Genomic DNA, 144,179 nt, shown 5'->3' on the forward strand with positions numbered 1-144,179 from the left:
ATAAAGGCCACACTTACTGTGTGCTAATGACTTTAACTTCCTCATTGACTTTATATGTCGCTTTGCCGCCCAGCTTCAAAGGCGGTTTATTGTAATCCATCGCAAAACCAACATCAATTAGCACATATGCTGTAGGTAAGTGGAGATAATGAAAGATTATGGAGAGCGGGAAAACGGGCTGGAGGATACACGGAGAGAAAGGAAACATCAAAGCCCTCAGTCTTCTCTCTTAAAGGAAGAGATAATGGTGCGTTGAGATAGCAGGGATATCAGAGTGAAAGTAATTATCTCTCCTTGTGTGTGATCGGTACAATATGGGTTGTTTATCTACAAGCACACAATGAGGCCCTTGTGTGGGGTCATAAAAAACCTGGTTGTTAAAGGCGGCCCATTAAACCGCCATAAACCTCACACCATCTCTGGAAGCGTAAGGTGCGCTTGTTACCTGCATATGTGGAAAAAACAAACAGGTGGCTGACTGAACTCTTTTAAACGATGAATGTGTTTAAGGAAGTATTTTATTAAATGTATACCGGACTTTCTGAAATATGTTCTGGTCAAGCTCAGAGGCTACAGCTATAATTTGATTGTATATCATAATTAAACAGCCATTCCTGCGTGATAAAGTGACTGTTATATTACATGAGGAAAGATGTCTTTTTATTAACATCATTTTCATCTTTTTACATTTTGAGATGAACAGGATGTTTCAAAGGCAGTAAGATTTTTGGATTAAATACCCCAAAACCCCTATAACAATGTTATATATTTTGTTGATTTACATGATCTCAAATGTTTCCAAGAATGTTTAAATCCAGAGAAATAAACTATTTTAACCAGCACCAGTTTAAATCATGAACGTGCGTCACCTATCAATGACATTTCCATATGTTCTAGGCAAGGGAGCAACTGTTTAGAGACATTCATCGACATGAAACTAATCATTGTTATATAACTCAACACCTTTAGTCTTTTGTTTAAATCTCGTTGTCGACCAGGCTATGTTTTACCATATCTAATATCGATCTAGCTCACTGCAGTCTGCAACAAGTGTCTCATAGTAGCAGCCGAGCGAACACACAGAGTTAAATTAGTACATCATTTTCAACATGCTCAGGTGTATCTAATCTCATAAAACAATGATTCGTTACCCCCCATACGCATGAGCGAAAGAAGCGGAAGCGACGACTGTGTCATAATAAAAGCTCCGCTCTCGAGCCATGTGTGGCGCTCGCCTCTCACAAGCAACATAACATTAATAGTCTCATCCATGAACATGATTGCCTCTTGAGCCCTATCCCGATTCTTTTCCAGAGGCTAAAGACTACAGCGAGCAGAGGGAGCAATTTCCGCATGTTTTCAACTCGCGTGTGGGGGATGGAGATCACACTCACAGCACTCAGCTCGCAGCTGCAGCCTCAGGCATTGATGGAAACCGTGCGGCCAGCAGAGCAAAGTAAGTCTTTCAACTTCTCAAACTAATTCCTATGAAAGTTAAGCTTTCAAAGGCATGAACTGAAAACGAGCCAGACTGAACATGCGCTGTGAATCTATGCTGCGGACGCGTTTACCTCAGCTCTCATCACGAGCTCATCCATGACTGTCAATATATCTGACTCCTGCAGCGTTTTGGGCTGTGAGACTCCCTCAGCGGCTAAATCACATACTGAACACACGTTCAGTTTTTAATTGTAGTGTCTCTACCTGAACTTCTCTAATTGAACTGATTTTATGAAAATGAACACGTCGCGGTGGGAAAGTGATCAGTGATTCAGTAATCTAGTAGCAGTGGCTTTGTGAGTGGCCTTCTGCATTCTGGGAATTGTTGTCTTTCATCCCTATGAGACAAAAATACGTTTTGTGTCTTTTCTCAGTCTAGAAAGCACTAAATTAAAAAAAATATTTCACATTTCTACTACATTAATGACCCAGTTTAAATACAGATTCATCTTCCCAGTGCTGAAGTACTCCTTTAAGCTACACCTTGTTTTGAATAGGCGACCTCTAGTGGTGAAAAACTACATATTGTGCCTTTAAAGTGAGACACATCAACTAAGGGGACATTGACACAAAACCGTTTTGAACTAAAACCTTTTTTCATTTACACGACAATGGCATTTTGAGGGCGTTTTGAGGGGATTGCAAACTTTTGAATATCATCAACTGTTATGAAGTGCTCCAATACTTTTATTGAGGCAATCCAGAATCTTAATATATCAAACAAGCAGTTGGTCAAAACACAGGGCAGACAATCCAAATAAAAACAACAGGGCAGAACAGAAGAAAAAACAGGATAATCTAAGAAACAAGACAGGAGAGAAAAAGCAGTGTTAACACATACACGACTTCGCAACGAACGACTGAAAACACAGGGCTTATAAATGCAGAGTTAACAAGGTAAATAAGACACAGCTGAAAGTATTAGAAGCATAGTGAGTCCAGGCAAAGGATTATGGGAAATGCAGTTCATGATAAGACAAAGGAGATGGAAGTAGTGCCCTCTGGTGGAGATCATAGGCACTCCAGCTGGTGGATGTGACAACGACACATTTCACGGATCTGTGTAAATGGGGATCATTGGGGATCAATGTGAGCTCGTTGATAGATTAAACATTCGCCGTATCCGGTCGGCAAAACTCAGAACACATCTTCCCTTTTTAAGAATGACTCCAGTGCTGTTCTTTGTTCTTTTCTCAGAGAAAAGCTTAACTCCAAGTCTTCTAGAGTCGCGGTCAAAGCTGATTCTAAAGACCGCCGTTCGCCAGTTTCTGTGTTTACTAGAAGCACGCAAACGCAACTCGGCCGTCGTCATTATGGCCCCGCCCACCGACTCTATACATGATGTGATTGGCCTGGCAAGAGTTTGGTGATTACAGATTTGCTGCCGCTAGGGTGCGTCTAAATTTCTAGGCTAGTAGGATATACCACATAAATGACCTTGTATTTAAAAATGAATATTGTTTTCAGATGGCGAGGACAGGAGGTGTCATAATCATCTTTGAAGTCGTCTTATCTGAGTGAACGATTGCTTCCTGACCCATCACAGAGTCATTGTAGCCATGACAAAACTGATCAACATAATAAAGCCACATCATTTAATGTCAGCCTAGACGAATTTACGAGCACTGATAAAAGCATATTACGTTTAGCAGCACAAATTACACTGAAAGATGCAAATCGAAAAAGAAAAAAAAACATTGATAAAGAATGATTTTAAGTTACTTTCAGGCATTTGGGTAAAAGCTGGATATTTATCAGCGTTCGGAAGCAGTGCCAGGAAAGGAGCTGTCCTCAGAGATCTTTCCTGAGCAGGAATAATTAGTATAATGCATTAGATGAAACATCACGCTCATTTTTCAAATTTTGGTACACTAAAAGGGCTCATGAATGGCACACGTTTAATAAAACATCTAATAATAGACTAGATCTGTACTTTTTTTTGAAGTGAGAGGTTGTGCTTGCCTACACAAATATTGCTTCCAGGGTGTTATTATTGCTCCAGAGTCCAGACATTTTATTTGCAGTGTAATTAATGTGTTTTATATGCATATTGCATATAGTTCTACATGACGATGACCAACAGACAAGTTTGTACCGGACTAGAATTTGGGTCATGCTGATCAGACTTAAGTTTCATTTTCCGCTGGAAAGACACTGCTGACTCAGGCAGAGTATCAAACAGAGGTCATAAGGCACTAGGACGTCTGCCGGTCACGGCTGTCTGATCACTGCTGAGCTGCGATAATGACTGCAGAATATGTCTGTAATCAGCGATAAGGCCTTTAATGTTCTGTAAACGCGACAGGTACTAAAGTTTACAGGCCTAAAATTAAATGATAAACTTTGACTTTGAAAGGCAATAAGCATTGATCTTGATAACATCCCAGTGAAATAGTATTAAATTCCTAAAATCATTTTAGAACATCAATATTTTTTTTGTGTAAAATCTCAAAAATGTCTCGTTGAGAGCTTATAACAACATTACTGACCACTGATTGCGATCACTTTGGAAAATTAAAATGATATATGCATTCTTTATCACTTTTTTCCCCACATTTCTTGAACTTGAACATTTCTCATCAAGTTGGGATTATTAGGCCACTATGCAAGGCTTTATATTATTTACTAAACATCAAAAATTAAAGGGATAGTTCACCCATGTTGTTCCAAACCTGTATGAGCTTTCAGGGGTTGAACACAAAAGAAGGTATTCCATGGAAGTCAATGGGTACCATCATTCTTCAAAATATCTTCTTTTGTGTTAAACAGAAGAGAGAAACTCCTACAGGTTTGGAACAACATGAAGAAGAGTAAATTAACTGTTTATTTTTGGGTGAACTATCCCTTTAAGAAACCTCAGGAGAAACATATAAAGCAGTTGATTCTTAAGGGCAATTGTGCATTTCCTTTGGATAGGCCATATTTGGACATATTGTAAAGAAAAACACAATTAAGTACAGTATGCATTTGCAAAACACAGCAACATTTCGATTAAAATAAGAATACAGAAATATACCAGATCCATCACAATAATTCTTGTTAGGAATATATTTCAGCAGCCTTATTTTAGCAATGCTTGTCAACGCGATGAATCATTGGTAAGCATGCATGCAACAAACCTACATGTGTGTGTGTGTGTGTGTGTGTGTGTGTGTGTGTGTGTGTGTGTGTGTGTGTGTGTGTGTGTGTGTGTGTGTGTGTGTGTGTGTGTGTGTGTGTGTGTGTGTGTGTGTGTGTGTGTGTGTGTGTGTGTGTTTGCGCGCGCGCAATAGGCCTACTTAAGAGAGGACGTGACACGAGGCCGGCGGTGCCATTGATTCAATTTAATTTGCGCACCTCTGTCACAGGGTGCCAAAGACGGATTTACCAGTGGCCGGGCTGTTTAAATTACTTTTAAATCATAAAAGCAGCGCACCGGACGAGGGGAGGGAGAGGCAGAGGTTGCTGGGAATATGCGGAGAGCACTTGATTTCTCTTGTGCAAATTAGCTACAAGCTGTGTGTCAAAACACATGAGCTGCCTACCTGGACAGCATGGTAGACATAAGATAAGATAAGATAAGATAAGATAAGATAAGATAAGATAAGATAAGATAAGATAAGATAAGATAAGATAACATAAGATAAGATAAGATAAGATAAGATAAGATAAGATAAATAATAATAATAATAATAATAATAATATTATTATTATTATTAATAATAAAAAACATTTAGACAGATCTTAATGGAAAACAATCGTCTTGTATAAATGCTTTTTTTTTTTTTACTTTTTTTTTCACGCACAATGCAATAATATGTACAATATTTAGGCCTACTATAAAAACGGGGACAATCAAAGACATGTCCGATGTAGACTGCTTCCCCAAACATGCTGTCTATGAAGGCAGCACACTAGGTGTTGAGTCGCAGCCTGATTTAGCGTCACATTTACGGTGTGAAGGGGCGATGCTCCAATCTTCTCGGGTCAAGGCGAAAGCGTCAGGGTTTCGGCCTCACGTCGCCTGTGCAGAGACTGTTTTCCATGTTATTAATCCACCGTCCACAGGCAATATTTAAAATAACAGTTGCGAATTGCAATTCATTTCGTCTCGATTTATTGCGTGTTTACGACAAGCAGGTCATGGATAGAATTGTTTTGAATGAATTCCCTTTATTTCATTTATTTATTGTAGCTATATAGGTTTATTTTCATTATTTGTTTTATTTCCTCATATAATGTATACTTAGTGTTTCCACTTATACAAACGAGTGAAGAAGAGCCTGTATTTAGGCTACTTCAACATTGTGCGATGATTATTTCGGCTGGCGCACGATCTTAATGCGGTCTAAAATTGTTTGTTTTTACATAAACATACTATTCTGTCTTAATTTATTATAAGGCATCTTAATATATATACTGTAATAAACACCCATAAATTAGCAACGTATTGTATTTTCGAGGTGATGATGATCTAGAAAAGATAAATTCATGCCGTACAAGCAGTGATTGTTATTTTAATGTATTGTGTGAAAAAATAAATAAAACAAAAATAAAAAATTGGGTATGCATGCTGCTGTTACTTTATTGAGATATTTGACCTTAAATGCTTAATTTGTTTGAAAAAGTCAAACAATCTGGTGAATTTATATGTTGATGTCACCATATGGTAACTGTTAGGTTATGTGACAAAACACTTTTTAATTATCCCATTTAATGCTGTGAACAATTGACGTATTATTCAGGTTAATCAATAATTTTACGAACTATAAAGTCATAAAGTTAAATTATCTTGATATCACAGTGGAGATTCTTTAAATAAGCAGGTAGTAAAAAGTATTAGATCACATTATTATGTAGGCTACACACCTTAGACAATTGCTCAGTGAGATTTTTTTTTTTTCATATCATCTGAGATACTGAATAATAATACTACTAATTATTATTATTATTATTATTATTATTATTACATTTGAATTATATAGCACCAAATACATATTTTAAGGTCTCACATATAGTAGAAGCATAATAATCTTACAAAATATATAAACGCGACAATAATTTATTATTATTATATTATTATTATTATGTCCTGTATTAATGTATTTAGATGATTTTTAGATGACTTAGGGATATATTGGGAGTTAACGGGAAGCCTTGAGAAACGCTTGGTTTCAGGTACTTACTTCGCAAGCGTCTTTGCTGTTGTTTGAGGAACAAGTCTCAGTCCAAGGACGCGCTCGAAGTGTCTGTAGTACATTATGATTAGTTAATTAGAAAACTGTCAAGTGATCTACTCCCGCAGGACATCCTCTGCAGCCAATCAGCGCTCGCAAAGGCGTTATGACTGAGATGTGAACGCGCGGAGAGGTTCAGAGAGCAGAGTAGATGACTGAGATACTGTTCTAAACAAGAGAGAGCTGTGTTGTGGTAAGATTACGCGCTCGTGTCCTTTGGGCGCATTTTATGCGTACAAGTTTATTAATTATAGACATTTTGGTCGTCTCATGGGCCGAGTTCCAAATATCAGTTAGACTGAGCTCTGCATATCCCACAAGTTATAAATAGAGAAGAAAGTATTAGTAATCGTGTTAAAACGCATGCATCTGTGCGTAAAACACAGCTATCCACGTGTTTTCCTGCAACTCCAAACAAACTAGAAGCGTTGCAATGGAAAAATCAAAGAACTTCAGGATCGACGCTCTTCTTGCTGAAGAACCACATCGAGGGACCCGAGAAATATCACCTGGACAGAGTAGCGACAGCCCGACGGGTAGCCCGGTGTCCTGCAGGCGCGCAGACACTCCGTCCCCTCGCGGAACACCCGGCGCCATACACCTCCAAACCGGAATCATACCTAAACCAGGGCTGCTCAATCTCCCACACCCGGGACTCACTTCAATTCCAGGCATGTACACGACACCCATGTACCACCTTTCAGCGTTGGGAGGTCAGCATCCAGCCCTGGCGTACTCGGGTTTTACGCAGCCGTACCCGGAGCAGCTGAAGGCGGCGGCGATGGCCGGATCTTTACCGCTGGAGCACTGGATACGAGCTGGCATCATGGTACCAAGACTGCCCGATTACACCTGTGAGTGGGGTAGCATTCAGATGAGTGGGTAACACTTTGTTAAATCATTACTAAACATTTCACAATCATTGTTCATAGGAAATCGAATATGATTCACGAGAGTTGTATGAAATGTCTAACTATCTGAATGCATTAATAATATGTTAAGCATTAAATGGTTGACTCATGTTTGCTATTCTTATTAATGAAATTTGAGCGGCGCACCATAACACTTCGTTTATCATAATGCTAAACTCTTTCAAAAGTTGCCCTATATTTACATAACAACAGGCCTGTATATTAATTGCATATGAAATTAGGATTTAAAATATATCAATCCGATTCTTGACATGTTTACCTGCTGAAATATCAATAAATTATATTTATTATTATCCCTATTTGTGGTTCTAACTGGACTTTGATTTTCAAAATCAGAAATTTCTTAATCCGTAATGGTGCTTTTTTAAAGTACTCATAATGCGCATTGCACGTGAGCAAATTAAACATGTTCTGTAATTAAAAACCACAACAGCGTCTAATGTAAATAGAAAAAGTAGAAGAAAGTAGAATAAGCTGTCACTGGACGTTTTCTCCAAAGCACGCAGAGTACATACATTGTGCCTCTCCATCATTATGGCATCATTACTGTCATGCACCAAAATTGTGTTGCATTACCGCCATTGTCGGTTTGAAAGCAAACATTGTAAAAGCTCATGAAATCCTTTTCAGCATAATCAAAGGTGAGGAAAAGCAAACAGGGAGAGAGATGTGCTTACACACCTGCGACTCTTGAAAGACACGGAGTTAATTTGTCACTAAGCAATTAGGATGTTTATTGCTCATGTTTGATGGATTATTAAACTGAAATCATGGTGGTCACATGTGGGAAAATGAGTTTGCTGAATTACAAATGCAATCAAGGTGGCTAAATGATAAGGAAAATATGACTATATACAGTATATTAGTTATTCCTACATGAATTTGCAATTAAAATTGCTTTTAAATTTAAACCAGACATTTTAAAAATATAATATATATATAAAACAAATATAATAATATGTTGTAAACAAACCAATAGCCAATATATTTGATCATATTTAACAGACATTACACTCTTCATAGACATGATTGAAATATTATATTATCCTTGGATAGTTAAAGAAACAACAACTCAACAATAAAGTCATTTTGACACTGTGTGAACAATGGTCCGCATAGTGTTACCAGGATTTACATCAAACTGTAATAATATAATTTTATTTTTGGCTTCTTTATAAAGCCATAAATGTCAGCTCGATGGAATTTGTCTTTGTGTGAGAGAGAAACTATAAACAAACACCTTAAACATACTGTAGTTCATCAATAAAATCCAAAAAGCGTTCATTGAATTTTCATTAAGTTAATGGCTTGCTCTTGCATTTTATGACCGCCCAGCCCTGCTTCCACTGTGTTTAACAATAAGCTCCAGTAAAGCTATTATGGTAAATGATAGCTACAAATTCTAGGCTTTCGTTTCTCTCTCTCTTTCTCTGTGTGTGTGTGTGTGAGTGTGTGTGCGCGCCCAACCCCACAAGTCCTTGACATTATATAAAAGAGACAAAAAATCTCATAAAAATAAACTAGACGTGGATTACAGTATCTTGCATCCCTTTTGGCTGGTACTTAATTTTTATATACAGGCACAAAAGGCCTCTTATTAATTTGGAAAAGATTTACAGTTCTAGCAATGACGTTACTGCAGGCATATAAGTAAAAATGCTGCTACGTTTATGCCCTTAGTTTAAAGTTTATATTAGATCAGCATAAAGCTATGTTAAACAGCAGCAGAATATTAGCATTGTACAAGCATAACCAAAATCTCTACACAAAATGTATCACTGTAAAAAAACGATGTTAAATAAGTTATGACAACATGCTCTTACATTGCTTTTACTCATCAAAATAAGGTAAGCATTTTTTAAGTCAGTTTTAATGTAATTTAAGTTGAAATGACTTAAACATCTAATTTGACTGTACTTAAAAAATTTAAGGTAGCACATATTTTAAGTGCACACAGATGTGGGTCTTTTTGACCTGGACCAATATGAAAAACAAAATATAATGAATTAAATGGTTTTTTTTTTTGATGGTCTTTTTCATGTGTAAACTGCCTATTAATGTCCTCATTCATTGGGTTTGTCTTACAGCCGCCCCCCAGTCCGGTTTGATGGGTAAATGTCGTAGGCCACGGACAGCATTCACCAGTCAACAACTACTGGAGCTGGAGAACCAGTTTAAACATAACAAATACCTTTCCAGACCCAAACGCTTCGAAGTGGCCACATCGCTCATGCTGACTGAAACACAGGTAACAATGAAAGTGAGCGAGTGGAAGAGTTTTTATATGCAGTATACCACAGTTCAGTGATTATCGTATTTACACTATTGTACACTAGTTTGGGGTCATAAAAAAATGTATGTGTATTAAAATGTGGTATTAAAATGTGGTATTAAATACTTTTTATTCAGTAAGCGTGCATTATATTGCTCAAAAGTGACAAAAGTAACAGGAAAGACATACCAAAGATTTTTATTTCTAATAAATGCTGCTCCTTTGGACTTTCTATCCCATACAGCAGCATAGTTTTGGCCCAGATCCAGCCCACATCTGGTGCGTGTTGTATCCACATGTAGCAGATGTGGCCCAGATTTGGGATGACTTTATTTGGCTGTCTAGGATGCATATTAAATATAAAGCAGCACAACTGTTTTCAACATAATAATGATAAATATTTTTTGAGCAGCAAATCATCCTATCAGAATGATTTCTGAAGGATCATGTGACACTGAAGGGTGGAGTAATGATGCTGAAAATTCAGCTTTGCATCACAGGAATAAATTACATTTTAAAAATATAGTAAAATAGAAAACTTTTAAATTGTAATAATATTTTACAATATTACTTTTTACTGTATTTTTGATTAAATAAAAGCAGCCTTGGTGCGCATAAGAGACTACTTTTGAAAACATGAAAGAAGACTCAAAATGTATTCACTGTGGTATTCAAATTCTACTCTTTGGTTAGAGAAAGAAAATAAAAATAAACATTGATATAGTATCACCTAGTGTCCACAATTTGCTGATATCTTTGTGTGTAAAATAGGTCAAGATCTGGTTCCAGAACCGGCGAATGAAGTGGAAACGCAGTCGTAAGGCTAAAGAACAGGCCGCACAGGTCGAGGTCGAACGCCAACGTGGGGGAACCAAATCGACCAATGAGAGGCCAGGAAGGGACGGCCGCAGGGCTCTCGCTCAGAGTTTGGAGGAGCACGAGGAAGAGGACGATCTTGACGAGGACGATGAAGAAGATGAGGCGGAAGGGCCACACAAGTTCATAAGCGACAGCCTTAATGTACCACGTTCCACAGACTTTCTGCACCACACATCTGCATTAGGATACCACGCCGACAGCCCGTTCTCCGAGGACGACATGGAGGAGGAGGTGGGAGGCGGCGATAGGAAGATTGGGGCAGGGTTATGAAAAGATTTCCAAATGGAAACAGAGACTGCATGGACTCACGGCAGCATTACAGTCCTGTGCTGTGGTCTGACTATGGCAATGGTAAGATTAAAACACTGAGACTATAAAAGCCAACCAAGTACAGTACAGAGGGACTTCATTGGCGGCAGAGGTGGCAGAGAATCTTATACAAAGTAGACATTTAATATTACATATAACAAGCATGTAAGCTCTGTTCCAAAACCTGTAGACAGCCTTTAAGGCATCACAGTATATATGTTCAAACGTTTTTTTTTTTAAAGAAATAAATACTTCATGAATTTTATTCAGCAAGGGTGCATTAAATTGATCAAAAGTGACAGAACTTTTGTTCTTTTTGTAGCCTGACAAGCCAGACCCACATCAAGATGTTTGGTCTGGAAACTCACCATTGACAGGGCTCAATCTGAGGGGCGGGATAAACGGTTGTCTTTCAGACTCCCTCTGCACGCGATAGGATAGCGCTACACCAACCAGAGCAACAAAGAAGGCGAAGTGTAGCTAGTTGACAGATTAAACTTTCGCCATATCTGGTCGGCAAAAGTCTGAACACATCTTCCCTTCCGAAGAATGACTTCAGTGCCGTTCTTTTTTTTTTTTCAAAGAAAAGCTTAACTCTAAGTCTTCCAGAGTCGCGGTCAAAGCTGATTCGAGTAGTACGCAACTCGGCCGTCATTATGTTAAGCCCGCCCACCGACTCTATACACCATGTGATTGGCCTGACCAGAGTTTGGTTTTTACCGCTCAGAACTGTATTAAGAGTTGCTAGATGACACTCGCGGCAGATTGGATTACTACGCTAGTTCTTTTGAACCTTTAAGTTACATTTTAAAATACATTCAAAAAATTTATTGTAATAAAATTGAACAACATAGCATTTGTTTTTTGTTTTTATTTCCACGATAAAAAATGCATAATTTAAGAATATCTTACAAAAACATGAAATTAAATATTTTGATCAATAATGCATTATTACTCCAATAGCAAAAAATAATAATAGTAAACAGCTTAAAATTGTATCTTTGCAACATACTAATGTTAACCGCTATTATATATTATTGAAGCTATTATAGTGTGGCACACAGAGATGTTCCCTATGAAGAGCGTTTCAAATCAAACACACGGTTTTATTTTAACTACAAGGCAGCTGCCTATGTCGGCAGAAAGGCAGCTCACTAGGTTTTGGAACAGAGCTTTTGATTCATTGTTTCAGCAAAACTTAAATGTTAATTTATTATTTTTTGTTAATTGTAAATAGCATCAGATGTTCTGTGACATGCTTACATCCGTAGAGTTTTTGCAGCAAAACACTTTTTCTTTATTATTATCAATTGCAAATAAACCTTCAGGCTACAGAACAAGGAGGAAACACAAAGAAATATTGTTTTGAGAAGCCTTTCTAAAATCTTACAGCTAGCCCTGCAAATTAAATTCAGGTTAGCAGTAATAATAACAGCAATAATTAAAAATAATGCCAGATTTGAAAAAGAAGCATTACCCTTTGGGAAACGTTGAGATGCTCTGGAGGGTGAACTTGACCTTCAGCTTCCATGTCTAGGTCAAAAGTCGGTGATTGGGATGTTTCAAGCGGCCAGTAGTCCTCCACAGTCCACTGCAAACTTCATTCTGGTACGAGACAGGCACTTTTTTTATGACCCAATCAATTCCTGAGGCTATATGGATACATTCATTATGAGCCAAAACATCAGATATATATTTTTAATTTATGTGGTGTCAAAGCAAAACAACAAAATAACATTAAATCAGTTTGAAATTCATGGTTTTAGAGTTGACATGTTTGTTTAAAGGTACAACATGCATACTGTAGAAATAGGCCTTTTTATTATTAGCATTAAAATATGCAGTAGCCTATAAATGAATATGCATTTCTCTGACTTCTCTCCAGTGCCATTTACCTGTGTGATGGAAGAAAGCTGGAGGCATGTCTATTTCTAAATGTCATGGTTACATTCATATGTGGCTCAGTGTTTGTTCACGTTAATGTTATTTAAGCAAGTTTGAGTCTGTGTAATTTATTTCCATTGAAGGATGCAAGGGAGGTTGATACATGGCATACTGTTATATTTGTCTGTGTTGCTGTAAATTGCTGAAAATAAACGTTAAAAAAAACAAACGCGTGACAATGATTGTCTTCAAAATCTAAATAAAGCTCCCTTTAGAGGCATTCAAATACATTCAAATAATGGACCTATTTGTGTAACATCCATATTATACACTATATTGTCAACGTATTGGGATAGCCCTCCAATTCATTGAATTCAGGTGTTCCAATCACTTCCATGGCCACAGGTGTATCAAATCAAGCATATAGGCATGCAGACGCTTCTGCAAACGGGTCGCTCTAGGTTGCCACCTGTGCAATAAGTCCATTTGTGAAATTTCCTACAGCTAAATATCCCACGCTCAACTGTTAGTGGTATTATAAAAAAGTTAAAGCAATTGGGAAACACAGCAACTCCGCCACAAAGTGTTAGGCTATGTAAAATCACAGAGCAGGGTAAGCACATGCTGAGGTGCACAGTGCAGAAGTCACCAACTTTCTGCAGAGTCAAAAACTACAGACCTCCAAACTCTGTTTCCATGGTCGAGCAGCTGCAGCCAAGCCTTACATCACCAAGTGCAATGCAAAGCATCAGATGCAGTGGTGTAAACCACGCTGTCACTGGACTAGAGCAGTGGAGACGTGTTCTCTGGAGTGACGAATCACGATTCTCTGTCTGGCAATCTGATGGACGAGTCTGGGTTTGGCATTGCCAGGAGAAAGGTACTTGCCTTACCGAATTGTGCCAAGTGTAAAGTTTAGTGGATAGGGGATTATGGCATGGGGTTGTTTTTCAGAGGTTGGGCTTGGCCTCTTAGTTCCATTGAAAGGAACTCTTAATGCTTCAGCACACCGAGACATTTTGACCAGTTTCATGCTCCCAACTTTGTGGGAACAGTTTGGAGATGGCCCCTTCCTGTTCCAACATGACTGTGCACCAGTGCACAAGGTCCATAAAGGCATGGATGAGTGAGTTTGTTGTGGAGGAACTTGACTGGCCTGCATAGAGTCCTGACCTCAACCCGACAGAACACCTTTGGGATGAATTAGAGCAGAGACTGAGAGCCAGGCCTTCTCGTCCAACATCAGTGCCTGACCTCAGAAATGAGCTTCTAGAAGAGCGGCCAGAAACTCCCATAAACACACTCCTAAACCTTGTGGAAAGCCTTCCCAGAAGAGTGCAAAAGGTGAGTCAACTTCATATAAAACCCTACGGATTAAGACTGGGATGTCCCAAAGACGTTTGGAAATGTAGTGTATATATGTGTGTTTTTTTGCGTGTGTGTGTGTGTGTATATTATATATATATATAATTTTTTCCTTAAAATTCTGTTTCAAATATTAGTATTGAATACCATACAAAACCACTGTCTTTTAAGTCATTGACTGAATAGGCAGCAAGACAGCGGCCTTCGGATTCAGACACAACCATCAAGGCTGATTAACATGCTGGAGAACGACAAATCTGCAGCCATAATAAACCAGCAGAAAGAGGTTATTTACAGCCCAGCCTCTCAAATATGAATTACTCAGGCGGGTTTACTGATAGTCAAATAATTAAGTTAATGAAGAGGAGGTAAAGTAATCAGCCCCTTGGTAGTGATGTCATCACGGTAATTTAATTTACAAAATAAAAAGCAAGAAAAATGATAGGAATACGACTAAAACAAGGCACTTTATTGGCCGTTTGTATGAGGGCAGTGATTAAATGCACAAGTCCAGACAGCATAACTTCTCTGTCGTGGAGGCTACAGGACAGCGTGTTTATATAGAGATTAAATGCATTTTTAACTGGCCTCAAAAAGGTGCCTCTGCCTTGTTAAAACTGAACCAGACCGGGACATCGAGGACAGTCTCTGAGTGAGTTTTTTTTACTCATTTTTAGAGATTGGACTACACAGGTTTATTTCCTGGGTAAGGCGAATAGCATTTGCTCCCTGACGGGAGATTATAGGGCTTTACAGCTTGAGAGTTGTCAATGAAACCCTCAAAAGTTTTACATCGGATAGGTTTTAAAGTCAAGAAAAGGACTCCACGTAGCGTCTACCTGATTAGGTAAATTGCACCTTAACATTTGCATTACATTTGGCAGACACTTTTATCTAAAGCAGCTAACACAGTTTATGTCTGGGAATCAAACACATGACCTTGTAGTCGCATGTATCAAACTCATAGAAAAAGAACAGGAGGAGAGAGCCTCAGAATGCAAGATGTGTTGCTAAGTGCAGCACTTTTCATACATTTTCATGGTTGTTTTTTTTTTTTAGGGGTTCTTAAGGCCGAGACACTATAGACAAAAACAGGTTTTTCATGGAGGACTAGTCAATGTTGAGATTTTGCGCTTTTTTTTTTTTTTTGGACTGGTGGAAAGAAAACAACTAAATTGTATCTTATATAGCACTTTATTTATTTGCATCTGTAGATTTCAATTACAATAAATATCTTTAAAAGCTGTTTTCTCAAAATGATTTTTTTTCTCTCCTGCATACACCAAACTTTACAGTTTTATTCATATCTATATTCTGAAGGTTTTTACTGAGGGGTTTGTTCACATATAATTTGCCAGATTTTATACTACATTTTATTTTTAAAAAATGTTGCTGTTATTGATAATGCAGATTTTTTTATGGCTGTTGACAGTTTTTCTGATTTATAGAGTGATAAATAGACACATGCAAAATAAATAAAAACTTGACTTAATGCAATGTTCAGATTTTTGTTCTAGAAATGCAAATTAGTGCATATTTATTTATTTAATTTATACTGCCTCATTTGCATATTGAAACACAACATTTCAGAATACAAAATATTAGTACTACTACTAATTTTACTCTATTCACCTGTCTTGCCGTAATGTAACCATGTAATTTACCATGTATTTTACACTAGCTTATTAAAATGTTCTGAAGAAAATGAGCGATACTTGCCTATGCAAAACATTGGCCTTGCACATTGCTTCCAGGCTGTTGCTATGTGGCTGTTAGGATCTTCCAGGTGATTTCTCCTTCTGGTTAAGCCTATGTGAATTTTCCTTCTTGTTCTGAAAATGCTAAAAACAGAAAATAAATAAATCACCTCTTAAGTCACTCAACAAGTCACACGATCTGCAGGAATCCTGAAGTTAATTTCAATACCTTTTTAAGACTTTTTAAAGACCTTCTCAAAATATTTTAAGACCTCATCGCACTTCAAGTTCTAATCGGCAACAAACCTTTAATAAACAGTTGTAGTCGAATGTAGACTTAAAATCTCTATCGTAGGCCAATTTTGTATCGTTTATATTGCATATCTGTTACGCAATGTATGGAGGGCGACACATTACCTAACTGCGCATTTCGCAAAATACATGACGTCACCCGTAGACAGCGCTCGCCAGGGATGGAGATTAACTTTTTTCAAATTCTACCACACAATGTTTTTACCAGACACTTTTTGGTTTTTAACTGATAATGTGTAACTGCATGTGAAAATTAATACTACAAGCTCTAAAATACTTAAGCCGTTTATCATTCATTTCCATAAACTATAATGGCATGACACAAATTACACACCGAAGTTTACTAATTCGAGTTAGGCAGTGCACAATCCGGGGCCAACTAAGCAGGGGGCCTCAGGATAAATAAATAAAAATCATGATTTTTTTTATCACTTTATCTACTTTTTTTTTTTAACCCTTTTTTCGCCAAAGATTATTACATATTGGCATCTTTAGCGACCCATATCTATATCTAACACAAATGAGGAGGAGGGCAGTGAAAGACATCCCGACTCACAAAGACCGAGGTATGCATTGAAGGGTTAAATACCCACTGTTTACTGAAGGGTTAAATACCCACTGTTCCTACTGCTCTTTTTAATACATTTTTTAGTTATAAATATTCTTTTTAAAATAATTTTAAAAAATCCTTCTCCAGTAAATTATAAACAGCTGAAAAAGTCACAGGGCCTTTGATATAATGAAATGATTCCAGTGGTTTTAGAGTACACTTGAACTGCAAGATGGACACAAATGCTTACTAGCTTTCTCTTCTAACCATTACGGCATTGACCCAAAGGCATAAGCATGTGCCATTGAAGACATTCTGCTTTTATGCATGGCTCCGCTTTCTGCAATGGCCCTTTTATCCACATGAAAATGTCAGTTCCATAGTGAAATAAGCAAATGAGACTCTACCAATTTGTCTGCCGGCAAATCAGCAACAATAACTTGAGCGACATGACCCCGTAAAAAATTTATACCCTGTAGTTTAATCAATCAGACTCATTACGGGAATATGAACAGATTGTGTGATCTTTTAAAGTAATCACCCTTATTGCTTGAGATTTCCCTCGGCCTTGTCGTGTCACTTAAGCTAATGGGAAGGTAAGAGAATGAGAGACTGGCCCCATAAATTCACATCTGTCCCGACTTTAACCGCAGCTCAAACACACACAAAAAGGCCAAGTTTTAGTAATAAACTTTATTGAAAAGGCTCAGCCTTTTCTCTTTAAATGCAAGCTTGCGTTCGGGACAGGCATTTATTATGCTTGCGGGAAATCTATCAAACAGATGCGAAATGTGGCTTAATAATCAAGATAAGCGACTAGCTACCCGTCACGATGATTATGATTGGCTTGGAGTCAGCAAAAGGCTGTGTTTGTTTTTCCCTGCCGCAATAAATAATCGGCCTATCCTTGAGATGTGATTTCTGAATGTACACGTAGAAAGCGGCCGATGTTTGCTTTAATACGCTAGTGGCTAATTTCAATGTTCGGGCCTACCTAAACTTGAAGCGGACGCAGTATATTTATTGCTGATCGCACTGTGACTGTTTTAAAGGCATAAACTTCAACCTGGTCCTCTATTGCGGTGTCAAATAAAGCAAGATTCAAGATTCAAAATCAAATTTAAGCCTAGAAATAAACAGAACAGATTGTGAATGTTACAAAGAAATAGTGTCAATAAAAAAGGCCCAATCAATGAAACATTTAAAGGCGAACAAACACAAAATCCACAGATTTGTATTAAATGTGACGTGCTTAAACTGTATTCCCTACCGCTTCCCTTTATGGCAGATCTGTGATTTACTGAACGAGAGAAACACTGGAGGATCAAAGGCACTCAACATTGACCCATAATCCCTGGCTAATTAAATAATTCACTAATTGATTCATCACCAAATCAATAAAGCAGGAGATGGTTTATGGTGTTGGTATAGCACTCTGTGACCAATTGGTTGCAACCAGGAAGATTTTTTTATTAGCAGTGTTTGCCTAGGCATGCATGATTATTACTTTTGCTATTACTTTAGGCTTTTGCAAGAGACACCATGCTATTTTTATAAAAACATTCTTTACAAAAAAATATAAAAATCAAGTTTTTTAAAATATTGTTATTTTATATAATGACCAAAATGTCATTCATCCCAGCTACAAAATCCAGATCAAATCAGTCTTAGATTGTAGATGGTTTTACAAGGTTTCTAATGTCAACTAAGTCATATATATATATATATATATATATATATATATATATATATATATATATATATATATATATATATATATATATATATATATATATACAATTTTAATTTGTGTAGTGCGAAGTCTATATATATATATATATATATATATATATATATATATATATATATATATATATATATATATATATATATATATATATATATATATATATATATATATATATATATATATATAGACTTCGCACTACACAAATTAAAATTGTGTTATGCCTATATGTCAACTACCCATATATATATATGGGTAGTTGACATATAGGCATAACACAATTTAAATTTTTGTAGTGTGAAGTCTGATGTTTGAGAAAATATAAGTGTTTTTAATTTATTTGTTTACATTTTTAATGAACTGTACCATAAATGTGTCCTATAGTGTGCTAGCAAAAATGAAGAGAAATAAACTCTTATTAATATACAAATAGCACGAGAAAGATTTAACTTTGATTGGTCAAAGAAGAAATAATTGCATTTTGACCCTGTGTGACAGTACAGGTGTCTCACCATAGGAGTTTCAGCATTTTGAGTCAGTTAATGATCTTGCTATTTGATTTGTAGCTAACCTGTCATTAGCAAGACACATTTGTATATTTTCCATAATTATGTTTGACATACATTTTTAATTAAAAATTATAACTAAATTATATATATATATATATATATATATATATATATATATATATATATATATATATATATATATATATATATATATATATATATATATATATATATATGTTTGAGTGTGTCAAGACTTCAGATGCAAAAGCCTCTAAATCTGTCTGACGGTTTTCTTTAATATAAGCATTTTTGTCAGGCTTCCATGTTTCTACCTAAGTACAGGTACTTCTGAATGGGCTGAGGCTGGGATTTAGTGGGTTTGAAGTGAAAGTATCTGATGAACTTATACTATATGTAGGGAGCAGTCACTAAGTATCTCATTTTTGACCAAAGTGGCTTTTAGAGGCTTTTGCATCTGTGGTTCCAAAAAGGTTAACCATGTGCACATGACATGGGGCTTCAGTAACATGACCCTGAATGGGGTCCTTCAACTAAATAAACCTGCCAGTGGAATTGCCTGATTTAAAATCAGGATATGTCACACAGTAGGACATGGTTTTCAGTGACAAAATGCATCAGGATCTGTGCATATAAAAACATATAGATGAAATAAAGAATTGTTATAAACACTTGTAAAATTATGCCTCAGATATTTATTAACTATAAATATAAATTATATATTTATTTTTATGCTTTTCTTTTTCATTTATAAAAGTTGTAGGATTATCTGGAGAACTATCGTTATTATAATAGTTCTAATAGTCAATAATCATTTTTAGAACAACAGGTCCATGTAGGACAACTAAATGTTTAACCATTTACTGCATTTTAATGATGACAACATTAATTTATATACATTTTTATCTTGAGTAACAATGAAAATGCCACATCACTTCACGTCAACAACTATATTAAATACGGTATATTAAATCCCTGACATTATTTTCATTTTATATATATATATATATATAGCCCTCAAGTCTCTTTGTAATGTGTAAGAATGCACAAATAATGCAATACAGATATAGTATTTAAATTGTAAGTGTATCTATTTTCATGAATGCTCATTTAATTTAAATAATAATAAAAATAATAGCACTAAAGATTAACTACATAAGTTAATTCCGGTTTGTGGGGGAAATATGCGTAATTATCATGATTATATAGTGTATATATAATCAATAGTGTTTTTAATAAATCCACATGCTCTCAGAAGACTCTCATTCTTCATCCAGCTACAACATTGGCAACTTCAAATCGTAACCACTTTAAATATAATGTATTTATCATACTAAAAAAAATTAGCCTCAGACAAAACAAAGGTAGGTTTCATTTGACCTTGAGGTGGACTATAACATGACATCATCTCATTGCCTGTGAAAGCAGAGACGGCCGACCAATGGAGGACAGTCCCACACGCTCCCCAGACCATAAACATTGTTTCTGTATAATGAATGATTATCCAGAGAGGGCCGACTGGACTTAAAGTGGGATGGTTTGCATGGATGGAAATGCTAATTAAAGAGTAATTCATCCCACTGGAACTGTATCTATGTCTGTGCATTATACGTTGGCTGTCTGATAGTGGCGATGTCTAGGTGAACGTGTGTCCATATGCAGTTTATGGCTTCTCTTTCCGTCGATGGCGTAAGGTCATTGATGAGATTTATTAAGATGAACATTGAGTCAGAACGTCACTTTTGACCCTCACAACCCCCGTGAATCATAAATTCAGGTGCCTCAACAGCCTGTAATAATTGTTTCATACCTTCGAGTAACAGCATGGACCACCCAAAGGGGTTTGACCAGTCCTTTTTGTTGAGGTTTCGGCGGGTGGTCATTGACGAAATGGTTTTTGTGAAGGTCAGCCCCAAAATAAACAACTGTCACATGAACAGATTTTTGGATGCCTTCCCCGGGTCAGTAGCAGATACATTTGGTATTAATCTGTCAAAAACAAACGCTCTGTCTAAATAACAGGTTGATTTTTTTTTTTTATTAATATAAAAAGAAGTGACCAAAAAAATGAATGACTGCTTACTTTCCAAAAATGTAAAAGTATTTTTCTTGTTGATCATTTTATGAATTCATTAAAAATTTTAAGTGTCTTTTTAAAATCTAATCCCAAGTGTTCATCACAGTTTAAGGAAATGTCATATGAAGCTCTTACTCTTACAATTATTCTCCAAAAATTAAAAAAGGATCTATACAAAATTAAAATAACTAGTTACAAATATACACCGATCAGACATAACATTATAACCATTTATAATCAGACTTTCTCAGTAGGTTATTTGTGTATAGGTTTATTCAGTCTCTGTGTATGTAGCCCCGTGGTGCAGTGAGGCACATTTCACTCCATTGCATGTCACCACATGAAGCAGACTGACAATAATGCTTGACTTGATATTCCTAATATTGTGTTGGTTCCCCTTTGCTGTCCAAACAGCTCTGACCCATCGAGGCATGGACTCCACTAGTCCCCTGAAGGTGTGCTGTGGTATCTGTCACCAAGATCTTAGCAGCAGATCCTTTAAGTCCTGTAAGTTGTGAGGTGGGGCCTCGATGGTTCGGGCTTGTTTGTTCAGCACATCCCACAGATGCTCGATTGGATTGAGATCTAGGGAATTTGGAGGCCAAGTCAACACCTCAAACTCCTCAAACCATTCCTGAACCATTTTTGCTTTGTGGCAGGACACATTATCCTGCTGAAAGAGATCACAGCCGCCAGAGAATACTGTTTCCATGAAAGGGTGTACATGGTCTGCAACAAGGTTGCATGTGTGTAAGTAGTAACATCCACATAGATAGCAGGACCCAAGCTTTACACTGCCTCCGCTGGCTTGCCTTCTTCCCATAGTGCATCCTGGTACAATGTGTTCCCCAGGTAAGCGACACACACGCACCCGGGCCAAGCATCCATGTGATGTACAAGAAAATGTGATTCATCAGACCAGGGCAGGTTTTTCATGGTCCAGTTCTGATGCTCATGTGGCCGTGTTTGCAATTTGAGCTACAGTAGTTTGTCTGTTTGATCGGACCACACAGGCCAGCCTTCACTGCCCACGTGCATCAATGAGCCTTGGCAGGCCATGACCCTGTTGCTGGTCCGCCACTGTTCCTTCCTTGGAGCACTTTTGATAGATACTGACCACTGCAGACCGGGAACACCCCACAAGAGCTGCAGTTTTGGAGATACCCAGTCATCTAGCCATCACAATTTGGCCAAACTCGCTCAAATCCTTACACTTGCCCAATTCTCCTGCTTCTAACACATCAACTTTGAGGACAAAATATTAACTTCTGCCTAATATATCTCTCCAACAGGTGCTGTGATAAAGAGATAATCAGTTATTCAATTCACCTCTCGGTGGTCATAATATAATGCCTGGTCGGTGTATTCAACATTGAATTATAGTGGAAAGTACCATGGTACGTCAATGTATCATATGTTAATCTCTGTTGAAATAAATAAATAAATAAACAGCCTAGGTGAGTTGGCTGGTCTTAGCTGGTTTAAGCTGGTCTTCCAGCCTGGCCAAGCTAAAGATTGTCCAAAACCACTCTAAAACTACAAGCCTGGGAGACCAGCTAAAACCAGCCAAACAGGGTTTTTTTCCCAAGCAGGGATTTCATAATGCTATGCATAGTACAAGGTATCTAATGAACTAATGAACTGCACTTATACAGCATTTATTTTACTTTGTTAATATTAATTTCAAAATTTATTGATGCATTGTTACAATCAAAAGTTGTATTTGTTGCTAACTTGAGAACTAAAATTGACAAACAATGAACAGCTGTACTAACATTTACAAATACAGTAACACATTGCTTATGGCTAGTTCATGTTAGTTAATAAATTAACTAATGTTAACAAATGAAACTATTGTAAAGTGTATAACCCATTTGTATACAGTATTACTAACACGGTATTTACATTGTAGCCTACTTCAAAGTAGCCTACTTTGATGTAGTACACACAATGTATTTGATGGAATTGCAATTTAGGGGCATAGAGACGTATATGTTTACATATCACTAGATATTAAAATAAAATTAAAATAAAATAAAAAAACATAAAATGTCTATACTCACCAATCCCCGAATTTGCTAGTTGACACAACACAACTTGAGCAACATCTCCCCCGTGTGGTGATACTGAAGCCTTCAAGAAAACCAAACCAATTCCAACGGTCGCTTTTTAAATCACTTTATTCACCATTTATTAAATAAAAGGGAACAAATTACGTAAATGAATGACAGGAGACATGTCTCCCGTCGTATATCCTATAAATTAACAGGCTTGCATAATTAAGCATTCCTGAACAGAAACAAACCTGGACAGAATTGCACGAGTAAGTTAAAATGTCCTTTAAAACAACAAAATTCAAAATGAGGAGAGCCACCGCAACGCAATCTGCAGTGAATCTAAATATAAAGGTAATTTTTCTGAAATAATCAGAAAAAATAAAAACAAATATTTAGGTCCTTTTTTCACAGATAAAACTACAGTATAGTATATGGAATGCTTCAGTTAATTTAGTCCTGAATTATGAAACAGCATGTGATTCATGACCTCACGAAAACATGTCCGGGTCATATACACATGATGACACAATGCAACAAAAAAAGAAAAATGCAATGGTCCCAAATACAGGCACAATTTTCTATTTTTTAATGCAATATAGGCTTTATACTGATTTCCATCTGTTGATATTGCAGATAAAATATGACCCGGACATTTTTTTGTGAGATTCATCCACACTAGCCAAGCCTCATCAGACATAAACAAATGACTGAACGCCAAAATGATCTTTTACTATGTGGATTTCTTGTTAAATTAAAATGCATTTAAATCTGTTTATTATATGGTTTCTTTTGAATAACATCCTAACACTGTAAGCAACGAAAGGAACTTCTTGCTAAATAAAAACAAATTCATATTTATGCAGTCATTTATACCTCTTAAAAAATAATAAAGTGAACACATACTTCTTGCAAAATGTTGTGAACTAGTATTAAGAATTCAGAGGCATTACCATTTGTTATGCATCCTCTCAAAGCCTCATACAGAACAGCACTTGCTAGTAAAAGCCGAACGTTATAACCAACTGAGTTAAATTTAATAACTTAACGCAAAAAAATTTTCAGAAATATTTTGCAGAATGCTTCATTAAACATGAGCATGACTATTTTCCAATGCTAAAACATACATAAGAACTAAGGATTTAGACAGAAATCCGTTCTGGTCGTGTCTCACAAATAAAGACCAATGTCAGTTTTATCTTTGAACCTTCATAACACAATGTCCTTAAATCTCTGCTCATCATTGTCTTGCTTTAGTAGAACTGTTGTTCTAAATTAAAATAACTAATGTCAATTACATTTTGAACAGCTAAAATATCAATATACTGTAGTTGATAACATCGACACACAGACGACTTGGCCAGTGATTCCCTCAAGATTTTATAATGGGGTTTTACATTTATGAGTAAAATAAGGTCTGCAGTAAACATAACGAGACAATACTTGGACATTTTGTTCTACAATGTAAATTGTGTATGTGTATGGGTGCGTGTCATTTACGTTGTAGAGCAAAATGTCAAAGTATCCTCAAGTTATGTTTACCACAGTACTTATTTTAAACTATTATAAACCCCATAGGAAAATCTCGAGGGAACCACTGGCCAGGATTTGACATCATCCCTGCAAAACCCTATTGAAACCCTCATAAATAATGTTTTGCTTCCAAGCTAAGAAATGTGGGAAAAGACACATAAGCTAATTACAATCAGAAAACAACCGGTTTGATGCTAAGTAACAGGTGCATGTGAGGTTTGTGTGGCATAAATCAGAAACATGCCTGGCACATTTTACCCCAAAATCATCTGGTAATTTCATTGCTCAAAAAAGATTTTCGGGTGGAATATGAGATTCACCAATAGAGAATCGTGTGTAACCATGGCATGCTGAGCTCACTGAGGTAAGACAGAGCAAATGTTTGCAAGGCTTGTTTTGTCCGAAACAGAGTGCATAGTCCAAAAAGTCCAGAGTCCAATGGAAAACAGGCATGAAATCACAGTGGAAGCATCATACTCTGTTGGTATCTACATCTGTACCGTCTGAGTCGCGAAGGTTCTGGACCTGGTCAAGTACCCAGCCGATTCTGGGCCTTTCCTGAGGATTGGTCACCATAGTGGAGCTGAGAAGGGTTTGAAGACCTTGAGAATAACTGTCAAAGATAGAGACATGGTAGTGTTTCTCTGGTTAGATCCTAAATGTTACCATTAGAACACTTTACAATGTTGTGCCAAATCCAAGCCTCCCATTTCATGACTAAAAGTGTTCAATAACAAGCTGTTTTCTGGTATTATGATCTGATTAAAAATAGAGTATTTTATTATATTTAAAAAAAAATTATATAATATATTATTTTAAATATAATATTTCACATTTAATTATCTTTTTTTATTTAAAGCCGGGTGCACACTGTGCGATTTTGACCACGATTTGGCCGTCTGGGACAAATTTAGCAAATCCTAAAAGATTCCTCAGATCCTAGGCTAAAATCTGACGTCTTTGGTCGTTAGTTTGACATGTTCACCGGCAGCCGATTAATGAGCGCTGCGATCAGATTTTACCTCAGACGAAATTCTGGCGGTGTCAGAAGATTTGGCACTGAATCCTGCAGTGTGACTTCTCCTACGACGACAGTCAAATATCTCCGTTCTTCAAGACAAACTATGACCAAAACGAGTGCTAGAGATTTCTTTGTAGCCAGCATTTCAGCCCCGCGTGTAACGCAGCTCACTGTCACTGAACGCGCCATTCATTGATGATATGAACTCCGGGTGAGTTTTCTTGCGCGCGTCCGATTTTAGCGCGCCTTCACTATCGTGCAGTCTGACATTAATGTCAACTGAGATCTTACAGTGTGACATGGCGATCATGTTCGTACAGTCTGACAAGGGACATTCGCAAAGGATTTTGAAAAATCGCACAGTGTACAGGACCCTTAAAATAATAACATGTGGGAATATTTTAAAAATAATATTAGAGTTATTGTTAATATATATATATATATATATATAAATTATATAATATTGTTTAATTATAATATTCTGCATTTAAGTGTGTACATTTCTTAATGAGGAAAATTGTGTGTGTATAATACACACATATATATATATATATATATATATATATATATATATATATATATATATATATATATATATATATATATATATATATATATATATGTATATATATATACACAAAATCTTTCTTTTTAACAAATGTTACACGTATAAGATGTAAATGCATATTCAAATATTTTAAAATAAAATAAATATAAAATTTATCAAAATTATAAAAGTAAATATAAAATAATTGTATTTTGTATTTTAAATATAAGATAATATAATTCAAAATATAATAATTACATTTAAGTTAAATCATTTCTTAAGCATAATTGTGTTAATGTGGCAAAATCAGTTTAAAATATAGTTTAAAAATATAACAATATTTAAAATATTACTTAAAATTAGCTGAAAACGTAATACTATAATATTTTAAATATTTTTTTAAAAAAAAAATCACATTTATAGGCCTCATGAAATCAAAATTTTCTTCTTTTTCTTCTTTGTGTGCGTGGACATGTTTTTGTGACATATGAGGACAAATGTGTATAATGACATGGGTATTACAGGTATTACAAGGAGAGGGTGAAATATGAGGACATTGGCCATGTCCTCACTTTTCAAAATGCTTATAAATCACACAGGATTTTTGATTAGAAAGTAAAAATGCAGAATGTTTCCTGTGATGGGCAGGCTTAGGGGTAGGGGCAGTGTAGGGGGATAGAAAATACGGTTTGTACAGTATAAAAACCATTACGCCTATGGAATGTCCCCATATGTCACAAAAACAAACGTGTGTGTGTGTGTGAGATCTATCTCCCACACACATGAAATTAGTTTCATTCATTTATTGTTATCAAGAGGTGGCCAGGCTAGCACCCGACTATGCAAAAGTGAATTGAGCGCTCGGAAACAAACGTCACATGGATAGTGCCAATGTGCACGCGCCGAATCTGTCTTTCCGCACTCACTGCCAAAGGAGTACTTTGAAAGGCTTGCGAAGTGCATCTGTGCGAGGCAGAAAGGAACGTAGAAAGTGAAGTATATCCGCGGCTTAGCAGTTGTGTTTCCAATTTGAGCTTGACCTTCTGAAATGCTTGTGAAAATGTAACGTTTGCTTGTATGGACGCTACCACACTACTTGATCAACAAAAGAGCTTCGCTACTGAAAAGCTATATGATTGAGAAAACAGCGACGCTACCACCACGCTACTGAAAAATGTAGTTAAGCAAGTAGCGTCACTACTTGCAGCGACGCTACTGCCCAACACTGACAATATTACAATATATATTACATTTGAATGCAAAATATTTAATCTGGCATTACAAAGAGCTGCCTCTTCCAATGAGGTCCAAAGCGGTTGAATTTGACACAGCAATAGCCTGAACGATCTCAAGCTCACCTGCACGGCTGTGGAATTGAGACTGGATTCTGGACGGCGAGAGCCACACTGTCACCCTTCTGAAAAATCAAGTCATATGGTCCCTCCAGCATCATCATACAGTACAGCACACAGCCTAGAGACTACAGGCAGAAAAACAAATGTTACCTACTGCAGAGCAGACACAACAGACTGTCACAGACATAACATCAGGCTGATCAGAAGGAGCACGAGGACCAGGTTTACTAACGATAGACCTGCACAGACATAACACTATATTGAAAGTCATGTTGATTTGAGAAAGAAGAGCTGGAAAGTAAATAACCTACCCATAAAAACATAAAAAAGAGAATTACCCAAATATCTGTTCTCTCATCAATGATACAGTGACTCTCCACATTAAAGAGCTCTGGTGCTCTGTAGGAGATGGTGCACCTCTGAGCAGCCCAATCCTGAAAGGGAAGGCATAAACAAAAGAAGAGTCATTTAATGTTTTTTCCTTAGCTACGTTTCCATCCACCTATTTTTTTGCATTTTGGGATATCTTTTTAAACACTTCTTATTCACATTTGTAGTTCTGAACCTCCAATGTGCAATGGATTGTGGGCAATATTAGTCATTAAAGGATTAGTTCACTTTAAAATGAAAATTACCCTAAGATTTATTCACCCTCAAGCCATCCTAAGTGTATATGACTTTTTTTTTCTTTCACACAAACACAATAGGAGTTATATTAATATCCTGATGTTTCCAAGCTTTATAATGGCAGTGAACAGGCTTACGAGTTTGAAGCTCAAAAAAATCTGTCCATCATAAACATCCTTCACACGGCTCCTGGGGGTTAATAAAGGCGTTCTGAAGCAAATCGATGCGTTTGTGTAAGAAAACGATCCATATTTAACACGTTATAAAGTATAATATCTAGCTTCCGAAGTTATGAAAAAAGCTTAACTGACACAATGTATGATGTCGGACACAACGAGGCGTTACACTTTCGTTGTAAGTTGAATACTGAAGGCGTTCTGGCAGAAGCTAGATATTTTACTTCATAACGTGTACACAAACACATCCCTTCTCGTCAGAAGGCCTTTATTAACCCCCGCAGCCATGTGGAGTATGTTTATGATGGATGGATTTTTTTTTTTGTTTCAAACCCGTAAGCATTATTGCACTGCCATTATAAAGCTTGGAAACATCAGCATATTTAATAATAACTCCAATTGTGTTCTTCAGAAAGAAGAAAGTCATATACACCTAGGATGGCTTGAGGGCGAGTAAATCTTGGTATAATTTTCATTTTATAGTCAACTAATCCTTTAAGAGAGTGCATGGTTTCACACTTCTATTTCTACGAGAAGGGTCCAGCTGCGGCTTGGGCGTTACCGTCATGGAACAAGAACGCCTATTGGGCGTTCCTGGTAGCGTCTCATTGACCAATCGCGATGAGTTTCTCAAGGCGCATGGGTATGATGTCATATGCGTGATTTTCCCCCCAAACCAGTTCAGCGGAAATGCCCTGCAACCGATTCTAAACATTTCCTTTGGCCATGTCAATCACAAAAACGATTGCCCACACCCAACCCTGATCCCTTAACCTACCCATCACAAGAAACATTCTGCATTTTTACATTTTCAAAAAACATAATTTAGTACGTTTATAGACCCTTTTACTGTTTGTATACAATGATGACGTAGCAACGTATGCGCGCGCATTTTGGCAGCAAACTGTGGCGAGAATCAGCAGCATGTCAAGCTACGTGAGCGGATTAAGCAACACAAACCGAGAAAGTTATTTTAAAAAGTTGACTTTATCAAATGGTATTCGGCTACCAGATCCGTGTACTATAGTGGAGTGGATAGAAGACGTTAGCAGATGGCCAGATATACAGTGGTCGGATATATAACAGTTAGGTATTTAGTTGAGAAACCAAGCGTGTACACCCGAGACAAGCATATAAATCACTGGATGCTTATGAATACGTTGTCTGTGGGCATGTAAGTTACAGAATGTCCAATACAATTTTCTACATTTATTCTTATTCTTCACACAGACATACATTTATCCTTTTCCTTACATTTTATTTTGTTATTGATTCGTATGTGTCGACACACTTCTGTTTAAAGTTTAATTTGCAATTAAACTATTAATAAAATCATTACAAATGAAATTGATGTACTGTGATTATTGATATGATAATCTGGGGGTGGGGGGTACATTATACACACCAGTGGCAGCCAATGTTGGGAGGTTTATTATAAAGCATTAAGTTTCAAGTGCAGTAAATGTTTTACAAATGTATTTTTTTATGCGAGCATTTATGTCCTCGTTCCAATCAATGCATTATTCGCCTGCAGCCACAGGTGCCGCCGGTTCTTCTGAAACGGCCGTGATCCTGTCGGAATCCTATAAACCTTAAGCCCATTGGTGTGGAATAGCGATTAGTGCAACTGAAAACGCAACAGACAGACATTTTTGATGCTGGGAAACCGGTTTGGTAAACTTTTGGAGTTGCTAACACGTTAGAACCACTAGGGAACAACACCACTTCCGTTGCCAAACTGCGCACGCAACTCTTTGATCACGTGGGCTGTAAAAGGGTCTATACATCCATTTACATTGTGGACACACACACAATGGTTTGTTTCGGCGTAGACATACACGCGGAATCACATGCGGCGATGATGGATCATAAGGCCTAACGTTAGAGATTCACGCGGACACTCAAAATGCGTACAGATAACATGCCACTTGGCTTTAGAAAGTGGTGTGTATGTTTAAGTAAAGTCATGATGTCATGTTGCAAGATGCTAGATCTTATTTTGAAGCTTTTTGAGAAAAAATAACTAGTGAATGTTGAACATATTAATCCGGATGTTGACAGATAGCAGTTCAGCAGAAGAGGCGAAGAAGAAGAAGGGGCGTTCCAATCTGCGAAAACGTTAACCCCCACCCCGATAACTCCCAATTGTGGCCGCAGTTGGATGATATTGATTTCTACAGCAAATATTAGGACCATCTGAGGAGTTTTGGCATATTCTTTTTCAACATGCTATGTTTTTGGGACACACTTATTATGCTCTCATACTACTTAGGATGGATAGTAGGCAGGCACACTGAGACGCAGGGAAATTCAGTCATCAGATTTATTTGGTATAATGACCAAGCATCCCATAACAACGTTTACTGTGTTTCTTCTGTGCTCTGAGACATTTATGATGGCTTCCCTGATTCCCTTCCCTGAAACTTCCATTTTTATTGCAGATATTTTGCGCTAATTTCCCAGGAAGTGACAATTTTGTTCACATGTACACGGCAGGGGCGGCAGTGGCTCAGTGGTTCATGTAGGTTGTCTACAAACCAGAAGGTTGGTGGTTCGATCCCCGGTTCCACCTGACCAAGTGTCGAAGTGTCCTTGAGCAAGACACCTAACCCCAGCTGCTCCCGACGAGCTGGATGGCGCCTTACACGGCTGACATCACCGTCGGTGTAGGAATGGGTGAATGTGAGGCAAAATGTAAAGCGCTTTGGATGGCCATAGGGTCTGTTAAAAGCGCTATATAAATGCAGTCCATTTACCATTTACACATGGAATGGAAGAGCCATTCCATTTTATGTGATACTAAAATTTTGTGCAGAAGTTCAATTCGCAACTTTGGGTGAAAACACAGCTACTGATACCTCTCGATAAAGTGTTGCTTGATATTTCGTCTCTAACCTGGATGGTCATGGCCTCACGTGATCCTCGAACTTCAATCCTGGCCTTGTTCATGGAGCCCAAGTCCATTAAAAAAGGCTGATCGTTCTCATCCAGTAAAACGTTGGTGGGTTTCAAATCTCTGTTTGCAAAAATAAAACTCATGTTAGAGAAATAACAAGAACAGGAAAACATAGCCAAATATTACAGACTGAAAACAGGACATTCCTCAAGTTTTTGTCAGCAGTTAAGCCAGGTCGGCTTTTGTTGTCTTCTTAGATATATAATATCTCTTTAAGTGTAATTATTATTGAAAGTCTGCATAGGATTCATATAAGTGGGACTTTCATCTTCACTTTTGATCTTCCATCTTATACCAAATATATAATTTCAACAATAAAATCAATAAGTAAAATGAGTCAGCAGTGTTGTTCTCATTTACTAAAAATTTTAATTTTTGAAATTGTTTTATTTTTAGCATTGAGAACTTTATAAGTGTACAAACAGTTTAATAAGAAGACACTTTATAAACACAGTACATTACGCGTATACAAAAAGCAGCCATCTTGGAAAAAAGTCTTGACGAGTCGAACCACAAACGCTGTGCTAAGTGAGCTGGTCGATAGGAATTATGTAGTTTGTGAAATCTAATTACATGGATATTTTTATTTTTTTATTTTCTCTGCTGTGTTCATTGCTTTCTTCCAGAAACAACAGACCCTATGAGATTCCAAGTCACAGTTCATAACTTAGCACAGCATTTGTTTTCCAAGATGGCTGCTGTTTGTATACACGTAATGTACTTTCTTTATAAAGAATCTTCTTATTAAACTGTTTGTACTCTTACAAAGTTCTCAATGCTTCGGTTTGCATGTAGGGACCCTCATTATGCTACTGTGTTAGTGTGAGGCTATTTTGAGCCTTGTTAGTGTTATTAACTAGCGATTTAATTTTACCTATCATTATATGCTCCATAGACAAGCGTTAAAAGCTAATCTGTTTTTAGAGATAAAACTCTTTACATTCGATTTTCAACTCAGAGTTGTCCTTTAACTATCCCCATTACAAATTACAATAACTAGTAACTTCTATCAAATAACTTGCAATTTTTACGGGTTCCATCTTCAATGCTGAACCAAGGCAAAACTGAACATACAATTTTATTTAATTTGTGTTCAGGATAAATGAGCTGTACTCTTAGTACCTGTGTGTATAGCCTTTGTCATGAATTGCTTTGAGGCCTTCACAGATGCCATGCAGAATGTGCAAGATGCGACTCTCAGACATAGAGCTCCCCTTATCTCGCAGCTTCTCAAGAACGGACCACAGACTTCCCTTCTGCAAAGGAACAATTCAGGGAGTGAAACACTGCACATCTCAGAACTCTTAGGCTCTTTAGAGGCCTGGAACGGAGAGCAGAACATACTCCACTTACACTGATGTACGGGAGCAACAGCCAGGCCTCGCACTTTCCGCCACGCTCCATGAAGGTGTGTGAGGTCAGGCTGAGGATGTTGGGGTGGCTGAAGAGGCGGTGCATCTCCACCTCGGTCTGAGCCTCCTTACGGGCCTCGCGGTCATGGCAAAGGATCCGCTTTAGAGCGTAAAAACGCCCATCTTGTGCACCCTCCACCAGGTCAACATAGCTGAAACCTCTAGAAGGAGCGAAAAATTTGTTGAGCACACTTTGATGAAAAATGTTTGCATATTTGGGAGACGTCTTTGGGCTCACATAAATTCAGTACGTACAGTATTATTATTATTAGGAGTAGTTGAGGAGTCTTACCCTTCTTCTAGTTTCTGGACGAAGTAGTATCTCTTGTTGTCAATTGTGATGACACTGCGCGAGCAAATACACAGAGCTTGTCCCATTTTCTCTGAAGCATTGCTCAAGACCAACTATAGATGGAGGAGAGCCACTGAAAGTGATCATGACTCGATTACTTACATTCATATTTTTTATTCCATATTATTTGTTCTGTTCTTTACTCCATTCCATATTAAGAATAGATCAATGTGTAGGAATAACAGTGAAAGCAATATAAAGCTCAAAGGTGGTAGTCCCAAATATTAAATAAAATGCATTTATTCGCTGTAAGATTTTGTATGTTCTGCAGAATCCATGTTTTGGTCCACTGCAAATCAAAGAAATATGTGTTGATAACAAAATCTGTATATATACATCTGTAATATATTGTTTATATACAACTATATGACCATATAAAAATGTGTCTGGAGAAATTTTGGTAACACTTAATTTTACAGTGTTCTTGTTACACATACATTATTCATAATTACATGTCACTAATCTTTTACGCTTTAAAGGGTTACGCTTTATTTTAAGGTGTCTTTGTTACGGCTTAGCTATATATTTAAGTACCGAGTAACATTAACTACATCAATTTAATTTAGGGTTAGTTGCTTGTAATTAGGCATAATTTACAGTTACTAGTAACTATATGTGACAGGACACTGTAAAATAAATTATAACTTAAATTTTCAATAGCCACAACTACGGTTATTTAAGCACATCATCTTTTTTGAGTTCTGTAAAGCGACATGAAAAAGATACTAAAGCCTATAAATAATAATAATAATAATAATAAAACATATACAAATATGATTAAATGTAAGACAATTTAAACCAACTGATCAAAAGTCAATTGAATACAGCATGTTCACATAAGCCACTTCCAGTAAATTATAAATTATTCACGGTATGGAGCTTTTTGGTTGGCTCTTTACAGGTTTCCTTTATGGCGTAACTTGCTGTTGCGTTCGAAGATGTGATGCATGCGACTTGATATGAGGAAAACGCATAAGTTAATTAATAACTGTTCTAGACAACAATTAATGAATTCGCGTCCCCAGTAAACGTGGCATGACTCTTCAACAGTAACGTTATCTGGTTTGTGTATTGACTGAGCGAGACCCGTAATATTCAGATTTAGACTAGGTCCTTGTTTAGTTACTTTCTGATATCTAGCCACACAGTATATATAACGTTATATAATTGGAGAATTAAAGCAAGACTCTGTTTACCTCAAAGAGACGCTCTCCTTGTCCTCCTTCGCTGATTTCTCCGGTTTCTTCCGTGTACAAAGAAACGTAACCGTGACGTAGTTACAGCAGCCGAGTTAACCCATACAATGCTGGCACATATTGTAGTCATGTGAAAAGGTTATGATGAGACCTTTTATTAAGGAAAATGTACTCTTTAACCTGATAACCGTCACGAGGACGAGGACGCTCTGAAGGTCTCTTTGTTTAAATTAGCTCAAAATTACTATCAGATGTAAGTAATTACCTTGACAAACTATACATCATTAAAAAGATCTAAGACTAAAGTTTAATTTTTTTACCTCTGTTTTATTCTCAAAGTCTTATAGTGACCGTAATGTGTTAATATGTGCCAGGAGTTATGAATATGATCTTGGGCGTCGCTACCTTTTGATTGTAATATGCGCGTCATTTGCTCCCATTCATAAAAAAATCCTCCTTGGTCGTCATGAAGACACTCGACAAAACAACTTCCCTCAGGGCTTTTACTTCAAAAGTGTGCAGATGTGGAGAAATATTGATAGATTCTCACACATTTGAGTCAAATTTCTATACAGAGAAGTATTATTTATTCAATCTTTATCCAAAATCCGCGGATGTGTGATTATGAGAGCAGTAGGCTGTGATATGCTGTGTTTTCAATTCATTCTGGCAGCCGGAGGGCGCTGGAAAGCTGTACTACTGAAAATTCACCCCATGGGGAACACATGAAGAACAGACACACCATGTGACATTCAGGAAGTATCTGACATATGGACATATCCACACAGCTCCCTGGGATCGTCAGATCGCTATTTTATGCAGATAAACACGTTTTAAGACAATAAACACACAATCGCGGCAATATATGGTTGGTCTGTGTTCTTTATGCCATGTTGGGTGGTTTCATAATAGATGATATTTATAATGCAATGCTATTCCACATAGCTTTTAGCATTGTATATTTTCTGTCAGATTTTTTGACCCGAAGCTATATGAGATCACATATTGTTATATAAAACACTCGACATATAGATTATAAAGTGATATGAAGCAAGTTTTGAATAAAAATGATTTTAATCGTATAAATTGTTGTTTTGCTGGTGTGCTAAGCTAACATGCTAGCTTGCCCTAGATGCACCTGCCACTGAGTAAATACTTTATTTTTATGAACATTTTCTAAATGTAAAACTACTGAAATGCTTATTTGGACGAAATGCATTCAATAGAGTCTCAGTGAGGGTAAAGTGAGAGGTTTGATTTAGAAATGAGGTTTGAATAGAACAGTTTGAATAGAGAATCGTTAGTAATTATAATGCAGACAAAAGAATAATAATTGGAGCCATAACCAGTCCGCAGAAGTGTGAATGCCGGGGAGACAAACTGAATGGGGCAGTTTGCACCTCTAAACAATAGAGGCAATACAGCGACTGAAAGCTGAGAAGATGTGGCAATAAACATCAGTTGATATTTCAGCGATATCTCAAAATAAAATCACATGAAACGATCTTGTAAAACGTTTAATAAAATGCAGAGTTTTAGACTGATCATCTTCAGATCTGAAATATAACATGGTCAGACTTGTGGCTTTAGCTGTAGTGCATTTCTAGATTTCTCCAAGGCCCACTTCAATTTTATTTTCATAAAGATATTTCATACAAATAAATTTCTAATAACTTTACAAAACTTTGAAGCTTATTATAGCTTTTTTTTATTATAAAAAATATTATCATTTTGACTTTACAGTAAACTGCCAGGTGTCTGCTTTCAAATGAGACCATAATTATGCTTTTAGTGCAAAGGATTCACAAACTGTATTTGTTTTAGTCTGAGTATACATTTCTTAGGATTTTTTCAAAATTTAGAAATCAGCTTAACAGGTTAATTTTTGGATTATCTAAAGTAAATTAATGTTTATTGTATTAGTCAAATTTCACATTCACAAGAATACGTTTTCTACAAAAATGTTTTTCTTTTTCCTGTGTCCCTTTTCTTTTATGCATTTCTTTTGTTGTCTGGCTCCAACTTGTATTCATAAAAATGTGTAGAACAAAATGCTGGCACATTCCAGAAGAGTTTGGCGTGATTTACAGTCTAATACCCCATTTAAATTGGGGGTATTAATTAAATACATTAATATAATTGTTAATATTATAAATCAAATTATTCAAATATGAAATTAATATTCTATACGTATACATTTGCATGTCTATAAAAAAAAGTGACTAAGAAGTCTATGTATAAAAGAATTACTCAGTATTTTCCATATAACTATTATGCTCTTTCCGTACATACGTTTTGTATGATTTACATTTCAATACAGTATACACCATTTTTATTGTAAGTCTGGTTTCTCCCATTTATTTTTCTCCATCATGACCTGATGGTTTTGGTTTCTTGCCACTGTCGCCTTTGCCTTCTCAGTCGGGGACACTAAACTGTCGATGCAAGTTATTCAACTAAATATTAATTTATTAGATCTTACTTAATTGTATAAACTATAATACTGATCTGCCAACATTGCCGCTATATGATAAATTAAAATGGCTGATAACATCATCGTTTTCTCTAGAATGACTGTACAGCTGAATCAAATTTGGTTGCAATATTGTCCTGTTTAACACTGTGAAGCTGCTTTGAAACAATCATTGTAAAAGCGCTATATAAATAAAAGTTGACTAGACACACACTTAAGTTATATGATGATTATAGAAGATCATTGATATAGCTCTTACAGAAGATTGATCACAATAGTGATGTGTGTTAATGTCTTTACGGTTAAGTTATTGGCCTATAAAGCATTATCAATCAAAATCTTAACTACATCGGAAGGACTTGTTTGTACATGACAATGTCACCAAATGATTAAAAGAACCACCACAAAAACATAAGTTAAGCTAGATTTTATTAGATTTTTCTGGTAGAAAAATAACAACACTTTTCCATTTTAGAACTCTTCACCCTCCTCATCTTCCTCAAATGAATCAAGGCCCACTTCTTCGTAGTCCTTCTCCAGAGCTGCCATGTCTTCTCTGGCCTCAGAAAACTCTCCCTCTTCCATTCCCTCACCCACATACCAGTGCACAAAGGCTCTCTTGGCATACATCAGGTCGAACTTGTGGTCGAGACGAGCCCAGGCTTCAGCAATAGCTGTGGTGTTGCTAAGCATGCACACCGCTCTTTGCACTTTGGCCAGATCTCCACCAGGAACCACAGTTGGGGGCTGGTAGTTGATGCCCACCTTGAAACCAGTGGGACACCAGTCCACAAACTGGATGCTTCTCTTGGTCTTGATGGCGGCGATGGCCACGTTGACGTCTTTTGGAACCACGTCTCCCCTGTACAGCAAGCAGCAGGCCATGTATTTTCCATGCCGTGGATCGCACTTCACCATCTGGTTGCAGGGCTCGAAACACGAGTTGGTGATCTCGGCCACGGAGAGCTGCTCGTGGTAGGCCTTCTCTGCGGAGATGACTGGAGCATATGTGGCAAGCGGAAAGTGGATACGAGGGTAGGGAACCAAGTTGGTCTGGAACTCTGTTAGGTCGACGTTCAAGGCGCCGTCGAAGCGGAGCGAGGCGGTGATGGAGGAAACAATCTGACTGATGAGACGGTTGAGGTTGGTGTACGACGGGCGCTCGATATCCAGGTTCCTCCTGCAGATATCATAGATGGCCTCGTTGTCCACCATGAAGGCACAGTCGGAGTGCTCAAGGGTGGTATGGGTGGTCAGGATGGAATTGTATGGCTCTACCACAGCCGTAGACACCTGGGGAGCTGGGTAAATGGCAAACTCTAGCTTGGACTTTTTTCCAAAGTCAACTGAGAGACGCTCCATCAAAAGGGAGGTGAAACCTGAGCCTGTGCCTCCACCAAAACTGTGAAAAACCAGGAACCCTTGCAGCCCTGTGCACTGGTCGGCCTGTGTGGAAGAGGGGACAGAACTTGCATTTTAGTTTCTGTTGTTTTGATCTCATTTGGAAGTAAATGTAACACTATTCTTTCACATTACCAGTTTGCGTATGCGGTCCAGCACGGAGTCGATAATCTCCTTGCCAATGGTGTAGTGGCCTCGGGCATAGTTATTGGCTGCATCCTCTTTTCCTGAGATGAGCTGCTCGGGATGAAATAGCTGGCGATAGGTGCCTGTGCGGACCTCATCTGGAAGAATAACATAACCGTACCATACAAAGTTAGTGCAAATATCACAGAATCCTGAACAGGATTATTACCTAAAAATATTAACACTGTAATTGGTCAAATTGAGCTTGTTTTCTGACTTTGCTTTCTCCCTGCCTGTCTTTGATTAGTTATTCTGTTCAGCTGTTGTCTAGTTAGTTCCCTGTATAAAAGTTCCCTTGGTTAATTTGTGAGTTGTTCAGTCTCAATGTATACGTGTTGTGCTATGTTCCTGCCTTCATCTGTGTCTGCCTTACGGATTATCTAGTTAAGACTTGATTTGTGATTCATCTTCTTCGTTATGTGATTATATTAGTGATGGGAGAAACGAAGCTTTGAATCAATTGCGTCGCAAAATGATTCACTGTTTCGAAGCGTTTGAAACACCAAACACTTGTGACCACCGCTGGTCAGAAGAGTGGAAATCCAACAAAAACCCAGGCGCAAAAAAAAAAAAACATGCATAAATACATCTTTTACTAACACATTACAAATGGTAATGGTTTGTTCCTGGGGGAGCGATCTTCGTGAATCTGTATGATTCATGTGTTCACAATGATCGTCGCCCCTAGTGGTGAACCATTGACATTTTTAAACAGTTATGACAAAGCATATTTTACTGAAATCACGTGACTTTGGCAGTTTGATACATGCTCCACTGATGAGAAACAATATTCGTAAAGGTTTCAAAGCTTCATGAAGCAGCGTTTCGAAATCGCCCATCACTAGTTTATATAAAGCCCAAACGTGACAGAAGCCCAAACCAAGACCTTTTTTTTGCTGTGGTGTTTTTTGTGAGCTGTTATTTTTCCTCATGGATCTGCTCGCTTTAAGACTGTTATGTCTGGAGCAGATGGACCGTTCGCTGCAGGATTATACCCAGGACTTTTCATGCCTTGTGCACTATTCGAATGACTCTTTCAGTGTTTTCTTCCACACCGAAGGCACGCCTGCTGAAGCGAACGGTCCCCATGAGGACTTCGGCACATATGTGGAGTGGGTGCTGGTGAACAATGGATCGGAGTTCACCATCGTTCCTGAGGAGGACACCACCAGCCCAGCCCCACTCCTGGCTCAGGGTCCAGCCTGACACCACCTCGTGAGATGGACGACGCGACACCTGAGCCCACCACAGACAGAGAGCCAGCGCAAGGAGCAACCGAGCCCGAGTAAATGTCTGACCTGGTGTGTGAGCCGGCTACATTGTGCATCATCGTGGGAATTATAGTGGAGTTCGAGCGATTGAATTGGAGCCTCGCCCACACTCCCACCACCGAGGGCGAGTCATGGGTTTCTGGACAATGGGTTTGGGAAGAGGATGATTCCATGCCCCCACTGATACCACCCGACTTTGAATGCCTACCTTCATCTGCGCTGGTCCTACCCGGCCTCCCTCTCCCGCCTTCTCTTCTGGAATCACCCAATTCCTCTGACCAGTCTCCACTGCCTCTCGTCAGCCTCTTTGCTGAAGCTTTCGGTGGTGCTTGGGTCCACCTGCTCTCCGTCTGCACCTAGGGCTCTACCACCACCATCCGTCCCCATGGCCATGTCGAGGAAATCACCGCCATGGCTCCGCTGCCATTTGACGCCACCGTGGGTTTCCATTCTGGCAGGACACGCGTCATCCAGCTCTGGGCTTCTCCCTGGCTCCTTCCGCGTGCACCACCCTGGTGTCTCCAGTCATCACCTTTCTGGGTTCCCGTCCTCATTGGGACTGTTGGCGCGAGGTCGCGCCTTTCCGAGAGGGGCGTACTGTCACAGTTATGTTCAGTTTGAGTTTGTTTTCTGTCTTTGCTTTCTCCCTCCCTGTCAGTTTCATTATTCATTTCTATGGTTACTCATTTGATTAGTTATTCTGTTCAGCTGTTGTTTAATTAGTTCCCTTTGTTGTTCCCTGTGTACAAGTTCTGTGTTCGCCTTATGGATTATCTAGTAAAGACCTGACTTTGTGATTCATCTTCTTGGCGTCATGTGTTTATACACAACAGCACGTGTCAATAATAGCATATAAAGAATACTAAAATAAGACCGATCCTGACCCTGATGCTTTAAAAACCAAACAAAAAAAAAACCAAACAAACAACATAACATTTGATAATCAGTGATATGTACTAGATTTGCTCATGCATGGTTCTATAATAATAATAAAATTAGATTTAATAAAATAATTATAATAGTATTAACATGATAATTTCTTAAGTTACATTTAATTTAAATTATTTAAAAAATATTTTATTATATTAATTTAAATGATAACATCTAGAAATTTACAATATTACGAACCATTCTTCTCAGTTAATAAAATTATTTGCTCAGTTTGCAAAATGATTAAAACTAACATTGTAAATATATTTTTCACTTCAAAATATTAATACTATAACAGTATACTAATTATATTAAAACTACAATGATCTTGAACCCTATTGCCTGTGCCTGTGTTTAATATGCAATAATTTTGCAAAATAATTGTTTATTGTGATAATAAATGTAATTATTGATTGAAAACTGGTCCGGTTGCTTTTAAATGCAGTGTTTTTCTGCTTAATGAAGACTGAATTGGTTGAAACATTGCATTATAGCAGTGTGCTATCCCTTTTTTTCTATTATTAGCTTGGCACTACAAAGATTTTACTCAGTGTTAAGCTAAACATGGCAAATGCATGACCTCTTATGGCTTGTTGCCTTAAATGTAACACCATATTTACCAATGACCGTTGGCTCAAGGTCTACAAAGATGGCACGTGGTACATATTTGCCAGATCCAGTATCACTGAAGAAGGTGGTGAACGAGTCATCATGGCAACCCACTGGTTTGTGGCTGGGCATCTGGCCGTCGGGCTGGATACCATGTTCCAGACAGTACAGCTCCCAGCAGGTGTTACCCATCTGGACACCAGCCTGGCCAACGTGGACAGAGATACACTCACGCTGCGGAGAGGAAACAGATTATTAGTAACAGAGTAATGCTGCACGGCATTGCAAACTGAACATATTAGGTGACAGTCTGTAGAGTTCCTCCTAAATTGAATTAACCTTCATGGGACATTGGCGGTCAATATGGAATCAATAATTTCCAAACCCAATATGAACATCAGTCTATTTAATTAATAATATACATTCTCTTTTATGTCTTTTCTTGCCAAGGTCAAGGCAATAAAAGACAATATATTAGTTGCGTTGCACAAACCTTAGATTAAAAAAAAATTCATGTTGCTACCTTTCAGACTTTTGTTTTGCCCACCAGGGGGCAGAAGCAATCAAAAAAAGGCTATAGTGGAAGGTAGGTTTATTACACAATGTCAGTCACAGATGACTGACATCTGCAGCTGACACAACAGAACAAAAGTACTGTCCGGATCACTCAAAGCCCCCCGGACATGTCTATCGTCAGGGTTTGTTCTTATCAAGATGACAACCCAGAGATAACAGTCTAAGCCAGGCTTGAATTCACATTATGGCATGTTAAACACCTCTGCTTGTTTGGAAAGGGAGTTTCCTGAAAGACTCGACCTGAGAACCATTTACGATGCGACACTTTCCACATATGGCAGGCCCACTAAACCCTCATAGCCGTTATTTTCTCTTCACACATACACACAAAAAAAAAACCCTTCCAAAAACATGTCCTCGCTCCTCTCACACACCCTAGCAAGTCTGAAGAAGCACGAAAAGGCTTGAGGCATCAACATCAGCCCTAACAGGTTTATATCAACAACAGAGCAAGCTGCGCCCTAATGTGGAATTTATAGTATGTGTCTTATAAAGAGGTTGAAAATCAATGATGGAAAAAAAAAAGGATTATGAAGAAAATTAAAAATATAAAGTTTTGTTTTGGTTCTCTTTGGCCATATTATATTTATATACATTATATTTATATAAAGTTAAAATATACATAATATTTTTATCAAGTTTATATACATGTCTGCCAAAGGCATACAGGTGTTGCCATTACTAAGCATTCACATTTAAGTCACTCCTGCAGAAGTGAGAGTCACAAGGTTGCAATAAAAGTGCTCTGTAATGATTCAGCAACTAAATCTGTGCCTGTGCTCCAGAGAGGTGGCCTACATCAGCCTGAGGAGAAATATCGACTGTGACTCTTCCTCTGAATTCATTCTCCTGTGGTTGGGCCACTATTTTTACCCCTCTGTCCCTTTCTGCCTATTGGTGAGTCATTGGGGAGGGGCATGGTGCATTAAACAGACACATGGGACTGCCTAGTTTGGGCATGGCAGCCAGGTTAGAAGTTATTTATGGGTTGTTGCAGGTCATCTTTCTCCACTTGCTCTTTTTCCCCACAGTGAGTTGATATGTTATCCTCCTACTTTTTTTTTTACCTCCGCAAAATCTGTTGTCTCATAAATTGTTAATTCTCTCAGTATATACCTGGAAATTTTAATTTTTAGCCAAAGAAAACCAGTCGTTTTTTAAATTGGAACCTCTTTCAAAATAGTTCCAACAGAAATATACCATAAATGTGTTTGGGAAACCAGTTTGGAGACAAATCATTATTTTTTCCCAATTCTTTGACTTTCCCCATTGGAAACGGATTGTATTGACCATGACTGAGCCGGACCTTAATATGAGTTTGCTAAACAACGCCCTAATAGTTGTACATGTATAACATAATAGCCGACATGGCCATGGTGTGGTCAGCAGAAGAAAAAAAAAAATTCTTTAGAATAATGAGCACTATTCAGACCATCAAACCTGACCACATTTATCTTTGGTATCTAATTCCTTTCATTTAAATACACTTGCTCAACTTCATGTTGACTTTAAGAAGGAAATTATACTAAAATATATTTAATGTACACAAATTCACTGATTAGTTTAAGCAAATTTGATATTTGTACCTTCAACCTTTTTCTGTGTAATGACTAATGGTTGCAAAAAAGCAAATAAGTATGGTTACAAAGTATAAGGTGAGATATGGCTAAAGTTTGTTAATTGTTAACTTTACTGGGCGGCAACCGACCTGATCTCATGATTTGTAAAGAAAATAATAGAAATGTTTTTTCAGAGCTATTCGAAATAAATTGGTGATTTCCATGCTTTAAGGTTTCAGATGATGACAAGAAATATTGTGAAAGACAAACAATGCCCTCACAAGTGTGACTGGGACGTTTAGAATGTGAGAACCATTTGTCCTTGGAGTTCAGTAAACAAACTCCTACGTGCCTCTAATATATTTCCCATGTAAAAACAGGCTTGGTGACTTCTTTAGTTGGAAACAGGGAACTACAATCCATTTGGCAATGTACGTGGGTTTATTTCAAATGAGAATTGGCCCAATATTTCAAACTAAAGCTTGAGATTGTTTCACAAACTTGGCGCCCTCTACAGTCCCATTATTACTCAGTGTTTTTATGAGTAAAAGGCACCTTTCTCTTATTTTTACATAGTTTCAACCAGCATGAATATCTTTTCAGCATGAGCAGTGTCTTTTTCTGGATCATGGGACATACTGAAGCAGGGAGTCATAACAGCGTTTAGTAAAATCCCAACACACCCTCTTAAGCGCCTCAGGCATAAAGCTCAAAGTAATTTCCATACTGGAAGTGGCGGTAAAGTTTGGTAAATCTGGCAATACAATATTCCGGCATATGAAAGAGTCAAATTAACCATTAAACCTCAATTTCAGTTAAAGATAACGGGGCTACTTGTCACATGAGAAAATACTCCAAGGCTTTATCTAAATAACCATTTTGAGTCAAAATGCCATTTGGATAAATGTTCATTTCCTCCAACTTAGGAGTTTGTATGTTGTATAAATCTTTGTCCATAGTCATTTCAAAAGTCACACAGCTCATTAAGCCGTTATGGTATTTATGAGTCATAGTGCATAATTTGATTTTTTTTTAATTCTGATTATTATTTAATTTTTTTCGTTAATGTATTCATTTAAAATGTGCCATTAATAAATCAAACACTGGCATATCCTTAGCTCGCTATGTTTCATCCACCTGCTTTTATGCGCAGTTAGGCTAACGTTACCATTTTTAAAAAAAAAAACGCGGGATGGATACGCCCAGATGCGCATTTATTTTATTTTTAAATGCGCATAAAAAAATAAAAACTTACACGCTCACTGAACTGAATCGGATAAATGTTTGTGTCGGATAAGAAAAAGCACATTAACTATTTTAAGTGAATAAATTCCGCTATACGCATCAACAAAAAAAAAAAAAAGTCACGTGACGGTGCTAAGAGACGACATAACTGGACCAACCGCCTGTCCGGTCTCACCGCACAGAATCTGAAATGTTGTTTTGGTCGTTCTGAAATGCCCAAGCAGGCTGTCGCCAAATTCGGTATAATTATCTCTCATAACTGTGTTAACGTTACACGTCTGCGTTCCCAAACAGCAGCATCCGCATCAGAAAGCCTATATAACATGGCCGCGTTTATTGCGTTTCGTCTGCGTGCTCTATATTATAGGCCTATATTTAATACAGCGTCTTATCCAACTGCATCAGCTTCCATTTATCCAAGTGATATTTATCATCAGATTATCAGGAAGTGACAATTTTGTTCTCTTCGACTGTCTGGATGGAAACAGTGCTTTATTCGCACGTGTTAAGCTACTTTTCAAAAATTTAGCATACATTAAATCCATGAATAGGCAAATAAACGTTCACAGTAAATTGAACTATTAAATATAATGTTCTACTCACCATGTTGATTTAGATTTGGGTTATTTTTCACAGGGAAAACCTTTTGAAGAACACTTATCCTCTCACTGCGTACCTGCAATGTGGTATGAGTGAGACAGTCTCTCTGGCGCACTGACAGCAGTTTGATTTTATACTACGGCAACTCAGAGGAGGGGCAACCTGACACTCCTGTCAAACTGTCTGTGATGCAATATATTTAGACGCAAAATGAAGAAAAAACATGCAATTCAACAACACTATTTCATGAAAAATTCAGGGGACATAATTCACGTCAATGTGCTGTATTGTGTTATTTTATTTTTCAAAAATATTACTTACTGATTTACCCAAACCACCACTATCAAGGTATATACATGGTAATGTTTTAAGAAAGCTAAACGAGCTCTTTGTTAAACGCTTTAATGCGGAATGCAGAGCAATATCAACAGGCGCAGCAGCCTACGCAGCACGCTTATTTTCCAAGGGGGTAATCTAGCGCTTGGAAAGCGTTCCACCCCTAGGGGCTGCCATTGCTAACCAAGCCATCACCTGCTGTTAGCATCCCATTGACTCCCATTCATTTTTGAGTCACTTTGACAGTGAATAACTTTACATCTGAGACGTTTAAAGACTCCATTTGTCCATTGTTTATTTCTAAAGAAACACGACAATGCATAAAAGGCTCCGTTACCTTGTATCTTACACTATCGCCCCGTAGAAGCTGTTTTTGTAAAAATAGGCTAACGATTGCGTCATAACCAACGCGACTGTGTCGCACAGTTGAGAAATTACCGTATAGACCTGAGGAGACGCTCGTAGGCAATCTTTTACTGTCTAAGAGACAGTCGGGGGGACGTGGAGACATAAAGTCTGATAAAGTCAAGGGGGAAGAATGGGGAGAAGCCCATAGTGAGCCAAAAGCAACGGGAGAAAATATTTAAACAACGTGATTCAGCTTTCACTTTCCACATCTACTAGAAGACCTACAGCTGTCAGACAGGAGGCTCACGTCACATCTACGTCGTCAAGCTCAGTCTGAGCCTGCGCAGTTCGCTCAGCCATCAGGAAGTAAGTGCTCCTATACTGACCTCACTTAACGCCGTAGAAGGCAATGGGATCCCTCCGTCCATTTCTTTTACTGTCTATGTTATTTTCTCATACGACACTTCCTGCTCTGCTCTGCACTCCACGCATTAACCCCATAACTGCTGGTGCAACGTGGAGTCAAATCTAGGAGTCAAATTCATGCCACACATATATGTGCAATGTATTACAAAACAAAACAAAAATAAGCTATTGAGCAAAAACAAATTATTGAGAGAGAAAAAATACTTTTCGCAAACAAAAACTAATTAATTGCAAAAGAAAATAAAGTATTGAGAGAGAAAATAAGTGTTGCTAACAACAATTAAAAAAAAATGGCAGGAGCTATTTGTAATAGATTCTTACACTAAGTGAAAATAGCAGCATTTCTTAGTGATATACTATTCACACTAGTTAGATTATATTTATACTTATAAATACTAGCAGATACTATTTGCACCTCAGTGTTGTTGTGCATTAAACAGTATGCAATAATGGGTGTTAAAGATTATATATATAATGCAAATTCGGACCACTGGTCGATTTGCGCCAAAACATTCTGCCTCGTGCTTTAACCCTACACTAATGCCACTGTACACAAACATCTTCCATTATTTCAGCTCTTTTTAACGGCTCTGGTCTGGCTTAACCAGACATTAGTGGGGGTAGTTAGTGTAAATAGACACAACGATAAAGAATAAAAACAGAAGAAAGAAACTCATACAGGTTTGGAACATCATTAGGGTGAGTAAATGATGTAAACATAGTCTAGAAATCTAGACGCACCCTAGCGGCAGCAAATCTAATCTGCCATGAGTGTCTAGCAAATCTCAATACAGTTCTGAGCTGTAAAAACCAAACTCTGGTCAGGCCAATCACATCGTGTATATAGTTTGGGCGGGGCTTAACATAATGATGGCAGAGTTGCACTTGCGTGCTTCTAGTAAACACAAAAGCCATGGCGAACAGCGGCCTTTCGAATCAGCTTTGACCGCGACTCTGCACTCGGAGTTAAGCTTTTCTCTGAGAAAAGAACAAAGAACGGCACTGAAGTCATTTTTAAGAAGGGAAGATGTGTTCGGAGTTATGGCGATACAGTGAAAGTTTAATCTATTAACTAGCTCCGCTTCACGTTGCTCTGGTTGGTTGTAGCGCTATCCTATCGCGTGCAGAAGGAGTTTGAAAGACAACCGTTTATCCCGCCCCTCAGATTGAGCCCTGTCAATGGTGAGTTTCCAGACCAAACATCTTGATGTGGGTCTGGCTTGTCAGGCTAGTCAACATGTTCATTTTGGCCTGAAACTATTCCTTTAAGAACTTTGATCACATTTTATCTCTGCAAAATATTTTCAGCAGCAATGATTTTGCAACATTTTTTCATGACCATACCTACTAATTAACTAATTTACAACTATTCTTTTATTCTGCATTTCAGTCAAGCTCGCAATCCTGTTTTCCCTTTGCGCTTTACTTTTCTGTGGGTTTCCCTTCATGGCAGTTTTGGAATGGGGGTGGGGTCAGGGGTCTAGGGCTTGACCACGCCTCTCTTGGAGTGATGTCATCAGCTTGAGACGCAGACCACCACATCTAGGCAGAGCAGTGCCATGCGGCTGGATTGTTTTTTGGTTTTTATTCACGATCATTAAAACATGCATGTTTCATTTTGTTTCATGTTTCTACTAAATGTGCATTAACAACGTTTGCTCAAATTAAAGAAGTTAGAGATCGGTTTAAGTGGTGAAGTGTCTGAAATAGTGTCTGCTGTTTATTTCTTTATTTTTTTTGTCTTTATTATAATTACCTTTCCGTTCGTTTTAATAGCTAATTTCTTTGGTCAGACTTCTCACTTCACCTTCTTTGAATTTTATCAAATGCCCTTCCTAAAAAATAAATAAATAAAAAACATTCCAATGGGCTTTACTTTTCAAAATTAGTCATAAAACATAATCACTCGATTCACTCCTGGTAACAGGCGGAAGGCCTAGCAAGTTAGCTTAGCAAAGAGCAAAAGATGACTATTTATGAGATTAAAGCCATGTTTTTGCTCCATACTCACTTCATAACACCAGTTGAGTATCGGAAATGAACTTCTGTGATGTGTAGTGGCTTTTTATCACAGAATGTGGCAAACATATTTTATAATATTCTAATCATCATTTGTAAAGGCTATGATGGTTACCACTGTATTACAAACAGCTATGCATTATTCTAATAAAAAAAACAGAGATGCCTTGCAGAGGCGGACAGTATTGAAGTATTTTTACTTTCTGAGTAATTTTGTTTTTTAATATACTTTATCAGTTTTCTTCTTTGGAAAGCTTTTACTTCTTAACATACCAAAACATAATATTGTAATTTTACTGCAATACATTTCATATTGAATATCATTTAATATTTTATTACATTAAAAATGTAGTACTATATACTTTTACTCAAGTAAAAGTAATTCAAAGTTTTACTTGTTTACAAGTAAGAAAGTACTACATTTTTTATGTAAGTATAAAAGGTAAGAAAACAACAACTTTTATTTGTCAAATGTAGTGCAGTAAAAAGTATGGCATTATATATTATGCTTTTTAATGTAGTGAAGTAAAAGTTTTCCAAAGTTAAACACTGATAAAATATACTTAAAAATGTACTTGAATAGAAAGTAAAAAATACTCCAATACTGTTTATTGTCTTCATATTTCATCAGTTAAAACTTTCATGTCATTTTATTTATCTGCAGCAATCTCTGGATGCCTTTTGTTCATAAGGGATTTCCTAGAACGTCATTAAGATTTATGACTCTATCCCCTCAAACTGGTCCCGGACTAAAAATGCATCTTTGAGCTATTTTAACTGAAAGTAACTTGCCTTTTTTTCTCAAGATGCATACACGTAATGTTTTTTCTTTTCTTTTCTAAGGCATGTTTATAAAATCTAGAAAATGCCCTAAATGAACTAATGCCTAATTTTGGCTTAACCTTGTCTGTGAAACCGGTGAAGTGCCGAATTCTCTGACCCACCGAATTATGTGACCCTAGTAGGTGCTGTAGTGACGGTAGAGTTAGGATTAGGATTGTGATTAGAATTAGGTCACCTATACTATTTAAAGTGCCTACTAGGGTCACATAATTCACTGGGTCACAGAATTCGGCACAACACTGGACAGACATCAGTCTATGTGTTTAGGGCTCCATAATCCTCATTTTGGGTACATTTTTTACAAATATGGTGGAGTTTGGGTTCCTTGCCACTTTCACCTCTTCAGGCTTGCTTGGGGACACTTAATATTCAACAATATTACTGATCTGACTGTACTGACGCTTTTGTATTATAAAGATGACTTGACAAATGAAAACAATGTCCACTTCAGTGTGCCGGCATCCTTCATGCAGACTAACAGGTTGAAACTTAAAGCATTAAAAATATTTTTAAGATTTTTATGACCCACCCTTTGACCCATGTACAGATCCTTCTCAAAAATTTGCATATTGTGATAAAGTTTATTATTTTCCTTTCTTTAATGATAAAAATTAAACTTTCATATATTTTAGATTCATTGCACACCAACTGAAATATTTCAGGTCTTTTATTGTTTTAATACTGATGATTTTGGCACACAGCTCATGAAAACCCAAAATTCCTGTCTCAAAAAATTAGCATATTTCATCCGACCAATAAAAGAAAAGTGTTTTTACTTTTAAAAAAAGTCAACCTTCAAATAATTATGTTCAGTTATGCACTCAATACTTGGTGGGGAATCCTTTTGCAGAAATGACTGCTTCAAAGCGGCGTGGCATGGAGGCGATCAGCCTGTGGCACTGCTGAGGTGTTCTGGAGGCCCAGGATGCTTCGATAGCGGCCTTAAGCTCATCCAGAGTGTTGGGTCTTGTGTCTCTCAACTTTCTCTTCACAATATCCCACAGATTCTCTATGGGGTTCAGGTCAGGAGAGGTGGCAGGCCAATTAAGCACAGTAATATCATGGTCAGTAAACCATTTACCAGTGGTTTTGGCACTGTGAGCAGGTGCCAGGTCGTGCTGAAAAACCAAATCTTCATCTCCATAAAGCTTTTCAGCAGATGGAAGCATGAAGTGCTCAAATCTCCCGATAGCGAGCTGCATTGACCCTGCCCTTGATAAAACACAGTGGACCAACACCAGCAGCTGACATGGCACCCCAGACCATCACTGACTGTGGGTACTTGACACTGGACTTCAGGCATTTTGGCATTTCATTCTCCCCAGTCTTCCTCCAGACTCTGGCACCTTGATTTTTTCGGAATTTCCGAAAAAAGTACTTTGGACCACTGAGCAACAGTCCAGTGCCGCTTCTCTGTAGCCCAAAAGTGGCTTGACCTGGGGAATGCGGCACCTGTAGCCCATTTCCTGCACACGCCTGTGCACGGTGGCTCTGGATGTTTCTACTCCAGACTCAGTCCACTGCTTCCGCAGGTCCCCCGAGGTCTGGAATCGGTCCTTCTCCACAATCTTCCTCAGGGTCCGGTCACCTCTTCTCGTTGTGCAGCGTTTTTTGCCACACTTTTTCCTTCCCACAGACTTCCCATTGAGGTGCCTTGATACAGCACTCTGGGAACAGCATATTCGTTCAGAAATTTCTTTCTGTGTCTTACCCTCTCGCTTGAGGGTGTCAATGATGGCCTTCTGGACAGCAGTCAGGTCGGCAGTCTTACCCATGATTGCGGTTTTGAGTAATGAACCAGGCTGGGAGTTTTTAAAAGCCACAGGAATCTTTTGCAGGTGTTTAGAGTTAATTAGTTAATTTAGATAATTAGGTTAATAGCTCGTTTAGAGAACCTTTTCATGATATGCTAATTTTTTGAGGCAGGAATTTGGGCTTTCATGAGCTGTATGCCAAAATCATCAGTATTAAAACAATCAAAATACCTTAAATATTTCAGTTGGTAGCAATGAATCTAAAATATATTATAATTTATATAATTACATTATGGAAAATAATGAACTTTATCACAATATGCTAATTTTTTTAGAAGGACCTGTATATATACCCTGCGGCTCAATCAGCTCCCTAATTCACTAGTCAGGGCACTGATCAGGACATAAGTCAATGGGCTGACTCCTTGATCAGTGCCCTGACAACTGAACTAGGGAGCTGATTGAGACGCACCCATACTCACCTAAAGGATTAGGAACACCTGTTCAATTTCTCATTTATGCAATTATCTAATCAGCCAATGACATGACAGTTGCTTCAATGCTTTAGGGATGTGGTCCTGGTCAAGACAATCTCCTGAACTCCAAACTGAATGTCAGAATGGGAAAGAAAGGTGATTTAAGCAATTTGGAGCTTGGCATGGTTGTTTGTGCCAGACGGGCCGGTCTGAGTATTTCACAATCCGCTCAGTTACTGGGATTTTCATGCACAACTATTTCTAGGGTTTACAAAGAATGGTATGAAAAGGAAAAAAAAACATCCAGTATGTGGCAGTCCTGTGGGTGAAAATGCCTTGTTGATGCTAGAGGTCAGAGGAGAATGGGCCGACTGATTCAAGCTGATAGAAGAGCAACTTTGACTGAAATAACCACTCGTTATAACCGAGGTATGCAGCAAAGCATTTGTGAAGCCACAACACGCACAACCTTGAGGCGGATGGGCTACAACAGCAGAAGACTCCACCGGGTACCACTCATCCCCACTACAAATAGGAAAAAGAGCCTACAATTTGCACAAGTTCACCAAAATTGGACAGTTGAAGAAAAAAAGTTGCCTGGTCTTATGAGTCTCGATTTCTGTTGAGACATTCAGATGGTAGAGTCAGAATTTGGCGTAAACAGAATGAGAACATGGATCCATCATGCCTTGTTACCACTGTGCAGGCTGGTGGTGGTGGTGTAATGGTGTGAAGGGTGTTTTCTTGGCACATTTATGCTCCTTAGTGCCAATTGGGAATTGTTTAAATGCCATGGCCTACCTAAGCATTGTTTCTGACCATGTCCATTCTCTGATGGCTACTTCCAGCAGGATAATGTACCATGTCACAAAGCTTGAATCATTTTAAATTGGTTTCTTCAACATGACAATGAGTTCAGTGTACTTAAATGCCCCCCCCCCCAACCACCCACACCCACACACACGCGCACACGCACACGCACACGCACACGCACACGCACACGCACACGCACACGCACACACACACACACACACACACACACACACACACACACACACACACACACACACACACACCAGGTCTCAATCCAATAGAGCATCTTTGGGATGTGGTGGAACGGGAGCTTCGTGCCCTGGATGTTCATCCCACAAATCTCCATCAACTGCAAGATGCTATCCTATCAATATAGGCCAACGCCGATAGAGAATAATTCTCCCGAACAGTTGTATTCCGCATCGTCATCTCTTTCTTGTGTTTCTATGGAGACTTACTAGTTCCTTTTTTGTTGCAGTCTTAGCCCCTAACATGTTTGTGTGGTGAGGAAGTGAGGACAGCCACTGCGGCCCTCTTATTGCACACACAGAGTTACTGTGTTGCATTTTCACAAAAACAACTGATTAGAATGTGCAAAATGCAGTAAGTTCTCCTTAATAGCTTCAGGGGCCTGGGCTGATCCAGATAAACTTTCTAAAAATTTGACAAGCAAGTCCATTCTTAGCAGTATTTTTGCCCTCTTTACATATTGTTTATTTGCTTCATTAATAAAACTCATTAATAAAAAATGGGAAATATCTCCTTAATTTTTATCCTCACCAGCATTTTCCTTTTCACTTATCTCACTCACTGGAGCTTTGCAGTGTTGTTTTACTTGTAGTTTGATTATTTGTTCTGTTTTATTTATGACTGTTTACTTGTCTTTAATAAACTTTGAATTTAAGTTTTAGCTGCATGTGGTATCGAAATTGGAATTGAGTACTGTGTTAAATTTCACTGATATAATTTTAAGGTCATATTACTTTACAATACAAGAATATAGGTCCTACAAGTACACACACACACACACACACACACACACACACACACACACACACACACACACACACACACACACACACACACACACACACACACACACACACACGTCCTTCTCAAAAAATTAGCATATTGTGATAAAGTTCATTATTTTCCATAATGTAATGACAAAAATTAAACTTTCATATATTTTAGATTTATTGCAACCAACTGAAATATTTCAGGTATTTTATTGTTTTAATACTGATGATTTTGGCATACAGCTCATGAAAACTCAAAATTCCTGTCTCAAAAAATTAGCATATTTCATCCGACCAATAAAAGAAAAGTGTTTTTACTTTAAAAAAAAGTCAACCTTCAAATAATTATGTTCAGTTATGCACTCAATACTTGGTGGGGAATCCTTTTGCAGAAATGACTGCTTCAATGCGGCGTGGCATGGAGGCGATCAGCCTGTGGCACTGCTGAGGTGTTATGGAGGCCCAGGATGCTTCGATAGCGGCCTTAAGCTCATCCAGAGTGTTGGGTCTTGTGTCTCTCAACTTTCTCTTCACAATATCCCACAGATTCTCTATGGGGTTCAGGTCAGGAGAGGTGGCAGGCCAATAAAGCACAGTAATATCATGGTCAGTAAACCATTTACCAGTGGTTTTGGCACTGTGAGCAGGTGCCAGGTCGTGCTGAAAAACCAAATCTTCATCTCCATAAAGCTTTTCAGCAGATGGAAGCATGAAGTGCTCAAATCTCCCGATAGCGAGCTGCATTGACCCTGCCCTTGATAAAACACAGTGGACCAACACCAGCAGCTGACATGGCACCCCAGACCATCACTGACTGTGGGTACTTGACACTGGACGTCAGGCATTTTGGCATTTCCTTCTCAAAATTAAATCTCAGCTGTTTATTCCATAATTATTTTTTTAGTGTTATTACTAAAGACCCTAAAATTAGAGAGATAAGGAATTTGGCTGACAATGAAAAAAAGTCAAAAGATGTTAAATGTCTGGTTCCAAAGGGATTACTGCATAAAACTGATTTACTTTCTACGCTGATTTATATTCTTTAAGTACCTCTGACAGGATATTCATCAAATTTAGTACAAAGTTCTTCGGAAAAACAAGCACCATTACATCTAAAAGTCAGATGAGGGAGGCTTGAACATAATTGATTTTGAGGTTATGAATGGCACTGTTAAATTGAGGTGACTCCAAGCTTTATTTGGTCTACCTTTTCTTCAAAAATGTTTGATTCTTTTGAGGGCATTGATTTCCTTTGTGTGTGTGTGTGTGTGTGTGTGTGTGAAAAAAAAAGCAAAATTATTTATACTCAGAAATTATATCTGTCTTTGTTAAAAGCTGTGCCAAGTGGTTTGGCCCACTTCAGCTGGTTTAAGGTACATTGTGTTATTCACCTGCATTCTAAGACTTTAATCATTTATTGTCTGAATTGTATGGAGGAGAGCTGTGCGACTTTGATATATTACTTTGACTTTAATACCTGACTTTGTTTTTAAGCTGTACAATATTTGTCTTTTTCTTTTAATTATGATATAACCCTCGATCCCAAATTTTTTGTGTGTGACTATTTCTTAAAGATTTAATGATCTTCTTCAAATCCTTACGTCTCATTTTTTTAAATAAATAAACAAATAATATTAATAAAAAAAACTTTAAATTATCTAATCGTTTGAAGGTATTTTTTGAGGATAACCCTCTTGTGTAATGTTAAATATGTGTTTATTTATTTATTTTTTTTTTCATTTTTTTTTTTGGTTTATGTTGTTCATTTATTCTGTTGACTATACTATTTGGGATTTTTGAAATTGTATTAAGATTAGTGTTTTTAGGAAAAATAAATAAAAATACAACTGTTTCTTGTTTCTGGCCCTGCCTACGGTGGCCCTCTAGTGCCCATAAAGGCGATCACATCAACATTGCGCTAAATGCAATGAGCTAAGCTGCTTATAAATCTTAAGGCTATATCACTTAGAACAAATCAGATTTTTGAATTTTAATACTACATCACTGAATATTGTCTGATCGTATTGTTTTTAGACAAGATGAGGTGATGGTACATCAATATGTTATTTTTTTGTAAAGTATGCAAGTATTTGACTGCTCTTGAAAAATATTTAAATAAATTACATATTTATAGTCATCTGGCTCTAGTGATTGTGTTATATTATTCTGTTTTATTGTTCTTAAGACCTTTTTTATATAACGTCCTTCGGATGAGATGTTCAACTGAGTTCCTGACTCTCTGTGGTCCTTAAAAATCCCAGGATGTCTTTTAGAACAGGATTAGGGGTGTAAAATCTGGCCAAATTTGCCCATTGGACTCTGTCCATCATCATGGCCTCCTCATAAGCCCCATACACTGATTGGCTTCATCACTCGGTCTTCTCTCCACCAATCAGCTGGTGTGTGGTGAGCGTTCTGGCGCAATATGGCTGCTTGTCGCATCATCCAGGTGGGTGCTGCACATTGGTGGTGGTTGAGGAGATTCCCCCCTTCTATATGTTAAGCGCTTTGAGTACCCAGAAAAGCTATAAATACATGTAACAAATTATTATTATTATTATTATTATTATTATTATTATTATTATTATTATTATTATTATTATTATTATTATTATAGCACATTTGAGATATCATGATTTGAGACCAAAGTCAAAAATCGCACCTTACACTCAAGCTAAGAACTTAAAGAAATATTTTATTTAGGCCTATCTGTTTTTTTGTTTAGTTTATTTGTGTCTCATTTGTTTATTTTTTTGTCCAGCTTTTTCAAAATAACCCCAAACATTTTTCTATGACAGTTGACAGCCAAGCAATTAAGTTTGAACTTTAAATCTTAAAAAAAAAATATATCATTAAATTGCATAAATAAGAACGCAATCTGCCCAGTAGATGGAGACATACAGAAGTGCAATCTGCTATAGCTATTGTTGACACTAAAGGATCACTGGACTGCACATTGACCTTTCAAATATAATTTCACAGATAAGAAATAAATACACAGAGATAGAAATTTGTCAATGCAACTCAACATTCTCAAATCAAGGACAATAATTGCTTCATAACTTTAGGCAGGTGTCCTTGAAGGTCATGTAGCCTACATTACAAGGACAAATATTCAAGGGGAAAAAGGTGCAACGTCTGTCAGTTTTTCCAAAAACACACAGAGCTCGAATTACCCTATACAACAAAGTTCCAAAGTTAAACTTTTACGGGGACATTAGCCTATATTTTAGTGATTTTTTTTCTGACACCCTGTCCCAGTTTTAAGTCTGGATGTCCTGAGGTTTTGAGAGTTTTGAGGTTTCACCAGGACTTCTTGTGGATTGAATTGAAATTGTATAAATGGTATGTGTAGGCCTATAATTAAATATCATAAAGAAATATAATAATGCTATATCTTTTCATAGTTGAGAATCATCTTTAAACGAAGGTTGGTTAAAATAATCCCGAAGCCTGAAATTGAATGTAATTTCATGTAATTTTATTTTTTAAACCAGATGACATAGCATACCATACAAATAAAATATATTTTAAATGAAATGACATGAACAAATACACAATTCAAAAGACAGTTTTCCTCGGTCTTAGGAAGTAAAATTTCCCTGAACACTTTTTTGTATTAACTGGTATAGAATATATAGCATTCATAATCATTTTGCAAATATTATTATGTGTTTATCTCGATTTATCTGTGTATCAGTTTTACGCGCACAGTCCGACGTCACGGTTGCGTCATGGGCATCTCCTCCCACTCGCTTTGTTTCTTGCTTTAGGACGCGCTGTATCTGTTAGCGTTAAATCATGTCCGTAGAGTAAATGGGAACATCTCCGGTCTTAGTGTATGACTGAACCGTGACATATGATCAAAAGTAAGATCGGGAGCTGTCTTTAATTTGAATTAATCAAGGATTTACTGGTTTTATTCGCCGCTGGGTGGACTGGTCGTATATGAAAATGGACCAGGCGGCGAGCCGCTACCAAGTGGTAAGTCAAAATCACGCATCGTTATATAAGTCGATGGTCAAACATGCCATGTTACACAATAGACTGGCATGTCTGATTACTGTCATTTTATCGCCAACCTTTAATCGTACGTGACTTCCGCATCTTCATACCACACCTTCACCGTTATAGCGCGCGACAGTTCACGCGTTTTTGCGTTGAGATCCGCAAAACGGTCCTCAGCGAAAGGGACGCTTTGCAAAGTTGAACTACCGGTAGCTTAGCCTACTTTAATATTGTCGCGCTAAATAACGCAGGATCAAGAACGGCGTCCGGTTTGACTGACGGCTCCAAACCGATATGATACAGTAGCTAACCGTGGTTTATGATAATTTGTTGTAAAACCACAATTTTACCATCGTTTAACTTTGCCATATTTTAAACAGGAAATTTGTAATAAAATCATGGAAATATAAGGCATTTTGACTGGTTAGTTCAGTTAAGTTTTTGTTTATGTTCAAGAATGCTCGGACATCAACCATACGTCTCCCTCTCTGTCACATTACTTTTTTGTTGCGAGGGATTTATTCGATTTATGTTTACAACGTAGTTTATGTGACTATTTTATTTTTATTTTTTTATGTGATATCCGGACATTTGCATAAGAAGTGGATTAAAACAGTCCTACAACTGGTGCGTTCAAAATTATTGGAACTGATAAGGCGCACTTGGATAGATATGTTTTGGGGTGCTCAAACGCATTTTGAAGCATCTTTGGCACGTTTAATCATTCAAACGCATTTTGAGGTGTTGTGCATTCAAAATATTTGAGTTGTCACAGGTTAACTTGAAAATCATAGGCACGTTTTAGTCATTATGCATTTTCAAACGCATGTGGAGACATTGTAGGCATGTTTAAATTGTTCTTTTACATTTTGATGCGTCACAGGCTCACTTGGAAATACAAATACTACATCTTCAAAAAATGGATACTACAGTGTTACCATCTCTGAACATACTATCTCGGAGAAGAGTTAGACAACATGATTTGCCCCTCTAAAATGCCATCTTAGAAGTTGGGGAGTGTTTAAGTACACACTGAGCCATTACAGATGGTTTTGGGGCATTTATTGGAGCTCACAGACACATCGAGCACATTTTCCGTTCAAATTTGAAGCATCACGGGTCTTGTCACAGGTGCACTCTGAACCTTTTAAGCTTTTGGGGCATTCAAACGCGTTTTGAAATACCACAGACAGTAATGGGATGTTGGGTACATTTTGGCATTCGGTTTTGATGCTTCACTTTCCAATCCAACTCCAATTCCAAGTGCAAGAGTTGTTACAGTTTCACTTGGAACCTTTAAGTTGACATAAGTGCATTTGGAACATTAAAATGTGTTAAAATAGTTTGAGAACAAAACACTTTCAGGGAAATTGTAAAATATTTGTAATTAAAATGGTCATTGCTTAAATTGAGGAAGCCACTGTAGCTCCTATTTCATACATAACTGGCGAAACAATAAATGTTGTCATATTATCTTGTGCTATCGTGTGAGACAGTGTTGGTAGTTCATTAACAGTAGGTGGATTGAAACAGTTAGAACAGTTAAGGCAACATAAACACATTTGGAACATTAAAATAAAATATTTTTTAGCAGATGGGTGCTCAAACACATTTTGCAGTATCACAAGCGCGTTTGGATAATTCAAATACATTTTGAAGCATCATTGCATTTAATCATTTGAACACATGTTTACAGGTTTTACAGTTGCATTCAAAATGTAATTATACTTGTCACTGGTTAACTTGCAACATTTAAAGCCACATAGGCACTTTTTAGTCATGTTATGGGGCCTTCAAATGCATGCTAAGGTATCGTAGGCATGTTTAAATTATTCTACACATTTTGAGGTGTCACAAGGCCACTTGTGTTAAACGCACTTTGAGCCGTTAGATTGTTTGAACGCACTTTAAAGGCATCATAGTTGCATGTTCGAACCTTGACTGCAGGTGTGTTTGGGATGTACAAAAAAAGTGTATACGCTTTTTAATCACATGGGGTGTTATAGGTGCGCTAGGTTGCGCTCAAAGGCAATATGACACGACGTAGGTGTGTTTGGGATATTTAAACATATTTTGGAGCATTCCAGTGCATTTTGAGTGGTCCTGGCTTTGTTTGGGGCATTGAAACGTACGGTAATGTTAACCTGACAAGCCAGACCCACATCAAGATGTTTGGTCTGGAAACTCACCATTGACAGGGCTCAATCTGAGGGGCGGGATAAACGGTTGTCTTTCAAACTCCCTCTGCACACGATTGGATAGCACTACAACCAACCAGAGCAACGTGAAGCAGAGCTCATTGATAGATTAAACATTCGCCGTATCCGATCGGCAAGACTCCTAACACATCTTCCCTTTTTAAGAATGACTCCAGTGCCGTTCTTTTGCTCAGAGAAAAGCTTAACTCCAAGTCTTCCAGAGTCACAGTCAAAGCTGATTCGATCGCCGTTCGCCAGCTTCTGTGTTTACTGGTAACACACAAGCGCAACCCGGCCGTCATTATGTTAAGCCCCACCCACCGACTCTATACACCATGTGATTGGCCGGACCAGAGTTTGGTTTTTACAGCTCAGACGTGTATTGAGAGTTGCTAAACGATACACTGTAAAAAATTATTTAGAAAAAAAGTTACCTGGTTGCCTTAATTTTGAGTTCATTGAAATTAAAATTTTGAGTTAATACAATGACAATTTTTTGAGATTTGACAACCTTTGTTAAAAGATTATTAAAAGATTTTGTAAGCATATTGGGTAATTGTGTGTGTTTTATTTCTGATGACGCAGTGAAACATGCCAAATATTGCTATTTTCATGATTTATCAATTTTTTTATGTGGTTCAGATACAAAAATATTTAGAGTTTCTATTTATTAAACAAATTTCCTTCATTGTATCAACTCAAATTTTTAATTTCAATAAACTAAAATTTTTAAGGCAACCAGGTTACTTACTTTTTTAAGTTAAACCAAAAAAAACCAACCAAATTTTTTTACAGTGTACTCGCGGCTGATTAGATTTGCTGCCGCTAGCATGTGTCTAGGTTTCTAGGCTAAGGTAATGTCCTTTCGGTGGACATTTCACTTGGTTTTCAACAAGTTACAACCTTCTACTGTATCATAAATAATAAGTGAATTATAATCACAAGTTTGTGTGTGTTTTCCACCCTGAACAATAGAGGACTGGCCTGGTAATCTGGATCCAGGACCTTTTGTTTATTATGGAAATCTGGTGACTCAAGACTCAGCTGGAAAGGGTTATGTGAAGTGTCCTAGAAAATATCTTCTATAAACATACAATACAAATATTATGATTATATGCACCTTACAAAAATTATCAGTTTAAACAAATAACTTGTTTTACAACAAAAAACAAGGGTAGCTTCCAGGTAAACATGTACAGAGTCATTGTGTACTGATCACAGAGATTTGTAGACTTTGGAATTGCTAATTCGGAGTATAAATCTGGTTCTTGGTATACACTTAGTTTTTTAACAGGGAATAAGGCCAAGATATTGTAGGCTTAGTTATTTTATACTTCATCAAAAACCCTGTTATTTTCTCTTCTCAATGTCTTGGTATAACAAGGAGAGCGTTCTGAAAGATTTCTGTATCCGGAGAGGAGCACAGCAACTGAAACTCAATTCCTGGAGTGTTGAGTAATTCATCCAGCAGGCCTCTGTATGTTTTCAAAATCATTTCATCATTTCTAGGAAGGAAAAAAAAAAGCACACAAACCTTTTTTGATCTTGCTCTGTGTTAGTGTTGCTATAGTGACCACAGGCAATAGTGCTTCTTAGATTCGTCAACAAATAGACATTGCTGGTCTTTCCATTTTGAGGTAATTCGAAATTTAGGTGGTTGTGGTTGTACCACATATACCATTCTCAGAAGTCGCTTCCTGCAGTATTTCATATAGCTCAGCCTTTGCTGCAAAAGTTCTCCTTAATCGTTTTTCAGTTTTATTATACTTGTACCAGGATATCAATGTCTCCCACTTTATCTTCAAACTCAGCACAATGCAGAACTGCAATGATGCAACTGCAATTTATTATTTGGCTTAATTTTTGTTCAGCTGTGATGTGAGAAGCCAGTTTTGATCTTTTTTTTGCATAATTGCACCCCCTCTCTTCCCAGTCTGTTTATTTGCTTTCTCTGTGAAGCCCCTCCTTCTGTAACGTCCAATGTGCTCTGATTGGTTGACTGGATATGGTTTCAGCATACTATTTTAAACACTCAACTTGCCTTGAGTGGTCGGAATTATTTAAATTAGAAATATTTATGCCGTGTTCGTTCCCAGAAGAAAACTCAAGACTACAATAGAGGCGTTTCAGGAAGTTCACAAACAGGGAGCACTGATATAGAGAATAACTCCCTTTGTGACTTTGTGCTTTTGTAACTTTGCAGACATTTTTAATGCCCAAACAGCAACATATTCACACTAAAGAAAGTTGGAAAAGTAAGAAAGCATAATACGTTTATAATTTGTACGTTATTTGTTTCTTCATTCCACGTTAGCATGCGTGACATTTAGTAAGTTGGCCCAGATATTTCAGCTGAAGAACTCAAGTCAGCACTTTTTAGGGTTTTCTGCGAACACTGATTCTGTGCCGTCTTAGTCATAACATAGATAAGATGTACTCTAGTCTGAGGTTTCTTCTAACAGCCCATTGCAAACAACTTGAGATTCTTTCTTTGTCCCTGGCCAGTTGTTGTGTTTATGTAATGGCAAATTATTTCGTCTTTTTATTGTCGTCAGTGCAGAGAGAGCCTGCCATCCGGCATCCGTGATGTGGCTTCATGGTGTAATCATTGTCATGTTGGTGCACAACAGTTCCTGAGCATCATTGACAAATATCTTATCTTGTGAAATGTGTGGTCAGTACCTTCACTCCCTATACACAGAGTACACGTGACAGCAAATTCGTAAATAAAAAAACAATATAACCCTAACCCATTCAAAAGCGATTTTAATGCCCAACATATGGATAGTGGCTCCCTGCTATACACAGATTATTTATAACACTGTGTATCATTAAATTCTTTTATTTTTTTACAACACAAGCAAAGATTGTGTGATTTCAGCACACATGCAGATAGGGTTGCCAAGTTTTTACATCAAAACCCGCCAACTACTAGCCCTAAACAATAGCTTCTCCGGGGGTTCTCCGGAGAAAAAATGGCATTTGGGGGATAAAATGTGTGTTATTTTGGAAAGGTCGCCTGCTAAAAATCGCACTCATGGGTCTATATATCACATAATAGTCGCTTCAACTCGCGGACATAGAAAACAACCTGCGGAAAAAACGCGGACTTGGCAACACAGTGCAGTTGAACTCTGTTGAGATTTGACAATGCGTCGCTTCGTTGCTCTGATTGGTTGTAGGTCTATCCAATTGATGTCTTTTCTGGTTCGGTTGAAACACGCCCCATAATGACAGCCCAAAGGAGCAGTTTCAGACTCATATTCTGACTAGAATTGAGTATGACCACATCAGGCTAAATCTTTAGTGACGTGGGAACACTGGCCTAATTGTGCAAAGGACATGTCCCAACTCCTGAAACTTCTGAGTCTGGTATAGCCACCTACAGCATGCTCTTGACACTTGCCTTGTGCAACCCCTTTTGAGAGCCAGAGAGTGAGAAGACGCAGCAACTCTGAATCACTCGCGCGGTTTGTAAATTGCTTCTCGCTGAAAGTTTTAAAATGACTGATTTGATCTTAAAGTTTGTGTGGATTGGTTTACTCATACAACCTACATGTTAATGTGGGATTTTCCCACATTGAGCGTGACACCTGCAGGAAAAAACCTGCAATCCTGCTCCGAAATTCAAGCCGTGACAATAAGGATTCTGAGGATCTCTGCTTAAAAATAAAATAATGATGCAGCCATCTTTCTACATTCATTTTCTCCCTGTTATTTGTATAGTGAAAACTGTGTCATTTTGACAAATGGTGTAGATTACTCAGTAAATGTTTATCCTTGATGGCATTTCATATTTTTACTTTCATTTACAATTTATGTTAGTCTTTATTCAGAATAAAATATTATCAAAATTAAAGATTTAATCCGGGTCACTGGTTGAGTTAACATGGAATTACCCTATTGTGACAACCCTACTTAAAGGGATACTCCACCGCTTTTTCATATTAAACTATGTTATTCCCTTAACTAAAACGAGTTGATACATACCTCTCTCGTCTCAGTGTGTGCACTTAATCTCTCTGACACGCAGTGACGATCTGATAGCATTTAGCTTACCCCACTAAGCCCAGTTCATTCACTATGGTACCAAACAGAGATCAAGTTAGAAGTACCAAACACCTCCATCTTTTCCCTATTTAAATACAGTTACACGAATAGTTGAACGATCAAGTATGGTGACAAAATAAAACGTGGTACTTCTCTAATAGGATTAAAAAGGAGAACTATAATGTATGGCGGATTAGCACTTCTGAGAGTACTTCGACTCGGCGCAGTAAAAAGTCCCGGCCGAAACATCTTTCCTCACACCTCCCCCTCACTCTCTCATTTCTGTCAATAGGGAGATGTGAGGTAAGATGTTTCGGCCGGGACTTTTTACTGCGCCGAGCCGAAGTACTCTCAGAAGTGCTATTCCACCACACATTATAGTTTTCCTTTTTAATCCGATTAGAAACGCGCCACGTTTTATTTTGTCACCATACTTGATCGTTCAACTACTCGTGTAACTCTATTTAAATAGGGAAAACGTGGAGGTGTTTGGTACTTCTAACTTGATCTCTTTTTGGTTCCATAGTGAATGAACTGTGCTTAGGGAGCTAAGCTAAATGCTATCAGATCGTCACTGCGTGTCAGAGAGATTAAGTGCACACACTGAGACGAGAGAGGTATGTATCAACTCGTTTAAGTTAAGGGAATAACTTAGTTTAGTATGAAAAGGCAGTGAAGTATCACTTTTAAAGGATTGTCTTTGTAAGTCACTGAATTACTGCCACAAATGTGAAACAGACAGGTCGAATCCCCTTGTATCTGTTTGGACGATTGATTCTTAATGACACATCAAACAGGTGCAGCTGAAGGACATCCTTGTGCCTGTCTCGTGGTTTGCATTACCGTCGCTCTCGTGTTACTGTGTGATTTTCGCTGTTTGCTAACTTTGTTGGCAGACAACTGTGCATCCTACTGCACTCTGATGTGCCAAATACATCCCCTGCAATCTTGAACTGTCATATTACCATGAGGCCTCAATGCCTGGAAGATGTTTTCAGGTTACTTCATGTGGATTAATATAAGATTACTTTTTCTTGAAGTTTAGCTTTACAGATTGTTCTGTTGATTGTGGGGCGAGGGCAGTAAGGTTATGTGACCGAAGAGACCACGTTGTTGACGTGTTCCTTGCAGTGTTAGATGATATCCTCCTTTCGTTGAGTACATCATGGTGTCAATTCACCCAACGCAAGACAGACCTTGTCAGATTTGTCATAAACACAGCATGAAACACATGTTGTGAGTATCCTTTTCTTCTCTATTGTGAGGTATATATGAGTGAAACAGCTTCTTGAGCAAAAAAAATGTCCATGGGGAATTGATTGGAGAGTGCTAGGAAGGTTGTGGTTTGCTATTGGTCAAGCTCATGTGAGTGACTGGTTGTCCCGCTCTCGCTCTAGTAAACATGTTATCAGAGAAGAGAAGTCACTGCACGAGGGAGGGAAAGTCGCTGTGTGATTTAAAGATTACGAGGCATGAATAAAAAAGAAAAGTAAAAAGTACACGTAAAAAAAAAAAGTAAAAGTAAAATCATTTAAAGGGGTAATAAACTGCATTGTTTTATTATTTTTCCTGTGGTGCACTTGTAATGTTAGTATGATTTTAACTAGAGATGTTCCAATACCTGTTCCTTTCACTTCTCTTACCGATTCCGATACCTGGGCTCAGGGTATCGGCTAGACATGTGCCGATTTTCGATAATGCGATTTATCACGATAATGAATATGCACGATATTGTTATCGTGGGCACTTTAAAATATCATAAATAATAATTTATTAACAATTAATGTTTTTTTTTTTATAATGCACTCAAGAATACTTTGCCCATCAACCGTATAAATGCTCAACACCGCTGTATTCTGCATCAAAGGGACGCGCTCAGATGTAAACAAGCCCGCGCTGGTGAAATGCCGCTCAGTGACAGCAGAGGGCGCTGATGAACGGCAGAATGCTGCGGTTATCCCGGAAACCCCGCAAACAAAACCATCCGCGCTAGTGAAGGAGTTTTTAAAACAGCCATTCGTTTTTTGTAATCTCAATGTTCATCACAGCACCTAATACTTAATACTTAACTTAATAGGCTATTTATTTTCAAACTTAAACATTTTTATGCTTTAATCTGGACTACAACATGCCCTAATAATTAGAACTGTTCTGATTATTTGTTATTGTTCAGTAAAACTTTGAGATATACGACTTCATTAGTTAACATGTTAATTCATTATTACCAAACTGACAATGAAAAATACTTATAAAGAATTAATCATTCTAAGTAATGTTAATTTCTTAGTTACTGTTTAATAACATTAAAATCAAAATAACATTTTTAAAGGACCCAAGATAAAACTAACAATGATCAGTATTTCTTAACTAACACTACCAAAAACATTATACTTCCTGTACCAAATGTAGCTATTGCTCAATCTTAGTTAATGCATTAAATAATGAGACCTTATTGTAATTTGTTACCTGTTGTTCTTTATAGCCTAATTCTTTTGCACTTTAATCTGTTTGAAAATTGTACTTTTATAGCTCAGAAAAAAAAACAAGAGACCACTTAACATTGATTTCTCTTAATTTTTTTTCTAGAACTGTATATATTTTTGGTGCATTATTGTATTTAAACATTCAGTTATACTAAAATAGTTCTTAAAGCTGTTATGCTATGGCAACACTTTTTGCAACTTATTTCAATATCGTGATAATATCGTACATCGTGATAAAACGTCAGCAATTAATCGCAACATGAAAAATTGATATCGGCACATGCCTAGTATCGGCCGATACCGAGTACTGATCCGATACCTGGGTGTGTATCTGTATATACAGTTATATATAGACATGTGCCGATTTTCGATAATGCGATTTATCACGATAATGAATATGCACGATATTGTTATCGTGGGCGCTTTAAAATATCGTAAATAATAATTTATGAACAATTTATAATTTTTTTATAATGCACTTAAGAATACTTTGCCCATCAACCGTATAAATGCTCAACACCGCTGTATTCTGTCAAAGGGACACGCGCTCAGATATCAACAAGCCCAACGTGCGTTTGCACATGACTGAACCGGTGAAGGAGACGCGCTGCTGAAGTGCCGCTCAGTGACAGCAGAGGGCGCTGATGAACTGCAGAATGAAGCCGGTTACCCCGGAAACCAGCAAACAAACAAAAAAACGCGTGTAGTTTTTAATTAAAACAGCCATTCGTTTTTGTAATCTCAATGTTGTTCATCACAGCACCAAATACTTAATACTTAAAGACTTAATAGGCTATTTATTTTCAAATTTAAACATTTTTATGTTTTAATCTGGACTACAACCCTAATAATTAGAACTGTTTGTTATTGTTCAGTATAACTTTGAGATACGACTTCATTAGTTAACATGTTAATTCATTATTACCAAACTGACAATGAAAAATACTTATAAAGAATTAATCATTCTATGTTAATTTCTTAGTAACTTTTTAATAACATTAAAATCAAAATCAAAATAACTTTTAATGGACCTAAGATAAAACTAACAATGATCAGTATTTCTTAACTAACATTAACAAAAACATTAAACTTTCTGTACCAAATGTAGCTATTGCTCAATCTTAGTTAATGCATAAACTAATGAGCCCTTATTGTAATGTGTAAGCCTACCTGTTGTTCTTTATAGCCTAATTCTTTTGCACTTTAATCTGTTTGAAAATTTTACTTTTACAGCTCTGAAAAAAATCAAGAGACCACTTGATTTCTCAATGAGGGGTCTCTTAATTTTTTTCCAGAGCTGTATATATTTTTGGTGCATTATTGTATTTAAACATTGTTATTTTTGTTCTTACAAAAATAGTTCTTAAAGCTGTTATGCTATGGCAACACTTTTTTTTGCAACTTATTTAAATATCGTGATAATATCGTATATCGTGATAAAACGTCATCAATTAATCGCAGCATGAAAAATTGATATCGGCACATGCCTAGTTATATATAATAATTGCCCTGTATGAATAGCTAGAATTATTTTATGGTGTGCTTCAGACTTATCCCTTAATAAAACATGAACAAATACAGACAGTGAACTACTGTATTTATTACAATATTTTATTATCTGATAGTAATATTATTTATTTTTCTTAAGTAAAAAAAAGAACTTCAAATTCAGCCACAAATCTAACACCACAAACTGAAAAGGTATTTTAGTTTTACAATACCGTATAAAAAAACAAAAATAATCTAGGAATATAAACAATTATGATTAATCAGAAAATAATCTCTAAACAAAACAAGTGAAAAATAAGCAACCATTTTTATTAGAGACATTATTATTACATAGAGATGCTAAATCTACTGTAGGCTACAACAGTAACCTAATATACTCTGTCAATTTCTTCACGTTAAACCAAACTTTTATTTTGATGGGTTTCCGTGAAGACATTTTAAGTGTCTATATTCATGATATGACATTTGCATTTTTGCAAAGAGTTTGAAGTTATCATCTAGGGCTGCAACAAACGATTATTTTGATACAAACGATTAAGCGACTAATAGGGATGCACGATATTATCGGCACGACATCGGTATCGGCCGATAAACGCTTAAAATATACAAATCGGCATCGGCCGATATGAAAACATTATGCCGATATGCCTTGCCGATATGATAACGTGTTGATATGCGCCTGCAATAACTCACGTGTGCAAGGAGTGCTACTGCGATAAGACAATGTCAGCACTGCAGTCATTCTTCAAGTGAAAACAAAAAAAAACATTGCATGTACAGTGATTTATATTGACTGTTTTTAAATGCTGCCTTGAATTTCTGAATGCACGTACAGAAGGACGTGACCGTCAGCAGCAGATTTGCCACGTTTTCACAACAAAACTAGCCCAAAACAAGCCCAATCGCGTCTCCCCACTCTCTAGCGCGTGCGGCAGCCTCCACAGCACTAGAAGCTCCTCCAGGTCCTAGTGCCCTCCAACTAGACCGCTATATATTTATACATGTAGTGGGTGCGCTGTTGTTACAGTAATACAATGAAAAGTAGAATACACAAATAAATTGAAGTTACTTCTTGTTCTGAATAAACAAATCAGTAATGATGTCATAAATCACAAGCATGACACTTGTAAATTAAATACTTTAATATACAGTGTATTAATCTGTAATAAAATTTTATGAAATGGATGATGAAAAATAATCCAAGGAGCTCTACAATAATTGTAGAATTAAAAGACAGCATCAATGGATGTCATGCCACCCCCACTTCATGTGCACAAACGTTAAATCCAAAAATACAATATTTAGGTTACAGCTGCATCTGGGGTGAAAAATGACTGGCTTTATTATTGTTATTTTCAGAGCTTTTAATATACTCTTATCATAAAAAGAACTTTATTAACATTTATTTATCTTCAACAATAGTCCTTTTATTAAGGAGACCTCAGAAATCTGAAACCAGAATGAAAAAAAAATAGTTTTTGCTCAAAATGGTGTTGTTTCCAAACAAAGGGAAAAAATAAACATATATCGGCATCGGTATCGGCATCGGCCAAAATGAGCTGAAAAATATCGGCATATCGGATATCGGCAAAAATCCAATATCGTGCATCCCTAGCGACTAATCATCGATTATTGCCATCACTGTTGATGACTAATCAGTAAGTTTGGAACGATTATTCAGTTAGTTAAAAACATTGAGCTATACATATTCTAACTATAATATATAAAAAGAAAATCACTTTAGGTCTTTGAAACGGTTGTTTTAATGAACTTTGAACCAACTAAAACGTTAATTCTCTTTAAGTTCTCAGATTTCTGTCCAACTCAAATCACACACAAATCCTTTCTACGCATTGTTTAAATATTCTGTTCTCTTCCAATTGAAAAATAAAAAATCAGCTGCAATACCTCTGACGAAAAAAGTGATCAATAAATGGTGCTGCTTAAATAGGGCATTTACTTCAGGACACAAAGAATGGTAAAATATTAATCTGCAAACAATTATTACAAGTATACAAATTATAATCTTTTTACATGACAATTGAGCTGACAGATTCTCATTCACCTTTTAATTAAAAGTATGAAACCGTAACTGACATGAATTATCTCCTTTTGTAAGTCATGCATATGGAACAAAATACAGGCAAGTGATAAGTAGTGTTGTCAAAAATATCGATATTTCGATATATATCGATACTGGAATATCTGAAACGATACGATTCTCAGTTTTTACAGTATCGATATCAGCTGCGCTCTCCTCTCCGACCGAAAGCGAGCTGACACACACCGGCATATTCTCACTCAGCCCGGTTAACCTCTGAGCACGGCGAACGCGCGTTCTGCTGGAGTTTTTCCTCATGACAGTGTGTTAGTGTTAGTGTGTGATCGGTCTGAATTTCGCGCGGGATTGCACATAAATTAATTCTACTAATCCCCGCAGATTTCGTGCTCACATCTGAAGCGCACACACACATAGCCTACCGTAATAAAGCCGCCTCTGACATGATACAAGTGCAAACATTTGCTTCCTTTTCCAGCTTATTATTGGTCAAATACACTCAAAGAATTATCAGTGCACATCTGGAAGAGTATTAACGTAAACATAGTCGCAAACAGTTCAGGAAGAACGAGTAACAGGAACAGTGTGCAGGATCCGTGCGTCTGTTAGTCTTAAAGGGACCGCAGTCATTTGCTATTCAAACTACAAAAAGACACGATCAACTGCTCTTGACTGATCAACTTGTGTAACTTTAATAGTTTCATCTGTACGCTATTCAATTTTTTACAAAGAACATTATCCAATGTTGTTTTAAATGTAATTACTATGCATTTTTTTAATTCAGTTCCTTATCTGAATGTTAGACCTACCTGAAAAAATAAAGCAGTCTGTTTAATTTGTATCTTCTATTCTATTGCATTTATTTGTGCTATTTTTTGTAATCTGTTTATTTGTCCTTATTTTATTACTGTTTACTCGTCTTTTTAAATTCAATTTACCATTCGAAATCAAGCTTTCTTGTGCTGTGTGTAAGCTATTGCAACACAATTACCCCGTTGTAAAAAATACATTGAGATAGCAAAAATTTGTGAGATAATTTTAATAATAATTGATCAATTGATCAATAATTGTTCAAATCAAAACGATGCCCAACCCTAAGGAACATGCTGGCCACATGAATTTTTAATAAAAAATAACAATGAATAATAACAAGTTCTGTTGTCATATTAAGCATCTTATCTTATTTATTTATTTATTTATTTATTTATTTATTTATTTACTGTGGTATCGATTTAGTATCGATATATCGATATTTTAGTCTGATATCGTATCGAAGTCATAATTTTGGTATCGTGACAACACTAGTGATAAGACTATAATACCTGATAGTTTTACAATAAGGACTCCTTAACTCGATCAATCTTTATTCTATCCAAAATAAATCACATTACTAAAATTATTATTTATACTTTAATAACTATTATTAAAATTATTACTATTATTAGTAGTATTGCTTTCTCCAATAAAGAGATTTTCCACTAATTAGTTAGCTGGAAAACCCTCCTCTCACCGGCTCCTCTTGAGCTGGAATGTTTCATCTTTGAGTGCTACAACATGCACGTCGTGCTCCCATTAAAAGCAAGTTGCCACTTGCATGTATTGCACACGACAACATTCTTGGTTCAAAGTTTTGTAAAACTTTCCCACACTTTGCCAGATCAGATTTGTTTGCACTTTTTCATAATGCACTGTTTTCTTCTACCAACAAGACAATGCCAGACCACATACTGCATCAATTACAGCATCATGGCTGCGTAGAAGAAGGACCCGGGGATTGAAATGGCCACCCTGCAGTCCAGATCTTTCATCCATAGAAAACATTTGGCGCATCATAAATAGGAAGATGCGACAAAGAATACCGTTTAAGAGACAAAAAACTATGACGAAAATCTACTGTAATTTTCGTCAACAGATAAAAACGAGACAAATGTTAGGGAGGGACGTTAAGGGAAGAGATCCAGTAAGTACTGAGATCCTGTGTAACAGATGTGCACATGTCCTTCAGGCTCACGCATCTCCAATACAGCATTTCAGAACGGCTCAATCAATGAATAGCACACATTTATTACAGGCAATACTTGTTTATGAACTAATGCCGATGAATAATGACAACGTGTAGTTTACAATGTTTACATATTTATATGTTTTAGGCGGTTGTTACAATGCATATTTTATCTCCCTCATCTAAACTAGAATGAGCATCCTGCAACTACAATAGTAAGGCGCAGGCATTTCAAAATAAGAGTCAAAGTGTATTTAGGCATTTAATTAGCGCTACGGAATCCCAAGTAGAACGCATCTCACAGCTATGGTGATTCCCTCCATGTACAATAATGTAGGAGAAAGTTATTGAAGGTCTGCAGTGCACTTTTAGTTGCCTTGACTACAGATTGCTGGACCTCCAGAGCAACACAGAGCTTCATGACTGTCACAGCACATTACATTTTATTGTTTTTGCTGGTTTTGTTGTGAACTTGAATGTCATCTGTGAAGAAGAGAACGAGAAACTGGATGGCAGGTTATTTTGCATAAGTTTTCCAATGACAAGATAAGTTATTGTTACATTTTGTTAATAAATAAAAAAAAATTGACAATGTGGTACATTGCAAACAAAGGTCAGATATTATATTGCATAAAAGTCTAGTCTAAAAATGGCATAGGAACCTGTGCTTTAAAAAAATACATGTAGAAATCGAGAATCAAATTGAACTGTGACCTTAGAATTTAAAATTTTAGAATCTAAAGTCTTGCCTGAAACAGAGCATCTAATTCTTGCAATATTTTTCAGATGATAGTACGCTGGTTTAGTTATTCCTTTGACATGACTTCTAAAACTTAGCCTAAAGGTCTGACTCCAAAATCACACCAAGATTCCTGACTTCATTTTTTTGTTATTAGACCTTAAAGCAGCACTGGGCAACTTTTGCTCTCGGGGTCCCCCTACAGTTTGGAAAAATGATGATGTCCTCAACTACTGTCGTAAGCTCTGTCATCCTACATCAGGGGATGCCATCGCGCATGCATTTGTTGACATGACAACCCTGATAGCCCTGAACTAGTAATGCGCGGGTTGTCTCATAACCCGCGGACCCCGTATGTCTGTTTAATGGTCGCGGGTGCAGGGCGGGTTGTAAAAATATATACAGCGTCCCCGCGGGTTGGTGCAGCACTAACAGTTCCCCTGAACACTGCAGGAGGAGTTCACATGCAGGTGTTCTTCTGGCGTCGCGTGTGAAATGTCTTCATCCCAGGTACAGTCAGTGGCATGTTTCAGCATGTCACATGAATATCATTTCATGGGTTTTATTTTTTTCAAACTCCAAATAATCCTGATGCTCACGTTTACAAGCCAGCGTCATTATAGTAGTCTATTGGTTACCGTTTTACAGAATCTATATGATACTTCAGTTCAATGTTTGAGTGGTAGGTAATCACCATAACAAGCATGACAGCATCGGTCGGGCACGCCTCCTTCAGCTCACGCAGACGAGCAAACGCTGGTCCAATGTTGATCCTCGTCCGGCCTTTAATCCCATCACTTTTTCGTTTCCTCCAACAAAACCTTTTCTTTCTTATTTGTCTCTGCTGCTTCGGACATGACTATATTATCCGTCGAACAAAGTTGGGCTCGCACGTCCGAATTTAAGGAAGTGTGGGTGTTGGTGGAAGTGACGTATATGCCGTAAAGCAGTCGAATTTTGTAGTTCTTTTTGTTCTCGGGTTACTACCCAAAACCCGAAGTTTAAAAGTACGTTTAAAAACGATACAGACCCCATTAGGCTATGGCAGACGTGTCATTCAACCTATTGTAAGTCGATTTATCATCACAAGAGTCTTGAAAATATATTATGAAGGTTGAAAAGTTACCTAGTGCTGATTTATGGCTCAATATTCATTTAACTTAACAATTTAATCTTGAGAACTTCAGTTACTTACATTTTGCTGCATATTGTCGAGTACACATCATAAAAGTTTGTTTACAAAACTTGTGATGAAATTGCGACTGTTTACCAAATAATCCAAAGTGAAATGCATACAAATAAATAATGCACAACTAAGATGTTCACATTGTTGAAATGAAAAAACTACATTCATTACATTAGTATCCTTAGGAAAGTAATGTTATTTGAAGTCCATCCTATATTGCTCTTCTCTCCTCGTCATCTCTCAAACACTCCTCCTTTTGAGGAGCCAAACTTACATTGATAAAGTCTGCATGGATCATCTTCTGCATCTATAAGCACATTCCACAATGAGTCGGTATCTGGGCTTGGTTACAAGGAAAGCTGTTTTTGCACTAATAAGGAAGTTTTCAGTTCTGAAACTTACAGGATATCCTTATAGTATGATACTTCAACCTCATGACCCCTTTAAGGGTGCTTTCACACTAGCACTTTAGGTGCACACCGAGGTTTGATTGACGTCAGAGTTTGGTTCGTTTTTGATGATATGAACGCTGTCTCCGAACTCGGGTGCGCACCCGCGAACCGTACCCGAGTCCACTTAAAGAGGTGGTCTGGGGTTCGGTTCATGTGAACTCCCGTACGGTTCGCTGCTGATGTGAACACAATCGTACTAAATTGGGGAAGTGAACCGAAAGTATGATTTGATAAAAATTATGTTAAATTTGCAGGACATCGCGGCAGATAGACCCATGTGCCATTACGTACTGATGCTTTGGTAACAAAACCAATGGTTGAAAAATGGTTGCTCGCTGTCGTTACTAAGCAACCGAGTAAACAGCTGCTGCTTTGATGATGCCAACGAACCCCGTGTGAAAGCACCCTAAGACAAACTTCAATAAACAAATTAGTATTGTCAATATTGGTTTCATGGTGACTTTATTTTGAACTTAACACTTCAGTCATTTTTCTTCAGTCTGAATATTTGTTTCTGTCTTTTCTCAGTTACACAATGAAGATGACCCCTCTGAAGGGGCTGCCGGCGGCGAGCCGTCCACATCCTCCCAGGCCGCTGTGTTAGGCATCAGCAACCCTGCGGTGGATACGGAAGCTCCGCCCCCTCCTTACGCTAGTGTGGCGCTCGGAGCGACTGCTGCACCAGGTACAGACAACTTATTATTTCCAGAGTGAGGAAGGGAAGCGGGAATCTACAAGTCGATTAGCAATTCTAGATGTAACTCGTATAGCGTATGCATGACACAATAGAATATTAACTTTTTAATATGCATAAATGAAATAAATTGCTGATGTTATGTCACTCAGCATGTTTTATTGGTGTTGGAGTCAACACGCAAAAAAAAATCACAATTCAGTATGCAAATATTGAAGTGTCATTGTTGTTGGATATTTATTTTTTAATTAATACTTTTATTCAGTAAGGATGTATTAAATGGATTAAAGGGACAGTAAAGACATTTATAACGTTTCAAAAGATTTATATTTTAAATAAATGCTGTTTTGAACTTTCGATTCATCAAAGAATCCTGAACATGCATTTAATTTTACTCAAAAATCATCATATTTGAATGATTTCTGAAGGATCATGTGACACCTGAGACTGAAGTAATGATGCTAAAAATACAGCTTTGCCATCACAGGAGTAAATTACATTTTACAGTATATTAAAATAGAAAATGGTAATTTTTAATATCAGTTATATTTCACAATTGCTGTTTTTGATCAAATAAATGCAACCTTTGTGAACATAAGACTTCTTTCAAAAACATTAAAAAAATTGTACCAATCCCAGAGGAAGATTTTTTTTAATTTTTTTTTTTTAGTTGACCACATTTTGTGCGTTTGCTAGGGTTTTCTGGATGGTTGCTAGTAGGCATGACGTGATTGGTCGATACCAGCAACTGCGTCGACGCTGATAATTAGTCGAAGTCAATATTTTTAGTCGACTGGGTAAATTGAGTACTATATGAAATTGTGTTTGTACCAGTACTTTAAAATTGACAGCGCACTAATAAGAGCAGTACTTCTTAATTTGCAACTTTTGACATCAGGTGGGAGGGTTTGTGTGTGTGTGTGTGTGTGTGTGTGTGTGTGAGAGCTCTTCTTTCACTGTTCACTAAATGACAGAAGTGCTTGCATTAAAAAATGAAGTGTGGCGCGACCGGGACGTGCTCGCGATGCCGGACTCTGACTTTCACATAGATTGCAGTGCCAGTTTCATGGATTATTGGGTTTGAATGATCAAAAATATGTAAGAAAGCACATCTGCATGTGATGTTACAAGCACATGTGTAAACACAGTCGGTATGTCTTTAGTGAACATATACAGAGTTGAGTGAGAAATCTTGTTACAATGAATTTGAGCCGTGCAGCTCTTAAAGGGCCGGACCTAATATTCTGTGTGAATATTAGATAAAGTACTAATGTTCTGTGTTAATCAAACAACAAAAGAACATAGAAAATCCCCTCATGCTTGACTTTAATATATTAATTAAGAATCAGTGTGTAGTTCATTTACAGAGTGACTATGCTATGGTCAAAAAGCAGGGCAAGAACATGCTGTTCAAGTGAGTTTTTAGGGTTTTAAAAAATATACATATATATTTAATATATATATAAGTTTATATAAGTTCTGTCATATTATTCAATTACTTTTACTGTTTTTTGCCATGGTATCGATTAAGTATTGGTGTCAAGGTATTTCATTTTAGTCTGGTATCGTATCGTATCGAAGTCATAATTTTGGTATCGTGACAACACTATTCTATATAAAGTATTTGCTGAAATTCTCTCTTTTTTTGGTTATGTTGGTTTACAAATTTGTACCTTTTTAGTTTTACATTTTGTCAAGGGCTTGTTTACATTTATATTTAGTATAGTACACTACTGAATGCCAAAGTTGCAAGTTAAATAATGTTTTTAAGTAAAATTGTTGAACATTATTGCGAAAACTTAGTCGATAGATGAATCAATATAAAAATAGTTGTTAGTGGCAGCCCTAGTTGCTAGGTGGCTAGTTATTTGTCTAAAGAGCCTCCAGGTTTTGAAGATATTCTGATTAAATTCTCAGCAGTTGTTTTGCCTGTTTTATCTTCTGCAAGTTGAAGTCCAGTAACTGCAGAGCTTGTTGTGCATCTCTGTTTGTTACTGTGCATTATGGGTTTTATTCAGATCTCTAAGTATGAGCAATAGTTAGTAATAGTGATTCTTGACTAAGCAATATAAATACTTGAAATGCTCTTTCCTCTGAATACACATAGCTAGAAATGTGTGGCGTATGAACTGACGTGTTTTTTTTAATCGCTTTTCAGAGAGTTCATTTCCGGGGGAATTTCCCGTTCCTCCACCATACAGCGTTGCCACGTCTCTGCCCACTTACGATGAAGCAGAGAAGGCTAAAGCAGCAGCCATGGCTGCCTCGGCGGTGGAGGTCATTCCACGAGTGAGTATCTCATCCACCTACGTGCCCACATGTTCTGCAGAATGAAACGCCAAGTCCTCGATTCGCACAGCTTTCCACTGTGGCTTTGGTAAAGTCCAAAACATTCCCTCAAAGGAGGGAAGACTGCTTTAGTAATGCTGCCATGATCTGATGATGACCAGAATGAAATGGAGCATCTCTTGATTTTTATTTAACGCCGTGTCTGATTTGCTTTTAGGAGTAACATAAGAAGAACCTTTTGAGGATGTGGTGTGCCATAAAAACCATGACCTAAATAGAGGATCTCTCAGATACTCTGATTTCTCTGAGCTCAGATCAAGAAGTGTTATGTAATGTGGCCCCAAAAAGTATAATTTGTGCAGTCTTAAGAATGTCATTGCATTAGATAACTGAATGTCAAACCAACTGACATCTGAGGATACTTTTCTCAGAACTAACTTCCTTTTTCTGAGGCTTTTTTTTGCAATGACCTTCCCAAGGGGATGTCTATAGGTGTGTTCACACTTGGCATATTTGGGTCTGTTAAAATGAATCCTGGAGCGATTGCCCTGTTAAGTGTGGTTGATTTGTATGCGTGAACGCCACCATCTGAACCATGTTGTGCACCAAACAAGCGGACTGATAATGCTGGAAAGACGGGTCTCGCTCCAGCTGCAAACAAACTTGTGCAATTTGAATGAAATATAAATACAATATTGACCAAAAACTGGACATGATATCACAAGATACGACCCTAAAAAGGACAGAATGCTCAAGCACCATAGTGGCAATGTTTCCCATCACAGTCTCAGCTGGTCAAAATACCATTATATGTAGGCAATGCACATACAATGAATGCATTTAGCCAGAACACAGCATTTTTTTGAAAGGCGACCAATCAGGTTGTGAACATATCCTTATGCCTTATCCTTTGGTGAACCAAACTACAAGTGTGAACACACCCAATGTTTGAATGAAGTACTCCTAATATAATACTTAATGGTTTTATTATTTTATTCAGGATGTATCACTACATATTTAAAATATATGCATTACCATTCAAAAGTACATTCAGTAAAATCAGTAAAAAAAGCAAGGATTCAGCAAGGATGCATCACATGGGTCAAAAGTGACAGTAAAGACATTTATAATGTTACCAAAGATGATCCTCACATGATCCTTCAGAAATCTACTGATTAATATGATTATTATTATTTTGTAATAGCAAACTGAGGACGTGCGGAGAGAAAGAGGGAGAGCATGCACCCAAGTGCTCGAGCCCTGTTATGAAATCACTACAGAAACAAAGAATGAATTAGAGCATTATTCAAGACTTTTGCTTGTTATACAACCGCAACAGCTCTGTTTTGAGCTTGGCTGGGTGTAGGCTGGATCAGAAAGTTGTTGTTCACACAAAAATGAAAAATGTGCCATTTAATCACACTCATTTCATTCCAAACCTTGTGGAACACCAATAGAGACATTGTGCAGAATGTTAAAGCTATACAAAAGGTAAATTCATGGATTTAAAACGGATGGCTACGGGACTGTCCAGTTCCAAGAAAGTATCATTAAAGGGACACTCCACCGTTTTTAGAAATAGGGCTTATTCAACTTCTTACCTACATTTAGCTATATGGGAAATTACATTTTTATCTCAGCGCATGCATTGTTTTAGTTCGGCAGGGTCGCCGCTAGCTTAGCTTAGTATAATGAATGGAATCCTATGTTGCCAGCTAGCATGTCCCAAGTAAAAGTGATCCAAAAAAACCCCCACCTAATTACTTCTTGTGGCCTGCGTATTCACAACAAGTACAAATAGCGATGCGTATTAAGACTAAGCGATTTCTTAAGTAGATATTGACATGGGACTTATGGGGAAGCACAGGCGACAAAACATTGCGATTGCTCAACAACAGCCAGAGGATGTGAGGATGAGAGCATGATATCGCTGCGCCCAAGTAGCAGTGCTTCGCCTGTGCTTCCCCATTATATAGTCCCGAATCAATATCTACCGAAATCGCCTAGTCTTAATCTGCATTGCTATTTGTAGTCGTTGTGAATATGCAGGCCACAATTTTTTTGGGGATTATTTTTACTCTGGACATGTTAGCTGGCAACATAGGATTCCATTCATTATGCTAAGCTAAACTATTGACGACCCAGCCAAACTAAAACAATGCCTGCACTAAATGACAAAAATGCATTTGGCCACATATCCAAATGTAGGAAAGAACTTAAATAAGCCCTATTTCTAAAAACTGTGGAGTGTTCCTTTAAATCACCAAGTGTATAAAGACACAATTTATAATATGAAAAAATATATGTATATAAATGTATGTAAAATATTCTCAGGAAAATATTGTGTCCGTTGTTACATAAAATTGTGTACTGTTCTAAATCAATTTATTAAAAAAACTTTTCCATTAATCATATTTAAACCATTTTTAGTAATTTGTTTGAATCTATTTAGCATACCTAATCTTATTTGTTATTTATTTATTACATTTTACATCGTTTTTCTAATCTTTTCCACCGACCCTTTTACCCCTGGTCAAGACCACTTTCATGAAATGTTTGTCCTTTATTTTGGAGCTTAAACCGCTGATCACTATTCACTTTCACAGCACAGAAAAGAGCAGAGACATTTATAGGTCATATGGGTTTGAAACAACATGAGGTTAAGCACAAGACAGATCTTTCATTTTCTGGTTAACTTTTCCCTTAAAAGCAAAACAAACAAAAGATTTCACAGAAAAGTTTTGGAAACAAGGCCTTGAACTAAATGCTATGAAGCTCAGAGTTGCTCTGAAGGGACCGTCCCTGCTGCTAGTGCACTTGTTTAGTGCTGTGTTTTTTAGATGAAAGTGTTTGCTGAAATATAAGTAATCAAGCTTAGAAAAAGCTATGGAATTAAGAGTTACATCAACATCTTGTTGCCTTCATTTTTATTAAAGTGACTTTTTAAAACTGCAATGATATGTCAAGGTTTTAATGCATTAAGACAGGAGTTATAAGTATTTCCCACCTCCTCTCTGACTCTTACTTAAAGCTACACTGTGTAACTTTTTTTAGTTTATTCTTAGCTAAAAACACTTAGTTCTTTTAAAAATATGTGCTCATTAATGTATATTTACTTCTTTCAAGTAATAAAGTATTCTCGTACTTTTAGTGAGGGTTCGAATGCCGGTCGCCATGTTGCCCCTCCATCTTGAAAGTACATTAGCCAAAGAGGGACATACCCGTAAATTAGAGCTTCGCCTTTCGCGTTTTAACACTCGATGTTAAATGTTAATCTTGGACTAAATCGGCCACCGTAGGAGTTAAAACAAAATTGGAATTGAGAGGAACAGAAACTGGATGGTCATATACCTTTTCATTGCTAGATGGGGGAAAATATCACACAGTGTAGCTTTAAATACACTGTTTTGCTTCTGTGCCCTCTATATGTAAATGACCTCTGTTGTGATTGGCTAACTTCTATGTCATTTTAAGTACACTGTTGTTTATCGAGGTTGGTCCAGTTATGTAAACATCGTGCTTTATCTCAACCATGGTGATTTTCTGAACCACTTTTGCCTATCTAATATTTGTCTTTATCCATCTACTTGAAAAGGATGAGGATTTTCCAGTTCGGGATGACTTCAGTGACGCTGATCAGCTGAGGGTGGGAAATGATGGAATCTTCATGCTGGCCTTCTTCAGTAAGTCTGCATGACTGTTGGAATAGCATTGTATTGTACGCATACTAAAGTTTATGAATGCAAATGACCTTGTTTATTAGGAGCATGCAATGAAGTAAGGTTTTGTCTACCTTTTGGCGCATGACCGGTTAAAGAATTTATGATTTCATAACACATACTACTTCCGTCCTTTTTTGTTGTTATGAAAAATAATAAAAACAACATAAATGCGTCTATTCACACTAAGTGCAAATAGCGTGCCTTTTTGGCAAGTGCTATTTGCACTAGCTCCATCTAACAATCTCTGGTTGGGCCAAACAAGATTTAAAAAAGGTGCACTTATTTCAACTTCTTCAGTGGTGTTGTCAGACTCAGGGAGATGGGGTTTGAAGCGATTGACACGGTTTCGAATCCGCCTTTTGCCAAACTCGCTGTTCTCCCTTTTTTCATCACATATCACATCGCATTTACTTCCAACAAAAATGTTCTAAAAGTGGAAATAAAATGCCTAATAAAATGTTTAAACGGGTGGTTCCGTGTTTTTTTTCCCTTCTAGGCCTGGTTGTGTTTATGGGGTGCAGTATAACATGTCTTAATACTACTTTTTGTTTTAAACGCCATATTTTTCATATAATTGACCTTTATTCCACACCGCTGTCTCCACTGTCCTTTGAACGGCTCGTCTGCCTCTTGCTTCTATGAACCCCATCCCTCTGAAAAACGCAATGGTCTTAGATTGGTTAGATGGCCAAATGTAGTTTCCGGTATTTTTATTGGCTGAAGTGCCAAGCACAGCTTGTCCAGAAACGCCACGCCGCTTACCATTACGGGCAGAAGTCACATCTGGGGTCACTAGCGAGGGTTTATGATGTCACCAACCCGAGAAGAAGCTCGTTGTAGTCCAAACCGGCCGTTTTTGTAGGCAATACACTGCCATAACTTTAAAAGACAATATCTCCGTTTGCATTGAGCTTTCAACGCTGTAACTTTGCAGAGACTGTTTATGCTCAAGCAGCAACATTACACACTAACTAAAGTTAAAAAAGTGAAATCGCATGCAACCACTCCTTTAATAATAATAATAAAAGCATATATTGAGTAGGGTTAGGGGTAGGTGAAGGAGAGCTTTTATTATCACATTAAGGCGGCATCCATGTAATAATTTGAATAAATAAAATCATTTACACTCTGTATATTGTATACAAATTGACTTGATACAAAATACAAAATTATTGAAATAAAAATGTAAAGGGTGTACAAATACTATAAGGTTGTGAATCTAAATAATTGGGAATCATGTTTAAAAAAAAAACATTTATCTTTTATAACTTTTATAAAAGTTATAATTATTGCTTTCTTATAATGGTCCAGATTTTTTTTTTCTCCTTTTTTTAAATTTGTCAAGTTTTTTTTTTTTTTGCCAGATGGCTTTTTTTAATTATATGATGCAGCTGTTTCACTTAGTGTAAATATAAGAGTGTTATTTTCTCTTAGTGTAGATAGAATCTAGTTGCTGCCTTACAAATATGCTGTGTAGTATGCAGTACACTAGTATGCCATTAAGAACACATTGACAGCATCTGAAATCGCCTACTTCCCTATGTAGTAGGTGAAAAACATTATATGAGAAAAGAAGCAGAATCCACAGTACGGTATTAGAGTAAGCAAAAAGTACCTGGATGTCCTACTACTACTGGCAAGATTCTGAAGTGTGCATACAATGGTCACTTTACTATCCCATAAGGCAACGGGAGACGATTTATGAATGGTGAAGTGACAACTAATGCTGGTTGCTCACTTGATAGTGACAACATGGTGGATTTAGTACGCCCAGATTACATTCATCCTAAATTCTTTCTTACTATATAGAACATACTTTTTTAGAGCTTGCAAAAGGAATAATTTCTTCAAAAGAAGTAACTTCTCAAGAGATTTTGGACGCAGCCAGCCTCTTTGTGTTTGCATGTGGACCTCCTCCATTTGTGCTCCTTGTTCGCCCTCTGGTGGTGTTGTGATGTATTGCACTTCACATATTTCCATAAATACAGCTGATCATAGTCCAGTCATGTTTAATTACTGACTAGTCATTAACAATGCATCACTATCTTTTGCAATATATGAAGCAGTTTTTCAAGTTGCATTCATCAGCGCGTACACAACAACAAAAAAAGAAGAATAATCACAGTATTTGTGCATGGAGGTTTTTACAGGGTACTTTAGGATATATTTGATGTCATTCTTCATTAATGTAACACTCTCTCTTTCTCTGTTTATGTAACCAGTGGCTTTTCTTTTCAACTGGATTGGGTTTTGCTTGTCTTTCTGTTTGACCAACACCATTGCTGGCCGATATGGTGCCATCTGCGGCTTTGGACTCTCTCTTATCAAATGGATCCTCATTGTGAGGGTGAGTTTCTGAATTATTCTTTTTGTTATCGATTAACTCAACCGGCACAGGAGGATAAGAAGCTCTCAAATAATTTGGTGGAAAACGAGTGAAAATGACTGTGAATCAAAGATGTCTCGTTATGAGTGTGAATTCCATCAGCGTGAAACTCAATGGTCTTATTCTTCTTTTCAGTTTTCAGATTACTTTACTGGATACTTCAATGGCCAGTACTGGCTCTGGTGGATTTTCCTTGTTCTTGGTAAGACCTTTAACAGGACTTCTATCAGTGTTAAAATAGTCACTGAGGAGTTTTGTTTTGATTCATTCACCAGCCATGTTTTCTACAGTACTCTAGCACCATCTGCTGGTTGACTTGCTACAAGACAACATGACTTTACATTCAAAATGGAACTCAAAATACATTGAGATGTAAAAAGCATCATGCAAAAGCATGATGACATTCCTTATCATTTCCTGTGATAAGACTAATGGATTCTTTGGTGAATTCTGTATTTGTGTGAAATAATATGGTCGCAGTGCACTCTTATATTCTCTTTGTATGCAAGTAGTGGTGTTTGCTAAGACCAGTTAGACATGCTATTTCTTCTCTAAGCAATTACTCGTTTCTGTCTGGTGGAAGTGTGTAGCAAGTGGCCCTCACATATTTCTTTAGAACAGTTAGGTGTTGACCTATGACCTGTTTTGCATCCACTCCAGGACTCCTGCTGTTCTTCAGAGGGTTCGTGAACTACCTGAAAGTGCGTAACATGTCAGAAAGCATGGTGTCTTCACTCCGAACCCGCTTCTTCCTCTTGTACTAGAGGTGAGGATGTCATTAAAAGACACACACACACACACACACACACACACACACACACACACACACACACACACACACACACACACACACACGTTGGTCTATGTGGTTTACAGGGACTCTCCATAGGCGTAATGGTTTTTATACTGTACAAACCGTATTTTCTATCCCCTTACACTGCCCCTGCCCCTAAACCTGCCCATCACAGGAAACATTCTGCATTTTTACTTTCTCAAAAAAACATCATTTAGTATGTTTTTAAGGCCATTTGAATTATGGGGACATTTGATATGTCCTCATAAACCACATTTATAGAGTAATACCAGTGTAATACCCATGTAGTTATACAAATTTGTGTCCTCATAAACCACATAAACAGGCTCACACACACACACACACACACACACACACACACACACACACACACACGTTGGGTTTCCATGTTTTATAGGGACTTTCCATAGACGTAATGGTTTTTATACTGTACAAACTGTAAATTCTATCCCCTAAACCATCACAGAAAACTTTTTCTGCATTTTTACATTAAGAAAACATTTCTCCATAATGTAGGATTTACTAGGAACACACACACACACACACACACACACACACACGCACCATAAAATGTGCTAATATTTTTATTCAGGATAAGACATTTTTGTTGAATTGATTCGGTTTTATGATATTCATTATAATCAACTAAAGCAAAAATAACTTTTTTTTTAAGTTTCTCAAACTCTTTTCCCTGTCTGCCATTATTCGTTTAACAACACTAGTCAGAATTTGCAAACATACAATTTTTACCCCCAGTCCAAGGACATTTAATTTATTTTTCATTTAAAACCAAATGTTGTGCATGTGTTAAAATATTGTTTTGTGCTGAAAATATATGCAGATTCTAACATAATTTAATGCAATAGTTTTCTAATATTTGATCTCAGTCTATAGATTGGTTTAGTTGTGGTGTAAAGGGATGAACCATCATGCTCTCCTGTGTTTCTATCTGACTTGTTTTTTTTATGTGGTTTTAATATTTGGCTGCTGTTACTCAAGACTCGGCATTTGAATCTGAGTGCAATTCTTTATTCTTTCTTTTTTCTTTTGTGGTGAGACTAATTACTGTGGCTGTCATGTTATTTGTGAATGCTGCCTTGAGAAAGAACAACTTCCTCTTTGGTCAGGAATTGCCTAATATGCATAATAACCAAGCATGGAAATAGCAGCCAAAATGTGTGTTTAAAACATTCTGGGAAATTGCATGTGAATAGGATTGGATGGTATGGGCAGAAAAATGATCTTTTTGATGTTTGAGATATTTCACATATGTGTATGTATATGTCTCAACTAACTTTATAAAAATAAAAACAATATATATTTCTCTTCTTATTTAGTCTGTCTTTGTGAAATGTGCCTTTACTGAGGCCAATGGCTTGGCTTGATTATTATTTTATTGTTTTCCCGACACCAACAACTGCTGATTATGTGTTTGGTGCACCAAGTGACAGGCTTAAAATGAAAATATTTTTACTATAACTTTCTTAAAGAGCTTGACGGATACATTCAACACTACCATTTATGTAAAATTTGATAAGGTTATTACAATTATTTAATGAGATAATATAAATAAATGATTTAGCTTTTTTTTTAAATGTTAATAATTACAAATGTTCCTTTGTACAAATAATTGAATATTACAACAGGTTATGAAATAACGGCATTGTTGTATGATTCGATTTTTAGGATTTGGGACGGACTAAAATGTCAATTTTACGAGAGGATAAATTTGTTTAAAGATTAGTTTTCACGCTAGATGAAGTCGTATAGGTCTCACATGATTTGTATCTTTTTTGTTAAAAAAAAGCCTAAATGCACTTCTTACCCTATTGTGGAAGTGTCTTTTATTGAAGTAACTAAGCGTGTTAAAACACATTTTCCTGGCTTGAATTTGTTCCAGAACAACACAAGAACTGATTATGCTTTTGTTAACTTGGACATGCAAGCCGGATGTAATTTGCTTCATTGATAATGGCTCTCATAACCTTGCTTATATGCAGTTTGCACAATGAAGGCCATCGTGGCAAACCTCCAAAAAACAAGCTTCACTCTCATTCACTCTGTCTCTTTCAAGGTCGCCTCACCAAAACATTCCTCCCTAATGTGAAATTCCTTGATGATTTGCAACCCGTCAAATGAACTGGACTGGATCCCACTGAGGGGAAGAGGAAGAAGAGAAAAAATAAAGCGAGTATCTCTGCCAAACGCTCTGAACTGAACTCGGTAAAAATGGAAGGCTTTTCTGAACTTTGAATGAGTGCAAATCGACTCTTAATATTCAGTTTCACATCATTACTTCCCATTTGGGCTCAGCCCATAAACTTCTGGTTTATTACTAAAAAAGATTAGTTAATATTCCCACGCATTGCATGCATTTGTGTACTAGGATCGGACAAACTGCAAAAGATCACTAGAAATATGCAGCCAAGACATCCTATGCAATGTCTTTTACCAAAATGGGTTAGCAGACTTATATGATGATGATGATGATGATGATGATGATGATGATGATGATGATGAAACTAGACTAGTTTAAATCTCATTGCTTTGTTGCATCCAAGGCCTTGGCAGGTTTGATTGCATTGCAGTATTAAAATGTAAAGTTTAGATAGAACTTGCTAACTTTTGCTATTTGGTAATGCAAAGTACAATTGCACCATTTCTCTTCTTCTTAGGTTTTGTCTCGCTTAACTTTATAGTAAATGATTAAATAACTTCATTGATGTGTATCAGAATGACTGGAAATGGAATTTGTACTTCTCCTAAAATATATATTTGCCTTTTGCACCTTCATTTTTCCCTCCCACTTTTTTTTTTTTTAATTGTTATTGTTTGTTTTAAGTTGTGACTTTGCTCAAGCTGTGACCTGCCTAGATGACTTTAGTTACTTGAATGCCTGAATGCTACTGTCATTTGTTTCTATTAATCCCAAGCCTCTTCAGCAATATCGGATATTAAAAGAAATGCATGGTTAACTCTGTTACAAATGACTAATCCAGCCAAAAAAAAAAAAAAAAAACCTGAGGAAAAACCCCCTCTACATTAATTAAATGTATGTAAAACAACCAAACTATTTTTGTTGGAATAATGATTTTGGATATTCTCTGATTGGCAGAGATGATTATGTGCTATGTAATTCTCTTGTCTTGCATAATGCCAATAAAATTCTAAATCCCAGGTACATTTCTTTGGGCCTGTTGTTTAAAGTTAACATGCATGTACATTTAATTTAGGCTGCATTTAAAGTTTCAAAAACTAATGTTGGACGTTTGATGGAGTATTTCTGTGTCAAAAATACTCCTTCCGGTTTCTCACAAGTTTCGGAGAGTTTTTTTCGAGTATGGGTCGGCTTGACGTCGATAGAGCGAAAGGTCCTTGTATGGGCCGTACGGGCTCTTCTCCCAGTAGGGTGCGCGTGCGCGTGACTAGAGCGAGAGAGGAAATGCACGTCCGTAAACACTCACTCAAGCTGCAGATCCAGTCGTCCGTGAACACTTATGACGCGCCGCGCTCCACTTTATTCCTATGGGTGACGTCGAGCGACTTCAACGCTTCAGCACAGCATTCTGGGAAGGCAGCGCTGCATTTGAACCGATTTGAACGCAGAAATGACGGGAAGCTTCACAACATTGCTTCAGTCGCGTCGCAAAGTGGATCTCTACGGTCACTGCTGTCAGGACTTTACCAAATCATACCAAAGAAGTGTGTTTTTGACGGAGCGATCCCAGCGATAAAGGTTCGGTCCTGCTTTGGAAGCAGCCGGTGAGTAAAACTGCTTCAAATGTCTGTGCTGTTGGCTATCGTCACGTGAGTAAACATCAGTAAACGACACGATCGCGTGCTTCGTCATTCAAATTCGCTAACGGTTACTCCATTGTTGTTCTATGTATAACGTTACACTAGTCTGACGTGCAAAACCGTTTTGCTTGCTACTGCTAAGGTTTAGTCGCATACAATAGTCCATAAACCGAATCATGTCATCATAAACACACACAAATGTTGACAGGCCACTAAATACAGTACATACCACAGAGACGGACGTCCTGCTGTTGCTGTTTCTCCTGTTCAATTTATTTCAGCCTCCGAATCTGATTCCGGATCATATCTGTATTAAATTAATCTGATCAATAGCCATGAGTTTCTCCACGCTTGAGGACGTCACCGCTTTGTGTGTGCTCGTCATTCTTTAGCTCCGCCCACACGATACGCCTCCAGGCGCTCGTTTTTTCCGGAAAGACTCGGTACAGCCTATATTTCTTTTATAAATATAATAAAACTAAAGACTTTTTGGAGATATGAAGGATGCAATACTACTCTATAGGTGTGTTTCACCCCTCCTTTAACGTGAATATCAGATCTGTCTGCTTACATGGCAGAAGCAAATGCACATATCCGGTTCATATCAGATTTATTTCCACTTCTGAATGATGGCCTGGAACCGATTTGAGAATATTGGAATCCATTTGCTTTTTTCCTTCTTACACGTTCGTGGGTTATATCTGATCTGTTCCACGGCTAAATAAAAAAATCGTAAAAATATTTTTAAAAATGTGTATTTTTTTTATATCCGAATTTTGACTTTATAACACTCAATTGTGAGATAAATGTAAGAATTGTTACTTTATAACTCACAATTGTAAGAAAAATGTCTGAGATTAAAATCAATTACTCTTTATTTTTTATTTAGTGGTGGAAACAGGCTTCCATCTGAGCCATGGTAAATGTGGCCAAAATGAACCCTTTTTGTTTTTAATCTTGTTATTCCTTTAAAACTATCTTTCTTTTCACCTGGTTTCATCTAGGTCATTAAGTTATGCCAAGTTTGGCTTTACATCCTGGTCCAAAAGCCTGGTTGAATATTCCATTTCATACCAAAATGTTGTGTTACACGATTAACATGGGATGCAAATGCCACGTCATGTTAACCTCGCTCTCACTGATTTAAAATCTTACAATGCCACTGTAATTATTTCATTCATCAGCTGTTTGGTAATTATACCAGTTATTACACTTCAGCAATGATGTTTGTTAAAATGATAGTTCTGTATCCTTCTGAAATGCAACATTTACAGAGATGATGATTTAATAGCTAGTTTATGATTGCTCTTAACTATGATTGCATGTTACAATATTTTTTAACACAAATGAATATTTTACCATACTTAGCAAGCATAGTTTCTGCCAAAATGCTTCTGTAAAAAAATAATAGTTTATTGTAGTTAACATAGACACACACACACACACAGATACAGAAACTCTTAATAAACTTTTAATGAGTGACCCATTTACATAACGACTTTCCAGTCGGCACATGGTACTGCTGTTGTGGATCTCTATCTCTATCTCTATCTCTATCTCTCTCTCTCGCACGCACAGTATTGAAATATTACTATGTTCATTCATACGCCATCGGCATATTTGCAGGCTCCAAGAAAGAGGCAGAAAAGTTAATCAGAGCAAAACTGCCATTAAAAAGTTATTTTAGTTATTCAATTATTTTAATGAATGTATAATAGTCTTTTTTGATTCTCTATATGTATTGATTTAGTATTTTTGCTGCTGTTGCATAAAATATTACCTATTGCATAAAATGTGTTGATTTTATAGGCAACAACCTATATAATTATTCAGATTGAGACTTCATTTAAATAGTGTTTTAAAATAAAAGCAATACATATAATGTGTTTATATGGTAAGAAATTTCGACCCTTAAGTTAATTTCTCTCCTTTTTTTATTATTTTTTTTCAAATTGATGTTTGTTTCTTTCTAGAAGGAGCAATATAAAGCAAATCATGTCACATGTATCCATTAAAAGAGAATGAATACATGTGTGAACTGCAGTGTGTGTTTGTTTCAGAGAAAGCGCGAGGGCCATGCTGACAATTGCTGTCGGCAGCATTTTCAGAGCCTTTTTTTGTTCCTGGCCACGTCTAAACTGAGTAATGCACCCACTGGCCTCTCCTCCTCCTCCTCCTCCTCCTCCTCCTCGAGGCTTTCCGGCCCAGCGGGTAAATAGTGGCTCTCTTAAGCTCCGGCACACCTCCAGTCACTCCGCAGCATGCACAGGTACAGATAGGAATGTCAGGGGCTGGGTCTCAACCTGCACTCCCAGCCTGCCGGGGTTTTTATTTATTTATTTTTTTTATCCCCATTCACTCTGAAATGCTGGGCCTTCACACTGTGGCTCGATGCAACCAAATGAAATCAACAAATCTAGTTTGGTCACATTGCACTCTTCATATCAGGTGTAGCTGTAGATTGTAAGGAATGACACCTGGACTACATTGAAAACTAGCGTTGCATTTAAAAGATTGCTCCAGCGGTCCAGTTTTGTCGCGGTGAATGTAAAGGGCTGATGGCTTGATCTCTCCTGCTATGGCATTGACCGGTTCATTATTATGGAGCGATCTCATTGCATCCAATTAAAACAAAACAAAAATACTTACAGGGTTAAGGGACGTTCAATAGTGAAATACTGTTATTATACTATACTATGGAAGAATTGTGAGAATTATCTCGCAATTCTCACTTTCTTGCTTTTTTCTCGCAATATAAAGTCGCAATTCTGACTTTATATCACGCAATTCAGACTTTATATCTCACAATTCAGACTTTATATCTCACAATTCTGACTTTATATCTCACAATTCTGACTTTATAACTCACAATTCTGACTTTATATCTCACAATTCTGACTTTATATCACACAATTCTGACTTTATATCTCTCAATTCTGACTTTATATCACGCAATTCAGACTTTATATCTCACAATTCAGACTTTATATCTCACAATTCTGACTTTATATCTCACAATTCTGACTTTATAACTCACAATTCTGACTTTATATCTCACAATTCTGACTTTATATCACACAATTCTGACTTTATATCTCTCAATTCTGACTTTATATCTCTCAATTCTGACTTTATATCACACAATTCAGACTTTATATCACACAATTCTGACTTTATATCACACAATTCAGACTTTATATCACGCAATTTTGACTTTATATCTCACAATTCAGACTTTATATTACGCAATTCTGACTTTATATCTCACAATTCTGACTTTATATCACACAATTCTGACTTTATATCTCACAATTCTGACTTTATATCTCACAATTCTGACTTTATATCTCACAATTCTGACTTTATATCACACAATTCAGACTTTATATCTCACAATTCAGACTTTATATCTCACAATTCTGACTTTATATCTCACAATTCTGACTTTATATCTCACAATTCTGACTTTATATCACACAATTCTGACTTTATATCACACAATTCTGACTTTATATCTCTCAATTCTGACTTTATATCTCGCAATTCTGACTTTATATCTCACAATTCTGACTTTATATCTCGCAATTCTGACTTTATATCACGCAATTCAGACTTTATATCACGCAATTCAGACTTTATATCTCGCAATTCAGACTTTATATCACACAATTCAGACTTTATATCTCACAATTCAGACTTTATATCTCACAATTCAGACTTTATATCTCACAATTCTGACTTTATATCTCACAATTCTGACTTTATATCTCACAATTCTGACTTTATATCTCGCAATTCTGACTTTATATCTCACAATTCAGACTTTATATCTCACAATTCAGACTTTATATCTCACAATTCAGACTTTATATCTCACAATTCTGACTTTATATCTCACAATTCTGACTTTATATCACGCAATTCAGACTTTATATCACGCAATTCAGACTTTATATCTCGCAATTCAGACTTTATATCACACAATTCAGACTTTATATCTCACAATTCAGACTTTATATCTCACAATTCAGACTTTATATCTCACAATTCTGACTTTATATCTCACAATTCTGACTTTATATCTTACAATTCTGACTTTATATCACACAATTCAGACTTTATATCACGCAATTCAGACTTTATATCTCGCAATTCAGACTTTATATCACACAATTCAGACTTTATATCTCACAATTCAGACTTTATATCTCACAATTCTGACTTTATATCTCACAATTCTGACTTTATATCTCACAATTCAGACTTTATATCTCACAATTCTGACTTTATATCTCACAATTCAGACTTTATATCTCACAATTCAGACTTTATATCTCACAATTCTGACTTTATATCACACAATTCTGACTTTATATCTCACAATTCAGACTTTATATCTCACAATTCAGACTTTATATCTCACAATTCAGACTTTATATCTCACAATTCTGACTTTATATCTCGCAATTCTGACTTTATATCTCATAATTCTGACTTTATATCTCACAATTCTGACTTTATATCTCAAAATTCTGAGTTTATATCACACAATTCTGACTTTATATCACACAATTCTGACTTTATATCTCACAATTCTGACTTTATATCTCACAATTCTGACTTTATATCTCACAATTCTGACTTTATATCTCGCAATTCTGACTTTATATCACGCAATTCTGACTTTATATCACGCAATTCTGACTTTATATCTCGCAATTCAGACTTTATATCTCACAATTCAGACTTTATATCTCACAATTCTGACTTTATATCTCACAATTCTGACTTTATATCTCACAATTCTGACTTTATATCTCGCAATTCTGACTTTATATCTCACAATTCTGACTTTATATCTCGCAATTCAGACTTTATATTACGCAATTCTGACTTTATATCTCACAATTCTGACTTTATATCACACAATTCTGACTTTATATCTCGCAATTCTGACTTTATATCACACAATTCTGACTTTATATCTCACAATTCTGACTATATCACGCAATTCAGACTTTATATCACGCAATTTTGACTTTATATCACGCAATTCTGACTTTATATCTCGCAATTCTGACTTTATATCTCACAATTCTGACTTTATATCTCACAATTCTGACTTTATATCTCGCAATTCTGACTTTATATCTCACAATTCTGACTTTATATCTCGCAATTCTGACTTTATATCTCACAATTCTGACTTTATATCTCACAATTCTGACTTTATATCTCACAATTCTGACTTTATATCTCGCAATTCTGACTTTATATCTCATAATTCTGACTTTATATCTCACAATTCTGACTTTATATCTCAAAATTCTGACTTTATATCACACAATTCTGACTTTATATCACACAATTCTGACTTTATATCTCACAATTCTGACTTTATATCTCACAATTCTGACTTTATATCTCACAATTCTGACTTTATATCTCGCAATTCTGACTTTATATCACGCAATTCTGACTTTATATCACACAATTCTGACTTTATATCTCACAATTCTGACTTTATATCACACAATTCTGACTTTATATCTCACAATTCTGACTTTATATCACACAATTCTGACTTTATATCTCACAATTCTGACTTTATATCACACAATTCTGACTTTATATCTCGCAATTCTGACTATCACGCAATTCTGACTTTATATCTCGCAATTCTGACTATCACGCAATTCTGACTTTATATCACACAATTCTGACTTTATATCTCGCAATTCTGACTTTATATCTCACAATTCTGACTTTATATCTCGCAATTCTGACTTTATATCTCGCAATTCTGATTTTTTATCTCACAATTCTGACTTTATATCTCACAATTCTGACTTTATATCTCGCAATTCTGACTTTATATCTCGCAATTCTGACTTTATATCTCGCAATTCTGACTTTATATCTCGCAATTCTGACTTTATATCACACAATTCTGACTTTATATCACACAATTCTGACTTTATATCTCACAATTCAGACTTTATATCTCACAATTCTGACTTTATATCTCGCAATTCTGACTTTATATCACACAATTCTGACTTTATATCACACAATTCTGACTTTATATCTCACAATTCAGACTTTATATCTCACAATTCTGACTTTATATCACACAATTCTGACTTTATATCTCACAATTCTGACTTTATATCTCGCAATTCTGACTATCACGCAATTCTGACTTTATATCTCGCAATTCTGACTATCACGCAATTCTGACTTTATATCACGCAATTCTGACTATATATCTCGCAATTCTGACTTTATATCACACAATTCTGACATTATATCTCACAATTCTGACTTTATATCTCGCAATTCTGACTTTATATCACACAATTCTGACTTTATATCTCGCAATTCTGACTTTATATCTCACAATTCTGACTTTATATCTCACAATTCTGACTTTATAACTCACAATTCTGACTTTATAACTCACAATTCTGACTTTATATCACACAATTCTGACTTTATATCACACAATTCTGACTTTATATCTCACAATTCTGACTTTATATCTCACAATTCTGACTTTATATCACGCAATTCTGACTTTATATCACGCAATTTTGACTTTATATCTCACAATTCAGACTTTATATTACGCAATTCTGACTTTATATCACACAATTCTGACTTTATATCTCACAATTCTGACTTTATATCTCGCAATTCTGACTTTATATCACACAATTCTGACTTTATATCTCACAATTCTGACTTTATATCACGCAATTCAGACTTTATATCACGCAATTTTGACTTTATATCACGCAATTCTGACTTTATATCACGCAATTCTGACTTTATATCTCGCAATTCTGACTTTATATCTCACAATTCTGACTTTATATCTCACAATTCTGACTTTATATCTCGCAATTCTGACTTTATATCTCACAATTCTGACTTTATATCTCACAATTCTGACTTTATATCTCGCAATTCTGACTTTATATCTCACAATTCTGACTTTATATCTCATAATTCTGACTTTATATCTCACAATTCTGACTTTATATCTCACAATTCTGAGTTTATATCACACAATTCTGACTTTATATCACACAATTCTGACTTTATATCTCACAATTCTGACTTTATATCTCACAATTCTGACTTTATATCTCACAATTCTGACTTTATATCTCGCAATTCTGACTTTATATCACGCAATTCTGACTTTATATCACACAATTCTGACTTTATATCTCACAATTCTGACTTTATATCACACAATTCTGACTTTATATCTCACAATTCTGACTTTATATCACACAATTCTGACTTTATATCTCACAATTCTGACTTTATATCACACAATTCTGACTTTATATCTCACAATTCTGACTTTATATCTCGCAATTCTGACTATCACGCAATTCTGACTTTATATCTCGCAATTCTGACTATCACGCAATTCTGACTTTATATCACACAATTCTGACTTTATATCTCGCAATTCTGACTTTATATCTCACAATTCTGACTTTATATCTCGCAATTCTGACTTTATATCTCACAATTCTGACTTTATATCTCACAATTCTGACTTTATATCTCGCAATTCTGACTTTATATCACGCAATTCTGACTTTATATCACACAATTCTGACTTTATATCTCACAATTCTGACTTTATATCACACAATTCTGACTTTATATCTCACAATTCTGACTTTATATCACACAATTCTGACTTTATATCTCACAATTCTGACTTTATATCACACAATTCTGACTTTATATCTCACAATTCTGACTTTATATCTCGCAATTCTGACTATCACGCAATTCTGACTTTATATCTCGCAATTCTGACTATCACGCAATTCTGACTTTATATCACACAATTCTGACTTTATATCTCGCAATTCTGACTTTATATCTCACAATTCTGACTTTATATCTCGCAATTCTGACTTTATATCTCGCAATTCTGATTTTTTATCTCACAATTCTGACTTTATATCTCACAATTCTGACTTTATATCTCGCAATTCTGACTTTATATCTCGCAATTCTGACTTTATATCTCGCAATTCTGACTTTATATCTCGCAATTCTGACTTTATATCTCACAATTCTGACTTTATATCTCACAATTCTGACTATCACGCAATTCTGACTATATATCTCGCAATTCTGACTTTATATCTCACAATTCTGACTTTATATCTCACAATTCTGACTTTATATCTTCTGGAAACAAGCTTCCCTGATAGCTGTCATTCTCTCTCTCTCTCTCTCTCTCTCTCTCTCTCTCTCTCTCTCTCTCTGTCTCTCTCTCTCTCTCTCTCTCTCTCTCTCTCTCTCTCTCTCTCTCTCTCTCTCTCTCTCTCTCTCTCTCTCTCTCTGTGTGTGTGTTGATTACAGCGTGAGGCGTTTGCCACAGTTGATGGGTTGAGGGTAAGTGCTGCCCGGGGCCAGCATGGCACGGTGCCATACCTCTCTTGTATGTTGTCAGCAGCCTGTCAGATGCTTCGAAAAACTTCCACCTGTGTTTTTCAACACGCTTCTCGCAAGAGGCTTTGGTTGAATCTCAAGTTCGATGAAAAACAGGCTGAAAACAAAACCTATCATCTTGACAAATAACATAATGCATAGGCTTAAGAACATATGTACTAGTAATGCATGTTATACATGCATGTTGCTATTTAGCTGTAATTTTCTTCTTGCTGCTAAACCCTGACACCTTCATGCCTTCTTGGACCTTAAGGGAACAGCGGGGTGGGAATGAAGAACACATCCATTGCCTTTCAAGTGGGCAAGAAAAGCACCACAGTGGCTTGGCTTTCACTTGTTTTTCTGGCAACGACGACCGTGCCTTTCTAGATCATTGACAGAAAACCGCAAACTGTTTGGCCATATGCCTGCTTTCAGTAAGAATATAGGAGATAAAAAAGTTAAATTCTCTGGCTGTTGAAACGTCAAGTGTACAAGGAATTTTGGACTAGTCGCTTAATATGAATCATATTTAGCATCGCATTTGCTATAGTTGTGCCTCAAAGTCCATGTTTACAATAGTGCCATAATGTGCTCTGTCCGACATATGTCTAAAAAATACGCCGGGCATATGTTTTACCAGTGCCTTTTTCAAAGCTATTGATAAACGTGCTATTTCGCAAACAAATAAAAATTTATTGTTTTACGATTTTTGGACACATCTGATGAGGCCGACATCACAGGCAATGCAGCTGTTGGATTTAATAAATCACCTCAGCTTTGCCAACGATTTGTCCTGTTGCTATGCAAAGCTTTGCTTATGTGCATTTCTAAGCTTCGAATGCTTGACGAGGGACTGTAAGAGGTCAGTTCACAGCGCCAAAGCTTTTACAACTCTGACCTGAGGGTCGTCCTGTCACTTCAGCAAGATTTCTGCAGTTTGGTGTGAAATGTGATCAAAGATGAAAGGGTTTCTGGTAGTTGGTCTGTTTATAATAGGATATTAAGATAGGACACATTACCGTTTAAAAGATTGAGGTCAGAATTATCTTGTGTGTGTAAATTTATATATATATATATATATATATATATACATATAACATTTTTTTTTATTCAGCAAGGATGCATTCAATTGATCAAAGTGACAGTAAATATTTAAAATGTTATAAATGTTTCTATTTCAAATAAATGCTGTTTTTGTTTTTTACTTTCAATCCTGAAAAAAATCAGTTTCTACAAAAATATGAAGCAGCACAACTGTTTTCAGCAATAATAATAATAATAATAGTAATACTTATTATTATTATTATTATTATTATTATTATTATTATTATTATTATTATTATTATTATTATTATTATCATCTTAAGCAGCAACTCAGCATATGATGCCAGTGTTTTGGCTGTGCTAGCACCAAAGTGTACTCAGAAAAAAATCAACAAATTTGAAAATATGAGCCCTAAAATTTACAAATTTTAATATAAAATCCGATACAAATTTTAAACTAATTTATTTATTTATTTATTTATTTCCTCTCAAATGTGAGCTGTTGATGCATGACTTGCAACGATATACCCATTCATCGAAAAACGAAAACATCATCAAAACACAAAACGGAACCAAATATTACGCAGTGTGAAAATAAAGATGTGCCGAATGAGAGAAGGATGTAATGCTCGCGTGTTTTTCTGGGAGGATATGCTCGTGTAATGGCACAGGAGAGGCTGTAAAAGGAGACGCGTGTTTGCACTCCCTCAGGAGTGAGGAAAGGCCTCAGTGGTGTTGAGTTAGCAGTGGAGCCAGCTTGCCTGCCTGCCAGCCATTCTCTCTCCCTCTCTCTCCTTCGCTTCCTGGTACACCCCCGCTTGACAAGGTTAATCTGTCCTGATGATGAGCAGTTGCGCTTGGCTCCGCTTTTTTCGTAGATTCCTTCCGATAACCGTAACCTGAACCCTGCGCGCGCGATAGGAGCAGACGGCTCTGCGGTGAGGAACTTGCGCACCTCCTCAAACGTATTTATTACTTGGACTCCTTTCAGCTAGGGAATGATGAGTATCTGGTGAAGGTGAGCGGTTAGTTCAGACGTTTGGCTAACTGTTCAGTGCTGTTAGTTGCATAGTTAAAGAATGGATGAGTTGTGCATTTGCAACTATGCCTATTTGCTTCATATCTAGGTCTTTTTCACACAGTGAAACATATTTTTCAGTTTATTGTTTTTCTTTTTTCCTTTTTTTTTTTAACTTAAAAGTCACTTTGCTTAAAAGACAAGTTCAGTTTAGACTGCAAACAAAATAAATGATTAATACTTGTTATAAATAGATATTCATATATATATATATATATATATATATATATATATATATATATATATATATATATATATATATATATATATATATATATATATATGTGTGTGTGTGTATGTGTGTGTGTGTGTGTGTGTGTAATATATACACAGACACACAGTGGGCATGTAGTCACAAGTCTACAATGAAACCTGCCATTAAACAAACTATTATAGGCTTCTTTTTTTCCTTTATTTAGCTAAATGTGTTTAACACACTCATACACACACACACACTTTGTGAATTGTGGGGACTTTGCATAGGCATTATGGATTTTACACTGTACAAACTTTACATTCTATCCCCCTACACGGCCCTGCCCCTAAACCTACAGGATCTACAGGAGCTGCATTTTTACATTTTCACCAAAACATTATTTATATGCTTATAAATCCATTTGCATTGTGGGGACCGTTGGCTGCTTAGGTGATCTCAGGTTTATATTACATTGTGGGGACATTTGATCAATGTAAGTGTACACACACACACGCACACACATAATACTTTACGTATTATATGCATATTTTATTACACACACACAAAATAATAATTTTATGAAGACTTATGTACAGATGTGTGATGTAACACACCATGTAACATTTACAGATGTAACATTTAATAACTGTGTTAATTGTTTAAGCTGGAGTATTATAATAATATTATTATTATTATAATATTTTGTATTTATGTATGTATGTGTGTTTACTATAAAATGCAGATAAAACTTAATGAACTATGTATATTATAATCAATGTACAGTATATACATAATATGCACTAGAATATATATATATATATATATATATAATATATGCACAGCTATATTAGCAGAAGGCATCTAGAGATGGCGTATGAGAAAAACATGGAAAAAAATGTAAAAGCAGAACAAATATTTAATGGAATCTCCTATGAAGCTCCAGCTCGGAGCGTCTGGAGTCACGCCAACAGGAACAGGTTCTAGGTGAACTGAATCCTGCCAGCTGTTGCCTGGTCGTGGCCATGGCAACTGCCGCACAATATTTGTATTAGGATGTGTGGGGGGACATCTGATACAGACAGTGCAGACCAGCTCGCTGCAGCTGTCCCAAGAAAAACAACTTTCCCTGTCTCTCTTCAATTAGTTCTTTCTGACTTCTGGGGATACAAACGTGCTTGGGTCGAGCTGGGTCATCTTTAGGACAGAATAGTGGCATAAAATAGTGAAATAATGGAATAATTTTTCAGCCATGTGTTGTTTCGCGTTCATCCCCTAATAATGCTAAACAGACAGGCGTAACGTCTGTAAACATTTACACTGTTTAGAAGACGCCACCTGGCTAACCTTTTGCCACAAACCTCCCACCCGCCAGCCATTGTGGTATTGACAAAGAGGACAAATGAATATTGTTTGACATCATTGTGTAACGTGTCTAAGGCTGTACAACAACCTAGCGGTGTGGTATATGCTAACAGAAACAATGAATCATCGGTGGAGGCCAAATCCACAGTAGAAACCACAATCTTGTAGCTCATTCAACATGGTTTGTTTGTTTGTGAGCAGTGAAATGGCTACAGTTTGGTTGGTTCAGCAAATGCAGTATGCAAAAAAGAGTTCATATATACGTATATGCTTTTTTGGTTTAGTTATTTTCGTATATAATGCATAATCAAGATATAATGCATTAAATGGTTTCATTAATTGTACACAAGTATGATCCATTCGAGTATTTAACACATGAAACATGTTACTATTTAAATGTAAAGTATAAGTAGGAATTGTTGTAATGCACATACAAGTTAAAATATATTAGAAGTCATGATGCATTAATTGTAATTTTCAATGAATATTTTATATAATACATTACATATACAGGCTTCTAAAGTTAGTAGTACTAAATCTTCCCTTTTTGTATCTTGCTTGTATCTAGAATAAGTCATTATCAATGTATAAGCCATTATATGAATCAAATTAAAGGTGATTTACAAATAACACAAATATTATTATCAATGATTTTCAATGCAGATAACATGGTAGCCTATGGTCAATGATGTGACTTTTTATTAAGTGTATTTCAGGACGCCTCTTTCTGAGACAGCGCTCCAGTGGTCAGCTTTTTAATGGCCAACATCCACTTTCAGTTCCCAGAAAGTTTATGAATTGTTTTTTTTATCGGGTGTGATATTTCACAAACACACATGAAAACCGTTCCGTTTACCCCATTTATTGACTCACACTTCACCACAACTCAGTTTGCGACTTTATAGAGAGAGACAAAAAAGACTGTGTGAGTAGTGTGAAAGTAAATACTGACCAATGGCAGCTCAGTTATTCTCTTATACTGACTTTGCCTCAGAAGCTCAAGAAACATTTTCATGTTCATTCTGTTACAGCGTCTTATTTTAGATTGCATGGTGACAACTCTAAATGTACAGTATTATTTCAAATGAAGACTGTTGTACAAAGGAGCAGCATTGAGGATATCAGATTACTTTCAGATTACTAGATTACTCTGATTACTAGATCAGATTACAGATTACTAATTAGTAAAGTAACAGATTACTTTTAAATTTACAACAAAACACCTGAGTAACCTTTTCAAATTAGTAAAGCAAGTTACTTTGTTTTCCCATATATTGATGATGATATATTGATGATAAGTTAATAAATGAGGCATATTCATTTCACATTTGGTGGGCCTTTACATTTGCCAAAAATAGAACAAGAAAGCCCAACCCATTTGAGAAAAGTAATGCAAAAGTAATGTAACATTAAAAGTAACTAATTAATGAAGTTAGTTACTGTTTTAGAGCATAATGCAATAAATTCAGTATCGCATTACGCCATAAAACAGTAACTAACTTTTATGTATTACATTTATTTTTATTTTTTTTGACATTATATTTCTGTTCATTATATTATTATTTACTTTTTTGCCACAGTGATACTTCCAGGAATATTATATTATATATAAAATATAATATGTTGTAAAAAGAACTATATAAATAAAGGGGATTTGATATATATATATATATATATATATATATATATATATATATATATATATATATATATATATATATATATATATATATATATATATATATATATATATATATATATATATATATATATATATATATATATATTTCTTTACTGTTTGTGTTATATGTATCTTGGTAAAATTTCTTTCTAAGAATTGTGTTCCTTTAATTTGAATGTTGGATGTTATTATTGGAAGAGTAATGTGATAAGTGATGAAAATGCTTTAAGTGTTTCAATGTGATCTGTGAGTATTGTGACTGAAAGATGTTTGAAAGATGTTTTACTTGTTGGAAAATGATATGTGTGTAACATGAAATGTGTGCCATGTGGTGCTAGCTTTGCTAACACTGCATAGACTTCAGTGTATTGACTGAGCACATGGTGATTAGCATGTATGTATTTCATATATGCAGATGAGTGAAACAGACAATTTAATGATTTCTAAATAGTTTATTTGAATGATTCATACTAATTATTGTTTTGGCTTTGTTTTTGCAAGGCCATTTTTCTTTTCTTTCTCCCCCTTTCTCTTTGAAATGCTGACATTTGCCAATCAGTTAGGAAAGACTATTTTCATTCTGAGCCTTTGAAGCAAAAAACAATGTTTGCTTTCCTGGATTTTCCTGCATCAAACTTTTTTCTCTCTCTCATAGACTGGATTTTTCATGTTTGAACATTACTTTTCATTAACTTTTTACAAAAACAAAAATACTCTAAACTTGAAACTGATCTTGAACTGAATGTGAGACATTGATTGTGAAACTGACCTGAATATTGCTGAGGTTTAAAAAGAAGAAATGTGGAATATGAATCTGAAGTACTGCATGGGTTTTAAATTAGCTATTTAAGGGTTTAACTATTTTCATTTGTTGTTTTAGTTTTTTTTTTCTTCATTGCAATTCCATTAGGGCTACAATTTATTCAATGACAAATAATCAGAATAATATATTTACCTTTTCTATTGATTGACTAAATTCCCTTGACCTGCGAGATTAATTGATTTTGATCCTAGAACATTGGTTTACCTGTTCCAATCTTTGCTCAGCTTTGCTCCAGTGAGTTGACCCTTACCTTCTGATTCTTCCCTGTGGTCAGCGTTTGTCCCACAGTTATTGCCGTATATCATCCTAATATCTGTGAGGCAAGTGTGCTTATATAATGGTATAATAATCAAATGTTGTCTAGCCCGAGTGTTTTTTTTATTTTATGAACATCAGTCATTTTTACACTCTTCTGAATTTTACTTATTTTTAAGGTTTGAAATAACACAGACTTAAAACTAAACAACTTAAAAGTTGAATGCCGATCATTGGCTTGTAACAATATTTATGAGGCAGAACATAACACGTGGCAAAGACTCGCTTGTACCGCTGTGGTGTTGGTGGCTAAACCCTTCACAACCCACCTCTGTGTTTTCTTAATAAACACGGTCTGAACAGGGGGACTTTTATCTTCACACTTATAGGGCCATTAATAATTTGACAAGTAAGGCTATTTTTGTCCTTTCCTGAGCATAATTATGGTACCAAATGAACACCAATTATACAGTGGTGCTAAACTACCTAAAATCAACCTGGGCTTCATTTCCTCAACTCAATTTTCCACTTATCAGAGGGCTGAGGTGAAAGAGCGAGGCACGTTTGGACCAGAGTCTCCATACAGTGCCATGTTTAACAGAAGTGTGACGATGATATGAAGAATGCATACTACTTTCGTGAGAAAACAAGCTATTTAAAGGGGGGGTGAAATGCTGTTTCATGCATACTGATCTTTTTACACTGTTAAAGACTTGGAATCCCATACTAAACACAGACAAAGTTTCAAAAGTTAAGGTGGACGTTTGATGGGAGTATTTCTTTGTCAAAAATACTACTTCCGGTTAGTCATAAGTTTCGGCAAGTTTTTTGAGATCATGCGTCCCCATTGACGTTAGTGGGGGCGGAATTTCCTTGTATGGGCCTTACGGACAATTCTACCGGAAGCGCGTGAGAGAGAGCGAGGGAGAGAGCGAAAGCAACAGCCTACGCCCATCAAAGCGCTGGTTTGTAGATTGCTGGACAGGTGACAATTACACATAATGTCACCAAAAAAGTGCGTTTTTGGTTGCCAGACCAAGACAGTCTTGCACAGATTCTCCAAAACCCCGCGTTAAGGCAACAGTGGATGTAATTTGCTTTTCCGGTTCAGCAACTGAGTTGCGCGAATGTTTATATCTGTTCGCTGCATTTCGGTGCCGACTGTTTCATAAACAAGGCCCAGCTCGACGCCGCATTTTCCCAATCGCCTAATGCTGAAGGATGGAGCAGTCCCAACGTTAGAAGGGTGAGTGAGACTGCTTCAAATGTCTCTACACAAACCACGCGTAAACACACAAACACACGTGCACAACTGCACTTCCCACATGTACACCTTCAAAGACAAAAATACGACGATATAATTCAAGTATAAATATGTAAATAACACAAGCCGCTAAGCATATTATATAGTTAGTGTATAACTTGTAACTTACCACATACAGACGTCCTGCTCTAGTCGTTTTTGCTGCTGCTCCTGTTCAACTGCAGCCTCTGGGTCTGATTCCGGATCATAGATGTATGGCTGTATCTGATTAAAAGCCATATTTTTATTTTGAATAAAGTTTTTTTCCCGCTGTTAGGGATGACGGACTCGACTCAACACTACAGCGCTGCTGTACACGTCATTATTTAGCTCCGCTCACACGACACGCCCCCACCCGCTCGGCTTTTTTCGGAAAGACTCGGAACAGCGCATCTTTCTTATATAATTATTAAAAAAATAAAGACTTTTCGGAGATATGCAGGATGCAATGCTACTCTATAGGTACTCAAGATTGACATGACACTGACTGAAACTGAGTGTTTCACCCCCCCTTTAACATCCCAACACTTCGGGATGCTCGGTAAGTCTATAAAGGCAGATAGACGAGCCCTATCTCACGAAAATGCATATAAATAGTACGAGTGTGCAATCTCATGTACGCGGTTTTTCGCGTACATATGTTACGCACTTTATGGCGTATTATACGTACAAACCCCCCACCCCACCACCCTATAAAATAAATACAGTGCGCATCATATGCACACGAAAAGCTGTGTAGCATTTGCATGCCAAAACTCATTTTGGCGTATCCATTCCACGAGATTTCACACTCGTACAATATACTCAATATACTATATTGCAGTATATTGGAAAATATCATATATATTTTTTTTATATATTTTCCTTTCGTAAGAGTGGCTGTTTTTGAACTAATAAAAGTGCAGCTGTCCATCATAAAACTGCTCCACACAGCTCCTGTGTGTTAATAAAGGCATTCTGAAGCCTAAGTGTTTGTGTAAGAAATATCTATAATAAAGACTTTAGACTGAAATACCTAGCTTCCAGCGGTACGTGAGTTGACTTGCGCTAAAGGAGTAACCCCCGACGCTACGTTTTGATTTGCTCTATCCCTTGCGGTTCTGAGTTCATCAATACGCATGCACCAAGGTCAAGGTTTACTCTTATAGCGCAAGTGACCCGCATACCGCTGACTCAAAAAATAAAAGTTCTTAATTGGCATTGATGGTTCAATTGGAACCAAGCGGCAACCTCCCGCGATCTCTCTTGAAGCCAATACGGAAGTAATGTAAACTGCAATTCCTCAACTGGCCACTAGGGACAGGCTCCAGAAGGGAGCAGAATCTCATTGAGCCCCATGTTAAAATTCTCAACTTTAAAGCAGAAAAAAACATGTTTACAGCCTGGTACAAATTGTGGTTTTGGCTTATAAGGCTAATGTTGATCTTCATGACAACTCTGAGGGGGGTGAATTTTTTTATAACTCATTCGTTTACGTTATATAAAGCCTTAAGGTTCTGCATAATTAAGGGCGTGGTTACAAGTGGATAGCCATTTATCCACCGTCTATAGTTATTGCGTCATCTCAGCTCCGCGCACATCCCGCCTTTTTGCCCATTTTCTGTTATCCGGGAGTGGCATGCGTTGACCCGCTCACAAGATGGCAACGCCCAGCTCGACTCTACTTTAAGCTTCAGAACGGCTTATCAGAATCCTATGGGTGACGTCACGGACACTACATCCATATTTTTTTACAGTCTATGGTTGGAACCTTTGGAACATTTCCATTGTAGGCCTACAAAAGGTTCTTTATAGTGGAAAAACATGACTGAAAGTTTTTTTGGATAACCAAAAAGGGACCTTCTATGGCATTGCTGCAAAACCCTGTTTTGGAACCTTTCTTGGTTGTTTTTCACATGCAATTGATACATACTTTATGGCGTGTTATACGGAAGAACCATCCACACCACCCTAATCCTACCCAAGAGCGTGTCATATGCACGCCATAAAGTGCGTATCCTATGCACGCCAAAATAAGTTTTGCCGTATACATTCCACGAGATTGCACACTCGTACTATTGATGCGCATTTACATGTGATCGGGTTGGCAATTCCACATGTCTTTGCATTCTGAGATGTATCTTAAAACAATTGTATTTTCAGTCTTGCAACAAGGGACACATTAGCAGCCATTAGCGGGAACATAAATGTGCTTTCCTTGCATTATCATGGCGAAACAACAGTTTAAAGAAAATCTAACAAGTACGTTAAAGTCAACATGTTTCTGACCAGCTACTGCATATGAACACATTCGGTTTAATAGCACACACTTCTGAAGGAAAATCTATTGTCATGTTATCTACAATGCTACATAGAGTATGTTTATTCAAATTGAAAACACTAAATGATGGATTAGAGATTAAATGATGGATTAGAACTAAGATTTAGAGCAACAAATTAATGCAGATAATTATAAGTATTTCGTTCATAAGTCTCATTTGTTATTATAATCTATTGAATCTTTGAGTGACAGTTTGTATTTACATGTGGTAATGACAGTTAGACCACAAATCTGTTCCGTGTTGTAATAAAATAGCTGGCCTGTGCTGTTAATACAAAGAAGTTGAAGCATCGTATGTGTCATATGCAAATTATGTAAGTATGCAAAGGTGTGCAAACGCTGTTAATGATGCTACCAAATCTGTGAACAATGTGCGTGACATGAATGAAAAAAACTGTTAAAAGCAAGATAAATAAATAAATGACTGTAGTAAAATAAATAAATAAATATTTATAGATGTACATTACAAATATAAAGTCATTAAAATATCATGTAAGTCAATAAATATTTTTAAGTAATTCTATAAAATATATATCCTTTATTTATTTAAACAAAAACAAATTAAAATAAGACATGGTTGATTCCAGTTTATGATATTACTTTTGCATGACATTTGTTATTGTATTTTGTTTGAGTTATTATTCTGTTCAGTTACAGTTCAGCTGAAGCGCAACTGCTCCAAAACATTTTTGTGAAACTTCCCCTTAGGTCTACTCCACCGCCACATGTTTGAGCCGGGGGGCCAGCGATCCCACAGGTGCTGCTTAAAAACTTGGCCGAGCACAATGTGGCGAGTGTCCCAGTCAAACTGGAAAGACGATGATAAGGACCACCTGCTCTCCAGGCTGACTGGTCATAGAGGGGTCTCTGTGACCCTTCATACACAGAGACACGCACAGCCTGTTGTCATTGAGCTATATGCACCCCAGCTTCCTCCAAAGATTTGTATTGTTTGGTAAGAGAGTTGAGCTGGACCTAAAATGAAATTCCACATATTGATGGGATTACCTTATCTTGAGAGTCATAAAAGCATGCAAATGCATATACTGCAGGGTTGTTTTGGGTTTTAATACATGTTGAGTAAACAATTGTTACTGTATTATTGTAATATTATTATTCCAACGTTAATGGCAGTTATAGACTGACCTACTGTATGTATATGTGCCTGTTTAGTCCTGTCAAAATTAGCATTAACACATGCAGTTACTATTTTCAGTTTAACACATTAAAATATTTAACACATACAGCTTCCATTCTTTGTGTCATCCTTTGGCTAGCATTACAATATATGATCACGCTCTTATCCATGCAAATGCTTTTAAACCATTCAAGCTCGACAAGACAAAAGAGAACGTTCTGTACTTCCACCTGCGTCACACGTGAACTTTTCAACGGGATTACATAATTCATGGCGCATTGCAAACCATTGCAAGACAAGCATTTGTGGTTAGAAAGTATGATTATATATATACATACATACACATACAGGTCCTTTTAAAAAAATTGGCATATTGTGATAAAGTTCATTATTTTCCATAATGTAATGATAAAAATTTAACTTTCATATATTTTAGATTCATTGCACTCCAACTGAAATATTTCAGGTCTTTTGTTTGTTTTAATACTGATGATTTTGGCATACAGCTCATGAAAACCCAAAATTCCTATCTAAAAAAATTATCATATTTCATCCGACCAATAAAAGAAAAGTGTTTTTAATACAAAAAAAGTCAACCTTCAAATAATTATGTTCAGTTATGCACTCAATACTTGGTTGGGAATCCTTTTGCAGAAATGACTGCTTCAGTGCGGCGTGGCATGGAGGCGATCAGCCTGTGGCACTGCTGAGGTGTTATGGAGGCCCAGGATTCTTCGATAGCGGCCTTAAGCTCACTAAACAACAGTACAGCGCTGCTTCTCTGTAGCCCAAAGTGGCTTGACCTGGGGAATGCGGCACCTGAAGCCCATTTCCTGCACACGCCTGTGCACGGTGGCTCTGGATGTTTCTACTCCAGACTCAGTCCACTGCTTCCGCAGGTCCCCCAAGGTCTGGAATCGGTCCTTCTCCACAATCTTCCTCAGGGTCTGGTCACCTCTTCTCGTTGTGCAGCGTTTTTTGCCACACTTTTTCCTCCCACAGACTTCCCACTGAGGTGCCTTGATACAGCACTCTGGGAACAGCCTATTCGTTCAGAAATTTCTTTCTGTGTCTTACCCTCTCGCTTGAGGGTGTCAATGATGGCCTTCTGGACAGGGTCGGGTCGGCAGTCTTACCCATGATTGCGGTTTTGAGTAATGAATCAGGCTGGGAGTTTTTAAAAGCCTCAGGAATCTTTTGCAGGTGTTTAGAGTTAATTAGTTGATTCAGATGATTAGGTTAATAGCTTGTTTAGTGAACCTTTTAATGATATGATATTTTTTTGAGACAGGAATTTGGGGTTTTCATGAGCTGTATGCCAAAATCATAAGTATTAAAACTTTATCACAATATGCTAATTTTTTGAGAAGGACCTGTATATATATATATTAGAAAATGACAGATAATTTATAGATAAGACCCTTATTCCTTGGGTGGGATCTTCTAGAGAACTTTGAAGCTGCAATGTGGACCTTCCACCCATTGGACTCCATTAAAGCCCACTCTACGGAAAAAAATCCTGGAATGTTTTCCTCAAAAAAATTTTTTTTTTATTTTTTGCCTGAAGAAAGAAAGACATTTTGGACTACATGGGGGTGAGTAAAATATCAGGAAATTAACTGAAGTGAACTAATCCTTTAAGAACCCATAACCCTGTGCCATCTACAGTTTCATGACAGAACTTGAGTTAAGTATATGACTTTTCCTTTTTCTTTCACTGTATAGTTTGCATGTTTGTTGAAGCACCAGGTTCAGTCCTACACCTGAGGGATCCATCCTCAACTTCCTCCCTCTGCCTTCCTGTGGTTTCTGACCCCTCCTCCCTTCTTCCTAAAATAATGTAAATTGTAATAATATTTATTTATTACATTTGTATAAAAAAATGTTTTTTATACAAACGTAATAAATAAATATTATTACAATTTACACTATTTTATATTTGAATACGTTTTAAAATGTAATTTATTCCTGTGATCAAAACTCTTCAGTGTCAAAAGATCCTTCTGAAATCATTCTTATATGCTGATTTCCTGCTCTGATTATTGTCAGTGTTGAAAACATGTGTGTCACTTGTTGTTTTCAGGATTATTTGATCAATAGAAATTTAAAAAGAACAGCATATATTTGAAATAGAAATGTTGGTCCCACTTTATTTTAGGTGGCCTTATCTACTATGTACTATGTGCAGTGTACTTATTGTGTTCATATTGTCTTGCAAAACATTTTTGCTGATATTGAGGTGGAATACAGGTAAAGTTAGGGACAGGTGTGGTGGAATGGGTTAATTTAAGAGTAGGGACGTGTCAATGTGTAATTATAAATGTAACCACATAAATAATTACAGATGTAATTATATGAAGGCCATTTTTTAAATGTGAGTTCAATGTAAAACATGTACGTACACGATAAGTGCATTGAATCAAATTATTCATTTAAATGTTAGTACCAAGTGGCAGTCTCCTAGCCTAGAAATCTAGACGCACCCTAGCGGCAGCAAATCTAATCTACCTACGAGTGTCGTCTAGCAACTCTCAATACCCTTCTGAGCTGTAAACGCCAAACTCTTGCCAGGCCAATCACATTGGCCCTCATTTATCAATCTTGCGTAGAAACTGGTGTATATGTTGGCGTAAGATTATGCTTACACTCCTCTCACCGCCTGATTTATGAAGCTGTGCGTACCTCTGCAATCCAGGTGTACGCAATACTTGCCCTTAATAAATGTGGCGGCTGAAAACGATCGTGATTAGAATAACACGCCCCTATATATTCAAGTCTCCGCCTCTCCCACGCCCTCATTTTACGCCATGGACAAACAGAAGACGGCAAAGAAGCGAAACATCTCCGACGTGGAGATCGGGCGCGCTCAATCATCTCACTAGTCCACTAGTCAGGGCACTGATTAGGACATAAGTCAATGGGCTGACTCCCTGATCAGTGCCCTGACTACTGAACTAGTGAGATGATTGAGACGCGCCCATCGAGACCATCACCAGGGAAGTGGAAAAAAAACTAAATTGTTTTATTTGGGAGTTTAAAGAGTGGGATTAAAGGCACCTAAAAAAACAAAATATGGACCCAAATTACGTACTATTAAAAGTGTGGGGGTTGAGAAGCGCACTCCAGCAGTTTAAAAAGCTGTTTGGATGATAAATTACCATCACTGCATTATTTTACAGCACGTTTTGAAACAATTAGCATTTAATTTCGTATCACGGCACATGTATTGGGGTGTACAATAGTGATGATGATGTGATGTGGAGTACTACCATTCATTCACATTAATAATTACATGACAATTTGTAAGATTCTTATTATTATTATGATTATTATTCTTAATGACGCTTGTTATTCAGAAGAAGAATGTCATTTTTATTGATTTTATTATTATTTAAAAGAAAAAGGTCATTTTTATTATTTTGTCAGTCTGAATTATTTTAGCCCCAGTCCGTGCGCAGCTGCCGGGCCAGGCGGGCCGGTAAAGCGCAAAGGCTCGCGACTGGATATGCCTACAAATCAAACGCTTTGGTAAAGTCACACAAATTAAACATTGACGTTCATGTTGCACAAAAATAAACACTGAATGTTGTTGTTGTGGTTTTTAACAGTGGGTCATAATATAGCATATCTTGTCAGTGCGTTTTGTGGTGTTAGGAATTGTTTTTCTGCGCATTTTCACACTAACTCAAACGTGCATACACCACCTCCTGAGCTGGCGTAGGATTTGAGCGTGCCGTACACCAACGTCCATATTGATAAATCTCAAAGTCACCGTGGGTTTGGGTGTACGCAAGGTGTACGCTGGAAATTTGGTGTACGCACTTTTGATAAATGAGGGCCAATGTGTATAGAGTCGGTGTGCGGGGCCATAATGATGATGGCCGAGTTGCGTTTGTGTGCTTCTAGTAAACACAGAAACTGGCTTGTCTATCAACAAGCTCTGTTTCATCTTCGTTGCTCTGGTTGGTTGTAGCGCTATCCTATCGCGTGCAGAGGCAGTTTGAAAGACAACCGTTTATCCCGCCCCTCAGATTGAGCCCTGTCAATGGTGAGTTTCCAGACCAAACATCTTAATGTGGGTCTGGCTTGTCAGGCTAGCAGCCTCCCCCAGTTTCTCTTGAAACCAATACGGAAGTGACTTAAACTGTAATTCTTCGACTGGCCACTAGGGACAGACTCCAGAAGAGAGCAGAATCTCATTGAGCCCCATGTTAAAGCTACACTGTGTGATATTTTCCCCCATCTAGCGGTGTAAAGGTATATGACAATCCGTTGAATATTAGTTTCTGTTCCTCTCAATTCCGATTTAGTTTTAACTCCTACGGTGGCCAATTTAGTCCAATATTAACATGGCTTCCAGATCGACCTTGTTCATGACTGCCATCAAGTGTTAAAACGCGAAAAGCGAAGCTTGAATTTACGGGTATGTCCCTCTTTGGCTAATGTACTTTCAAGATGGCGACCGGCATTCGAACCCCTCACCCGTATGTATTTTCAATGGCATATTATAAACTTACGAGAATACTTTATTACTTTTATTACAAAAAAAGTTACACAGTGTAGCTTTAAAATGGCCAACTTTACAGCAGAATAAAGCCTATTTACAGCCTGGTATAAATTGTGGTTTTGATACAGCAAATTTTTTCCCTTCATAAAGATTGTGAGGGAGGTGATTTTTTTTTTATAACTCATTCGTTTACATTATATAAAGCCTTAAAGTTCTGCATAATTAAGGCCATGGCCACTTTGATAGCCGTTTATCTGCTGTCTTTAGTCATCACGTCACCTCAGCTCCACCCACAGCCCGCCTCTTTTCCCATTTTCTGTTATCCTGGTGCGACGCACGGTGACGCACTGCTAAGATGGCAACGGCCAGCTCATCTACTTTACGCTTTAAAACTGCACTTAAGAAACCTTAAGGGTGAAGTCACGGACACTACGTCCATATTTTTTATTTTTTTCAGTCTATGGTTAGCACATAGAAGGCCACCTAATATCAAGTGGTTTCCGAAATGTTTTGTAATGTCTGTCACTTTTGGTCAATTTAATTCCTCAATGCAGAATAAAAGTATTAATTTCAACAAAAAACAACAACAAATTTTGAATGGTAGCATTTAATATATTTTTACAATATAAAAACCACTATCAATCAACTGTTCCTACTTATATCAATGATTCCCACATTCAATTACTTGTAAGTCTTCGTGGACCATGATATTACAAACCCTCTATCTTTGTTGTTTCTTGAGAAACCTAAAGCATCTTAAGAATGGGCTCTGGTATAACATATGCTATTGGTGAGAAAGGCTTCAGCATGTGTACTGCCCAGGGCAAAAGGTCAACAGCCCTTAATGAAGAAAAGCTTGTAGTGTCTAATTTGGAAACACAACCACATGCTTATCAGATGATCAATGGAAGTTATTTTACCAAGTCAAAGAAGAGGTGCTAGAAGTTGGTCACAAGTTGTTTTTGATAAAATCTGCCTTGTGTAGCTCAAAGGTTAGTTACACACCAGTGATGACCTTAGAGAGCTCATCACACTGGGGTTGGAATAAGGTTAACAGCAGGATTTTTCTTTGCTGTAATCACCTAAACAATGGCATTCCCTTGGGCTACACAAGCCTAGGACAATAGACAAGGGAAATACCCTAAAAAAGGCTAAAGGGTTATCAGTTTTATAACAGCATCTCCAACAAAGTCAAGATAAAAGGGGCATATCGTTCAGATGAATTACTTCCAGAGAGATTAATGGCAGGGAAGTAGGCTACAAAGTTTACGATGAAATAACTGTAACCCCCAGTTTCACAGACAAGGCCTAAGCTAGTCTTAGACTGAAACTGAAAACAATTGCACTGACATATTTTAAAATGTATTTTTGCCTCAAGATGCACACCAGTAAAGTTTTTCTCTAGAGGTAAAGTAACGTTTTCTGTGTCTGATCTAAACCATAGGCTATGCATCAGTTTTCATTTATGCTTCCACGTATACTTCTCCAATTGCACATGCAGACCACTAGTAGGCAGTGTCCACGGGCATGCTGATGGTGTAACCCACAGTATCAAGGCAAAAGCCAAAGAAGAAGCAGATTGCTGTGTACATTGTCGGAGAAGCAGTAGCAGTGATGGCAGCAAATAGACGGTAACTTTGTGGCATTTTTATTTTCTAAAAGGGATCGTATGCGGTTTCTTATTTTTCTGTTTCTTTAGTTTATTATGTAGCTGTTTGTGCATGTATAAGATCTGTCATGTATAAGAGTTACAAAGCTCAAATTCTCAAACCCAAAGAGATATTCTTTGTAAAAGTTAAGGCTCAGCCAAGCTTCCCTAAAACGCTTCATTTAAACATGCCCCCACAAATCTACGTCAGTCTGTGGGGGCAGTTTCATTACACCGCCCAACTCTATGCAAAGCATAACTTTTATTCTAGCTAGTATTGTGTTGTATAGCCAGCGCCGCCATGTCGTAGAGTCGCTGTGTTTTTCATTGCGAAAGCCAAACTACTTTGTTTGGCCTTCCAATGGAGGACAAACGTAGAAAAAATGGTGAAACTTTATTTACCACACTGTTCCAGAACAGTACAACTCAAATATTCGACTGCTGCGCATTTTTCAGAGGACTGTTTCCAGAACCTGGGAGAGTACAAGGCCGGCTGTGCACAAAGGCTGATTCTAAAAAGTTGGCCAATTCCGTCTTTGCCAGTACAGTCTGGCGCTTCTGACTCACAGACACAGCCTGTAATTATGTTTTCATTTTTTAAGAATTTGCTACTGACTATTCAAACGCGAGTTTTGAGCAGTATAGAGTAGCGCTTGTTTGTCGTTTCTACGATCACAAATGCAGACATGATTTTATGTTTACATAGTGTTCTCCCCCCGTAGTGCAGCACGACATGTAAAAACACAGTAAAAGTCATTATAATTAGTAAATGATGTCCCCAATGGATACAACAAATGCTTAGTTTATAATGGGTTACGTTGCCTTTGTCTCATCTCTCTGGGATACGGCGTCACAATGTTAATATTGAGAGCTTTAGGAGCTGATGTTCCAAATATGGTAAGGGGCGTGACATTTCCAGCACACACTTAAGGAAGCTGGGCCAATCACAATGCACTGGAACACTGGCCAATCAGAGCACGTTACGCTTTTCAGAAAGATGAGACGATGGAAGAACATATCGTTTATAATCTGCAACAGAAATGTGTATGAGAAAATGTCATGTAGTTACCATGCATTCATTATTCTGCCTCAATAAACTCCTAATTACTGCTTATTAATAGTCATTAAGGTAGTTAAGTTTAGGTATTGGATTGGATTTAGGGGTGTAGAATATGGTAATGCAGAATAAGGCATGTGCTTTATATGTACTAATAAACAGCCAATAGTAATATGCATGCTATTAAGCAACTAGTTAATAGAGAAAATCGGGCTCTAAACTAAAGTGCTGCCTTAAATTTTATTTCACAGTGAATATTTAGAGATTTAGTAGTATTTAGAAATATTCATCACAGTTCAAGTATTTTTTTCTTCATTGCCGTCTGATGGGCAGTTCTCTATAGAGACTTGTGGGCCAAGATCTAACTTGGCCAGATCTTTTGAGATTCAGACTTTAACACTCCTTTTAGTGACACAGAATTCCCTCTATAATGCTTATTAAAGTGTGCTTTTGTCATTTGGAAGTTTCAATCGTAGATTTTCTATAATCAGTGTGGGAACTGCGTGTGCCATATTCATGCATGTTAAGCACATGTGAGTGAGTTCAGTGCAAAAATATGCCAGCGGCTGGTTGCAATAAATAATGTGTGAACTGTGATTTGCGTTCAGACTTGCATCTGTCACGTGCTACGCAGAGGGCCTCATCTGTGCAACAAATGAACATGGAACATATGTGTTAACCAGATGTGCATTTCAGAAAATAAAAAAATATATATCACCAAGATTGTTTGGAATATCACTGGCAAGTCTCCATTTGTACATTGTTCTTCCAATTCAACTCTACGAAATTTGGAGGTCATCATCAGCAGATGCCACATTTTGCACAAATTGCTTTATCTCCATGATTACAACATCTCTCTAAACAGGGAAAGCCATATGGAACAATAGTGCATAAAAGTTGGTTGTCTTTTGCGCATTTGCACAATTGTTGTTCCAGCTTTTAAACTTTCTAATATGGATCTCCACTCCCTTGAGTAACAGTCCGAAGTAAATGATATTGACTCCATGTGGTGAAGCCATTTGCCCCGAACCTAGACACAGCATGTATTCTGCGTCCAAGGACACAATGTGTTTACAGAAGGGGTAGCGTAGTGTACACACACATCCTACAGCCTTGAAGTGACATTTGTCTGCAGAGCCTGACTCCACCAAGTTATTTTCCATAATGCAAATTAATTGGTGTGACAAAGGTGCTGTTCTTAGGTCGAGAAAGCAACGTGAAAACATGCGTGCTGCAACAGTTGGTGTGCATTTTGCATAGGATATGCAAAAACAGCTGTGGTGGTGATGATTATCATCCTGGAAACATGGAAAAAATGACAGCATACAATAATGGGTTGTAGTTTGCTATAATTTTCAGTCGGCAGAAACCAAAACTGCGGTCTCCATGCATACACCATGCAAATCAAATGATATGTAAACAAGATGCAGCACTGCATACACTATTTATAGCATTTGATTTATTAGACATTTTCAATGCATTTCCAGTGTAAAACTCCATAAGTTCCAGTGTAAAAACTTCTAGTGTAGTTGCCAGGGTGTTTCACTTTGATTGCTGGGTGTTCAGAATGGTCGCAAAGGCATTATTCTAAGGCAACCTGGTATACGATGTGTTTTGGTCAATTGTTGTTTTCGCTAAATACGGGTATACACAGGGTCTAAAAAGATGTCTTTTTGAGCTTGTCCACTTTCGACCTTTTCCAGAGGTAGTTGAAAACGCATTGGGCCAGATTGCTCTCATAGAGTAAACTCTCAGGTGGCTCTTACAAGCCGTCTACTCTCCGCTACGGACCTAACGCATAAACATTATGCACTGAAAAAAAGTGTGTTGGATTTACATTATTTAATTGTGTACATCGGAACCACATGAATCAATTGCATTAAACAAACATAATTAGTTCATGTAACTTAAACATCATGGAATTAATACATTTTAAGTGACTCAATTAAGTAGTCTCAAAGTCAATGTTATATGATTCAAACATTCAATTTCATATACTCATTCATCCACTTCAATTTCATATATTTTAATGTTACAAAACTGAATTATAATACTGCACTAGCCAGTTGATAAACTTTTAGTTAGCAATAGCGCACATTAGCATCATGCTAAGCATTACAATTTAACTTATATTTAAGGGGATTGAACACATTTAAATTAAGTTTGGACAAAATGTACAGCAATTGTGTTGCTTTAGCTTAGCCTAGAAATCTAGACGCACCCTAATCTGCTCGCGAGTGTCGTCTAACAACTCTCAATACACTTCTGAGCTGTAAACGCCAAACTCTGGTTGGGCCAATCACATCGTGTATAGAGTCGGTGGGCGGGGCTTAACTTAATGATGGCAGAGTTGCGCTTGCGTGCTTCTAGTAAACACAGAAACTGGCGAAATGCGGTCTTTCGAATCAGCTTTGGCCGCGACTCTGGAAGACTTGGAGTTAAGCTTTTCTCTGAGAAAAGAACAAAGAATGACACAGAACACATGTTCCCTTCTTAAGAATGACTTCAGAGTTTTGCCGACCGGATAAAGCGAAAGTTTAATCTTTCAACTAGCTCTGGTTGGTTGTAGCGCTATCCAACTGCGTGCACGCAGTGCAGAGGGAGTTTGAAGGACAACCGTTTATCCCGCCCCTGTCAATGGTGAGTTTTTCAGACCAAACATCTTGATGTGGGTCTGGCTTGTCAGGCTAGCTTTAGCTCATTTTAATTAAGCAATTTGAAAAAGCAGTACAAATCAATGTTTTCAGTGTGGGAAGCGCGCTAGCCGGACGGGATTTAAACTTTGGCACCTGGAGACCCAAGTTTGATTTGAAGACGAAAAGTACCAAGCACAATGTTCTCTCACCGTTCCTGATTTCTAACAGTTCTCGCAGCTTTCAGAGCAGAAACAAAAGCTGATGCTCTCTCCGTATGTTTTTCTGTCGTCTCAGAATGTGTTCATATGTAAATTGCACGGGTTTATTTTGTCCACACATTTCCCCGCACATAAACTCTCCCCTCAAACAAATCAGGACAGAACAGTAGTGGTTGAAATTTGACAAATGAGAAACACCAGGTGTCTTCGTTGTCTCCGATCAACCAAAATGCATCTTAAAATCATTGGTAAACAGGGCCTGTGGTATTGGGTGTTGCTGGGCAATATTTAAGGTGTAATGAGTTTTTTTTTTTTTTTTTGAGTGTTGTTATAAGAGCGTTTAAAATGTGCCAGAATTTAACCAAATGTAATAAAATATTTACCAGAAAGGTTTTTTTTTTTTTTTTTTTTTCTCACTTGCATGCCATTTGACTTATCTCTCTTTTCTCTTCAGCTGGTTCTATAATGCCACAGACAGCGGGATCCCGAAGTGGATTCATCCAGAGAGAAATCAGGGGGAAAAGAGAGAGGTTGCCTTCTGCCAGTACCGGACACAAAGCTAGGATTGTTCGTCCGCTGTCTGTCTGTTGGCGCTAACAATGTACCATTCTGTACCACGGTAGAACTTAATTTATTCCAACTCTTTGCCCTGACCTGCAATCTCCCCTCCTTCTCGTCAAACCCGGTTCCTCTCTCAACCCATCTGACCCATCCATGCCTCATTTGCTCACTCTTCAGCATCTAGAAAAGGTCCCCCAACACACCCTCCCCTGACTGGGGCCCCTGGCTCGATCCCTGGCGGACAGACCCTGGCTCTATTCCCTCTCCGTGCACCGCATCCATTCCCTCCTGAAAAAAACATTGAGAGAAAACAACCATCAAGTGTGTGTGTGTGTGTGTGTGTGTGTGTGTGTGTGTGTGTGTGTGTGTGTGCATTCGGGGGGAGGGGGTTGCAGTGCAGCGGGAGGAAACAGAGCCGGCTTTGTCAACGCCAACGGCAAAAGTTCTGGAAGCACTTTCAATCATTTACACCATACCCAGCACTCCAATGCATTAATGCGATCAACATCAAGTCTGTTGTGGGCATTTTGTCCTCCCTTGCTCTGTCTTTCTCCCACTCTTTCTTGCCTTTTTCCGTTCGTTTTCTTTTTTGCTCTACAACACTCCCCTAGCGTGAATAGGACGCTTGCTAACATTCCAAGCATGCACTCCCCCCTCAACCGCCCCTCCTAACCCCAAAAACACAAGGCAACGACAGTGGGTATTGAAACGGGAAAAGAAGCCAAAGCAGCGGAGGAGAAAAAGGAGCTTGGCACTGCATGCTGACGCTGGTTCTTAATAAGTAACTTCCTAAGCATGGAGAGGTTTGAACGGCTGCTGGGGAGGGGGGAGGCCAGGGTGGAAGAGAACAGGGCCTCCGTTTGCATAAGTCCCACTGTACCGCAGGTCTGGGCTTACGCCTTTCAGATCCACTCAGAGGATTTAGATGAGGAATTAGCTTTCGTGTTATGCACCATCGCTGTAATGCATGAAGGAGATGAGTTCTTTAACGGATGAACCTGATGTTTCTGTTCACCTAGTTATCTTGGAACTATGTTTTTCAGCCATTTGTAAATCTTTAAATCAAAAGTTGTTCTTAAAAAAAATGTATTATAGTATGCATAGTTACTGCAATTATATGCATTACAAATAAACAACAAAAAAAACAAAAAACAATCAAACGGTGGGTTTTAGATTTTTCTTACCTGAGACAATCTTTACACTGTTGTTGAAGGAATTTGTATATTAATTTGTCAAGGCATTTTAAATTAAATCACTTTAAAACTGGCAGCTATTATTGTGGTTGCTGACATTGCTGCTGTTTAGTTGCCAGGGTGTTTTTTGTGGTTGCTAAAGTGTTCTTGAATATTGCTAAAAAATTGCTTATTAACAGTAAAAAGAGCTAACCCTTAATCTCAATACAGACTTTATCGAAATCACAGATCCTACAAAATGAGTGCAACAGTTCCCACCTAATTTTTCAGCGGTGTTGGTTCTGAAAGTATTTTTCCATTAATTTCTCACTTAGGGACTTTGTTAAAGATTATTGAACCAAAGGTATGAACCAAAACAACAAGCTAGGTGAATAATAACATTGCAAACTATGAAATTTAATTGAAAATCAGATGTATACAAGAGATACTTAACAGCTTTAATGAGGGAAAAAACTACAATCCATTGAGAATAGCATACTTGAGGCAAAAATGATGGAGAAATATAAAACTACATTTAAAAAGTAGATTTTTTTAATATATATATATATATAATATATATATTGAGCAAAATTATAAATGCAACACTTTTGTTTTTGCCCCCATTTTCCATGAGCTGAACTCAAAGATCTAAGACTTTTTACACAAAAGGCCTATTTCTCTTAAATATTTTTTACAAAACTGTCTAAATCTGTGTTAGTGAGCACTTCTCCTTTGCCAAGATAATCCATCACATGTGTGGCATATCAAGATGCTGATAAGACCGCATGATTATTGCACAAGTGTGTCTTAGACTGGCCACAATAAAAGGCCACTACAAAAATTAGTTTGAGATAGAATTCATTCTAGATTTTTTGCTATATATTATGGACATGGCATCTATGGATGAAATCTTTTTTTTTTTTTTTTTTTATAATTTTGCTTTATTTCCAGATTCAATCATAGGCTCTTTGTTACGTACTAGAGCACCCACGCACATACGCACTCTTCAAAAAGGTGCTTTAATGCGCAACAGTGTTTCCTAAAAACATTGTTAGGCATGGTTGCAAGTTCTGTCGTTATTAATATAGTTCAGCGAGTCTGTGTTTTCCGAAACCATAGTTCCAACGAATATTTGCAAAAAGCATCGCAAAGTTGAGTGGTTGCAATGACGGCTCTCGACCTGTGGTTAAAAGCATAGTTTCTTATTTGCATGTGGACTTAATTAATCAATAAAGAAAGCTGACATTTAGTACAATGAATATATTTTATTTTGAATACATACAAATGTAATTTATGTCTTTTAGTTTGTCAAGAGATTTTAATTGAATGTTCATTTCTCTACCATAAGCTGTCTCCAAAGGCGTTTTCACCTCAAATTCCATTGTTAAACATGATTATTATTGATTATAACATGCTTGTTAAAACTATTATGAAATAACATGAGCTGGCAGCTTTAACAGAAGCAGATACTGTCAATTAAAAAGCCTTCTAGCTCAAAGCAAGGTTCTCTTTAAAGTTTTATAAGTTATTGCTAAAAATAACTTTCCCTGTGGAGAAAATAAACCGTTTTTACTTCTGGAACCTGACTGTTGCACTCTATAGTAATAGAGATGCTTGCATTTGCAAACGCCACTAATTATTTCTATTAGTAACACATTTCTAATAGCAATTATAGCAAAAACATGCATATGTCCCTACATCGTTGTGCACATTATTATAAGATGCTTCCAAATGCCACCAATGGTCTCTTCAGTCCTTCTAAAAATCAGCTTTATTCTCCACATTGCAACATGTCCTCCGCCCACCTTTTGTGAGAAGCTCCGCCCATCGCCAGACCAACACTTGGCAGCCTTGCCACTTGGCAGAGTCTCATCTCTGCCACCCAACGCCACCCCCTCTCCCCATCTCTTCCCTCCTCTTCTGAAGCAATGGGTACCAACAATCTGTGGCATTGTGAGAATGAAGCGGCCGGTTTGTTCCAGCATCTGGTGTCCCCGTTTTAGGGCAGCCGCTTCAGAAAATCCAAAAAAGTGCAGGGAGTTGAAGAGGAGAGAAAAGGTTTGCTCTGGTCCGGTTTCTTAACAATTCTGAATGCCTTTTGTCCTGTAAAGATGGTTCAGCAGACGTTCTGCTTTCTAAGGACCTTGTGTTGGCTCGCAGCATAGAGAAATGTCAAGTTAACTGCACTGACAGCAACCAGTGCTGTGCAGTCTTTGTCACAAAGATGTTATTCTCAACAGCACTATTACAGCCCTTCCTCCATTATGTTTTCCCCCCAACCTGATGACAGAGTGAATGGAAATCTTTAAATAAGTTAATTATCTATGGCAAGAATAGCTATTATTGTTCATACTATTGGAAAACTATTGAAAAAAACCCCCTGACAATCCATTTTTTTTATTTATGTTTTTGATAAACTTGCCTTTTCTACTTGAATGGATTTCTTTGAATTTTTTTAATTTGTTAATTTGTAAATTTGGTTTAAATTTCGATTTCTTACAGTCACAATTTTCCATTCTGATTGTTGTTTTACAATTAAATTAATTTGAACTGTAATTTTAATGGCGTTCTCAATTCCATTCTGAACCCAATGCACCCAAACCCCTCACATAACATCTAGCAATGTTCTGGCAGCCATAACTAGGGTGGCCATACGTCCGAATTTTGACTGGACAGTATTTTAAGCTCCTTGTCCGCCGTTCGGCGCAGCCTCAAGCCGGACACTCAGTTGTCCTCCTGCGCTGAATCTGCCTTAAAAAAAACCTGCCCTAGAATCTGCCCTAGAATTAGGGACACAGTGTCTAATGCCGTATGATCTCTGGTCAAACAAATGATTGTCTGAAAGCAGTGTCAAATAACTATGCTATATCATTGGTTAAAAATGTAAATAAGCCACGCGTCCACGCGTCGTCTACGTCATATCATAACTAGGGCCGGGACTCGATTAAAAAAATTAATCTAATTAATTAGAGGCTTTGTAATTAATTAATCGAAATTAATCGCATTTTAATCGCATATAAATATTTTACCTGAGAACAATGAGAAGTAATTTTTCACATGTATTTTTAGTATACCATTGAATAATGACTGAATACATAAGCTTAATCAACAAAATATTGTTTATTTATTTCAGTCCAGCAGACCAGTGCAATGTTTGCCATTAAGTGTAGCAAAAGCATATTTGTGATATTTGAGGCTCGATGTGCTGCGGTGATACGCTAATTCCTTGTTGTATAGCAGGGGTGTCCAATCCTGCTCCTGGAGGGCCACTGTTCTGCTGAGTTTAGCTCTAACCCCAATTAAACACACCTGTACCAGCTCATTAAGGTCTTATTAGGCATACTAGAAACTTTAGCAGTGTATTGAGGCAAGCTGGAGCTAAACTCTGCAGGATGTCAGTGGCCCTCCAGGACCGACTTTGGATACCCCTGTTGTATAGCTTGCACACAACCATGCTCTTGTCGACGCTTCCATCATTTCGTTTTTTAAAACTAAATTTCCCATCCACGGGGCCAAGCAAAGCGGTCTCATCAGCTTCTTCGTTCATGTTCACTATGGTTTGTTGTTTTCATGGTTGTTGTCGTGACTCGTGAGCGCTAGTTGGTGTTCCAGTATAATCGGTCCGTCAAAACTCATTCATTGAAAAACGTTCCGCGGGGCAAAAATAAGTGCGATTAATTTATTTTTTTTTTTTTTTTGCGTAATTAATTAACGCGTTAAAGTCCCGTAGTTAATTAATCTTAATTAACGCGTTAAAGTCCCGGCCCTAATCATAACGTTTAACATGCCGAAACGTGAGACCTCATTTCATCCGGAATGGACAAAAGGGCACGCAATTTATATCAAAAAGCAGTAGAGGCATGCATTTTAGATTTTGGACAATGTGAGTTTTCTGTCACTGTGCCAGATTATTTGTTTATTTATGTTTCCAGAAGTCCAGAAATGTTATGTTTTCAGGCACGGTGCACTTTGTAAACAATTCTGAAAAATACATCACAATGTCTCAAAAATATATACAATTACTGTGAACATACACTTTTTCGCCTCTTCTTTTACACATAGGTATACATCAAGACATATCGTAGATCAAATTGTCTGTCAATGTATAGAATAGGCTATTTCAGAATCACTGTGTCATGATACCGGATGATTGCGGTCTCAAAACTCTGGCCAGTTGATAATACCTAGAATATCTAAATCAACTGCAGGCGGTCGATCATTTTCCTATTTAGCTCCTAAATTGTGGAATAGTCTTCCTAGCATTGTTCGGGAAGCAGACACACTCTGTCAGTTTAAATCTAGACTAAAAACACATCTCTTTACTATGGCATACACATAGAACATTTTTAACTTTCATTATTCAATTCAATTGACTGATTGTTAGGCTGCATTAACTAGGTCAGCCGGAACCGGGAACACTTCACATAACACCAGATGTACTCGTTACATCATAAAAAGAGTGACATCTACGCTAATGTTAGTCTCTCTGTTTATCCCGAGGTTTATCCCGGATCTGGGCCCTGTCCGGATCGGATGGTGGACCTGCCTGGACATGACCAACGCATCCTGGAGTGTCTGCTGAGCCGTGTCAAATGGTGTCTCCTCCGAATTTGCCTCACTGGCACGACATGCTCAAAACCCGTCTTCGGCGCAATAATTCCGATCTTTCATGTATTCATACTCTTGTGTAATTGACGCCCCATCCTAAATAAATCTGTCTCTTCCGTGATACCCTGAAAATTTTTAATAATCCGATCTAATATGATTTCCGACCTGTAAGGTGGCCAGAATAATAATCTTACACGGTGTGTTAATAGGCCAGAGGAGAACTGGCACACCGACTGAGTCTGGTTTCTCCCAAGGTTTATTTTTCTCCATCATGCCCCGATGGAGTTTTGGTTCCTTGCCACTGTCGCCTTTGGCTTGGCTTGCTCAGTTGGGGACACTAAAAATATGATTAAAGTTATTCAACTTATTATACAAATAAAATATATGAACTAGGTCTTATTTAATTCTATAAACTATAATACTGATCTGCCAACATTGTCGCTATATGATAAATTAAAATAAGCTGATAACATCACTGTTTTCTCCAGTACGGCTGTACAGCCAAATCTAATTTTGTCGCAATATTACCCTGTTTGACACTGTGAAGCTGCTTTGACACAATCGTGATTGTAAAAGCGCTATATAAATAAAGTTGATTGATTGATTGATGATACCATCAACATGATGGACAAAATTGCATTGTAGTTGCGAGTACACCAGAGTCCTATGCAATTACTCTTGCCTCACTCCTTTTTGGTGTTATAGAAATAGCCACCCTAACCATAATACAGTTAAAACTGCACAGCCAATGCTAAAAAACACCTTAGCAACCAGAGATCAACCACCAAGAATGCCATAGTAACCACATGGCAATCCCTGGCAACCACCCACACCTCCCTTGCACCATCTTTTTCGGGTGACTTTTGCACGGGTAGCACTGCTTGCAATCTCTCTCTCTCTCTCTCTCTCTCTCTCTCTCTCTCTCTCTCTCTCTCTCTCTCTCTCTCTCAAAAAACCCCCTGTAAAAATCTAGTTTTCTTTAAAATATGCATCAAAGCAATAATGCCTGCAGAGATTGCTGACTATCACAAATGAAGTTTGCACAGTAACAAATGAAACAGCGAACACGGAACCTCTCACACAGAGTAATGTTTCCACCCTGCAGTGAAAAACCACAATGAGGTTGGACTTCTGCACATCGGCAGCCCACTATAGTTTCCTATGTGCCTTATTCATTTTACTTTCATAAAGGCCAATAACAGCTCAGCCAACAGTCTCCGAGGTGCACATTGCCATGAATAGGCTATTAGTGTGGACAGGAAGGGGAAGCTTTAAACCATGGGGGGCCAACACATGGTTTCCACCCAAGTCTGAATGGGTTTGGATTGTAAATAATTGCATACAGTTTCCATATGAATGCCTGTCCCTCGCAGGGCCTGCTTGTGTGAACAGATGATGAAAATGTTGTTCTTAAAGTTTAATCATAGATATTCACTTGCTTTGTGGCAGTGCTAAACAGACAGGACCACCAAGCATTATGATTTCATTCTCAGAGACAGTCAGATGTTGTCTTGGTAGAATCACGCTTTACCCAGCAATAGGGTGAGTAGATGAGTTTTAATTTTTGGGTGAGCAATTCCTTACGCCTCAAAGGGCTTTATATCTTTGGCCTTGTTATTCTAATCTCCACTTAACATACAGTAGTGTGTTTTTTTCTGAAGGCTATCCGGCAGTAACACTAGAACTCTTAATATGTTCAAAAACACCTGAAACGGAGAGATAATAACTGCTGGAACAGCTCTCCGTTTTTTGTCTCTCTACCCCTGTAACTAAAGAAATATTTATCCTTTGAGAAGTAATTAAGTTCCAGAGTACCTGGGAGGTTTTCTCTCTCTCAATCTCTCCATCTCTGACTTGCTCTCTTTGTCCCGCACTCTCTTGCTTCTCTTTAATTTTCTGTTAAGTCTTCATTCATCCCCCTTACATCCCAGACAGGTGACAACCCAAGGCTGCCTGTGATCCGATTCTTCCCCTTCAGCCTTTTCGGGGAGGTGGAGCACACTCCAAAGCATGCAGGATATGGGATTCCGGGGACGCTATTTACAAAGCCTTCCTCCTTTTTCACGCACCAAAATGTCATGTCTTTTCCTCCTTAGGAGCCCTCAGGCAGGCCTCCACTGCTTTCTAAGGAGTCCTTTCTTCTGGGTCATAGTGTCCAGGTGACCACAGGATGTTGTTGAGAGGTTTTCCAGCCTGAGCACATGGGGCTGTCTCGCCACAGAGACTTCCTATTTTGGCTGCAGCCGGCCATTAGCAGTAGCAGCAGCAGCAGCCACATTGTGGAACTCCGGTCCATGCGTGTCAATGAAGAGAAACACTGAACACTTACCACTTGTTGGCTGAATTAGCTGCAAGTGTATTGATCGTAGCATAGTGTAAAAACAACAGCAATCAAAGAGAGTCCTGTTAAAAGCCCAAACCTAATACTGACAGGCATCATTTGTCGGGGAAAGAACCACACTTATGCACTTGAAATAATGTCTTGCCATTTGTGTAACTATATTTACGCAGTAAACCTTACCGTCTGACCCTACCTTCCATATTAATCAAGCTGGAATGCCAAGCAAAAGGAATTCTGTTTGGATTGGCCTCTCTCCAGAAATGTCCATGCTTCTGTTCCCGATGTGCAGATGATATTGTAAGCTTATTTCTTGACAACCAGTACTAATTGTTGTCTATCACTCCCGAGATAATGCAACCATGCTTTTCAAACTAACCATGTTTGTTCTCTAAGATATTACATTTTCTTTCCAAAATTGAAACCCAGTCACAAAACATGATCATGGCTACTCACAAAGAGTCCTTTGTTGTGCGAAACCTTGCACCTGTGCTAATTTCGCAGACGATACCTTTGGCAAGAGAAGGTCCTTTTTTTCCCCCCTTCTTCAGGTATACCGGAGCTGGAGAAATCCAAGGCATGTTGGCCATCTTTCATACTATTTGCAGGTTTCTTTTTGCAAGGCCAAGCCAATGGGAATACTCTTCACAGACATTATACGTGAATTCTGGGTTTAGGGGGTTTGGCCAGGCTTTAGGACACTTTGCGGGGAATGTTAACCAGAAAAGTCACGCTTCCTCACCTCACTTGCCATTCGTGGCCCCAGTGGTAGGTTTGCACCTGCCTCCGGTAACCTGACTCTTGAGCCCCTGGCCCCTTCATAGTTGTGTGACAGACTTGAGAGATCAATTTCCTCTAGTTGGAGGCATGAGTGCTGTTCTGACACGGTTTTGCCTCCAAGTCTGGGAGGCTGACAAGGTGAGCCTGGAGGGACAAAGGACATAGCGTACCTGGGGTCATATTTAGCACCTCTGACTGCAAATTATTGTTAATGATGCTTGCTCAAACTTATTTCAACAAACCCCTAGCCCCAAGGATTACATTTTGGTGTGTAACTTGTTCTGCGCCATTTGAGCTATGGGCATGAATGACACCTCATATCATGTCTTGTTGAGGATTAATTATTATGATTTGATAATTTGATGGATAATAAAACAAGTGAAAAGTCTAGTCTCAGCATCAGGCATCACGCCCACAGACAGCTGGCTGAACATCTGATGCATGTGGCACACTTAACTGGAAACACTTTAGGATTTTTGGATTGAAGAGAATCTTTCACCTATTATCACATAGAGACTGTGTCTGTTCCCTGAATTAGTAAATAAAAAAATCCATCAAAACCATTTAACAGTAAAAATTTAATTGATGTCCAACAAATAAACAATAGATATAATACGGATGAACAAATAAAGCTCGGGTTGCTGAATATTCGGTCCCTTTCGCCAAAAACGCTTATTGTTAATGATATGATTAACCTAGATGTGCTGCGTTTGACAGAAACCTGGCTAAAACCTGACGACTACATTAATTTAAATGAGTGCACCCCCCAAGATTATTGTAATAAACACGAGCCACGTCTGAAAGGTAAAGGGGGAGGTGTTGCTGTAATTTATAATAATATCTTCAGTATTACTCAGAAGTCTAGTTTCAAATATAATTCCTTTGAAGTTTTGGTGCTTTATGTAACGTTGTGTAGTGTAAATGATAAATCCCGTTTGACATTTGTGTTGGCTACTGTATGCAGGCCACTAGGGCACAATACAGACTTTATCAAAGAATTTGCTGGTTTTCTATCAGAGTTAGTACTGGCTGCAGATAAAGTACTAATTGTTGGTGATTTTAATATCCATGTAGACAATGAAAAAGACGCATTGGGATTGGCATTTAGAGACATTCTAAACTCTACTGGAGTTTGACAATACGTATCAGGACCCACTCATCGCCTTAATCATACTTTAGATCTAATAATGTCACATGGAATAAATGTTGATACCGTTAGAATTCTGTAGCAGAGCGATGACATCTCAGATCATTACCTAATATCATGTATACTTAATTTACCTAAGGCTGAAAAGCCATCCCCTCCCTTCAAATATGGCAGGATTATAACCGCTGCAACTAAAGATTGCTTTGTACATAATCTTCCTCATCCGTTCCATCTCCTCAGCATTACAGATAGCCAAGAGGAACTTGATGTTGCAACAGAAACTATTGACTCTCTCTTTACTAGTACTTTAGACATAGTTGCTCCCGGCGCTTAAAGAAGATTAAAGCAAATAATCCAATGCCGTGGTACAACGAGCACACTCGGGCCCTTAAAATAGTAGCCAGAAAAATGGAAGAAAACAAAACAGAGTTTTTTTTTGCAATTTGTGGAAAGAGGAACCAGGAAGTATGATCATATTAGTCCAGTTCTGTCAACACTGCATTGGCTCCCTATTAAACATCGGATACATTTTAAAACTTTGCTTATTACTTACAAAGCATTAAATGGTTTAGCTACCCAGTACTTAAGCAAGCTCTTAACACATTATACTCCATCACGTCTATTGCGGTCTCAAAACTCTGGCCAGTTGATAATACCTAAAATATCTAAATCAACTGCAGGCGGTCGATCCTTTTCCTATTTAGCTCCTAAACTCTGGAACAGTCTTCCTAGAATTGTTCGGGAGGCAGACACACTCTGTCAGTTTAAATCTAGACTAAAATCGCATCTCTTTACTATGACATACACAGAGAACATTTTATTTACTTTCATTATTCAAATCAATTGACTGATTGTTAGGCTGCATTAACTAGGTCAGCCGGAACCGGGAACACTTCCCATAACACCTGATGTACTCAGTACATCATAAAGAGAGTGTCATCCACACTAATGTTGGTCTCTCTGTTTGTCCCGAGGTTTACTTCATTTAGCCGGACCCAGGCCGTGTCCAGGTTTGGATGGTGGACCTGCGTCTGGACATGACCAGCTTATCCTGGAGTGTCTGCTGTCATCAACGTTACATTCACGTTACATTTTCATGCCCGTAAACATGAAGTGGAACAAAACGAACTGTGATTGTTTGCTTTACATCTCAGTAAGATGGCCTCTGGCCAGTACTTAACTAATGAAAGCTGCATTGGAGTCCAGACCTTCAGCCATCAGTCTGCCTACGTGAGACTATGAAAAGTCTAGCTTTTCTTTGAAGTAGGAACCCAAGGCGAATCTAGGATTAGATTATCACAATGACCTGAAGGTGGGCTCTTTAGACTTGGACCAGTAAGGAACCACCAAGAGACCACCCAGAACATCCTAAAACTGTGGTGGTGCATTTTGCATAAACACAAACCACTCTATAAAATCTAGTTATTATGTCTTAAGAAATGTACTATTCAGTGTGTTAAACAATCCAACAGAAGGCTGTGAAAGGATATTTCATGGGGATGTGGGAATAATAAAGTACTTTACACATTCCAACACGCCAATCCTCTTTCCCAGTGTCACAAACAAATCTTTCGCTTACTTGTCCTTTAAACTACAGCCTTTTCTGGCTTAGCTGGCTTACCACCAAACGAGTGGAAAGTGACAGAATTCAAATCCCCAGAAGAAAAACAGAATAACATTCATTTTCAGAGGGGCCATGCTTCCACGGATTGGGTGCAACCTCTCTCGGTCCCAGCCGACTTGCTCAATGTGGAAATCTGTTTGAGATTAGGTCTAAAAATAAATCAACAGAGGAATGTTTTCATGTGTGCAGATATTGGGACCAGCTTTCCCCGCAGACCATCTTGGCAGGATGGGTTGGACCTCCCTGGTGCCTGAGGACCCAGAGAAGCAGCCCCAAATCCTTTCGGAAATTGCTGGTTTGATATAATAACATCACAGGAAACCACTCGAAATGTCACTTTTTTGTGATTGCTGCATATGATTGTGTGCTCAGTCAAAAATGACACCTCTGGTGATTATAGAAATTACACTTTTTGTTGTCTAATTTAGGTGTCACCTCTAAAACTATGATAGCACTACCTTTTCACACTAATCTTGTTAATATATGCATTAAGCCGATTGTCCTAGCAGTGTACCTACAGTAGTTATCTAATGTTTGAACACCCCAAAAGTGTACAAATATTGTATTTTAAATTTGTTTGTTTTAGCTAGTTAAGTCTCACAAATTTAGTGACATTTTTAGCTTGAATGTGCTTGTGTTGCCTTCAAAATAAAGGCCAATTATGCAGTGGAATGTAATACAATGACATTAGAAATGTTTAACATTTGTGTGGCTTAAGTTTCCAAATATCTTGGGGGTGGGGGGTTGGGGGGTTGGGGGGGGGGGGGGGGGTTATATGTCTAACACGGGCTGATTTTAAAACCGGTGCATTTTATGCATTACAATTGTCTGACTCTATCATGTGAAAAGACAATGCCATGCCATTAAGCATGTGCAGTTTTGGCTTGCGTGGGTTGTGTAAGTTTCCTGTGATCAGATGATGAGGTTTAGCAGGTCTACACAACATCAACATTAAGGCTTTTTTATTACTTGCTTGATTTGTAGAGCCCATGACTTGCAGTGAATGCGCAAACATTTTCATTAAGACCAGATTTCTTTGTAGAAGTGTGGAAATGTTTGAGCATAAACTACTTTGTATGTATCAGAGAACTTGATGCAGGTAAATTTGCAACAGGTCGGAAATGCAGGTAGGAACCTCATTTTGATAGTCGCAACTTTTGTTTTGTTTTGTGTAATTTCATGTCAGTCGGTGACTACTCACTTTAGTCAGATGAGGAAATCTGTCATGCATTAACATTTCAGATTTAATTAAATGAAAAGAAATTACAATTTCTTAATTTCCCTGTTTCTTTCTCTGTCATATTTACATATATTATTTAAGCTGTAATCTTTCTGAACATTTAAGTTAAAGGTGATGGAACAATATTACAAAGTTGTAAACAAGCTCAGTGAAGGCCTTTTTCATTCAATATCTAAAATTGTTCTTCAAAAACGTTAGTTTTATTAAAATTTACTTTTTTATCCACATTTTGTGTGTACTGTGTTGAGAGTATCATCATACATATTGATTTAGAATACCTAATGGAGCCACATAAGTGAGTTCATATTGATGATAATAAAGTATTTTATGGTTTTAAGCTTTATTTTGAATTGAGAACCTGGCTTTAACTGTCCATAAACCCCCGACCTATCTGTCTCCACCCTGTATCCTTTCACCTATTCAATAAGGACATGTTTCCTATCCACTAACAGGTTCTCTCTTGCAACGAAGGTGAATGGTGTGACACTTGCAAATCCCTTATCCCAGAGTGCTCTGGCTGCTGCATCTGTTTTTTGTTACACCCTTCTTATAGACTAGAGGAGCAGCCCCCCCCCCCTTCCCTCCATTTTTCTTTTTGTCGAGTCAGAGCCGTAAAAGGACGGTGCAAGAGGGGATTAACTTATTTTACGATGATATTTCTTTTTTTCCTGATGATTTATTTTGTATCCACTAGGGTGAAATTCTAACACTTAGGAGACTCTTAAAGGAATAGTTCACCCAAAAATAAAAATGATCCCAAAATTTACTCAGCCTCAAGCCATCCTAGGTGTATATGACTTTCTTTTTTCAGCCGAACACAATCAGAGTTATATTAGATAATATCCCAGCTCTTCACAGCTTTGTAATGTCATTGAATAGTTTATCCATCTTGAAAGTAAGCCATACGACTCCAATGGGTTAATAAATGCCTTCTGAAGCAAAGCCATTGGTTTGTATAAGAAAAATATATCCATATGTAAAACTATAATCACTTGATTCCGACTGGCTACATGCATATTCATTAAATAGTAATGTGGTTTTCCCAAGAGTCATCTATTATGCTTACATCATACGAGGGATCAGAGGTTACTCTTCGGCCGGAACTCGACTCTCTCGTGACCGCACGTACGCCAGTGATTATAGTGATTTACGCTCTAAATATGGATATCCCCCCCATCACTTTGCTTCAAAAGGCATTTATTAGCCCATTGAAGTCGTATGGATTACTTTTATGATGGATGGATGCACTTTTTGGAGCTTCAAAAACTTGGACACTATTGAGTAAAATTAAAAAGCTTATAAAATGTTGGGAAGAGCCAGGATATGTTTCAATTATTGAATAAAATTAACACTATGCAGTTGCTAGGGTGTTCTGGGAGGTTGCTAGGGTGTTGCAAGGTGATTGTTCTGCTGTTCTGATTTTTAGAACATTGCTATGCAGTTGTTAGCGTGTTACTAAGGTGATCTGCAGTTGCTAGCATGACCTGGAAGGAGGTTGTTAGGGTGTTTGCTATATTTTGATAAAGGTGTTCTGAGTGGTTTAAGCATGCTGATAAAATGATTGCTTGGGTGTTTTAGGCAGAGGCCACCATCAGATATGAATATTTGATCACCCTTTGTTTTAAGGTGTCTTTGTTACACTGTACTTATACTTTAAGTACTGAGTAATATTAAGTAACTCCCTGTACTTAGGGTAAAGTTTAGGGTTTGGTTTGATTCAGGGTTAGTTGCATGTAATTATACATCATTTGTAGTTATTGCTATAGTACATTAAACATATGCCACAATGACACTGTAAAATTAGTTACCAAATATTTATTTTTCTGGCAGGTGATTGTTTGTTAACTGCTCAAAAAGATTTGCAATATATGTTTCATTCATGTCAATAGAATACATGGTACGGAACGAGTTACAGGTTAAAGTTTAATACTTAGGATTATATAACACTTAAGGGTTTGTTTAAATCCCTGACCCTTTGAGCAACAGTAATAGTGATGCTTGCCTTAGCAAACACAATTATTAAACTTTGGCTGACAGAGGGATCCACAGCTGTACGGAGAAACCACTAATAAAACAGGTCCATTAATCATGTGCTTGAGTTTAATCCCAGTTTCTGAGATTTATGGAGCTTTAATTGAATTTAGTTGCAGATCATGGGAAATCCGTTTAAGAAACAAGCGTAGTGCAATACTTTATGGAAAGTAACTTTGTATGGGGAAACATTTGGAAGAAAGTATGTGTGTATTATATGCTGAATGACTGGGTGGCTGTCCGTTTCAGTGTTTGTCAAAGAGATGTGGCCTGACCCATTTTTATTGCCCTTGTGACGAAGGATATTTTCATTATCGCAGCTGCCCGATTCATATAACACAACCTGTTTTATACTAAACATACTCCTCCTCTTAGCTTGAGCAACTCACTCAGCATGGCTTTAAAAAGGTAATTTTTTACCGTAGTGGTCATGTGTCCGTGTTTGGCTTGCAAGTTTGTGTACCTCGAGTTTATAACTCGTGTCTCAATGGGTCTTTTCAAAGGGTATACTCATATGCCGGGAGCCATGACTTACGCACGGTTGGAAGAGATAGAACAGTGATCTCAAAATGAAAGAGTGGTTTTATGCTCTGAGGTTATGTTTGCATATCACATCATATGTCATACATCTCTAACGGATTTCATAGCTAGTAGATTTGCATATATGCAAACTTTTTTTTTTTTTTATCAAGCTGAGCTTCATACTTGTAGCAGCACCTGAATTATGCTTTGTTCAAATATCATAAATTATAGTATTTTGGGACCCACTTTATATCAGGTTACCTTTATTACTATGTACTAACATTTTAATTAATCATTTGATACAATGCACTTATTGTGTACATAGATGTTTTTACATTGTACTTGCATGTAAAAAATACCTGCATGTAATTACGTGTGTAATTCATTTCTGTAGTTACATTTGTAATTCTACAGTTGGCACTTCCCTGACACCTAACCCTAGTCTTAAACTGACCCACACCACCACACCTGTCCCTAACTCTACCCGTATCCCACCTCAATATCAGCAAAGGGGTTTTGCAATACAATTTGAACACAGTAAGTGCATTGCACTTATTTTTTGATGCAAGTACATTGTACTTAAGGCCATCTAATATAAAGTGCCGCCGTATTTGGAGTTACAGTATATAGTTGTTGGTGTCCCAAATGTCATTATTACTGTTGCGCATAGTCATTGTTTTATACAAAACCTTAAAACATATTAAATTCAGTACCTAACCTAAGTTATAAAATCCGATTTGTAAGTTCTACAGATCAATTCTGAGGAAAAAATACTGACTCACAATTCTGATTATATAACTCATAATTCTGAGAAAAGGGGTCAGGGGTGTGTTTCCCATACAACGACGCAACTCGCAATATTAGTAACTCGCTAGTCGCAAATGTTTCCCGAAACCGTATTGTTGCAAATCTGTCATTCAGCCATGCTGATAAAAGCTGCACTATGTAATTTTTCCGTACACTAGAGGGCGTCTATTCAAAACAAAAGCGTAGTTTGATAACGCAAAGTTTGAGCACAGAATCTTGGGACAGTGGTTTTCCCCTCACAGCCGGTGGAAAATAGGACTCGGACTAGGACTTGAGCGGAAATCATAATCATGGATGCAATTATTCATGTTACTGTAGTATGAAGCTGAGCAGGACCGAGTGTTGTGGAGATGAGCAAGGCCGCTGGAGCGATTGTTGCCGAACACACGGCTCACGAGCAGCAGGACTTTTATTATGACGGGACACAGTCGCCGATGCCATTTCCGCTTTTCCGTTCATGAGTATGAGGTAACGCAGCTCTTTTCATTATATTAGATGCATTTAAGTGTGTTTAAAATTATGTTATGACATTATTCTGTGCGTTCGCTCAGCGGCTGCTGTGACACTTGTTCACACTACTAAGAGTAAAGCATTTCTGCCTAATAAAACCGTAAACCGATGGTAATGCAGGTTTGACGCAATTGACAGGCGACTACCTCAGATGTCCTGGCTCCTTGGTTAAAATAACAATTTTCTCGCAATTTACAAATAGTTGGAAACATTTCGGATATTGTAAGAACTTAGCTGAACAAAATATGTCAACCTGGCCTGGTGGTTTTAATAATAATAATATTTCATTACATTTATATGGCGCTTTTCTAGGCACTCAAAGCGCTTTACAGAAGGGGGAATCTCCTCAACCACCACCAATGTGCAGCATCCACCTGGATGATGCGACGGCAGCCATATTGCGCCAGAACGCTCACCACACACCAGCTGATTGGTGGGGAGGAGACAGAGTGATGAAGCCAATCAGGATATGGGGATTATTAGTAGGCCATGATGGACAGAGGCCATTGGGCAAATTTGGGATTTTTAATGACCACAGAGAGTCGGGACCTAAATACCTAAAATATTTTTGGATATTTTACAGCAAAAATACTACAAACTGCACCTTTAATGATTTCATGCAGGTGGTGGAGTAATAACTGCTTTTAATAAATTATTTTAATGATCAAATTAATGGTAGATTTTTTGCTATAAATTATGGACATGGCACCTGAGGGCTAATTCTCATTTTATTTTTTATTTTGCTATATTTCTGGATTCAGTCATAGGCTCGTTCTTACGTACTAGAACACACACACACTTGTGCACTCTTCAGAAAAAGTGCTTTAAATCTCTTGACAAACTGAAAGACATAAATTACATTTGTATGTATTCGAAATAAAAGATATAGATTGTACTAAATGTCAGCTTACTCATTTTGCTCGAGATAACGACATATTAAGTCCACATGTCATTCAAACAAGGAACTATGCTTCTAACCACAGGTCGAGAGCTGTTGTTGCAACCACGAAAGTTTGCGATGCTGTTTGCGAATGTTCGTTTGAACGATGGTGTCAGGAAACACAGACTGGTTGAACTACATTGATTACGACGGAACTTCCGACTTGCAATTGTGACATAAAAAGTCGCAACGACTATTTATTATACCATTTATTCAGTGCGAAAACAAGCTTCCCAGTTTAAGTAGCCTAATAATAATAACCTTTTAAAAACAGTAAGTGTATGAAGACGGATGGATAGCTCAGATTTGGTCTTGGAAGAATGTGTAGAGAAATGTTTGAGTTAAGCTCTGAGCACAGTTTGAGACGGTCTCGTGTGATTTTTGTTTTCCTATGGGCATCATTACTCTCAAGTCACTGTGTCTCACATAAAGAAGAAATTATTTAGCAACATTTTTTGTCTGAGATAAAGTGGTCGTTTATGAAGCAGTTGGCGCCCCGGCTCTCGAGACTGAACCTATAAACTTAACAGCCTTGTTTAAACATCAGAGCCCCTTTCCCCTTGTGAAGATAAGGACAAACATGAAAAGTTGTTGGAAGGGCACATGCAAGACTACTTTAACACTTTAAAGTGCCAATAAAAAGTTTAGATGCAACACCCCACCAACTGTTCATCAACGAGTGAGTCAAATTATGTCTGGGCCAAATGAATGTATAAAAAGACATGCATTTAGTTAGGAAATGGGATCAAAAAAACCATCGCTGCTGCTTAGAAACAGATGGAGACTGTGCTAATCAGTGCCGAGACATGCACACACTCCAGAGTCAACAGCAATCAGCTCCTGGGTTCAAACACCATCATGCTAAACCACTGCTGACCGTCCCGTTTGCTTACTTCACATGGCCTGAAATGGGGGAGGGAGAGGGGCAGACAGCACAGAAGTGTGCGTGCATGCAAACGAGATTGCTAGTGCTTTCAGATTCAGAGCACCCGAAGAGCTGCAGAGGACATGCAGTCCCGGTGTCGCCGTGGCGGTGGCGGGCTGGTTAATGATTTGCCCGAGCTAAAGTGCCCTGTTCCTGCTTAAGGGTTTATGGTAAATGCTGTTGTTAGTCCTGCTCTTGTGGACGCCATTGTGGTTGTTGGGAGCGAGTGAATGGGTACGGATGGGAGGTGGTATTTACAGTCAGTCATTAATTATACGATGTGTCAGTCAGGGGCTGGTGAGGCTCTGCAGTCGGTTCACATCTCATATGGGCGACTTACTGTAAATGATCCCTTTCTAGACCTCAATACTCACTCACTCACTCACTCACTCACTCACTCACTCACTCACTCACTCACTCACTCACTCACTCACTCACTCACTCACTCACTCACTCACTCACTCACTCACTCACTCACTCACCTCACTCAGACTATATACTGTATGTACAGGGCTAACTTTTCAGTTTAACTTGGAGTGAGAATTATGGGGAATTATCACAATACGTTTAATTGTCAAAACTTTTGGCAACTAAACTTTCATTAAGTTTAGAAACAACATGTTAAAATCCAATGTTTACATATTTAGGCTACTGTTTTTATTAGCGCTTAACACACATTGTGAATGGTGAGTTTATATGTCGAAATTCTGACTTTATAACTAGCAATTGTGAGTTTATATTATGCAACATTCAGAGAAAAAGTGTAGACTACTTTCAATAAAAAAAAAAAAAATCAAACTTATTATGAATACTTTAGCTGTGTTGCTATATGTCAGCAAATGAGCAGCTAACATTCGGTCTAGATTCTAGAGTGAACGTGAGCATCACGCTTATTACAAACCCATCCAAAGTATCTGCGCCAGCTGCATCATAACACGGCACCCAGCATACCGGTTTAAAAAGTCCCCGCTCGCTTATATATACAACTTTTATGTTAGTTATGATTAATCATGATTAACTGATTTGACCACATACACACACACACGCTGGTCTATGTGGTGTACAGGGACTGTCCATAGGCGTAATGGTTCTTATACTGTACAAACCGTATTTTCTATCCCCTTACACTGCCCCTGCCCCTAAACCTACCCATCACAGGAAACATTCTGTATGTTTACTTTCTCAAAATATTGAGAAAATTGAAATATTTGAAATATTGAAATATATTTGAAATGTCCTCATAGACCACATTTATAGTGTAATACCAGTGTAATACCCATGTAGTTATACAAATGTGTATCCTCATAAACCACATAAACAGGCTCACACACACACACACACACACACACACACACACACACACACACACACACACACACACACACACACACACACACACACACACACACACACACACACACACACACACACACACACACACACACACACACACACACACACACACACACACACACACACACACACATCAGATTGTTTGTTGGTCTGATGACACATTTATATTGTTCAGGGAAACATTTGGAAAAGCTTCTGAGCACAGTGGAAATTATAAATGCTGAGGGTCTCTAAAAATGGTTTGATAATAATAGACTTTCACAGTATGAACCAAAACAAATTTTATAATATGTACACTGTAAATTTTTTTTTTTGGTTTTTGTTGGTTTAACTTAAAAAAGTAAGTAACCTGGTTGCCTTAAAATTTTGAGTTTACTGAAATTAAAATTTGAGTTGATACAATAAAGGAAATTTGCTTAATAAATAGAAACTCAAAATATTTGTGTATCTGAACCACATATTTTTTTTTTTTATAAATCTTGAAAATAGCACTATTTGGCATGTTTCACTGCGTCATCAGAAATAAAACACACAATTACCCAATATGCTTACAAAATCTTTTAATAAAGGTTATCAAATCTTAAAGAATTTTCATTGTATTAACTTTATTTCAATGAATTCAAAAAGGCAACCAGGTAACTTTTTTCCTAAATAATTTTTTACAGTGTACATGCATGTGTGTTTATATATAATATACATAATAAATATACAGCCTCACCAAGGATTTCTATTGAGTTATATAATTATTTATCACTTTATTTTAAAAAAATTCTTACGTTTACAAAATGAATACCTTCTCAAAACGTGAAAAAATTACATCTATTTTTTTTGTATTAGTTCTTGCCCTCATAAAAAAAAAAAAAAAAAATCCTTTTATCTTATACTGACTTTCTCTTATTTCAAACTTCTGGATACAATTTGGAAGTAAATTATTATATTCTTTATACATTGTCTGTGCAGTACAAAAATCCACTAAATCAAATCATTTGAAGCGTGTAAGTTATTAAACGATTTACTTGTTGGTTTGCAATACTCAAAACGTTTTGTAATCCTTATTGCTCTTTTTTGTAAGGTGTATATTGGATCAATATAGTTTTATATATTTATGTAAGGCCCTACACCACACATTAAGTCATGTATAGAGCTATGAGCGCACAATACAAAATGAGCTTTCGTTCAACGTTTTGTTCTATTTATTATTGCAATTGATTTTGATTATTTTCTTTTTCCTTTTAGGTTTCCAGCATAATTTATGATCTATTATAACACCCAGAAATTTATTTTCATACACTCTTTCAATGTCCTTATTATTAATCCTAATTTTAGTTTATAACTTTGTCGATTACTAATATATATATATATTCAAATATTTCTTAAATATAATCATGCATGTGTTTGTATTTATAAATACATAATAATTATACACAGCACACACACACACCTAACATGTAAACATAAACTTTATTTTGGTTGCAATTAATTGTTTGACAGCCCTATATCATATTGAAATCATTAAAAACCTATATCATAATTAATTTATAAAATAAATGTATAATAACTTTTCTTTGTTTTATTAGGAAAATCTGATACATGAATTTGACACGTACTTGAAACATGACACAAGTCTCTAGTGCAACCTATGAGAAATACTAGTTTCCTCTGGGCATGTTCAGAGAAATGTGTCAATAAAATTGACAGTATAATTTGTTGTGATTTTGACATGCAGTATTGTGTCACGTTGACATGTTGCAGGTCGATGGGGCTTGTTAACGTTTGTCGTGTTTGTGGTTGAGACAAACATTTGATGTTTTTGAGTGGAGTCATGTGTAGCTTTTGCCTTTCCTGTTGTGTTGGTGTTGTACTGTGATTACACTTTGGCTGACAACCTCATACATCCAGTAGACGTGTGGGCTACATGCCCAGTACACTGTTTACATGATCAAGAGGTCCTGGCGATGGGCTTTTCGTATAATTTATACGACCTTCTCCTCATTCTGATCCCCAGACAACATTCAAAACTACTTTTGTAAACTTTCAGAAGAAAGTATATGATCAATGTTTTTCAGCGCAATGAAGCTACGATGTTCACTTTGGGTCTTAGAATGTTAGTGTGAGGTTGCTGACTTGTTTTTGGTGTTTCTAGGAAGATGCAACCTCACACGATCTCTTTTGAAGCCAATACGGAAGTAATGTAAACTGCAATTCATCGACTGGCTCCAGAAGGGAGCAGAATCTCATTGAGCCCCATGTTAAAATTCCCATCTTTACAGCAGACAAAAACATGTTTACAGCATGGTAAAAATTGTGGTTTTGGCCTATACAGCTAATTTTGACCTTCATGACAACTGTGAGTAGGGGGATTTTTTTATTATTATAACGCATTCATTTACGTTATATAAAGCCTTAAAGTTCTGCATAATTAAAAGCGTGGTTACGTTAAGTGACAGTTGGATAGCCATTTATCCGCCGTCTATAGTCATTGCGTCACCTAAGCTCAGCCCACATCTGCCCATTTTCTGTTATCTGGGAGTGGCTCGCGATGACTCGCTCGCAAGATGGCAACGCCCAACTCGCCCCTACTTTAAGCTTCAGAACGGCTTATCGGAATCCTATGGGAGATGTCACGGACACTACGTCCATATTTTTTTTTGTAACAGTTAGTTTCTAATTGCTACAGACACATAGTGTCGGCCCAGATCTGGTATGCGTGGAATCCAGATGCGGGCCGGATCTGTGCCGACACTACGTTGCCGTCTGGGTAAGGGGATCAGAGTGTTTTTAGTGTGTATGAGCTAACAGACTTAATTAACTTTGGAATAACACATGCAAAATGTTGAGAATTTTATAATCAGATCTCTCAAATGAAATGCAACTTGACCTCCTTTAAGGGCAACTAAACAGATCAGCAAACACAAATTCCTCGACTCCTTCTTTCCAGAAGTTGCTCAGTTCATGATCCCACTCTCCAAAAGCCTGCTGGGCTTCCAGCCTCCGTCTGTCTGTGTTCCTCTCTAATTAGTCCTGTACCCCCACCAACCCTAATGACCACGCAGGCCTTTTCCAGGGCTCCTTCGTGTCCTCTAACTTAATTAACCCGAAGGCAAGACCACTGCCCTTCTATCCCTCTTTTCTCCCCCCAACCTCCCCATCCCTCCTTCCTTTTGCCTCCAGGCTGGATTATTCATTTAGGAAGTTCTCTCTCGTCCTAATGCGCGGTGACGCCTATTACATAAGTTAAAGAGGCTTCTTTCATTTCTTCTCCCGCTGTCCCAGCGTTCACCTTTTTTCCTGAGCCGGTTCCGCTCTTTTCTCTTTAAAGAGAGATAATTGATATGCCCTGGATTCACAATGATTCCGGTGCATGGCCATGTGTCCGTGCATGCTCATTTTGAGGTTTTCTTTGTGAGTGCTAGCTTTTTTTATGTGAAGAAATATGAATGCAAGTAAGTGCATGTGCAACGAGGAACCTTCTCGGGTAAAAACAAGATTAAAGCCAAATGAAAAATAAACGCATAATAATAAGGACTTATTTAGCATTTAAGTTATAACATGTCATATGCATCTGCAACTTGTTTAAAAGCAAATTTATGTTTTGTTTTTTTCAGGGACAATATAAAAGTAGATTTTTACAGTACCCCCCACCCCAAATAAATAAATAAAGTATTTGCACACTCATATCTAGCCTTAAAATGTGTGAATGGCTTTGCAATGGGATTGCTCAAGCACACTTCTTTTTGTCAGGCTTTGAATGATTAAACAAAGATACACAGTTTGAAATGATGGAAAAACACTTTGTGGTTGTGAAACATAGTTAAAAATGAACTTCTTCTGTGCGAGCTTGAAGGGAACTGACTTCATATATTCACTTAAAATCTCCTTGAGACTAAAAATGCCTCCGAATATAACGTTCATTTCTTTAGAGTTGCATCTTGCTTTGATCTAATGCAATGGCATCTCCAAGTGTGACTTTAGCGTCAAAGTGTCCAAATACTTTCTGGAGCCACTATATGTGATGCGATGCGTGGTCTATTCATCGCTGTGTTTGTCTGTGGATGGATTGTGTGGTTAGTTTCCACAGGAAATGGCAGACAAGCTAAAGTTTCTCAGAAACACACTTGTGAGGTGCTTTCTCGTTGCTGACAGAGAATCGTGTCCATATCCTGTGTGTGTGAGAATGTGAATATACCTGCATGCCGGTCATGATTTGAAACTCTTTTTGAGCTTGAGGTTAAACTGCACGATTTGAAGTTCTTGAATTCCCCATTGGTACTATATTATGTAATGTAGCTGACACTTGCTCAAGAAAAAATGGGTTATTCTGAATGGTTGCTAGGTCATTGCTTACAAACATACTTGGGAGGGACAGGATCCAGTATGTATTCCCCCTGTTTTTATCTGTCAGGCGATGAAATGTGTAAGCTTAGAAAAGTATTACAATTCTGCACATATAAAAAGTATTTCCTCTGTAACCAATTTTATTATTAACAACAACTTATTTAAATGTTTAAATGAAATTCCACATCATGAGGATAAGCTACACAAGTTATTGTAATTTGAGCAAATTTAGTATAACTGTGGTTTAACGTAACCTTAACATAAAACAGTACTATCAACGATTTTATTTCATGATGAATTTATTTCATGCATGTTGTAGAAAGCTCTCGTGTTTGTTGCTGAACTGAGAAAGGGTGGGAAGGTGCAGAAGGAGGGAGGAAGAGAAAGGACCATGCAATTATGGAATTTCATCCCTCTTTCACTCGGAAACTTAATCTTCCCCTGCCTTTGGGTAAAGCCGAAGGCTCATTCAGGCAGGAATGTCAGGACGAGTTTTAGAATGTAGTGAGTTGAGAGAGAGAGAGAGAGAGAGAGAGAGAGAGAGAGAGAGAGAGAGAGAGAGAGAGAGAGAGAGAGAGAGAGAGAGAGAGAGAGAGAGAGAGAGAGAGAGAGAGAGAGAGAGATAGTCTGCAGAAGTGCTGCAGAAGTGCTGCAGAAGTGCTGCAGAATTTCACGGTTTAATTTGACAATGGGGAAAGAAAATTCTACGTAAATTGTAGCACTAAAAAAAAATCTGCAAATTTCTAATTTTGTCTTTCAGGTAAAAAGGTGGTCTGAAATATATTGTGTCAGACTACATGTACGCGTTGCATTCCCAGCGTTACCACAAGGGGCACTATAATGGACATTAGCATTAGCGTTTCAGATCCACTACGCTCATGTCATAGCAGTTTAAAGCAAGACAAACCATCAACATTTTAGCTTAAGAACACTTATGCCTATTTTAAAACTTAAACCAAACCGTCTTATCTTGAGAACACATGCAGTGTCTGCATACTAGCATAAAGTTTCCATCCTGACTTTCAAATAAAGAACAAAATGAGTTGTGCACAAAGCCAATGTTGTTTTTAATCAGAATCAAGTTTTAAAATGCATACAGATTGTGGCCGTGAAGAAATCGGGAAGCCTCTGACTGCCAGAGACACAGATAAAAACTTCAGGATGGAACAGACATGGACTCTCTTGTTCCCTGCCCCCAACGAGCACCTCATCCTGCTCTCTCTCTCTCTCTCTCTCTCTCTCTCTCGGCACATTGCTGTTTGATTGCTTAAGCCTGGTGGTCAGACAATGGGCGTATAAAGAATGGGCCGCTTCCTTCCTTCCTGTTGAGTATTCTGCCTTGATGAGCAGACTGAATAGATCTGGGCTTCAGAACGGGGCATGAGCGCCGGGACCCAGCTAAAACCAACAAAGAGACGCTCTGGGGGCTTTTCCAATTGCTCTGCTGCCTACTCTCTCTCTCTCTCTCTCTCTCTCTGCACAAATGCACTCTTTTTTTCAGACTCTCTTGCTTAATAGGGGCTTCTCTCTGGAGCTGATATTTGTGTTTCAGTTAGAATTTTTCAGTGTTTAACAACAGAACGTTAACAACTTTTTTAATGAAACTTTTTTTCTGTTGTCTATAAACATGAATTATGTTCCTTGCAATTTATTTTGACAGCGTGTTGACTGTAATTATGTATTGCACTGCAAAAAAAAAGCATTCTTAAAGAAACAGATCACCCAAAAAGGATGTACTCACCCTCATTGAAAATCATTTATGAATGTGTATTTGAGCTG

The 144,179-nt window shown here is 37.4% G+C and overlaps 4 protein-coding genes across 9 annotated transcripts; 2 read left to right on the top strand and 2 right to left on the bottom strand.

Moving 5' to 3' along the window:
* The first annotated feature begins 6,610 nt into the window (after positions 1-6,610).
* On the top strand, positions 6,611-12,188 carry mnx2b (motor neuron and pancreas homeobox 2b). 2 transcript variants are annotated; one of them, XM_067442849.1, is made up of 3 exons: positions 6,611-7,594; positions 9,736-9,896; positions 10,692-12,188. In XM_067442849.1, the coding sequence occupies exons 1-3, from the start codon at positions 7,150-7,152 to the stop codon at positions 11,067-11,069; spliced, it is 984 nt and encodes a 327-aa protein (XP_067298950.1). In that variant the 5' UTR covers positions 6,611-7,149; the 3' UTR covers positions 11,070-12,188. The 2 variants fall into 2 exon arrangements, with proteins under 2 accessions (XP_067298950.1, XP_067298951.1); XM_067442850.1 differs by having other exon boundaries at positions 6,611-7,570.
* An 11,241-nt stretch (positions 12,189-23,429) lies between these two features.
* Positions 23,430-34,601, bottom strand: stk16 (serine/threonine kinase 16). Of its 4 annotated transcripts, XM_067442209.1 has the most exons (9): positions 34,497-34,526; positions 33,519-33,589; positions 33,241-33,373; positions 32,890-33,109; positions 32,659-32,792; positions 31,476-31,596; positions 28,116-28,211; positions 27,781-27,902; positions 23,430-25,467 (listed from the first exon to the last, which is right to left on the bottom strand). In XM_067442209.1, the coding sequence occupies exons 3-9, from the start codon at positions 33,324-33,326 to the stop codon at positions 25,326-25,328; spliced, it is 921 nt and encodes a 306-aa protein (XP_067298310.1). In that variant the 5' UTR covers positions 33,327-33,373; positions 33,519-33,589; positions 34,497-34,526; the 3' UTR covers positions 23,430-25,325. The 4 variants fall into 4 exon arrangements, with proteins under 4 accessions (XP_067298310.1, XP_067298309.1, XP_067298306.1 ...); XM_067442208.1 differs by lacking the exon at positions 33,519-33,589 and having other exon boundaries at positions 33,241-33,353; positions 34,497-34,601; XM_067442205.1 differs by lacking the exon at positions 33,519-33,589 and having other exon boundaries at positions 34,497-34,586.
* Positions 34,602-37,381: 2,780 nt separating this feature from the next.
* tuba8l2 (tubulin, alpha 8 like 2) lies at positions 37,382-45,748 on the bottom strand. 2 transcript variants are annotated; one of them, XM_067442210.1, is made up of 4 exons: positions 45,350-45,748; positions 41,378-41,600; positions 38,506-38,654; positions 37,382-38,415 (listed from the first exon to the last, which is right to left on the bottom strand). In XM_067442210.1, exons 1-4 carry the CDS (start codon positions 45,350-45,352, stop codon positions 37,441-37,443), a joined length of 1,350 nt encoding a protein of 449 aa, XP_067298311.1. In that variant the 5' UTR covers positions 45,353-45,748; the 3' UTR covers positions 37,382-37,440. The 2 variants fall into 2 exon arrangements, with proteins under 2 accessions (XP_067298311.1, XP_067298312.1); XM_067442211.1 differs by lacking the exons at positions 41,378-41,600; positions 45,350-45,748 and adding an exon at positions 40,036-40,179.
* Positions 45,749-57,132: 11,384 nt separating this feature from the next.
* ndfip2 (Nedd4 family interacting protein 2) lies at positions 57,133-87,148 on the top strand. The gene is made up of 8 exons (XM_067442212.1): positions 57,133-57,364; positions 74,595-74,751; positions 76,919-77,049; positions 80,645-80,732; positions 82,994-83,118; positions 83,293-83,359; positions 83,818-83,923; positions 86,046-87,148. Exons 1-7 carry the CDS (start codon positions 57,329-57,331, stop codon positions 83,919-83,921), a joined length of 708 nt encoding a protein of 235 aa, XP_067298313.1. The 5' UTR covers positions 57,133-57,328; the 3' UTR covers positions 83,922-83,923; positions 86,046-87,148.
* The last annotated feature ends 57,031 nt before the right edge of the window (positions 87,149-144,179 follow it).

The sequence above is a fragment of the Pseudorasbora parva genome, chromosome 4 (assembly GCF_024679245.1).
Source record: "Pseudorasbora parva isolate DD20220531a chromosome 4, ASM2467924v1, whole genome shotgun sequence".
In the NCBI taxonomy this organism is placed as follows: Eukaryota; Metazoa; Chordata; class Actinopteri; order Cypriniformes; family Gobionidae; genus Pseudorasbora; species Pseudorasbora parva.

Bases quoted from the DNA above. Each gene is read 5' to 3' on its own strand.
- stk16 (XM_067442208.1), bottom strand. From the start codon at position 33,326: ATGGGACAAGCTCTGTGTATTTGCTCGCGCAGTGTCATCACAATTGAC. The intron at 32,793-32,889 runs GTAAGTGGAGTA...GTTCCTTTGCAG, and splicing joins TGTTGCTCCCGTACATCAGT to AAGGGAAGTCTGTGGTCCGT. The intron at 25,468-27,780 runs GTGAGCTTGAGA...TATCTTTGACAG, and splicing joins TCAATTCCACAGCCGTGCAG to TTATTCTCAAGGTCTTCAAA.
- mnx2b (XM_067442849.1), top strand. From the start codon at position 7,150: ATGGAAAAATCAAAGAACTTCAGGATCGACGCTCTTCTTGCTGAAGAA. The intron at 7,595-9,735 runs GTGGGTAACACT...TTTGTCTTACAG, and splicing joins GTGGGGTAGCATTCAGATGA to CCGCCCCCCAGTCCGGTTTG. The intron at 9,897-10,691 runs GTAACAATGAAA...TGTGTAAAATAG, and splicing joins TCATGCTGACTGAAACACAG to GTCAAGATCTGGTTCCAGAA.
- tuba8l2 (XM_067442210.1), bottom strand. The intron at 38,655-41,377 runs GTAAATATGGTG...TTATTCTTCCAG, and splicing joins CCTTGAGCCAACGGTCATTG to ATGAGGTCCGCACAGGCACC. The intron at 38,416-38,505 runs GTAATGTGAAAG...TCTTCCACACAG, and splicing joins TGGACCGCATACGCAAACTG to GCCGACCAGTGCACAGGGCT.
- ndfip2 (XM_067442212.1), top strand. From the start codon at position 57,329: ATGAAAATGGACCAGGCGGCGAGCCGCTACCAAGTG. The intron at 74,752-76,918 runs GTACAGACAACT...ATCGCTTTTCAG, and splicing joins CGGAGCGACTGCTGCACCAG to AGAGTTCATTTCCGGGGGAA. The intron at 83,119-83,292 runs GTGAGTTTCTGA...TCTTCTTTTCAG, and splicing joins AATGGATCCTCATTGTGAGG to TTTTCAGATTACTTTACTGG.